The sequence below is a fragment of the Lactuca serriola genome, chromosome 4 (genome assembly GCF_051521515.1).
Source record: "Lactuca serriola cultivar US96UC23 chromosome 4, Lser_US96UC23_V15, whole genome shotgun sequence".
Taxonomy (NCBI): domain Eukaryota; kingdom Viridiplantae; phylum Streptophyta; class Magnoliopsida; order Asterales; family Asteraceae; genus Lactuca; species Lactuca serriola.
Window position 1 is genome coordinate 201,722,136 of NC_136411.1, and position 144,179 is coordinate 201,866,314.

The following is a 144,179-nucleotide window of genomic DNA, read 5'->3' on the forward strand; positions in this document are numbered from 1 at the left end:
ATCAGATTATTTGCGATTGATTTGTTCGTAACTAGAGCTTCAGATTTGGGATGGGTTCGTTAGTGACGTCGTGCCGATGGACTACCAACGATGTGGAGGCTAGTTGGATATGATTCTGATTGCTAACTTTGATATTGACAGTTCATTGTTAACTTGGGTTGCTTTTGGTCAAATTGCTAGTTCTAGAGTGTAGACTAAGTTGTGACCTTGTGTGATCCGATAGGTAGGTTATAGCACTGTTTCTTGACATTGAATTGTGGTTTGTATGATTTCATGAGAGTGGTGAGTCTTCTCACTATACTGTGTAGGATGCTAGTTGTAACGCCCGCAAATCCGGGCTAGTCAATTTAGCGGCAATAGGGGTCGAAAACGACTTTTCGACAAAAGATTATTTATAATAAATAATCTTAACCAAGTTGTAGTATATGTCACGAGGTTCCCGTACATATAAAGAACGCCGAAATCTGAGTTATAACGAAGAAGTTATGGCCCGTCGAAGTTTTACGGCAAAACCGACACGACACCGGGAAGCGTAAATAGTGAATTTACGATAGAGCGAGATTTAGCCTTAGCAATCTAAACAAAAGTTGTAGAATATGTTAAACTAAGAGCGTCGGTAAAAAGAACGCCCAAATCTGACTTCGTATGAAGAAGTTATGATTTTTCAAAGTTTCGGACTAGTAGTGTACAACCCTAAACTCGAATATTTGATCGAGCGGTTTTTAGCTGACACGACCTAAACGAGAATCGAAGATCTCGTTGAGAGTAGCGTAACGAGAAAAAGATGGGCGAAAACGGATGTCGGATGAAGAAGTTATGAGGATTTAACGGACCAAATCGTGTCCAGGCCCGTTAATAATATAAAATTTAAAATCGAGCCAAAATTAGCCGACGAAGTGTAAACGAAAGTTTTAGAGTACGTTCCCACCTTCGCGTGGATATAAAGAACGTCGAAAACGGAGCTCGTACACGAAAGTTAAGAATTTTTAAAGTTTATAATCGAATTTGCGAAGGCTGATGAGGATTGATGACGTGGCACGTTGTGGGCTGTCGGATGATGATTCAGATCTCGCTTCGTATCATGCCACGAAGCCTCGCCCTACGCCCCGCGTACGAGATCCGGAACGCCCCGCGTAACCTCGGTCTTATCCGATCTGAAGAGGCTAACAGCTGGAGTCGGTCTGGCATTCTTATCCGATGACTACGCCCCGCGTAGGTCCGAGGTACGCCCAGCGTACCGAGGCCTCGCAGGGCTATAAAAAGGGCCCGATTTTCCTTCATTTTTCACACCTTTCTTCACTCTCTCTCTAACTTCTTTCTCTCTCTAAGTGTTGTAAACATCCCCTAAGCCCTAGTTAAACCCTTAGCACCCTAGGGAAGCCCCGAGGCTCCCGGAGTCCCGAGAAAAAGGAGTTTTTCGGTTTCGAAACGCTGCTCCAATTAAGTTCCGGTTTTCGATAAAATTCGCTGTAAGTGTGCTACGCTTACGCAATTTTTAATATAGCTTTCATATAATTATAGGAATGTTATTAGGTCCTTAAAATAATTATTTGGGCTATTAAAATGAGTTATATCGAGTATTATTAACACTTAATAATACTTGGACTAATTAATTTGTCGCGGTTATCGTTAAACTAAACCCTAGTGGTATCGATACTAGGTTTTATCGAAGGAATATCGTTTTGAGAGTATCGAAGCGCTGTCCGAGTACTGAGTCACCACCTACTCAAGTGAGTGCATAGTCCCTTTCATCTTACACATAGATATGAAGTATTTTAATATAAATTACATGCTATGTGTGCATATTGTTTGAATACTTGTTGTCTATGCTGGATGAATGATTTATACATGTTTTAAATGATTTAAACTGTATATTTATTTTATATCTACAAATATGTTGGGATAAAACATGGGTAGATGAAATAGTTGGTGAGTGATGAAATAAAATAATGAGAGATAGGTGATGATAGGAAGATGATGATAATTAGGTGAGGATAGATAGGTGATTATGAATCGGTGATGTAGGATACTACAACCTTGTCCGACAATTTGGAGATGTAGTCATCTACTAGACTATAGATGGCGACCATGGACTATTATAGACAACCCCGTGGAAACACCAGCAGGCTAGTAACCTGTAGGTGATGAATTACGAGTTCAGGCGATGTTGCAACTACGTATTCATGCGATGATAGTCTAACCCTTATTATGATGTACGAGTCCAGGCGATGTTGCGGCTACGTATTCATGCGATGATAGACCAACCCTTATCATGATTTACAAGTCCAGGTGATGTTGTGACTACGTAATCATGCGATGATACCCTAACACTTGCTAGACACATATTGAGGGAGTAATCCCCGGATTAGTATTGTCTATGCAATGTAGGCGATGATCCTTAGATAAAGTTCGTAGGAACAATCATATAAGGAAATACGATGTAAGGAGATGAGAAGTAAATATGATATAGGAGATGACCCTTGAGATAATATCTTTAGGGAAGACTAAAAGAAGATAATGGGGATGGGTAATTGGGTTGATTGTTTGATTGTTTGAACATAATAATTATATTATTGTGGGTTGAAAACCCTATGTACTCACCAGGTTTCCCAACCTGACCCACTCAGTTTATGTAAATCACAGGTGACGAAGTGAAGTGACATTACACTGAGAGATTTAAAAGAGATGTAGATCACTAGTGTAAATCATTGTAAGTTCTGTTTATGCTTATGTTTCGGTATTAACGATGACATCCCAAACGTTTTAAAATGAAATAAATACGTTTCTTCGAAAATGTTTTAATAACGTATTTATCGTGTTTTTCTGGGAACAAATTCCGCAACATTTTTATAAAATGAAGTACTCTGATTTTTATAAAGCATAAACAAAATCGGTCTTTTCTGGCCGTGAAAATTGGGGATGTCACAGTTGGTATCAGAGCATTAGTTTAAGCGAACTAGGAATATGGATTTATTTCTAGACTTAAACTTAGAATGCTAAGCGATGATTGTGAGGTGTGAGCACTAGCTTATTTTAGGAATGATGCCTAAATTGCTTTTATGTGCTAAATGATTTGTTATGCTATTGTTTGATCGGATCTATGGTCTGTTGCCGACCGGATCTGGAAACCTTATGTGTTTAGGATTCTAAACGTACGACTACGATATTAGAACTAGCATGTAAACGTTTCGGAGTGATAAGGATGATTTAAATGTCAATCCTAAGTAAAGGTCTAGATTCACCTCATTAGGTGTATAGATCAAGATGGTAAGAACACGTAGCGGAAACGTGAATGCAAATGGGAACCGAGATCAGCCCCCAGTGATTGAGCAAATACCGGTGATGGAAGCCACTGCTGAGCTAGTCACAATGGCCGGAGTGCAAGCGATGATCCAAGCGATGTTGGATCGTCAAATGGAGGAAACCAGGCGTTTGCTCCAGCAAAATCGAGAGGAGGCGACCATTCAGATCGAACGGCCCGAGTTGAACGAGGGGCAGACTGAGGAGGGAAACTACAGTGGGACTGTTGGTCAAGCCAACCCACCGATAGTTAGGCAAAACCACCAGGATGGAGGAAATGATGGACGTGGATGCAAATACAAGGATTTCATGGCGTCCAAACCACCGAGTCTATCTGGAAGCCCGACGCCGGTGGAAGTCATAAACTGGATCTCCGAGATGGAGACGATGTTTGAGAGTTGTGAGTGTAGCAACAGGCAAAAGACCGCTCTCGCGGTTCCTCTGTTGAAATCTGGAGTACTAAGCTGGTGGAAGCTACTAGCTGATTCAATGCCCAAAGGAGAAGCGAACAAGATGTCATGGGAGGATTTTCTGGTGCAGCTAAAAATGCAGTACTGCTCTGAGCAGGATCTACTAGAGATCAACAACGAGTTTCAGAATCTAAAGAAGGGAAAGATGAGTGTCATCGAGTATGCTGCAAGTTTTACGGAGAAAATGAAGCTTGTTCCTTATCTAGTTCCAACTGAACTCTCCAAGGTCAATAAGTTTGCCCATGGATTACCAGCAGACTTTGGTCCAATGGTCAAACAAGCAACCACTTTGAAAGCCGCCATCTGGGCAGCCAAGAATGTTGAGACCCAAATAAGAGAAAAGGGTCTGGAGAAAGTTGAAGTTGGTGAGAAGAGGAAGTTGGAAGGATCCTCAAGACCTGATAATAAGGGAAGGTTCTTGAAGTCTAACCTGGACGACCGAAGGAATGAAGCCAAGTGGTGTGAGAAGTGCAAGAAGAAGCACTTCGGAAGATGCGATGGTGAAGTGACGTGCTATAAGTGTGGTAGGACCGGTCACTATTCCAGAGATTGTACATTCGAAAACAAGAAGTGCTACGAATGTGGAAATGATGGGCATATTTCAAAGAACTGTCCAAAGAAAAACGAAGCTGCAAGACCAAATGCACCGCCGAAACCAAGGGCATTTCACATGATCCTTGACGAAGCAGAGAACCATGCGAGGAATCAAGAATGAGGACTTCTTACCCGAAGATCAAATTATGCAGTAGCCATAATTTCGTATGATGTAGCCTATTAGAGGCATAGCCTAGGGTGAACTTGAACACCTATGTAATCGTTTCAAGAAATAATATAAAACCTTTGTTTTGTTATCTGATGAGTTAAGTTGTTGTGTGATTCGCTGCATGGTGACGAGTATGAGTAGGTGTGAATGGTAGTAGAGGCCTATGCTACCGGAAGCACAGGACTCACACTTGGATCAGGGAAAGTCACAAGGTTACCGAGAAGCTAGAAATTGATTTCGTTTTATTCAAGTATGCCGTTACCATCGTTTCGGTAATGACTAAGAAGATTGTTGATATTCCGACCCTTGTGGTCATATCGAATCGAGTCCGACTACGATGAGTATGTTGTGTGGTTCAGAGAAACAAGTTTGATGTAGCGTCCGACATTAAACCAAACGGTTGAAATCAGAACGATCAATAGAAGTATCGCACTCGTTGTTAAAGAAGTTGGTAGCTAGAAATGCCTAATGTTAAAGTGTGATTATATCACATTAGAACATGAAGGAAGGCATAGTCTGTTTTAAAATTTAACTCTAAGAGACCTAAGTCTAAGTGTTGCAACATACGATGATAGGTCATTAGAATATGACACATCGATCCATAGTAGTAATAAAAGAAGTCATCTCAAGTTCGTATCCAGTAAAGATCGAGATTGTGACTTGAAGGTCATAATTTGGAGTCTAACCTGAGGTAGAGAGCAGGTGCACGATCGAGTACTACATACAGTCAATAAGTCTGAGAGATAGACTTGAAGGAATGTAGAAGTTATAATTATTACCTAGGATGAAGAGATGACGTATGGAGTCATTATACGACCATGTTTCGTTGATGATTCCGGGACGTAATCATCCTAAGGGGGAGATAATTGTAACGCCCGCAAATCCGGGCTAGTCAATTTAGCGGCAATAGGGGTCGAAAACGACTTTTCGACAAAAGATTATTTATAATAAATAATCTTAACCAAGTTGTAGTATATGTCACGAGGTTCCCGTACATATAAAGAACGCCGAAATCTGAGTTATAACGAAGAAGTTATGGCCCGTCGAAGTTTTACGGCAAAACCGACACGACACCGGGAAGCGTAAATAGTGAATTTACGATAGAGCGAGATTTAGCCTTAGCAATCTAAACAAAAGTTGTAGAATATGTTAAACTAAGAGTGTCGGTAAAAAGAACGCCCAAATCTGACTTCGTATGAAGAAGTTATGATTTTTCAAAGTTTCGGACTAGCAGTGTACAGCCCTAAACTCGAATATTTGATCGAGCGGTTTTTAGCTGACACGACCTAAACGAGAATCGAAGATCTCGTTGAGAGTAGCGTAACGAGAAAAAGATGGGCGAAAACGGATGTCGGATGAAGAAGTTATGAGGATTTAACGGACCAAATCGTGTCCAGGCCCGTTAATAATATAAAATTTAAAATCGAGCCAAAATTAGCCGACGAAGTGTAAACGAAAGTTTTAGAGTACGTTCCCACCTTCGCGTGGATATAAAGAACGTCGAAAACGGAGCTCGTACACGAAAGTTAAGAATTTTTAAAGTTTATAATCGAATTTGCGAAGGCTGATGAGGATTGATGACGTGGCACGTTGTGGGCTGTCGGATGATGATTCAGATCTCGCTTCGGATCATGCCACGAAGCCTCGCCCTACGCCCCGCGTACGAGATCCGGAACGCCCCGCGTAACCTCGGTCTTATCCGATCCGAAGAGGCTAACAGCTGGAGTCGGTCTGGCATTCTTATCCGATGACTACGCCCCGCGTAGGTCCGAGGTACGCCCAGCGTACCGAGGCCTCGCAGGGCTATAAAAAGGGCCCGATTTTCCTTCATTTTTCACACCTTTCTTCACTCTCTCTCTAACTTCTTTCTCTCTCTAAGTGTTGTAAACATCCCCTAAGCCCTAGTTAAACCCTTAGCACCCTAGGGAAGCCCCGAGGCTCCCGGAGTCCCGAGAAAAAGGAGTTTTTCGGTTTCGAAACGCTGCTCCAATTAAGTTCCGGTTTTCGATAAAATTCGCTGTAAGTGTGCTACGCTTACGCAATTTTTAATATAGCTTTCATATAATTATAGGAATGTTATTAGGTCCTTAAAATAATTATTTGGGCTATTAAAATGAGTTATATCGAGTATTATTAACACTTAATAATACTCGGACTAATTAATTTGTCGCGGTTATCGTTAAACTAAACCCTAGTGGTATCGATACTAGGTTTTATCGAAGGAATATCGTTTTGAGAGTATCGAAGCGCTGTCCGAGTACTGAGTCACCACCTACTCAAGTGAGTGCATAGTCCCTTTCATCTTACACATAGATATGAAGTATTTTAATATAAATTACATGCTATGTGTGCATATTGTTTGAATACTTGTTGTCTATGCTGGATGAATGATTTATACATGTTTTAAATGATTTAAACTGTATATTTATTTTATATCTACAAATATGTTGGGATAAAACATGGGTAGATGAAATAGTTGGTGAGTGATGAAATAAAATAATGAGAGATAGGTGATGATAGGAAGATGATGATAATTAGGTGAGGATAGATAGGTGATTATGAATCGGTGATGTAGGATACTACAACCTTGTCCGACAATTTGGAGATGTAGTCATCTACTAGACTATAGATGGCGACCACGGACTATTATAGACAACCCCGTGGAAACACCAGCAGGCTAGTAACCTGTAGGTGATGAATTACGAGTTCAGGCGATGTTGCAACTACGTATTCATGCGATGATAGTCTAACCCTTATTATGATGTACGAGTCCAGGCGATGTTGCGGCTACGTATTCATGCGATGATAGACCAACCCTTATCATGATTTACAAGTCCAGGTGATGTTGTGACTACGTAATCATGCGATGATACCCTAACACTTGCTAGACACATATTGAGGGAGTAATCCCCGGATTAGTATTGTCTATGCAATGTAGGCGATGATCCTTAGATAAAGTTCGTAGGAACAATCATATAAGGAAATACGATGTAAGGAGATGAGAAGTAAATATGATATAGGAGATGACCCTTGAGATAATATCTTTAGGGAAGACTAAAAGAAGATAATGGGGATGGGTAATTGGGTTGATTGTTTGATTGTTTGAACATAATAATTATATTATTGTGGGTTGAAAACCCTATGTACTCACCAGGTTTCCCAACCTGACCCACTCAGTTTATGTAAATCACAGGTGACGAAGTGAAGTGACATTACACTGAGAGATTTAAAAGAGATGTAGATCACTAGTGTAAATCATTGTAAGTTCTGTTTATGCTTATGTTTCGGTATTAACGATGACATCCCAAACGTTTTAAAATGAAATAAATACGTTTCTTCGAAAATGTTTTAATAACGTATTTATCGTGTTTTTCTGGGAACAAATTCCGCAACATTTTTATAAAATGAAGTACTCTGATTTTTATAAAGCATAAACAAAATCGGTCTTTTCTGGCCGTGAAAATTGGGGATGTCACACTAGTTGTCTCTTTGACTCTTGCATGTATATTGGACGGAGCCCGTTTTTATGTTGGGCAGGGCCCATTATGTTGGGGGGGGGGGGTGGATATGTGGGTGGGCCCTGTTCTTATGAATGTTATGTGGTATTCTTGGGAACTTGCTAAGCTTTGTGCTTATGGTTTTGTGGTTTAAACATTTCAGGTGCTTGTGTTTCCAAAAGGAAGGATCCGATGTGATCTCACTGCAACCCCTAGAGTTTATTTATGCATTCTTTGTTGTGACTTACTATGATATTTGGAATAAAGTTAAACATTGGTTAGCTTTTGAATAAGTGTTGTATGGTTTTTGGTGGTTTTAAAATGAAAAGTTTTCATGTATATTTGGGATGTTACATGTAACATCCATTTACGGTTGCGTTTATGTAATACAAATGCATAACGTAATTGTAAATTTTAAGTTATGCATCTCTGCTTAAAGAATACAAGAAATTATTATCTTAGAATTACTCATTATTGAATCCTTGAAATAATCTTTAAGTGCAGGTTTTCCAATACTTAAAATCTCCATTTAAGTACTCATGAGTGTTGGTCGCAATCTCTATGCTATGTCTAATCACCATGGACAATCTACTAATACTCCATAACAGTCTTCACTCACTACTTACTCCCAAGAGTATGACCAACTATGGAGGTTTTGAGTAACTTAATACTCAGGAAGTAGATTCTAATCATGCAAAAAGAAACACAACAATAAATAATAAAAGATGGTTTTTCACTAACACATAAACAAATCTCTATTATTTAATCACCAAAATAAATTACAATTTATTGTTGTTACATTGTTTCAAAAATCAACTAAAAGTGCTTGATTTTACTCAATGCCTTTTTGAAAGGATCAACCAGATTATCCTCTGATAACTCCTTATTCACTACGATGTCTCTGTCTTCCACCTAATATCTGACGTACTGGTATTTCATAATTAATTAGACCTTCCATGATCCTTAGGTTCTTTAGTCAAGGCGACTGCACCTTCATTACCAAAAAAGATTTCCATAGGTTGTTTGATTGATGGTACAACTCCGAGATCACCAACGAAATTATTTAACAAATGAATATACACTTCTCAACATTGGTTTCAAGTTTATCTTAGGTATCGCACATAACGAGAACCTCACATCCATAGACCTTGATATGTGCAAGTGATGGACGTTTTCCACTCCATGTTTCATGAGGTGTCTTGGAAAAAATTCTAGGTTGGAACAAGTTTTAGGATATGGACGGTTGTGTCTAAGGCATACCCCCAGAAGGATTTTGGAGCAAAGTTTGACTAATCATTGAACAAACCATGTCTAGAAAGGTTTGACTTCTCCTCTCAACAACACCATTAAGTTGTGGTGTTATAGGAGGAGTCATTTGCAAACTATTCCACATTCCTTTAGATAGTGGTTGAACTTGATACTACGATATTCTCCTCCCTTATCAGATTGAAACATCTTTATCTTCTTGTCAAATTGATTCTCTACTTCGTGTTTAAACTCTATGAACTTTTAAAAAGTTTTTGACTTATGTTTAATCAAATAAAGATAATCATATCTACTAAAATCATCATTAAATGTCACCTAGTAGTGGTTAGCATCCATTATGGCGGACCTGAAGGGTCCAGACGTATAGATGTGGATTATAGCCAACAATCCTTCACCTCTTTGACATGTCCCTGTGACTAGTTCCTTTGTCATCTTGCTTAATAAAGAAGATTCACATTCATCATCTGAAATTGGGGGATGTGTTTCTTGTTTGGGTCCTTCTTGTTTATGTACCCAAGAAGATAGTTCCATAAGAACGCCTTGTCTAAAGTATTAGAAAATCAATGTTAAATACATTATTACTCATATTATTCACACATAACAGTTTCATACACACCATTACAAGGATATGCTTTTAACATAAAAGAACCATCTTTATAAACCAAAAAATCTCCATAATTATCATCAAATGGATAACGAAAACCTTTTCTAAAAAATGCGTTAAAAGAAATTAGGTTGCTTGTCATCTCAGACGAATAACAACACTTGATCAAATCTATCCTAACACCACTATCAAACAACAGCTCATAAATCCCAATCCTTGTGAGATGTGCAATGCGTCTATCCCCCATGATCATATTTAGCTCCACATGCTTAAGCTTCTCACATTCCTTTGGTCCTTGCCACTGTTGTAAAAATCCCGACTAGGTCTCGATTAATCTCCAATTAATCCCTTGGCACTACTCGACCAATTAGAGGGCGCCTATCCATTAATTCTTGCATGCATAATGAGTAAAACAGTATAAAATTATGAAATATTAACATTTTGAAGATTTTTTCTCTCAATGGAAACTATTTGAGGCATGATTAGTGTTGTATTAATCATATTAACCTATTTTGTTATCATATTAGCAGTACGTATGAACTTTGATATGATATTAGCCATATTTAATTTTTTAAAATTCAACAAATTAACAATTAATTGTCCCCGATTAATCTCCGCCTAGCCGATTAATCACTTAACCCCAGTCCACCGACTAACTAACGTTGAGCGTTTTTTACAACCTTGGTCCTTGCATATCAAAAAAAATGTAAAAACCACATCTTGTACCAAGGGCCATTGAATTTAAAGTTTTAGTGTTATAGAGTTCGATCATGTACAAATAAGATGAGGAACCAAACACCTTATATTTACCAACCTTTATCTCTAGTAGGTACTTTGGGAAACTTATCTTCCAATAGCCCTTTTGGTTACACTAAAAGCAAGTGGCCTCTTCCAAATCATTGACAGGTGGAATATCATATACTTGGCCTTTCCCTTTGACCCCTAACTAGACTCTTTAATAGGGGATTTCCTTTTCCACTTGATTTGGGAAGAATCCTTTCTTTTCTTTCCTTTACCTTGATGAATGACCAGGACAGGTTCGGTCGAAGTAGTTGAGCCAAGAGACTTTCTCATGCCCGCCTCGGCAGTTTGCAACAATTTGTGTAGTCGCATCAATGTAGTTTATGTGTTGTTCAAAGGAAAAGTCAAGATGAACTTATCATAACAACTAGGCAATGAGTTAAGGATCATATCAATATCCAAGTTCTTATAGAAGTTAACATTGATCTTTTAAAGTCTCTTAATGTGTCTCTGCATCTTCTACACATAAGCACACACATACTCTCCTTACATTAGCTTACCGTTATTAGGGATTTAACAACTTCAAAGTGTTCTTGCTTTGCTTTCTTATGTATCACTTCGGTAAGTTGTAATTTCATCTTAAATAGTCAATAGTGATCAAAGACTTTTGAAGTTACAAGGACATAGTTATGTAAGATACCTTTGTGGCATCATCAACATGTTTGTTGTTAGCAACAATTTCTTCATGGTTAACCATATCCATGTCATTCTCAAGAATTGGGTTATCGAGAACATACACTTTTTTTCTCATAAGGAAGTTGCATCTTAAGATTTTGAATCCAGTCCATGTAGTTAGGATCAGTCATCTTTTCCCTTGAACAAATAGGGAGAAGAATTGAATTTGAACTTTGAGTAGAAGGAGGTGGAGGAGGAGGATGATCACCATTTCCCGACATCTATTTATGAGGAAAACTAGTTTTATTTAGTTAGCTTCATTTCCTTAATATAATATAAGCGAATTTTATATTCAAGGATAGGATCCATATTTTAGACTCATTTTATGAAGAGGGGGCCGTAATCATATCATGATTTTATTTTAGGTGGGTACTACATTTTACAAATTTCAATCACTATGAAATTCATGGATCTTTTGAGATTCACTGATCTTCTCAATTGCTTGTTAATCGTGGATTATGCTTTTTCTTTTGTGACGGGTATACCACGGAACACAAACCAGAATGTGATAACCATGCAAACCCACATGCCACACTCTTTATCATTTGTGATCTCAAATTGATGTGTCGGTAAACCACAAACGCTCCATCAACAATTGCAAACTCAAGTTGTCTCATCATCTTCCCTCTTATGGTCTCAAATTAACATGTCGTTAAGCACACATGATCTACTAATAGACATAGAAAGAAAAAAAATAATGTTCTCATGGATTAGCATACAATTCACATTTTTTAAATAATATCTAGACATTATTTTTTTTGGGACACTTTTAATTTTAGATGTGTATTTTAATGCACTAGTTTTACAATTACAATTCCTATTCTATTGCATCTAAACCAACACCTTATAAACAGTAAACCTGATCAAGTATAGTATAGTTTGATAACAAGGATGTCGAACTCAAGGGGACAACCATGCAACCTCAGATTAAAATTCTGATAACCATGCAAACTCGCATGACACACTCATTATCATTTATGATCTCAAATTGATGTGCTGGTAAATAGCACACACTCCATCAACAAATATAAACTCAAGTTGTCTCATCATCTTCCTTCTTATAGTATCAAATTAACATGTTGTTAACCGTATATGCTCCATTAATAGACATATAAAGAAACAATGTGTGTTTTCATGGATTTACATACAATTCACATTTTCTAACTAATATCTAAACATTATTTTTATTGGGATACTTTTAAGTTATTATGTGTATTTTAATGCACTAGTTTTACATTTATAATTCCTAGTCTCCCGCATCTAAAGCAACACCTTCACAGGAAGGGGAGTAAAGTATAATTATATTAGAAGGGTCTCGAACTCAAGGGGAATGCTAGTGAATTATCTTTAGAACTTTTTATTATAGGTTATACAAATAAAAGAAAGCAGTAAAAGGGGATTTGATTACGAAATCTGAAGCAAATCATTACTAAAATAACTAAAAAAACTTATTGCAAACGAATCACTTCATCTATTTTGGTTTAGATTGGATTAACTACGAGTTGTATTATTGTAGAAATCATAGTAGGTTGTAAGATCTATCATTAGGGTTAACTTTCAGATCTATTTATAGTTTTTAGTGTCACCACGACGTGGTAATGTCTTTGCCACGACATGGTATCCAGATTCCATATTGCACATAAATTCATAAGCTTAAGTAACACGAAAAATGAGTAATCTCAGTTTTAAAGAGGGGTGTGGTGAGCCTTGTAAGGAGTACAACACACTTTTGGATGATGCTCCTGATTCTCGTTGTTTATCATTCGTTTCATCTCCGTTCTCTTCATTTTGCATCACAACTCCGAATTTAATTGCAATTAAACATTTTAAAGTCTATTAAGTATCAGATACCTTAAAATATTACTTTTTATTTAATTATATTAAGATAATGGAAAAAATATATAGTTAAATAAAGTTATATCAAGTTAATACTTTTAACTTGACATCAACCTATTGAACCCTTTCATCTATCTCTATTTGAACCCAAACCCAAAATAGTTGTGAGTGAAAAGGACATCCATTCAATAGTCATTTTATATGTTGTTTCTTTATACATTCTAAGAATGCTTAGAATGAATGATGCCTACTCTTGATTCAAATATTGATCTATTTAATAATGTGAGGACACATATAATTTAGCTTTACTATATATAAACTATTTTACTAAATAAGTAGTATTTAAACATTTTAAAATTTCATTTGTTTAGTCATATTAACTCTAATTAAACATTTGTATTCAAATGATAATATTAAATCACTATTTAAATTTGTAATCATGTGAGGACACATATTAATAATTAGTATTAAACATATATATATATATATATATATATATATATATATATATATATATATATATATATATATATATATATATATATATATATATATATATATATATTAAAACGAAATAACATGTTCGTCTTCCATCTAACAATATATTTTAAAACGAAATAATCTGTTCGTCGTCTTCCCTCTAATTGTATATAAAATGAAATAACATTTCAAATTAGATTAGGAATCGAGTTTCAACACAACAGGTTTTTCCTTCATTCAGGGCTCGAACCTAGTTCGATCGTTCCACTTGATATTGTCCCGGCTACACAGGTAAACAAAAATTGTTGTTTTTATCTTTATCCAAAAAAAAAACTAAACCCTTACGTTATTTTTATGTGTATTAAAACCATTATATTTTCTGATTTTGATTTAATTAATGATTCACTGCGAGATAATACAATAAAAGAGGTTGCATAAACTATGTGAAACTAACGGAAGTGCATGCAAACATTAATTTAGATTAGAAAGATTATGAGGAATAGTAATTATAGTTTCTAGAAATTAATTGTATCACAATTTCTTGCAGATTGGTAACATTTTTTTTTAAATGGCACAAACAGTGAATATGGTTGCACCTTGAGGTCGGCTGCAACCGATAGGGGAATTTTGGGATCCTTTTGATTTGCTATTTTGCTAACATGACACTAACACCAATTTATTTCTACATTGTGAAGAGTAATGATGATGATATAACAACAATTGTTTTACCAATAAGCTAAGGTATTTACGGTGAAGAAATCACAATGAGATCACTGGTATGTGCAATTACATATTTATCATTTTTGTAAGTAGATTATTATGGTAATAATATAGATTTTCTTTTCGTTAGTTATGTTTTGTTTAATAAAAATATTTGTTTTGTTTTATAATAAAAATCAGAGGTATCATTTAGTAGTGGAGGGGTTTGCAACGGGAGGAGCAATAACAATATCATTTGATGAGATTTTTTTGGTCAACTAAGACGGCGATCCATTATGGATCTGAAGTAGTTAATGACAAATAATCATAATGTTAATGGTCATAAGCCAAAGATTCAATAATATCATATTAGAGTTTGGCCAATCCAGCTGTATTTACTATGAAAAATAGAAACTATTGCATGATATAGTTTTAAAAATGTCCAAATTTATGTAATTATATTGTTTTAATAGTAGTAAGGAAAGTGGAATTAACGTGTGTCAAATTATGTGACCTTCACAATGTACAAAAGCTTTAAATAAAGAAAGAATTTCAAATAAAGTAATCAATAATATCCAACATAATCTTGGTGCCTTAAGGATTTTCGAAAATCCGTTATGGAATTTTGGAAAATCCAAGTCTTCATTCTTCTTGGATCTTTTTTATTTAATACTCTTAGGTTAAATCAAATCCTTTTTGGAGATAATTACCATTTTTTTAAAACAACACTAGTACAAAACTAGCTTTATGCGTCGGTTTTTGAAAACAGGTTGGTATCGGTTGTATATTTATCGGCGCCAAAGGTCATAAACTAATTTCCAAGATTGTTTCCATAACGATTTACACAAAACGAGTCATGATTTCAAATCACACTTCATACATTAACATCGGTTTTACATAAAAAAGTGACAAGTAGTGAGATGGTCAAAAACGGTTGCCAAATGTCATCTTTTATAACGGGTTTTGTTATTTCATATGTACTTTTACCTTGTGTTAGTAATTAAGTGAGACATAAGGTGTTGAAGTTTCATTTTAAGTGATTAAATGTTATATTGAAAATTGTAATCTTAAAAAACCCGTGACAAATTGTGTCACAGTCGAAAACAGTGTCCTAATGTCATCTTTTGTAATGGTTTATTTGTGTTATATGTATCTTTACCTTTTGTCGGGTATTCAGTAAGACATAAATACATAAGGTGACAAATACATATAAGGTGTTGAAGTTTCATTTTAAGTGATTATCTCTAGTTATTTAGTTTAGATGAATATAAATATTAAGTAGATGGGTAGTATGTGTTTTGGATTTAGTCATGAACCTTAAATTAAATGACTTTTAGGAAAAAAACTTATTGACTTATGGTGGTGAGAGAATGTGTTTTTTAAAAATTATTTGGATTAGCTTTTGTGGTGGGAAAGTCAATAATTTGTTTTTGAAAAAATGTTTGTCTTAGATTTATACATATTTTAAGGGGTGTTTGTGTTTTACAACCAAAATTTTTTTAAGGAGTTCTGAAAAGTTAGACATCATAACTTATTGAAATCTTATTTGTGAAGGGTTAATGAAATGTTATTTTAAAAGTCATTTTATATTGACGAACACTTTGTTTTTTCACTTATTGACTTTTAAAAAAAACCAGTAAGTCAATAAGTGGTTTTTAAATAAAATACGAAACACCCTTGCTTGAAATCAAATAATAAATTAACCATTACAATTGTGATATTCATTTCCCAATAGTTGTTCTAAGTGGTCACCCTTAACTTCTAATCACTTGTTAAATGTTAAATAAATATACCAAAGAAACTAATAGAAGACCACGTTTGTATCGTTCGTTTATCACAAGAAGAGATTGGCATAAATTCATTGAAATTGTACAATCACAATAATTCAAGGTTATGAAATTGGTCCAAATGTTAATTAATTATTTTTATGATAAACACTTTCATTATATTTTTAACTAATTATGAACTCATCTGATGACATCGTTTTATTTACTCTATGTTAAAGGTCAAGTCTAATAAGTGAAAAGCCACTCGAGCAAAGTCACATTACCCTACATAAAATGGGACGTGGGGGTATGCTAAATCACAAAAAAGTATTAGCAAGTCCATTGATTGATATTTCAATTGTTGAAAATATATTCATTAATGATCTGCTTAGTTAATATGGTATATATACTTGCAACTTGTTTGTTTTTTTCTTAATCGGTTGATCATTCTTTTAATAGGTGAAAGAAAAAGTAATTGAGGCAGATGAAATTCCCCCGTAGTCTTTAATGTGGAGGAAAGGACGAGAAACTAAAGAGAAAAAATATGATCGAGAAGAAGTGATGCTAGTTTCAGAAGATTTGGTATGTAGTGTCAAACTAACAGCTTCGAATGAGTTTTGGTGTTTGTAAATGCTAATTGATAAAGGACGCAACTAATACTATACATTTTTTCTAGATCAGTCATGAAATTGCAAATGAAGAAGGAAAAACCGTTCTTGAACCAGCCACATATTCCCTCTCAATAGTATTTGGCAAAGATCATGGTGGATTTGTAAGTAAGGTTGGCACGGGAGTTACTCCACCTAGATATTGGGATCTCCCTCGATCCTGATCCTCATCAAGTGAAACAATTGCATTCCTTCAACAAAGTCTAGAGGAACCAAAAAGAATAAATAAGGATTTGTGGTTGAAAGTTTAATATATGATGAGTAGGGTTCCTTCTATGGGCAATCATGCGGAGTTTCCGATAAGTATTACTCCAGATTCAAAAAAAAGCTCTTACAGAGAAAGTAAGTGGATTTTTTATGATTTTTATAACAATGGGTTGTTAATTAATGTTTTCATCGCATATTATCATCTTAGAAAAGGAAAAATAATTATATGGGTACATCAACATCTTATATAACCAACAATGAGGTCGAATACTATGTAAGTTAATAATATGTTTTGTACATTTCTTTTTCAACACTTTTAACTGTCTTTCGTAAACTAAACACAATACATTATTTTCAGGAAACTTTGAATGATAGTGATGAAAATGTTGGATCTATGTGCGAGGAGCCACAAGTTGGGAATTCAACTGAACCAAATATACCGCAACAATGAACAAAATATGTATATTCGACATGTTAGCATAGATCTACATGTCAGTTAAACTTTATACTTATAAATTTATTAATATGTGCATCTATATCTCTATAACAAATAAAATGTTCACGGTCAATGTGTGATCGTAGAAACGTCGGTGCGAATGGTATGTCATCTATTCTACGAATGAGAACCAAACAATACATGAAAAGCCACTGATGACTGATTACTATAGAGTTTCTGTAGATGAAGAAATAAAGCCATCCACCTGCGTACCAAACGGAGAAAACAATCTTTCGTTAATAGTTTTGGACGAGCTAGATTCTTTTGTGGCCCTGGAAAAAAAATCGTGTAACCATTGATCCTAAGGTAATTTAGTTGCATAAGTTATATTAATGTTTATATTCATTAATTAAAACATATAAATTCTTAAAACGATTCTATTAATTATTTACATTCATTAATTGTACATGTTTGCTTCAATGTATGTTTAACACTTATTTTAATTTATGTTGATGTCATAGGATCCGAATGTACATATAGTTGAAGGCTAATAAAAAAATACAAAAGCCGAAGAAAAGTCGGTCCAAGAAAAAACAACCCACAAGTTGTCGTCCAACAATTAGACTAAGGAGTGCAGCAACTAAACACAACAGTTCTTCTAATAAAAGAAATATAATTTATTATATATATATATATATATATATATATATATATATATATATATATATATATATATATATATATAAATAATGATTCTATAAATTATTTACATACATTAATTGTGCAGTTTCCTTCAATGTATGTTTAACACTTATTTTAATTTATGTTGTTGTCACATGATCCGAATCTATATATAGTAGAAGCTAATAAGAGAATACAAAAGCCCAAGAAAAAACAGCCCACGAGTTATCGTTCAACAACTGGACTAAGGAGTGCAACAACTAAACACAACAGTTCTTCTAATAAAAGAAGTGTAATTTAGTTTATTTGGGTTATATATATATATATATATATATATATATATATATATATATATATATATATATATTCTAGTAATTATTTACATACATTAGTTGTGCATGTTTGCTGCAATATATGTTTAACACATATTTTAATTTCTGTTGTTGTTACAGGATCCGAATGTATATATAGTTGAAGCTAATAAGGAACTACAAATGCCCAAGAAAAGTCAGCACAAGAAAAAACAACCCACGGGTTATCATCTAACAACTAGACTAAGGAGTGCAGCAATTAAACACAATAGTTCTTCTAATAAAAGAAGTATAATTTAGTGTATTTGGGTTATATATATATATATATATATATATATATATATATATATATATATATATATATATATATATATATATATATATATATATCAGTGTTGTAAAATTCTTGACTAGGGCCCGATTAATCTCAGATTAATCCCTAGGCGCTACTTGACCGATTAGAGGGTGCATAGTGATTAATCCGTATATACACAATGAGTGAAATAGTAGAATCTGATGAAAATTTTAAAACTTTGAAGAAATTATATATCTCAATAGAAACTACTTGAGTTATAGTTAGTGTTGTATTAATCAAATTAACCTATTTTGTTATGATATTAGTGGTATTTATGAACTTTTATATGATATTAGTCATATTTACTTTTTAAAAATTCAACAAACTAACAATTAATGGTCCCCGATTAATCTCCGCTTAGCCGATTAATCCCTTAACCCCAATCCACCGATTAGCTAACGCCAAACGATTTTTACAACCTTGATATATATATATATATATATATATATATATATATATATATATATATATATATATATATATATATATATATATATATATATTGTTTTTAGTGTAAAAACTTAATAATAATAATTATTAAAAATAGTTTTTAATTATATTATATTTGATTCTTCCATTTTGCAGCATCAAAGTAAACATAGTAAAACGTGTTAAACTTGTATTTGTCATTATATGTAAATAATAGTAATAATAAACCATTAAACGTGTTAGTAAAAATAATTTATGCTGACAACTTAATTATTCGACAATACAAGTAATAAAAAATGTATTAGTGTAAGTATAGATCATTTTTGGTGAATGCTACAAATTTTAGTTGTGGCTATATATAAACAATATTAATGCAAAACCATTAAATATATTAATAGAGATAACATATGTTGATAACTTAATTACGTTTATATCTCCTAAGCTCAACAATGACAACTATAATATTTATAAATGTTGGTTGTAAGTACATATTTATCATTCTATCAGGAAAAAAATACATCATTGTAATTATTTTTTGGTCACCATTTAATTGCTTGTGAGTGGGTAAATATACACAATATTCACAATATAATATTAAACATGTCAGTAAAAGTTATCATTAATCGTAATAAAAGAAATAACACATGAGTATAGATCGTTACTGGTAACGAGTAAAATTTTTATTCGTTGGTATATGTAAATAGCAGTAATGATAAATCACATGGGAGCGTTGAGTGGGGGCAAAGTGGGTAACCGAACATGACCCAATTTTTTATTATTATATGTTTTTATTTAAAAATAACAACTTATAATAACAAGAAGGGCCATTTTCTTCTTATTCGTTATGGGCCTTTGAAAATATTTAATTCCTCAGGACTGACCCTGATAAATCATTAAACATGTTAGTGAAGATAACTTATGTTAACAATATAATTACATTTTTGTCTTCAAAAGTCAACAATGGTCGCGATAATATTTATAAACGGTGACTATGCATAAACATTCATTAGTCTATATGAAAAAACACATCACTATAAGTGTATTATCAATGACGGTTATCAAAATAAGATAGATATATGTCCACAAACACCCTACAATATAATGACGGGTTTGACCTATAATAACGAATTTTCATGGGTTATATTACTCATCATAATAAATGACGACATAACTTGTCTTCAATAACGCGACCTTTCCTGACACATTAAATGAAAAAAATAACGTCATAAAATGTCTTCAATGATGGTTTTTTGCATGGATAAAGCTCAATTTTCTACTAGTGCAATTTTATTCGATAACACTCCAAATTTCAATTACAACCTAATTATAACCGTATTTTCGATTTTTCATAAGAACAACAAAAAAAAATATAGAAACAATCTTTGTGCGGTGCAAATATTATTTAAGCAAAGATCTGATACTATTGATAGGTTTTCTATATACTTCCTAGTTTAATTACATGGTAGGAGAAACAATTACATGGCAGTGAAAACCAATTACATGGTAGCGAAAACTTACAATGATCTTCAACCTAATTTATATTAACAACTATAAGAGGGATATAAATTAATAACCTTTAGAAAAACCTATTTGCTTGAAGAAATTTAATGTAGATTGAATTCCAATAAGTCAAGGAAGTGAGCAACCAAAGTAGATTGCCTTTAATGGTTTACATCCAATGATACCTAATTATTGAATGTAATAAATTAACCCTGAGAACAATAGAGATCGACTAAGGAGTTAATCAAGAGAGAAGGGAAACTCTAGAACAGTAGAGTAAGACGAAAATAATGAGTGCTTTGGAGGGGGTATTTATAGTTTCCGGTTGGTTGCAAAGCAAGCATATTTGAATAAATAATTAATCAAATTTAATATAAAAATCAAGTCCCCTTCCTTATCTAAGCCTTAGAAAAAATTTCAAGGCTTATCCCTTAGAAATTTCGTTTATCCTTCTAAGGATCCAGAATGTTCCAACTAATTCCAAACTAGTTTCTAATTAATTAATCATCACATGAATAATTAATAATCTCTCTCTCTCTCTCTCTCTCTCTCTCTCTCTCTCTCTCTCTCCCTCTCTCTCTTTTATAACATTCTAATACTATTTGGATCATTCAGGGCAATCCAAAAAAAACATTGTTATTAATTGACAGTTATACCAATTTAGTTATAAAATTGGACACCATTCCAATAAAAAAAATATTGATGAATTTGTGACGCTATTACTTCCATCCTAAAGGTGTTGTCAACAATCCGAAATCTGGCGAAACAAAGTCAAAAATGATTCATCGCTAATTCGTAGGTGATCTGTCAGTAAAGCGCGGTGCATTCGTAATCTGGAGATGACTTGGTCAAACAAGGTCAAACAACGATGCTACGGTATTCTGTTAGTAAATAAAGTTGTCAGTATTCTGTTGGTAAACAGGCGACGAATTTGGTCATAAGAATTCCGTCAGTAAAAAAGCCATCACCGGCAAAATCCCGACGGATTATGCCGTTGGAAATTGCCAGCTTTTCTAGCAGTGAAATACAAATGAGTTGGGGGTAAAATAGTATTGTAGGACAACTTTATAACTAACTCAACCAATAAGTAAAACCAAAATAAATGACATGTTTAAAAACCAAAATTGAAAGAAGAAAAAAAAAAAAGTTGGACTGGAAGTCCAACGTTTGGACAACCACACGATTATTTTTGTAATTTACTTTATTTTTAATTATATGATAAGGGTGTTTTTTTTTTTTTTTTTTTTTTTTTTTTTTTTTTTTTTTTTTGCATGAATAACACATACAAATAATTGAAATGATTGAAGTGAAAGTGGAATGCATCCGGAGAGTAGATGTTGCAGCATGACAACACAACAAACCACAATTGTACAAGATGTATCCAATCATTTCACATGAATCCAGCCTGTGTAATTTAATGCTGGGAACAAGCTCATAACTCCATGGAAAGTGAAACTTTCCCTCAATTATTATTCAACATACCAAATTTAGTTAAATTTGTTTAGATAGTTGGAGACTTTTTTAAGATTAGCCTAAATGTGCTACGTTTAACTGTTTAAATACCATGATAAGTATAGTCAAATAACTAAGAGACCTTTTTAAATAACATGTTATATATTGTCGGATAACCAAGGGAACGGTATCAAAGTATGTCGTCCTTTTAGGTTTAGGGTTTAAGTCATACTCCTCTTATTAGGTGAAGGTTCAACTCCTATTTGTGGAAGGTTTAAATCCTATTTGAGACATGATAGTATAATTTGAATAAAAATAAATTAGTTTTATCATTTAAAATATTGGCTAATTCCTCAATCAGGACAGGTGGATGTGTAATTTAATGCTTGGAACAAGCTCATAACTTCATGGAAAGAGAAAGTCTCCCCTATTCAAACATACCTCATATATGTAGCTAGATTTGTTTAAATAGTTGAGACTTTTCCCATTCAGATTAAATATAATAATAAATATTGTCATAATTACACCAATTGTGAACATACATCCCCTTACATCGCGGTTTCGTGGTTCTGTCTATTCTCATTATCCTATTAGGGTTCTCCATTATTAATTTCATTTCATTTCGAAGATCTTTCTAGAGGTGCTCCTGCTTCTGAAATCCAATATCAAATCTTTTGGGGATAATCCACTCATCCGTTCTTATGGGACCATGGAAGCCTGTGGCCTAAATTCACTTCAATCCATGGGATGACCCCACTTCTGGTCAAACTTAACTACTATTATATCTTTCGCCTGAATCTTGCTTGATAAGTAGATATCATGTAGCACAAGGCATAATTTACTCCTCAGTTAATTACTTTTGCATCTTGTCACCAATGTTTGTCAGCCTTTTTTGTGGGTTGTACTACGCGTACGAAAAGTCACACCTTTGCTTCACGACCAATCGTTTTGTACATATTTTTTGTTATTTTGTACTTAAATAATAAAATCATACGAAACCAAACTAACTTATACAGTTATACTAGGAATAAATACACCACAAAACGCTTACATGATCAACTCAGTAATATTGCATACTTAATTGAAAATATTATATTATAGATTCATTAATAACTAATAACTATCATCACTCGCCTAGGACTTGGTCTGACTGAGATGAGCTCGTCCCCATTGACTTTCCTATCTGTTGACGGTAGATCGCTGCCATGTTAGCATACATATCCATGTTCATATGCTGTACAAAGAAAATACGACTTTGTTAACTTCATATGAATTTAGAAGATGAAAATTAACTATATGATTAAAGACTAAAAATATTCAAGCTTTAACTAAACCCTTTTCCATTCTTGACATACTTGTGCTAGAAACGCGGTATGTGGATCATTGAATGGAACTGTTGTGTTGCTCGAAGGTCGGCTGTGGATTGGCTGTGACGTGGCGGGGTTCATCATGGTTTGTGGGACCATGAAAGGATGATGAGCTGGCGGAGGGATGACTCCAGGGATTCCCATCTGAAGGCCGAATCCCATTCCCATTCGAGCTAGCATTGACATCTGAAGCTGCTGCTGTTGTTGTTGTTGTTGTTGCTGTTGTAATTGTAGGTGGACTGGTATCGTCACTTGTGGATGTGGTATTGGCATGTTCTTCATAAACTGTACTTGTGCTTGTAGCTTCTTTAAGTAGTCAATCACTTCATCCAACATTGATGCTTTATCCGTCTATGTAAAAAATTTCCATATTTAGATACTTTCTAAGTGAAATCACTCGAAAGAGAGAGGTTTATGTTGACTTATGACGTCAAAATGACTCTTTTTAACTTCTACACTGACGAAAAGTGTTTTACCACTTTGAAAATGATAATTTTTTATTCGTATAAAGATCTTGGATATGATAGTTAATTTGTTTGACTTTAAAAGTCAAAAGGCTTAACTTAACCCACGACAAAAATTCTTACCTTATTAGCGTTAGGGACTAACTTCTGTAGGGCTTTCATCTTCTGATTGATTCTTTCTCTTCGTCGCTAAAATAAAGATATATAATATAGAAAATGGTATTTATAAGCATGGTTTTCTTTATAATTTCTTTATTTTCAGAATTATAAATTTGCTAAGAAAATTACCCGTTCAGACTGGTTATGAATAGCAGCAGCTCTGGTTCGCCGACTTGATTGAGAACGAATTGTTTCACCCTCAGTCCTGCATTCTTCTTCTTGATTTTCCTGTTCAAAATCAAGAAATGACAAATTCAAATAACATGACTTTTGTGTGCATAATTTTACTTTCTTAATGAATCCGAACAACTTAAAATCGATTTTTTTCAGAGACTTTTGTCAATTTATACCGATCCATATTGATATGCAGAATCATCATCCGTGTTTTTACTCTTCAAGCTTTGATTAGGCGAATCGGATGATGGCCATGTCATCATTGTAGTGTCATTATCTTTAGAATTGATTGTCCCACTGTTGCTAATATTATCTTCTTGCAAACTTGTAGCACCCAAATTTCTTACACCTTGATCATCGACCATCACAGATGATCTTGGCCGTTTCTTGAGGTAACTTGGGCCTGCGTTATCGCTCCATTTTCTACTTGAAGATGCAAGATTTGAGCTTATATTACGAGTTCCTGGCAGATTTTGACTTTGTTGTAGGTAAATTTCTTGAGTTTGAGTTTGATTGTAACATGTTGTGGCTTGATGGACAATGGATTCTAGTGTTTCACTGGCCCTTCCAAGCCCATGCATGGCTGGCTGACCATTTTCCCATGTTATTTCTGCAACTCCGTAGTCGCTAAGCCTGAAAGTTAAACATAAAGAGTGAGTAGATTATTCATATACCGATTGCTAAATACGTATCAAGAACATCTTTTCTTTGGTTTTTAATTAATATCAATCTTTTTATGCAATTGATATAACCTGGAAAATGCCATATATTTCTGTGCAAATGGAAGGGGAGAAGCAAGAAGGTTGTGTACACAAGTGTCACTTGCAAGAAATGTTGTTTATAGAATAGGATAAACAAAGGTCGGACCTTTTTCCAGAAGAGCAATGTATAACCTTCAATTCAGAAGGTACAAGTCACCAAAGCAACTCTGGAAAAAGGTTTTACCTATAAGAGAAAAATGATTGTGTAGTGGGCAATGAACATATACATGGGGACAAGAGTAGGGGTATGCTGCTGCTCCTGCTGCTGCCTGTGCATGTGGGAGGATCTTTATCTTTCTTCCTGTTCTTTGCTTTCTATTGGTGTTCTTAGATTCCAAATTTGGTATTCCCCACTTAATTTGGGGTCATATATAAATAATATTTCTACAGTGCAACACCCCCCTCCACCCCTCGCCCCAACCCACCCTCTATGATGTCTATGGCTGGGATTAAAGATGGATTGTTTGCTTTCAATATGGTGGGGTTTGTGGGTCCCATCAACGATTTCCAAAATTAGGGTTGTGATAGACTGAATTGTCATGTGGGGAGAAGTGGATATATGTATGTGCATTTTGCATCTTTTCTAGCTTCACAAATTGCTAAATTTAAGCTCATGATTTTAGGTGCATGCTTCTTGATTTGTCACTTTCTTTTTTGTCAAGTTCTTGTCTTTGTTCATGATAAATTTCAATCACCTATATACATCCTAATACGATGAAACTATGATGAAATATGATGTATCAATGTCAATATGATGAAATAAAATCCTATAAGGAATTTCATAGCCATAAGATCAAGGAGCCTACATGGAGGATCAATACCAGTCTTCTTATTAGAGATTTTATTTTATTAAAGGACACTCCAAAGTCAAAGCTTTTGGGATTTTAACAAGCGATCGTTCTATTTTAGAGTATTTAAATCTCAAGTGATTACCACTAGTCCACCTTAATGGTGGTTGAACCTGCGATTATATCTTAGGAACACATCCAATAAAAATGAAATGGGATATGTAGTTCACAGGGTTAGAGCACGTCCCACAAACCATGATGTCGGAGACTCATGACTCATCGTTCATGAATGTCGACCCTTTAACGAAAATGCAAGTAAATGACTGTAGAGATACAAATTTTCATGCTTTAAGTACATACATGTTGGTTATAAATTAGACTAGTTAGAAAGAAGGCTACTTGGGTTGATGGATACATCAAGTGATGGACCCATTCACATTGAGGCCGTAGCCCACATCTTTAAAGAACCCATCAAGGTGACCTTGTATCCAAGGCAAACTTGGTCACTTAGGTTCCTTAATTTCCTTATATCAACTGTATTTTCAATTTGTTGTTTAAGTTTCTAAAAAACAATATCATAATATATATATTTGATAAGAAGTTTCGCTTTCAATGATATTGTGTTTCTACTATGAAACCTGAACTATATATATGAAATAATGAAAGCTAAATTTGTTAAGTTAAAAATATTCCAAAGGTTATATTGTCATTGACTTTTCTAAGGATGGTCTAGAAAAGAGAGTTAGCCACTTAAGGTTATGTGACTGTATACATACTCAAAGGATCGGGTATGTAAAAATAGGTGTGGGGGAGGGGTAGGTTAGCTCTAACTAGTATAAATAGAGCCTAAGGATTAAGGATATGAAGGATCTAACTAGTACAAATAGAACATGATATAACTAATTGTGACTATATACATACTGAAAAAATTCTATAAGCCAAACCAGTTTTTGTTTCATTGAATTGAGGAAAGAATACAGCCGATCAATAAAAAGAAAACCTAGCTAGAAAAGAGGACTAAACTAGGATACTCAAACAAAGGAAAAAAACAGAAGATATGATAGAGATATGAAATAATATATCCTTTACTCCCCCTCAAGATGAGCATGGAGATTTTGAATGTTCATATCGACAAGAAGGGAGTGTAGCTTGTCTGAACCCAGTGGCTTGGTGAGAAGATCTGCGAGCTGATGATGAGTGTGGAGCCAATTTGGAGCTATCTCTTTCGACTTTACTCTTTCACGAACAAAGAAGCAATCCATCTCCACATGTTTACTTCTTTCGTGAAAGATAGGGTTGTGAGCAATGTGTTTGGCTGACTAATTGTCACAAAAGAGAGGAGTGGCTTCTCGAACGTTCACGCCAAGTTCCGACAATAACCAACGAACCCATAAAATTTCGCTCACAGTGGTGGCCATTGCCCGATATTCTGCCTCAGCCGAGGACCGGGACACAACTGACTGCTTCTTTGACCTCCATGAAATAGGTGCGCCACTCAAAGCAACAAATAACCCGTCCTAGAACATCGAGAGTAGGGGCAACCTAGCTAGTCGGAATCACTATAAGCCACCAAATCCAATGACCCTTCTTGGGGTAAAAGAATACCTTAACCCAAGCTTGTTTTGAGGTACCGCAAGACACGCATCGATGCATGCCAATGATTATTTCTGGGGTCTGAAACGAATTGGCTCAGAACATTTACTTAGTAAGTGATGTTTGGATATGTCGCTTGAAGGTAGAGTAAACGACCTACAAGACGATGATATATGTTAGGGTCAACATATTCTTCCTTATCTCCTTTATCAAGTTTAAGGTTCTGTTCCATAGGAAACTTGCAAGGTTTGCAGCCAAGCATGCCTGCATCTTCTAAAATATCCAAGGTGTACTTTCGTTGGCTCAAAACTAAACCTTCTTTGGTACGTGATACCTCGATGCCTAAGAAATACGTTAGGATACCAAGATCTTTGATGCTAAACCGAGCATCAAGGTCTGATTTGGTGCTCTCAATCTTTGTCGCGTCATTACCAACAATAATGACATCGTCGACATAGATGAGAGCCGCAACAAAGCTGGTCTCGGTTTTGTAAACAAATAAGGAGTGATTTGCATGCGATGGTTTGAAGTCCATGTCTCGTAAAGCGGCTGTGAATTTGTAATACATGTTTCGACTAGCTTGTTTCAAACCATACCGGAATTTTTTTAGCTTGCACACCCGATTGTCGCCTTCCTTACCGAACCCTTGGGGTAGTTTCATGTAAACATCTTCCTCGAGATCACCGTGCAAGAACACGTTATTCACATCAAATTGGTGAATGATCCAATTGTTTTTGATGGCTAAAGCTAAAAGAATCCTAACAGTGACCAATTTAGCCACAGGAGCGAAGGTATCAAGGAAGTCGACGCCCTTCATTTGTGTGTAGTCCTTTGCCACAAGGCGAGCCATGTGTCTTTCTATGGATCCTTCGGGTTTGAATTTTATTTTGTAGATCCACTTGGAGTCGATGGCATGCATTCCTTCCGGTAAGGTAACGAGTTCCCAAGCGATATTTGCTTCCAAGGCTTGAACTTCCTTTTCATTGCACAACGTCATTTCGGATTCTGGGCTGCTTGTTTAAAACTTCTAGGCACATTATAAGTAACAATAGCTGCTAGAAGAGCCTTGTGAGAATAGGAAAAATTATCATATGAGATGAAATTTGAAAGGGGATGTACATTAGAAGTAGCGTGACCGGCAGCGGGAAGCGCGTGATCGATTGATGGGGGCAAATAATTTTGTAGTCCTGATAGCGGATGGGCTGGACGCGCGTTTGAGTGGGCCGGACTACATCTGGAGGCTCAGAACGATTAAGGGGGCTGTTTGGGCTCGAGGTGTGCGCCTGATGCTCAGCGGAATGTGGGCTTGGCATGTGATCCTGATGCACATCAGAATATGGGCTCGGGACGTAAGCTATTTGGGTTTGACTAGGCGGTTCTGGCGAGGAGGCTTGGATCGCATTGTTGTCACTTATGGGTTCATCAGTATGAGGAGTAGGTTGCACCAAATCAGTATCCTTTTCTAGTTGGAATAAATCATCAAGTTCTGTGTAGCACCCGGTTCCTGGTACGTATTCCTTGTAATTAATGTTTCTTAGATAATGCATTTTGCCTTGGACTCGGCGAGTTGAAGGACCAACTCGTCGAGTAGAAGCGGGATGAGACGCGGGGTCTGAGCCTCGGAGTCGGCGAGTCGGTTGCCGGACTCGGCAAGTAGGCCCTGTTTGGGCAAAAACCCTAACCCGTGTGTTTGCACCCTATTTAAGCACTCTAACTCGGCCTCCATTGTCCGTAAAACTTCCAGAAGAGCTGTAGAGTGAAACCCTAGCCCCTCTTTGTCCTTGTGAGTGATTTTTGGCATTGTGAAGGAAGTCGGAAGCTTAAAAGAAAAAGAAGGAGGTGGAAGAGTGCAAGGAGGAGAAGTAGATCCGACATCTACCTTACAAGAGGCTTCCATTCAGGTAGAAAAGTCCCTACCTTGACCACTAGTTCATTAGATTCCCTTTTGTCCCTAATTGGTGGTTTTCAAGCCCTAAAACAACAAGCTCCATGTGTTTGTGCTTTATGATCCGAAAGGACTTCAGAACTAGACCTTATGCACGTATTAGAAGTATTCAGTGTCTATGATGGAAGTGATTGAGGTCCCCATTGAGTGTATGACCTCATAAAGAGCTTAGATTTGCCTTTTGGAGCTTGTAGGGCCATGCATGCACGTAAAGTTTGCAACTTTACATGATAAGCATGCACTAGGAACATAAATCTATGGTTTGGAAGCGTTGCATGTCTTAGATTTGGTCTATATTGGAAATGGGTCGAACGGACTCGGCGAGTCCCAAAGTGGAACTCGGTGAGTTCTATGAAGATGGCCTTAGACTCGGCGAGTTGGATGAACAACTCGGCGAGTCATATGGAGATTGCCTGGAACTCGACGAGTTGTTCTTCAAACTCAGCGAGTCATATGAACTGTTACTGAGTAAGAGGGGTTTAGGTGTTGACGGTCCAACCCTTCGTATCCGCACGCAGAATTAGCAATTTAACGTGTAGCAATAGTCCCAGAAACCCAATTCCTCATAAAGGATGCTCTGGTGAGGATTTGGAAGCGAGTAGGAGATCTGCTCGTATGGACTCGGCGAGTTGCTCTTGGACTCGGTGAGTCGGATCGCAAGCCGGTTCTATCGTCCCAAGTAGTGAGTTATGGGTGACTCAATGAGTGGGAAGAGGGACTTGTAGATTAGGACCGGATTAGTGGGAGAAGGACTCGGCGAGTCGGTGCCATGACTCGGCGAGTCCAATCAACTGGAAGTTGACTTTGACCAACGAGTTGACCTTGGACCAGGGGTGGGTCAGTCATCTGGCCTAAGGGTGTTTATGAGTGGCTAATATATGTTTATGATTTATAGACAGAGGATTACCGATTCAGCAGTCAGGCACTTAGCAAGCGGACTTTCAGCAGCTACTTTTCAAGGTGAGTTACCTTTTAGTAGCAGTGGGTCTAAGGCCATAATGTCGGCCCACTAGTAGGAGTTGTATGATTAGATGATTGTATCTATGATATTCATCTAGGGTTGCTACTACCTGTGTTATGTTTATGTGCTAATTTGATATGATGCTATGTGCTAGTGACAGTAGGGGAGATAGTCGATTACTGGTCGATAGGACCGAAGGGACAGTCATGCCAGCCATGCTAGATAGATTATGTGATACGTGATATGTAGTAGTGGTAGGGGTGAAATAGTCCCCAGTATCCGGTCGAAAGGACCGAAGGGGAGACCAGCACCCAGGTGTGCTAGTCAGCATCCGGTCGAGAGGACCGAAGGGGAGACCAACGCCCAGATATGCTAGTCAGTATCCAGTCGAGAGGACCGAAGGGGTAGGTTGGGCACCCAGATATGCCTCACAATATATGTGTGTTATGTGATGATTTGGTATGTGGTACGGTGGGGGAACTCACTAAGCTTCGTGCTTATGGTTTATAGTTTTGTTTTCAGGTACCACTTCAACGAAGGGAAAATAGCTGGCGCGGTAGAGGCACATCATACAACCACAATGTTTTCCGTAGCATGAGTTATTCTGGGATTTTGTACTCTGATATGTGATTATTTTCATATTTCAGTTTTCAGACACGATGTATGTTATGAAATGGTTTGATCAGACAATGTTTTATTTACAAATGTTTTCTAAAGTACTGATTTAAAAACAAAATTTTTGGACGTGAAATTTGGGTCGTTACAAGTTGGTATTAGAGCCCTGGTTTGAGGGATTCGGACACACTTTTGGGAGTGATTGAACTCAAACCAAGGGATTAAGGGATTTCAAAAAAAAAAAGAAAAAGTTTTCTAAAAGATTAAGTAAAGAGTTTTAAGAAAGAACGAAGTGTGTGATGTGCGCGACCGGCTGAGCTCAAGTAAGTATTCCCCAAAGTACCCATACAATGTTATGCTATGTTTATCAGTTTTAGTAGAACATCATGCTAGAATAGGACTAAGCATCTAGGATGATGCCTTATGTGTCTGCTTTATGTGTTCCAGCTTTATGAGAATTGCATGCTAGAAATTAAGTAGACAGCAGTAGAATAGTCTGTTTAGGTTATGCCTGATAGTATGAGTTCAACATTATAACCTAGTCTAGTTTCTCGTTATGAGAATAAATTTTCTTGAGTAGTTCCTGTATCCGAATGCTGCTTGCTTTGTGCATTGTGGGACTCCAAGTGATGGGAGTTAGCCATTAGGTGAATATGTCACATCACATGGGATCAGGGTTGGATAATCTCAGAGTGTTGGATTTGGACCGACTGCGCAGCTCTCGTTTGAGTCCAACCGTTGTAGGGACAAGTTTTTTACTCGAAGGATTATCCGAGCCTCGTCACATGTGATGGTATTCAGGTGATGGCTAATTGGCATTACAAGGAGGCCTTCGGCAGCTGAGGATTGGTTTAAAGTGGAGTCAGGGATCTTCCTAGGAAAGCCTAGGATAAAGATAGCAGTGATCAGCAGTGGTAAAAGGGATCTGGTGGAGTCAAGGCAGTCCTTGAAGAAGGTACGAATAGATGTGAAAGGTAGTATGTGTTGGATTAGTGTCTAAGTCCATAACTATTTTGGTATGTACTTGACCCGATGGTGCATGGTCCTTTTGGGTTGCCTTCACCAAAGCAACTTGATAGGATGAATTATGGAGAGAAAGGATTAAATATGATTTATTAATATATTATGGGAATAATATATTAAAGGAGAAATCATATTGTTTAATTAATATTAGTCAATAATTAATTGGTAATTAGTTTTGTGACTAAAAGAGATTAATTAAACTTAAGGGACTGGAATTGTAATTATAAGATAATTGCAATATGGGCCATGGATTGCCTTTTATTATAAGGTGGACGAATTCTATGGGGGAAGCCCATATGAAGTCGTCCAAGGCTTTAAGAAAAGGGCTCCATGGGTTGCTTAGGGCTTAAGCAACCAAATTAGGGTTTCCTTGTTAGATAACCCTAATAGCCTTACTATATAAAGACCCCTTATGCCTCAAAAACGTGGACAAGCAACCTTCTAGGGTTTTCACACGTTTTGGGCAGCCTCCATCCTCTCTCCTCTTCATCCTTTTGCTTATGGTGTTTGTGAACCATTAGAGGAGTGACACTTGTGACTCTAAGCCTTCCAAAGTCAATTCAAGGAGGAATTGGGATTGTTATTGCTACATAACAATCAAGGTAATATCTTAAACCTAATTATATGTTAATATTGATTTCCATATGCTAGAATTAGGGTTTATAGTCTTGGATTCAAAGCATGTACAATAGAGAAACCTAGATCCAAGCATTAGGGTTTGTATGAGCACATAGGATGTCTTATGACCAAAACCCATCAGTGGTATCAGAGCCTAGCTTGGTTTCAATTGTATTGATGCTTGATGTAACTAGAAAATTCATTTTTTTTGGATTCTGGAGGCTGGACTCGCCGAGTCCATGGCTGAACTCGCCGAGTCCATGCAGACTCGCCGAGTCCAAGCCTGACTCGCCGAGTCAGCTCGTCAGATGGAGGGTATTTCGCGATTTCTTGCTGTTTTTGCTTATGGATAGTTACCTTATCATGTTAGATCAATATTAATCCGATTATATGATATATTTTACTATATTTTTGATCTAATTGAAGATATTTATCAATTAATAAGATAATTGTTTCCTTATAAGATAATTGATTAATTATTTTGACTAAATTGATAAATTGTTTTGCAAGAAATCATTAAACAAATCAAATATGGATAATTATGTGATTAAATGTTAATTTAAATTATTTGTTATTTGATCCTTGTTTTTTTGAAAAGTTTCATATTTTGCCCTTTAGGTTTTATAGTTTAAATTTGAACCCAAAAGTTTTGTTGTTTTGAAATTTAAATAGTTAAAACCCTTATGTTTTGAAAAAGGTTTCAAAACTTGCCCTCAAGTTTTGGAATTTAAATTTTGATTAAAAAGTTTAATTTTGATGTATATTTAAATTCTAAACCCCAATGTTTTGAAATGTTTCAAAATTTGCCCTCAAGTTTTGGAATTTAAAAGTTAATTAAAAGTTAATTAGGAATGTTAAATTCTAAAACCCTAGTTTTGAAAAGTTCAAATACACCCTTATGGTTTTATTAATTAATTAAGGTGTATAATTAAAAGAGATTTAATAAATCCATAAAAGTTTAGGTTAACCATTTAATAGAATTAAAAGTGTAATTGTTAAAGTTAACCACCTAGTATTTTGAAAGTATAAAATACACCCTATACTATATATAACATTAAAAGTCTAACATTATATATATATATATATATATATATATATATATATATATATATATATATATATATATATATATATATATATATATATATATATGTATGAGTAAAAGTCAGTCTTACCGTTAGTAGGCCTCATTCACGAAGCTAGTCTATAAGGGGTGTTTAAGGAAATTGCCTATAAAATGGCGATTGAATGAGTATCCACTCTTACCCACCGCACTCTTGACTAGTGGAGGGTCGTTAGCCGAACGGGTAGGATAGGACGAAACCTTCTATTATAAGTATAATGAATTACTAAAGTAACTAAATGTTTTTCAAAATTCCCAATCTTAGTTACTTAGGCAAAAGTGAATTGATGCAATTCCATGAAATTACACTTTGTGCCCTTGCGAAGATGTTAGTGGAGCGTGTGTGGTTAACCGGCACACTAAATGGGTCTAAGCAAAGGTAGCAAAGGGTGACTCAATGTTTGTCATAGTTCGGTGGAGCGTGTGTGGTTTACCGACACATCGAATAGGTGACTGTAACATGTGAGGGCACCATGTAAGTTTGCATGGTTATTCACACCCGCTTTGTGATCCTCGGCATCCCAGTCACAAACAAGAGGGGCATATCGAGATTTAAACATGCCATTGAAAGTTCAATGAATCTCAAAGGATCTAGGAGTTTTCATAGATTTAAAACTTAAATTCCTTTTTCGTTTTTCATGGTGGAAATTAGTGAATCGTCATTCACTTACCTTCAAATATTCTGCAACTAGATTACGGCATCCCTTTTCTATGTTGTAGCGTATTGTGTTGGGTCCTAGCCTTGGAATTTCATTTGGGTGATCTACCAAGGACTCAATCTATCAACTAACTTGAATTCACTTTTCTCCCGTTTTGTAGATGTCAAAGTTTGACAACTATGGTCTTCTTAAATCCCGTGGAACAAGCATTCCACATCAAGATGATATTCCACGATTCGATCGAGGAACAAGAGATCATGCTTCACTTTCTCCTCCTCCTCCAATTATTCTCCCTAACCCACAAGTTCAAAGGCTTGAAAAGTTCAAGATCACTCAAGCCCTTTTGGCAAGTAAACATAAAGAAGGAAAGTCCGTGTATGCACACGTCCTAAAGATGAAGTCATACATTGATAGGTTAAGAATGTTGGGATCCGTTGTCTGTGAGGAAATGGTTGTTGATTGGGTTCTTCAGTCACTTCCCAACTCATATAGTGAGTTCGTAAGAGAGTACTATATGATGAACAACAACGTGGCCCTTATACATCTCACCTATATTCTTATTGCTGCTGAATCAGCAATGGTTTGGCGCAATAGAAAAGCAAAGTTGATTGGTGAATCTGCCTTCAAGACCTCTATGGATGTAGACAATGACAACAAAAGACATGCTATGATTGAAAAGTTTGATCATAATAGAAAGGCAATGTCTAAAGTAGTTCCATGTCATGCTCCAAAAGAGTCAATTTGCTTTTATTGCCAAGAGAAAGGGCATTGGAGACGAAGCAGCCCCATTTACCTAAGAGATCTAAGAGATGAGAGAGTCGAAACGTATGGCTCTAATATAGGTAAAATCCATTGACTAACTCTTTTAAGTTTCATTCTAGATTCTTAATACATAATGTAATAAGATTACAATTGATGTTGTAGGATCGAAGAAAAGAAAGGAAGCTTAAGGGAAGAAGTGAGCAAAATCTAATCGTAAAGGAATGGATTTCGATCGCATTTCTCGAAGATTAGATTCTTGAGCTACTACTTAGAGTTAGAATTAGATTGCTAAGAAAGATGTATTAGCATAAGTTTTCAAATGAGTTGCATTGTCAGGACAAATTTTTCCGCAATAAAATAAATTTTGATTTTAAATTTTATTTATTTATCCTTACAATGGCATGTCTGAAAAATTGATGTTAAAATGTTTCTATTATTAGCAAAATGGATTTGGTTCTTATTATGTTATTTATGGAAAGTCGAGAATTTACCAAATAGGGAGAGTTTCTCTTCGCCCAAGTTTCAATTGGACAGAAACTTGGAATCATGCAACTTGGTTGCACGATGAATGAGAAATTTTATATTTGGAAATTAGACTAATTCATTGACAAAGTGTCAAGTGAAGGACTAGGAGATCGAGTACACAAAGTTGTGTGTTGATCAAAGTCCACCATAAGAGTAACGAGATATTCGTCATGAGTTACTAAAGGTTTAGTAAATATAATTATACTTATAAGATTAAGTGTAATTCTGAATTGATTGAAAAAGTTTAAATCAATAGTAGAACGAATAACAAGAATCAAGTAGGCAGAGAGATAAAAGTTTCTCCATTCTAAGAAGAAGGGAGAGTACCTTTTATGCTTTATGATAGGTCTTAATGATTAAGAACCATATCTCAATTGATCCTCTAAGTGAGTCTTGGTACAATTGTATGTCCAAGAAGAGGAATCAAAGATTGAAGAAATGGTCAAATCAAGAAGTCAATCATACTTCATTCCAAAAACAAGTTTTAAAGTTAAGATTGTGACAATGAGTGAAAAGTATTAAGAAGGTTTAAAACATTCATTAAATGTGGTGAGTTGTGATGCCTTAGATAAGACAAAGACCAACTAGGACCAATTTATGAAGAGTTTTGATAAAAGCTACACTAACTCTTGAATATTTGTTTGTCAAGAAATGGTTATTGACAAAGAGAATCTTATATGTCAAGGAGTCAGAGGGAGCCTTAATGGTCTTGAAAGGTTTCAAGAACAAATCAAATAAACCTTATCGATCATCACTAGCACACGAGTTGAGGTTTACAACCTATCGTAATGACAATATGTTGATTCTGTGCTGTTCCAATTAAGTTAATTATGCATGTAAGTTCTATGAGTTCTCATTTTGAACGCATAAAAGGCAAAGCACCTTAATCAATGAAAGGTACATTGATAAGAAAAGGTGAGCTACTAAACTACTTGGAAGACATGGTGGGCAGCTGTGCTACCATAAGGCAAGAAATCAAGATTAAGAAAGTTCGGTCCATATGAGTTTGAATTTGTCGTAAACTTTAGTTTTAACAAATTCACATGGATAGGAACACATACACCGCTCAAATCTAAGTGTCATAAGATTTCCTCCTTCATGAAAATGATTGTGATGAAATGCTTTCACTAAGAGAGATTTTAAGAAGATAGTGATTGTAAAATTGCATTCTCAAATTCAATCATGGTTACGGCATCCCTTTCCATAATTTGAATTGTGAGGTTTGGCAATTAGTCCTAATTGTTTAGACACACATATGAACTATCAAAGGCAAAGGTGTATAAGTTCAAGAAGCATTGATAAAGGATTATCAAAGCACTAAGTATTAGAAACATGAACTTAAGAAATTCAATAAGTATTGTTTTTTGAAAGTTAAGATGTTTATGAATACATGTCGAAGCTAGTGGGAGCATAAGTGTTATGTTTTATAATAATCATCATCATAGTGGGAGCATAAAAGTTATGATTGTATGATTATTAAGAAAAGTATTGCAAGGTTAGCAATATTAATTATAGAAAACAAGAGTCATACTTTGCAAAGTTGTAAGAGTTGAAAGGTTGTTTTGCTATAATTAAGGGAGAGAATATTATGCTTCATTTCAAATCTAAAGGATTAGGTTGTGAAATGTTAATAAACTTAGTCAAGGGTACATAGTGTGTTCTTAAAATTTCGATTATGATTACGGCATCCCTCTTCATAATTCGAATTTTGAGAACATAGCAAATAAAACATTATGCGTCGTGTCCCATACTCTTCGGGTATAGGATCGATTGCAAATGCTTTAATGTTTGACCATTCTAAAATTTTCCAAATGTCGAGCACATTTAGAGGGAAAAGGGACTAGAATTGGTTTTGACTAAAACAATTAAACAACTATCAAAGGGCAACCCAAAGTTTGACGAGGATTGGTCACTTGTGAGTAGTTGGAAGTATAGTATTGGAAAATATGGAAATGTTTCCATATTGGATGGACCGCATCGACATCATTACGAATAGATAAGATTCTATTAAGAATGAGTTGTCATAAGGAACATATGGAAGTGTGTCCATATTGGGAATTGAATATTGAGAAATCTATGACTAGATTAGAAACTTCTATGCAAAAGGATGTTCAAAGAATGTACTTTGAGTGAGAGACATCACGTCTATGGAATTGTCTTGTAACAATCCCCGATAGAGGACTTTGTTGGCAATAGTCTTTGTGACTTTGGTGCAGTGACATTACGAAAGGATAAGTTGCATAGAATGTTAGAATCTAGCATATTCTATAAGTAGCAAGAATTTGATATTCTTTAACTTATGAAAAAAAAGGATTTGGAGTTGTGAAATGAGAAAGATTGGAAATGTGTTCAATTTGATCTATTTCATAAAGTAAGAACCATAAGTAAACATTGTGTGCATGCTAGGAGCATGGGACAAGTGTTGTAATTCAAGTAAGAAGTTGATTAACCGAAACAACAAATAATGAGTAATCAATATGGTGATAAATAAAAGGTGTTTTATTTATGCTCAAAGGGTTGAGGCCATATGGGATTAGTATTATTCTTGTGTTTCACTTTGCATGTTTTGACTTCCAGAATAATTGAGTTTATTAAGAATAATCGAATTATTCAAACGGGCCACAGTCGTTCATATGTTGGAAGTAGATATGAATGAAGACTGTCGTGAATTGGTGTGTGGATTGTCTAAAAGAGTATTAGACATAAGCAAATGTTTGCTGCAACGTTCATGAGTGCTTATGAATATGATTTGAGCATTGGATTAAACCCACGCTCACTTGGATCACTCCATGGATTGTATCACGAGTGATTGGTGAGATGATAACATCTTATATTCTTGAAACCGAGATGTGTGATTTGTATCTTGCAAATCGGTTGCACATTGATAATATGTAAACGCACTAGTAACTTGGTGTTATAAAACATATTGTTGTGTGTGATTCGGTGCGTGAGTGCAAGCAAGCATTGTATCAAAGTTTATCCGTTCCTTTTATCCAAAGTAGGATAAAAGCGATATCTTTTGGGCCCCTCGATGGTTTAGTGATGACAAATGTAAATGCTCGGCCGGGCTAGGGCTAATTTGATTTGTTCAATTAGTCTTTCGTCATAAATCAGAAATCGAGATATAGTACAAAGAGAATGATTTGAAAACATTTCTCATATGATATCTAGAATGGAAAAATATATGATCCCTTATCTAAGGACACGCATATTTGATATGATCAGAGTTGACAGCGGCTTTGGAAAGCTACGATTGCAGATCAGGATCCGAAGTCATACGCAGAATAGTTGTTAGACTTATCCAAGTGCGAGACTGTTGGATTAGTGTCTAAGTCCATAACTATTTTGGTATGTACTTGACCCGATAGTGCATGGTCCTTTTGGGTTGCCTTCACCAAAGCAACTTGATAGGATTAATTATGGAGAGAAAGGATTAAATATGATTTATTAATATATTATGGGAATAATATATTAAAGGAGAAATCATATTGTTTAATTAATATAGTCAATATGTAATTGGTAATTAGTTTTGTGACTAAAAGAGATTAATTAAACTTAAGGGACTGGAATTGTAATTATAAGATAATTGCAATTTGGGCCATGGATTGCCTTTTATTATAAGGTGGACGAATTCTATGGGGGAAGCCCATATGAAGTCGTCCAAGGCTTTAAGAAAAGGGCTCCATGGGTTGCTTAGGGTTTAAGCAACCAAATTAGGGTTTCCTTGTTAGATAACCCTAATAGCCTTACTATATAAAGACCCCTTATGCCTCAATAACGTGGACAAGCAACCTTCTAGGGTTTTCACACGTTTTGGGCAGCCTCCATCCTCTCTCCTCTTCATCCTCTTGCTTATGGTGTTTGTGAACCATTAGAGGAGTGACACTTGTGACTCTAAGCCTTCCAAAGTCAATTCAAGGAGGAATTGGGATTGTTATTGCTACATAACAATCAATGTAATATCTTAAACCTAATTATATGTTAATATTGATTTCCATATGCTAGAATTAGGGTTTATAGTCTTGGATTCAAAGCATGTACAATAGAGAAACCTAGATCCAAGCATTAGGGTTTGTATGAGCACATAGGATGTCTTATGACTAAAACCCATCAGTATGGGCCCGTACTACTGAAAGCAGAGGATCCGTACCCAAACCGATGAAGGCCGAGATAAGACCAAGGAGCCTGTAGTGGATGTGGTTCTTCGAGAGGTATCAGTATCGCTAACAGTTGTTTTTTATATATTACAGAATGGTTGTACTACGATCGAGGCCAGCAGTTGGCAGCTCAGGAGAGGGATCAGGTTCTGAGCTAGGGATGAGAGGCTATGCGAGTTCATCGTGTCAGAGATCACCAGGGGCATCCTTGAGTTGACTCCCATTATCTTCAGGTCGATCAAGGAAGGGATAGTTGAGTTGATGGAGGATCTCCTCAGGGCATTTAGGAGCGACATCGCATCTGGCCAGTCGGGATCGTGGACACTGTCCTTTAAGGACTTCAGGGGTAGTGGTGCGCCGGATTTTCACGGGGCGAAGGACACCATAGCTGCCAGACGGTGGATTGCAGACATCGAGTTTGCACAGTTGACTAGCTTTTGCCCCGAGGGGTCGAAGGTGAGGTTTGCAACAAGGTGTTTACGAGACCGAGCTAGAGATTGGTGGGAGTCTGTCGGTGACGCATTGGGAGCCTCGGCTATCGAGGCTATGACCTGGTCGGACTTTGTGACCAGATTCAGGGCAGAGTTTGCGTCGGCTGTCGAGCTTCAGCAGTGGCCAGAGAGTTTTTAGATATGAGGCAGACGACGGAGACTGTGGCGGATATCACCGCCAAGTTCCGGGAGAGGGCGTTGTTAGTGCCCCAGTATGCATGTGATGAGGATATGAGGCAGACCCGCTACCATGACATGCTACGAGCTGATATCCGGGAGCATGTTAGTTTTTCAGCTTGCCCTACCTTGGATTCCATGATTGCCAGGGATAGGGAAATGGAGATTGATATGGAGCATATCCGGAAGAGGAAGGCTGAGGAGGGACAGGTTACAGGGGCTTCGGGGAAGAAGCCCAAGGGATCATATGTTGGGCCAAAAGTCCAACAGGGGCGAGGCCGCTACAGAAAATGCGGGAAGACGCACGAGGGAGCGTGCAAGTTGGGATCGTCAGGCTACTATAAGTGCGGAAAGTTAGGGCATTTTAGCAGGGATTGTACCGCCCCTGCACCTATCTTCTCGACGTCTGAGTTGCTGTGCTTCCACTACAACCAGAGGGGCCACAAGAAGGCCAATTGCCCCCAGTTGACAGCATCATCAGCGCCAGTGAAGGCGCCAGCTCCAGCGGCCCTGCGGATCACAGATGGCCGGCAGGGCAAGTCGGAGGCTCCAGTGGTGAGGAGTCAGGCCTTTCAGCTGACTATAGAAGAGGCACACGCCACACCCGATGTGGTGACAGGTATGATTCTTTATTTATGCTTTTATGTTATGCTGCTGTAATTTTGATATGATATATGTATGTGCTCTACTTAGGATCATTCCATGTGAACTGTATCCCAGTTCAGGTGTTGTTCGATTCGAGGGCTACCCGATCTTTTGTTTCTCTTGCGCTTAGCAAGAAGTTTACTGAGTCTTCGGGCAAGTTGGATTGCCCTTTAGAGGTGGAGATTGCGGACGACCGGTCGGTTTGAGCATCAGAGGTTTTCCGAGATTGTGTATTGAGATTGTTTGAGGAGCGGTATCTGGTTGACCTGGTTCCTATTCCGTTGCAGGGAAACAAGGTCATTATTGGTATGGATTGGCTGAGCCCTAACGGAGCAGTGATAGACTGCGCACAACAGCTAGTGCGAGTCAGAGCCCCAAGTGGGGGAGAGTTGGTGATTCAGAGTGAGAGACCGCAGCAAGGACTAGCCTTATGCTCGGCGGCGAGGGCAACGCGTTACCTTCAGTAGGGTTGCGCATGATATGTCGCTTATGTAATAGACTCCTTGGAGGCGGGTAATGCGGTAGTGGGCGACGTGCCCGTGGTTCGAGAGTTTGCAGATGTATTCCCTGAGGAGTTGCCTGGGATACCTCCGGAGAGGCAGGTGGAGTTCAGGATCGACCTAGTCCTTGGTGCGGCTCCGATAGCCAAGGCACCATATCGGTTGGCTCCTCCTAAGATGCAGGAGTTGTCTGCACAGTTGCAGGAGATGTTAGACAAGGGATTCATTAGACCGAGCAGTTCACCCTGGGGAGCCCCGATTCTGTTTGTGAAGAAGAAGGACAGGTCGCATCGGATGTATATAGACTATCGGGAGCTGAACAAGGTAACAGTGAAGAACCGTTACCCATTCCCGAGGATTGATGATCTCTTTGATCAGTTGCAGGGAGCATCTTGGTTCTCCAAGATCGATTTGCGTTCAGGTTATCATTAAATGAGGGTCAGAGAGGAGGATGTGCATAAGACCGCGTTTTAGACGCGCTATGGCCATTATGAGTTCGTGGTGATGCCGTTTGGGCTCAACAATGCTCCTACCGCATTCATGGACCTCATGAACCACGTGTGCAGACCGATGCTGGATCGGTCTGTGATAGTTTTTATTGATGACATCTTGGTTTATTCCAAGACGCAGGAGGAGCACGAGGAGCATCTCCAAGAGGTGTTGGAGACCCTGAGGAGAGAGCTTATATGCTAAGTTCTTCAAGCGCGAGTTCTGGTTGCGCGAGGTGCAGTTTCTTGGGCACCTTGTGTGACAACTAGAAATTTCCTTTCGGTCAAACTCTAAAAGTCAACCACTTCGTATCATAAGTTAATGTAATTATTTCTTATTTTTAAGAAATATAAAGTTCGTTTGATTATTTTATTATTATTTTTAAACGAACGGGTGAAAGAAAGTGTCGTCTCGGGTTTCAAATTTTAATAACCGCAAACATTTCGCGTATTAGAAACACCGGACCAAACATTTATGTTTTGGGTTTGGAAATCACCCAAAGCTGTAAACTCATACCTATGTATGAGTTTACTCCCCATGAAGTAGGACATTTGTGTTTACTCCCTAAATATCACAAGAGTAAACTCCAAATATTCTCTCAAATACCATCCAAGATTTAATTCCAAATCTTCAATCTTGTAAGTGTTCTAACCTTTTTAAGTTAGTAAAACACTTAATCTAGTGTTTATACATCTAATCATCCAACCATATTTGTATTCTGACTAGATTTCCAAAACACCAAGAACACACACTAAGTGTTCTTGGCATTTTAGCTCAAATCAAGCCTTCTAATAGTAAGTGTTTTCACCCTTGAGTGATTTTAAGCTAGTATTACATTTAAATATCAAGGAAATTTGTCAAGAACACAAAGATATAGGTGTTCACGGTCCAAGGAGATGCTTGGACCGTAAACACCATAAAGTGCACCAAAGTGTGCCTAAGTCCTTATCTAAGCCCTAGTTTGATGTGTAAGCCTTCCATGAATTGATTAAACCTTCCTTTGATGTATCTAAGCCTTGAAAAACACCAAAATCCAACATTTATAGGTGTTTACGGTTTGGGGATCTCCCAAAACCGTAAACACCCTAAAGTATGTCTAAATGGGTTATTTTCCTTCCTTAGGCTTAGAATCTAGCACATACGCTTACCTAATGGTGTTAGGAACTTGAAAACATGGAAATACATTTCTCCATAAGGGTTTACAGTAGTAAACCCAAAGGAAAATGCCATAAGGCCGTAAACTCCTCAAAGGAGGTGTTTTGTTGCCTTAGTCCCTTCCAAAGGCCAAACCACGTAGTAGAGTTGCTTCAAAAGGCTTGCTAAACCACAAAACAACACCTAGTCATTAGGACTAGAGTTTATGGCCATAAACTCTAGAGTTTACTGCCGTAAACTCTTTGAGTCATGGCCACCAAAACCGTAAACTCCAAAGGAGTTTACCCTTGAACCCTAAACACCCTAGCTTTACCCTACTAACACTTGGATGCAATCCTTGTGATCTTTAACACTTGAAACAAAGTGTTTTCATGTTCTAGAGTGTCCCAACTTATTGTATTAGTTATAATTTGGCTAATTAGTTATATATATGTTCATTATATGATAACTAAGCTCGTGCATGTGTACAAGTCTTCATTTGTCACCTAGCACCATACCCGACACTTCAATCCAATCCACTCACCACAAGTGAGTTCATACCCCTTTAATTAACCTTTGAAATACTTTTAAATGCTTTAAATGCTTTTATGGGGGGGGGGGGGAATACAAGTTGAATATTTATAGTTATTACATCAATCACATGTGATTAATAACTACAAAACCAATGACTTTATTACTATTCAAACTGTTTATCAACTGTTTTACTTCAAACTGCTTTACAAACTCTTTTACTTATCAAATACTTTTACTTAAACTTGTTACACTTATTATAATTTGCATGCCCATATATGTATAGTTATATAAGCAATGTTTAAAAGGCTTAGGAAGGCCGTCTGCCCTGTTTCCTTTTCCTTGATTTGGATGTGGTCTGGTGGGATATCGGGTAGTCGTCCGAAGGTCGTTTCAATATTGATTATATATCATGTGTACATATATAGACATAAAAGTGCTTCCATATTCATGCGTACTAGTTACATCATTAGGAAGATACCATCGGGGTAGCATAGGATCATACTTATACTATTGCTAGGTCAATGAGTCAGTTCATTCATGAGTCAATACTTATTACTATGAGAACATATAAAACTATACTAGAAAGAGAAAATATTCAACTATACTAGAGGAAGAACATATACAACTATACTAGAAAGAGAACATATACAACTATACTAGAGGAAGAACATGTAAAACTATACTAGAAAGAGAACATACACAACTATACTAGAAAGAGAACATATACAACGATACTAGAATGAGTAACAATACATTACATATATACATATATACATTGACAGAATTGTGATCCAATGTATCGGAGCATGCCTTAAATGTCATGGCCCGAGTTGTAGCCAAAGGCTCTTGGAGGGAGAGCGTGAGTTTGCGTATAGATCTATACTGGATTGACTATCCTACACCTTGTTGCTAGCTACAGCCGGACCTGCAGGTCTGCGGGTGCCAAACGTCATTTCTTTTTACGACCTACATTTGTCGTTGTTTATCCAGTCGATAGTATGGTACAATTAATCACATGATACCTTAATATAAATCCGGTTTAAGGTAGTTAGTACAGCAATAGTTCCTATAATACAACACTACAGTACTACAGTAATTTACCCCTTTATATACATTTAGTGATCTTTTCACTTAAACATTTATGTACAAACTATATTTTGTTAATGATAGTTACACTTGGGAAATTACATACTTTTACAACAAACGAACATATAGAACAGTTAAGCCTTGGTATAAGGCTACTTTAATAGAAAATATAGGTTTTTCTAGGAGATTCAAACTTTTACAAACACTTACAAACATTTACATACCTTTTACAAACTCATACTTAAAACCATGTTCAAACGTTTTTGATAACAAACACCGACACTAAAATACTTATGAAATCACCAGCTTAATGCTGATAAACTCTTTCAAAATAACTTGTATTCTCAGGTCGACAGTAGACAGGTACCGAGGCCAGCTTTTGAGAAGATGGAGCGCATACAAGACTCATCTTATTATTTTGATTTACTTTTTGGTGTCTATAACTGTACTGAACACTTGTATTAAAATTATATATTTAATGCAATGGATGATGCTATTTGCTTATTACTGTTATGTTGTGTCGTGATACTTTACATGACGTCCTCCGCTCCAGAACGTTTCCGCCATTCTTAGTTTTGGGGTGTGACACCTTGTCAACCAGAACGGGATTTCAGTAGACCCGGGCAAGGTGGAGGCCGTGATGAGATGGGAGGTTCTGAAATCTCCATTTGAGATCCGGAGTTTCCTGGGTTTAACGGGCTATTATCGGAGATTCATACAGGATTTCTCCAAGATAGCCGTACCATTGACCAGGCTAACAAGGAAGGCCGTGGTCTTTGGTTAGGGGCCTGAGCAGCAGGCAGCGTTCGAGACACTGAGACAAAGATTGTGCGAGGCGCCAATCTTAACCCTGCCAGAGGACATAGAGGATTTTGTTATGTACTGCGATGCATCCATCTCAGGTTTGGGCGCGGTATTGATGCAGAGAGGGCATGTCATCGCCTACGCGTCGAGGTAGCTGAAGCCTCACAAGGCGAATTATCCGACGTATGACTTGGAGCTGGGGGCTATTGTGTTCGCCCTCAATATTTGGCGTCATTACCTCTATGGGGTTCGCTGTACCATTTACACGGACCATAAGAGTTTGAGGTACCTCATGGATCATCCGAATCTAAACATGAGGTAGCGTCGGTGGTTGGATGTGGTAAAGGATTACGATTGCGAGATCCTTTATCACCCAGGGAAGGCCAATGTGGTGGCCGATGCGCTTAGCCGTAAGGCGGCGCCAATCCGAGATATCTGCCTACGGATGACAGTAGTGACTCCGCTGTTGGAACGGATTCGGGAGGCTCAGCAGGAGGCTATGAAGGAGGAACATCGAAAGAGTGAGCGGATTGTGGGACAGGTTTCCTCCTTCGACTATGATAGCCGATGGTTAGTGACTCTTCACCGTAGGGTGTGGGTCCCTTATCATGGAGGCATACGTCAGGTTCTGATGGAGGAGGCGCACAAATCCCGGTTCTCTATTCATCCCGGGGCGATGAAGATGTATAGGGATCTTCGTCTAGACTATTGGTGGCCCTGCATGAAGCAGGATGTGGCTTGGTACGTTGAGCGGTGTTTGACCTACACGAAGGTCAAGGCCGAGCATCAGAGACCGCACAGCAAGATACAGCCGTTGGACATCCCGTTGTGGAAATGGGAAGATATTGCGATGGATTTTATTACGAAGCTTCCCAGGACCGCGCAAGGAGTGGATTCAATATGGGTCATCATGGATCGATTGACCAAGAGCGCCCATTTTATTCCAATTCAGGAGCGCATATCGACCGAAAATTTGGTCGACATCTATATCAGGGAGAGAGTGGCGCGGCACGGGGTGCCAGTATCCGTGATTTCAGATAGGGATATGCGTTTTACTTCCAGGTTTTGGAAGAAATTTCATGACGATTTGGGCACTCGTCTGCATTTTAGCAGCGCCTTTCACCCGCAGACGGATGGTCAGAGTAAGCGGACCATCCAGAATCTTGAGGATATGTTGCGGTCATTCGTGCTAGACTTTGGTGGTAGCTGGGATACCTATCTTCCTCTAGCTGAGTTCTCGTACAACAACAGCTACCACGCAAGTATGGATCGACCTCCCTTCGAAATGTTGTACGGAAGGAGGTGTCGGACCCCGATATGTTGGGTTGAGGTTGGCCAGAGGGTCATGGGGAGCACCGAAGTGGCGCTCAAGATATTGGAGAAGATTCATCAAGTTCGGAGCAGGCTTCAGATTGCACAGAGTCGACAAAAAAGTTATGCCGACAAGAGCCGTTCAGACTTGGAATTCCAAGTCAGGGATATAGTTCTTTTGAAGGTGTCGCCATGGAAAGGCGTCATCCGATTCAGAAAACGAGGCAAGTTGGCCCCAAGGTACATCGGGCCATTCAGGGTTGTAGCCCGGGTGGGCAAGGTGGCTTATAGGTTGGATCTGCCAGCCGAACTGTCACAACTAGAAATTTTTGTGCCTTGTAACTACAGCACTTAAGCCAAATTACGAATCAAAGATATAAGAGCATGTATGATGTATACTCTATGACAATAAAATTTCAAACAAACACCCCATGCAAGCATTTCAAGTAGTCAATAAGCAATTGGAAACCCTAAGAGTTCTTGTTTTAGTCCATTTTGGACTAGGAATTCCTTATTGGGCCCAATGGACCAATAAGCTTCCAATTTGACCATCTTGGGCTTAGAACTCTTAAATGGGCTCTAGTTGGACCCACTTCCGTTTATTTCAATATTTTGGGCCATATTAGGCCTAAAGTGAAATAAATTAATTATATGAACCATTTTGGGGCATAATTTACCTAATTTAGCCCTAATAGGTCATAAAAATTATACTTTGATTTATTTGATTCAAGCATCATCTAGCTTAACTATAATATGGGCTTAAGGGAAAAAAGCCCAAAAATCTCCTCTTTCCCTCTCCATTCTCGGCCCAAGCCCAAAGGAAGGAAGAGTTGACTTTGTGTGTGCCACCTCACAATTATTCAAGGGACTTCCATGCAAGAGGACTCATACTTCCATGCACCATCATTTCACACATCTCTCTTCTCTCCTTTCTTCTTCATTCTCGGCCGAACCCAAACACACACACAGACACTTCACTCAAACTCTCTCAAAAGAAACTCTCTCCACTCCTCTCCAAGTGTTCGAAAATTAGGAAGCTTTCAAGGAGGTTTTTCCCACAAACACATCATCTAAGGTAAGTTGATGTTAGATCCATAAGCTAGTTATTTCATTCCATTCAAGAATCATCTCTTAATCCATTCAAACTTATGATTTAGCACCTTAGAAGCATCCAAGTTCGAGATCTTCCAAGGAAGGTTGCTAGGGCCGAATTTTTCTCAGTTTTCCTTCCAAAACCGAAACCATACCCAAGGTGAGCTTCATAGCCCCTCTTTTTCGGTGTTTATGAGTTTTTGTGGGGGAGAATAAAATCAAATGTGTAGATCTATGAGTAAATGTATGCCTTGTGTGATTTTTATGCTTGTATGTATGATCTTATGTGTTTTGTGATGAATATGTTAGTCAAAAAGAACCTAAAAACCGAGATTTACAATATGAGGAATGAACTACACATAACTTATATCACTTTACACTAATCAAGTCCAGAAAAATAGTTTATTTGGTTAGAATGAACATTTTTGGACTTAAAACCCATTTTTGGGCTCAAATTGTCAAAACTACAAAACTAAGGGCCCAAAACGACAAATGATAATTTCTGGAGGTTGAAAAGAGTCCAAACTGTTTCTAATATAAATTTTTTGAATATCAACACTTTTGAGGGGCTTAAAATGTAAATTTTGAACATAATGGGCTAAATTGGGCTTTTCGGCCCAATAAGTCCCAAATTGCGAGATTTTTGAAATTGAGGGGCTGAAAATGCAAGTTTCTATAAAACAGGGGATTACAATTGTAATAAAATTATTTCAAGGGTCAAAAATGTTTTTCAAAGTCAAAAGGGATCAAAAATGCAAAAATTTTCCATTTTGGGCCAAAACTGTAAAGTTGCGAAAATGAGGGTTCCAACCGAGAAAATTTCATTTTTGAAGGACTTAAGCTGTTTATCAAGTAAATTTGGGTTGAAAATGTCTTTTCAATAAGTTTTGATACTAAAGTGTCAAGAAAAATGGTTTAAGGACTATAATGGAAATTCTTTTATATAAAGGGTTAAAAGTGTAAATTTTATCCAAGAAGGGTCATAAAAGGCAAACTCTTATTTTTAAACAATAAATCCCTTAAGATAAAATACGAGCACCACGGCTACCTGCGAAACGTAATAAAAAATTCACTTTCAACACCAATATCGTTACCAAACGAATTGATTCGGTCTCGAATCAATAACAAATCAAAAATCAATAAACAATAGTACTTCAATAAACACGCGAAATTTACGAGAAGTCAATATACAATCTTTGGGCTTGAAAGTTTCAAATCATGCTTGTTGGGCCTAGCTAGCCCAGTAACATGATCTTTAGGCCCGAAGGGAACACCTTGCATGTTATTGGGCCTTCTATGACCTAATTCCATGTAAAAGGACTTTCAATAGCTTTATTGTGCTGTTGGGCCCGAAGAGCCCATTGGTACTGCTAGCAAAGTCGAGATGTTAAACGCGAGTCGGGCCAAGTGCCTTTCGCATTCCCGATAGCCTTGAACTACTTATGGAAATAATGGGGGCTTCGTAGCTTCCTTTCTCCTCGGTTGTGGGGCTACGAGAAGTCAGGGTGGTTGGATTAAGTGAGTAGTACAAACGAAACCTAAGGGATCATTTGTATTTGGTAGTTATAAACTAGTCATCTTCATTAATGCGTGATTATAACGACTCACAACCAATAATTAATCCAATGTCACCTGGAATTATCGGAATCAATCGTCGTATCGATATAACTATAAACAAGACACGAAATTTTATGTATGAGGAAAACATCGGGTTTTCCCGGGAAGTTCAACACTTTTACCTAAGTGATGTATATAAGGTTTAACAATTATACACGTTTACAAAAATGGACAAGCATACGACGGATCTCCACACTTTTTCTTATATACAATATTCGTTTCAGAAAATATCGGATTTTCTGGGTTTTCAAACTACACAAAAATCACTATTTTTCAAACATGACTTATGAACTCACCAACATTTCATATGTTGACGTTTTTCCAAAATATTTGTATTCTTAGGTAACAGGTAAATTGAAGAATATGTATCCAGTGATGTCACGGTGTTTTGTTTAAATTAGTATCGAACAGTTTAAGTTATGGAAATGTAATGTTTAGAACAATGTACTGAATGTAAACAATATCAGTTGTAATATTACAATGCATGGTGATGAATGATGTTATCATTCATGTATAATCATTGTGATGGTATTCAATTGAGTCACAATAGCCCTCAGACGTTTCCGCCGTCTGGTTCGGGGGTGTGACTGGTTGGTATCAGAGCTCTGTTTATAGTGAACTAGAATATCTAACCACACATTGATATGCAACTATAAACCAAAAGAGGGACTAACACAACTCTGAAGAAACAAGTAAAACATAACAACAAAAACACCCTTGCTTGTATTAGGAAAAAGAACATAACACCGAACCAAACAAGATAATGCTAGTATCTCGGTTAATCCAGGACTGTTCTTAGTTGCATCAAGGAGCGGATATAGCTTGATCAACTACATTCCCTCCAAGGTATAACTATCACACGTCCTGAGGAGATCGTGATAGCTAGGGAACCTAAAAACATACCCCTTTATCACCAAAAAGAGAACATCTGTTTAGTCTGTACAATAGTTGTAGCATCCTAGGAATAATGTTAGCATATTTATACACTCTCGCAGACAGCATGGCTGGTTTCCATCACCCCGGAGATCCTTACTTTCCTAACCAGGGAAATAAAGGATGGTTAGACGAGGAGCCTGAGGAAGACCCCGAGTAGGAATCTGACGGGGAACCGGAGGCAGGAGTCGAGGGCGAACCTGCCGAACCAGAAGAAGAGCAGGAGGAGGAAGAAGATGAAGGAAGCTTTGAGGAGGAACCTGACGATGGCGAAGGGGGTGATTCGGATGCGGAGTCCGAAGTCATCGACCCCCTTACCCGATTAGGGTGCCCGCTTACAGGCTAGGCCCCACTGGTCCTACACCTCCCTGGGGTATTGGTCTTTGGAGATGGAGCAGACAGCAGGGACCGGCCGATCGAGCTCTTCCGGTCATGGTGAGACGGTTACGGAACACCGGCGACCTCGCTCAGAGCACCGCCGACCAGGTACGCCAGCTGTGGACTAGGGTCGAGCGTGTAGAGCAGGAGACATGTGACATTCTTCAAGAATTCCATATGAGGCAGGTGTTGGGGTGCAAAGTTATTCATGATTGACTTTGTAAATTTTTGACTTTTGTAAAACCCACTTGCATGTGGTGCTTTAGCCTTTAGACCCAGTTGTTAGTTAGAGTGAGAGAGAGACATGTAAACACCTCTATAAATAGTGGGTTCATACCACTTGTAGAGGTGTGTTTGAGAGATGTAAAAGTGAGTGTGTAAGTGTGTGTTATTTATGTAGTCTAGATCTAGATCCTTTTTGTGTAACACCATATACATTCAATATATCTTTTAAACACCCAAATCACCATGTTCAATTATGCAAGCTTTAATTCCGCATGTCAAATCATGTTCTTTGTCACTACAATTGGTATCAGAGCGGGTCTTCAAGATCAAGTTGATTTTTGAAGAACGATTCTCGGTTTGGCAATTTTTGTCGCAACTTGAACAATTTTTGTGAGTCTCTCTCTATGATCTCTCTTAATTTCATTGAAATCGTGCGTTACGTTTTTCATTTTTGATCGATTTGTCTCGTTGGATCTATTTCATTTCAACCCCATTGATTGATCCGATTATTTTTTGTTTAGATCAAATCATAAAAATCAAAATCAAATATTATTTTTCACTGTTCGTCAAAATTTGTTTTGGAAGCCTACGATAAATCAATTAACAATCCAACACATTGAGCCTAAACATTTTGATTACTATTCATATACTGAGTCCAATTCGTTTTCCAATTTTTTTTACTAAGCCCAATGTCTAAACAAATTAGTCCATTCGTTTTTTTTTAAATTCCAAATCGAAGAGTAGAAGTCAAAATTGATATTTCAACATACGATTCTTGATAAATTGAAATAACAAATTCCTTACTGGAAGTTGAATTCATCCTCAAATAATTGCTACCGCACTTTCGCATATGTGACTCATTTAAGGATCAAATGTTTTTGTCTTTGTTTCGTTCTTATCTGTTTTGTTAGTCTCATAGATCTGACATTGAGTTTGTGATTAATTGATTTTGAGTCAAAAGTTGTTGAAGTCAGAATCGATTTGATGTTTTGATTTGTGACTAGAGTCTTGAAATTGTGTGGATATCGTGAAATTTTCGATTGATAATTTTCTGTGAAGAGCACAATGATGAACACTCAAGAACGATTGAAGAATTCTATGAAGAAATTGAGATCGATTTTGATTGCTGTTGATTGATTTTGGAATTGGAACTGAGTCTAACAAACGCAGATGATCGTTCTTTGGATTTTGTGAAATGTTTGGAGTCGACTGGGTCAAGATCGATTGAACGAAGGTTTAGATTAGTTGTTGATTTTCAGTGGAAGATTTTAAATTCGAAGGGTTATAGATCGATTTCTTCGAAAATTTTGGGTTTGATGAACTGGAATAAGGAACGAGATGAAAATTGATTTAAATGTGCGAACTAGGAAATCAATGTTTGCAAAAGAACGAAAATTTGATTTTGGAAATTGAAGGAAGATGCGAATATGATTAATGGAGATATTCAGTTCGCATTTGTTGAGAAAATTTCGCATATAAGATTGTGAAATGGTTCGCATTTTGGAAGACAAACAGAAAGTTCGTTCAGTTCTGTTGAGTTCGCATTTGGATCACAATCAATTTCGCATATTTATTTAGTTGGTGATATTGGCTGAAAGATGCGAATGGTACGTCGATTAAAATGCAAAAGTGATTAATGCGAAGCTTGTTATATGAATTGAAAAAGAAGAAGTCGAATTTACGAAACTGGCCCTTAAAGTTTTGTTTGTTTGACAAATGATTTCGTACGAAAAACCTACTCTTCGCATGTTTGGAGAACAAAAGGGAAGAAGTTTCGAAAAAGGCCCCTGAACCTTTGAATATTTTACACTTCGCAAATTAACTCAAATTTCGCATGTTTGACACTTTTCACCCAAATTCGCAAAAGGACTGTTTTTGCTGAAAATTGAAGATTGTGCATTTCAGGCCCATGCAGTTTTTGCGAATTTACACATTTTACCCAGTTTCGCAAATGGGAGTGTGTTTCGCATATTTGGCTGTTTTTGGCGCAACGGGTCACTGCAGAATTTTGAAATTGACAATTTCTACCCATTTTTGAGAAATTATGTCAAAGGCGATCCGTGAACGATGATAAAAATTCATTATTTTTTGGATTTTCCGGATTGAAGCACAAAGTTTATGCCACATGTTAAGGGGGAGTTTTAACATGAAAAATTCTGAATAGAGCATGTTCTTTTTCCTTGGAGTTTTATAATCAAATTTCGATTATAAAAAGGGGGAGAAGTTTTATATGGAAATTCGAACTTGAATTTTTCATATTACGCAGATTTAAAGACCGAAGTGATCTTGAAGTTTTGAAGCCCACAAGATGATGCAATTGGAAGTTCGGAAGTGATGTATTCGAAATGGGTTTGGAATTATTGAAGATTTTTGGGGTGTGTTTTTATGCGCAACTTTAGGATGATTATTTGGAGTTTGGAATACTCTTGGTCATTCGTTGCTGCTCGGATTGTATGGTCTCACATCCTAGAGCCCAAATTGAAGAATCATGGAAGAATTGAAGATTGAAGTTCGTTTCGACATGTGTCACCTTTGAGGCTCGAACCGCGTAGTGCTTGATTTTGGAAGATTTGAAGTGGGTCATTCATTCCTAACTTTGAGGGGGAGAATGTTGGGGTGCAAAGTTATTCATGATTGACTTTGTAAATTTTTGACTTTTGTAAAACCCACTTGCATGTGGTGCTTTAGCCTTTAGACCCATTTGTTAGTTAGAGTGAGAGAGAGACATGTAAACACCTCTATAAATAGTGGGTTCATACCACTTGTAGAGGTGTGTTTGAGAGATGTAAAAGTGAGTGTGTAAGTGTGTGTTATTTATGTAGTCTAGATCTAGATCCTTTTTGTGTAACACCATATACATTCAATATATCTTTTAAACACCCAAATCACCATGTTCAGTTGTGCAAGCTTTAATTCCGCATGTCAAATCATGTTCTTTGTCACTACAACAGGTGAGGTGGGAGTCTCGACTCCAGGACGCAGAACGACTGGTGGCTCGCCTTCAGAGAGCATCCACTTCCTCAGCACCACCCCAGAGCACATCTCATTGCGATTAGGGATGGACTTATCTTACTAGGTCATTAGGATCTATGTTATGTACCCGAATCTATGTTTAAGTAACTACACTACTCATAGAGCCGTTATGCTGTCGAACTAATATCACTCATGTATGCTCTTACGAGCAAAATTTTCATGTATCAAATGCGGATAATATTAGTAAACTTTTATGTGTTTTATTATGACATTACAATCTGCTATGTGTTGCGAATCCATGATTGTATGCTAAAAGAAGTACTTAAGTTCGTACCATGCACCTAGTTGGTACGATCACAACCTCACAGAAACCACATAAACTCAACATCTTTTCGTTTCATGACAGAAAGATGCCTCAACGACCTACTCGCAGAAACCCTGGACCAACCCCACCCGAAGTTGACTCAACTGCATTCCAGGCAGCCGTATCTGCTGCTGTCACCGCAGCAATGGCACAAATTCACCAAGGGAACAACGGAGGAGTCAACGGACAAGGGGCCGGGAGTTCGAACAACGGAATGAATCAAGGACCCACAAAAACATGTACCTACAAAGACTTCACAAACGCCAAACCACGAACCTTTAACGACACTGGAGGAGTGATCACCCTGAAACGATCGATCGAAAAGGTGGAATCGGTGTTCGAGATATGCGATTGCCCCGAAGAGATGAAGGTGAAGTTTGCTGCATGCACTTTTGTTGACGAAGCGCTCACTTGGTGGAACAGACACGTGGAAGCCATGACACTCTCCATAGCCAATTCAATGCCATGGACAGAAATGAAAGAAATGTTGATGGCCGAATACTGCCCTTGCGGTGAAATTCAGAAAATGGCGCAAGAGCTGTGGAACCTCACTGTCCGGAATGTTGATATAGATGCCTACATATCAAGGTTTAGCGAACTATCTCTGTTGTGTCCTGGCATGATCACCTCGGAAGGAAAGAAGATCGAGCGATTCATCTGGGGACTAACCTCCTCGATCCAAGGAAACGTGATAGTTGCAAATCCTGAAACTTTCGACAGTGCTAAGAGATTGGCTAAGAAGCTTTATGACCACAACAAAAAGAAGGGTGAGAAGCTAGCGGAGACCGAGACCAAGAAGGAAAGTGATGGCAAGAAGTGGAAGAACAACAAGAGAAAGGGGCGTCAAGGCTCCGAGACTTCCAAGAAGCAGCAGACAGTGGCTGTTAATGCTGCCACCGCGCAAGTTCCGGCCACACCATATGCTCCAGCCTCAGCTGCTCCAAATGCTCCTAGACCTTATTCTGGTAGTCTTCCCAAGTGCAACAAGTGAAGCCTCCATCACAATGGAGAATGCAGGGAGATGCAGTGCACCAGTTGCAGTCGGAAAGGGCACACGACAAGGTACTGCAGGACTTACCCTCCTCAGAATCAACAACAGGGAAGCAACAACAACAACAACCGCAACAACAACAACACCAACACCGGCAGCGACAATGCCGAACCTAGCCACACCTGTTATGGGTATGGAAGGACTGGGCATTTCCGTCGATATTTCCCTAACTACAACAATCCCGGAAATGGAGGGACAAGAAGGGTGCTGGCCATGGGTCAGGGGGAGGCAATTCAGGATCCCGCTGTTGTTACCAGTACGTTTCCCCTAAACCACACTTATGCATGCATCCTATTTGACACCGGAGCAGAGCGAAGCTTTGTGAGCAATAAGTTTAAACATTATTTAAAACAACAACCCCAGAAGCTCAATGAAACCTTTACGGTGGAAATAGCCAATGGGAAAACCGAATCCACTTGGGAAATCTACATCGGATGTACCCTAACCCTGAACCAACACGTCTTTCGAATATACTTAATGCCTGTTTCCATTAGGAGTTTCAATGTGATTATTGGCATGGACTGGTTAAGCCCCTACCATGTTGAAATTATGTGTTACGAGAAGGTCGTTCGCCTTCGCTTTCCCAATCACGAAACCCTAGTTATTTACGGAGACAAACCCAGCACGAGCCTTCGCATCATCTCGTGCGTCCAGGCACAGAAGCATCTACGAAAGAAAGATTTGACGTTCTTGGCTCACATAGTGGATACAACCAAGGAAGAGGTTAACATTCAAGACATTCCAGTAGCATGTGAATTTCCAGACGTATTTCCTGAAGATCTTCCTAGAGTACCCCCAGAGAGACAAGTTGAGTTCCGAATTGACCTCGTTCCAGGAGCAACCCCTATCGCTAAATCACCTTACTGGCTAGCTCCTGCTGAAATGCAGGAATTGTCCAGCCAACTCAGTGAATTCATGGGCAAAGGATTCATCCGACCCAGCTACTCGCCATGGGGAGCTCCGGTCCTCTTTGTCAAAAAGAAGGACGGATCTTTTAGAATGTGCATCGATTACAGAGAGTTAAACAAACTCACCGTCAAAAATAGCTATCCACTCCCACGAATCGACGATCTATTTGACCAACTCCAAGGGGCTAGTTACTTTTCTAAGATAGATCTACGGTCTGGGTACCATCAGCTCAAGGTCCGGGAAGAGGATATTCCCAAAACCGCTTTCCGAACTCATTACGGACATTATGAATTTGTCGTAATGTCCTTCGGTCTAACAAATGCCCCTGCCGCATTTATGGGCCTGATGAACCGAATCTGTCGACCATTCCTCGACAACTTTGTCATCGTCTTTATTGACGACATTCTAGTCTATTCCCAAAGCGATGAAGAGCATGGCCAACATCTCCGACAAATCCTAGAAACCCTGCGAGCGGAAAAGCTATACGCAAAACTCTCTAAGGGTGAGTTCTGGCTTCGTAGCGTGAACTTCTTAGGTCATGTTGTTAGTCGGGAAGGAATTCATGTGGATCCTTCTAAGGTCAAAGCCGTCGAAGGATGGGCAGTCCCGATGACACCCACAGAAATCCGCCAATTCTTAGGCCTAGCAGGCTACTATAGGAGGTTCATTCAAAACTTCTCGAAAATCGCCAAGCCACTTACCTCGCTTACACAAAAGGGCGTACCATTCAAATGGACGGACAAACAAGAAGTTGCATTCCGAACCCTGAAGCAAGCCCTCTGCAGTGCCCCGGTACTATCTCTACCAGAGGGAACGGAAGATTTCGTGGTCTACTGCGACGCGTCGAATAAGGGTTTAGGTTGCGTTCTCATGCAGCGTGGAAGAGTGATAGCTTACGCATCCCGCCAATTAAAAGCACACGATGTAAATTATACAACCCATGATCTGGAATTGGGAGCAATGGTCTTTGCTCTGAAGATTTGGAGGCATTACCTTTATGGTACGAACTGCACCATCTTCACGGACCACAAAAGTCTCCAGCACATCTTGAATCAGAAATAGCTGAATATGAGGCAACGAAGATGGGTTGAACTATTAAACGATTACGAGCGTGAAATCAAGTACCACCCGGGCAAGGCCAACGTGGTAGCTGATGCCTTGAGCCAGAAGGAGTACTCTAATCGTCGTGCGAAAAATCTCTCAATAATCATCCAATCTCACCTAAACACTCAGATCAACGTAGCCCAGTCAGATGCCATGGAGACGGAAAACAGAGCAAGCGAAGCCTTACACGGGATGTAGAAGAATCTAGAGGTAAAGGAGAACGGAGTATACTATTTCATGAACCGTATTTGGGTCCCTAAACTCGGAGGATTTTGGGAGGTAGTCATGAATGAAGCTCACAAGACGCGATACTCCATCCATCCTGGTTCGGACAAGATGTACTTGGATATTAAACAACATTATTGGTGGCCTAACATGAAGGAAGAAATTGCCACCTATGTCAGCAAATGCCTTACTTGTGCCAAAGTAAAGGTGGAGTACCAGAAGCCCTCGGGGTTATTACAGTAACCGGTGATCCCCAAGTGGAAATGGGAAGGGATTTATATGGACTTTGTGACCAAGCTACCCAAGACGTCAGATGGATTAGACACCATATGGGTAATAGTTGACCGACTGACGAAATCCGCTCATTTCCTGCCAATAAAAGAATCCTACAAAATGGAGAGACTGACACGATTATACATTCGAGAAATCGTGAGACTTCACGGAGTACCAGTGTCTATTATCTCAGATAGAGACAGTAGATTCACTTCACTTTTTTGGAAATCACTTCAGAAAGCACTTGGAACCCATCTCGACATGAGCACCGCTTATCACCCACAAACGGACGGTCAAAGCGAAAGAAGCATCCAGACGCTCGAAGACATGCTTCGCGCATGTGTGATAGACTTTGGGAAGTCTTGGGATACCCACTTACCCTTAGTTGAATTCTCCTATAACAACAGTTATCATTCGAGCATCAAAGTCGCTCCTTTCGAAGCACTATATGGACGTAAGTGTAGATCACCGTTGTGTTGGGCTGAGGTGGGCGACACCCAACTAGCAAAGAAACTTGCATCGGTCGAGGCAATAATGGGACCGGAGATCATTCATGAAACTATGGAAAAGATAGTTCAAATCAGAGCTCAACTACAAGCATCGCACGACCGACAAAAGAGTTACGCTGATAAACGGCGAAAGCCCTTAGAGTTTCAGGTCGGGGATCGAGTTCTGTTAAAAGTTTCACCTTGGAAGGGGGTCATTTGTTTCGGAAAACGGGGAAAACTGAACCCACGATACATTGGACCTTTCGAGATCGTTGCCCGAATACGTCCAGTGGCGTACAAACTGCAGCTACCCGCTGAGCTAAGTAGTGTACACCCCGTGTTCCATGTTTCCAATCTAAAGAAGTGCCTAACAGATGAAACTCTCGTTATTCCCCTTGACGAGATTGAAATCAACGAGAATCTCATGTTCGTCGAAGAACCAGTCGAAATCATGGACAGGGAGGTGAAGCGTACTAAGCAAAGTCGCATCCCGATCGTGAAAGTATGGTGGAACGCGAAGCGTGGGCCAGAATTCACGTAGGAATGCAAAGACCAAATGAAGCAAAAGTACCCTCACCTATTCTAGCATTCTCAAATCCAACTTTCAAAACAATTTCAGGACAAAATTCCCTCTAACGGGGGGATAATGTCACAACTAGAAATTTTTGTGCCTTGTAACTACAACACTTAAGCCAAATTATGAATCAAAGACATAAGAGCATGTATGATGCATACTCTATGACAATAAAATTTCAAACAAACACCCCATGCAAGCATTTCAAGTAGTCAATAAGCAATTGGAAACCCTAGGAGTTCTTGTTTAAGTCCATTTTGGACTAGGAATTCCTTATTGGGCCCAATGGACCAATAAGCTTCCAATTTGACCATCTTGGGCTTAGAACTCTTAAATGGGCTCTAGTTGGACCCACTTCCGTGTATTTCAATATTTTGGGCCATATTGGGCCTAAAGTGAAATAAATTAATTACATGAACCATTTTGGGGCATAATTTACCTAATTTAGCCCTAATAGGCCATAAAAATTATACTTTGATTTATTTGATTCAAGCATCATCTAGCTTAACTATAATATGGGCTTAAGGGCAAAAAGCCCAAAAATCTCCTCTTTCCCTCTCCATTCTCGGCCCAAGCCCAAAGGAAGGAAGAGTTGACTTTGTGTGTGCCACCTCACAATTATTCAAGGGAATTCCATGAAAAAGGACTCATACTTCCATGCACCATCATTTCACACAGCTCTCTTCTCTCCTTTCTTCTTGATTCTCGGCCGAACCCAAACACACACACACACACTTCACTCAAACTCTCTCAAAAGAAACTCTCTCCACTCCTCTCCAAGTGTTCGAAAATTAGGAAGCTTTCAAGGAGGTTTTTCCCACAAACACATCATCTAAGGTAAGTTGATGTTAGATCCATAAGCTAGTTATTTCATTCCATTCAAGAATCATCTCTTAATCCATTCAAACTTATGATTTAGCACCTTAGAAGCATCCAAGTTCGAGATCTTCCAAGGAAGGTTGCTAGGGCCGAATTTTTCTCATTTTTCCTTCCAAAACCGAAACCATACCCAAGGTGAGCTTCATAGCCCCTCTTTTTCGGTGTTTATGAGTTTTTGTGGGGGAGAATAAAATCAAATGTGTAGATCTATGAGTAAATGTATGCCTTGTGTGATTTTTATGCTTGTATGTATGATCTTATGTGTTTTGTGATGAATATGTTAGTCAAAAAGAACCTAAAAACCGAGATTTACAATATGAGGAATGAACTACACATAACTTATATCACTTTACACTAATCAAGTCTAGAAAAATTGTTTATTTGGTTAGAATGAACATTTTTGGACTTAAAACCCATTTTTGGGCTCAAATTGTCAAAAATACAAAACTAAGGGCCCAAAACGACAAATGATAATTTCTGGAGGTTGAAAAGAGTCCAAACTATTTCTAATATACATTTTCTGAATATTAATACTTTTGAGGGGCTTAAAATGTAAATTTTGAACATAATGGGCTAAATTGGGCTTTTCGGCCCAATAAGCCCCAAATTGCGAGAGTTTTGAAATTGAGGGGCTGAAAATGCAAGTTTCTGTAAAACAGGGGATTACAAGTGTAATAAAACTATTTCAAGGGTCAAAAATGTTTTTCAAAGACAAAAGGGATCAAAAATGCAAAAATTTTCCATTTTGGGCCAAAACTGTAAAGTTGTGAAAATGAGGGTTCCAACCGAGAAAATTTCATTTTTGAAGGACTTAAGCTGTTTATCAAGTAAATATGGGTTGAAAAATGTCTTTTCAATAAGTTTTGATACTAAAGTGTCAAGAAAAATGGTTTAAGGACTAAAATGGAGATTCTTTTATATAAAGGGTTAAAAGTGTAAATTTTATCCAAGAAGGGTCATAAAAAGGTAAAATCTTATTTTTAAACAATAAATCCCTTAAGATAAAATACGAGAACCACGGCTACCTGCGAAACGTAATAACAAATTCACTTTCAACACCAATATCGTTACCAAACGAATTGATTCGGTCTCAAATGAATAACGAATCAAAAATCAATAAACAATAGAACTTCAATAAACACGCGAAATTTACGAGAAGTCAATATACAATCTTTGGGCTTGAAAGTTTCAAATCGTGCTTGTTAGGCCTAGCTAGCCCAATAACATGATCTTTAGGCCCAAAGGGAACGCGCTTACATGTTATTGGGCCTTCTATGACCTAATTCCATGTAAAAGGACTTTCAATAGCTTTATTGTGCTATTGGGCCCCAAGAGCCCATTGGTACTGCTAGCAAAGTCGAGAAGTCAAATGCGAATCGAGCCAAGTGCCTTTCGCATTCCCGATAGCCTTGAACGACTTATGGGAATAGAGGGGGCTTCATACCTTCCTTTCTCCTCAGTTGTGGGGCTACGAATGATGTTATGATTCATGTATAATCATTGTGATGGTATTCAATTGAGTCACAATAGTCCTCGGACGTTCCCGCCGTCTGGTTCGGGGGTGTGACACGAACTCAGCCAGATCCACAACACTTTCCACGTCTCTCAGTTGCAGAAGTGTTTGGTGGACGACTCGGCAGTGGTGCCTTTGGAGGATATTCAGGTCGATGACAACCTGAATTACAAGAAGCGGCCTGTAGCAATCCTCGACAGGAAGTCGAAGGATCTGAGGAACAAGAGGGTGTAACTCGTGAAGGTGCAATGGCAGCACTGGAAGGGATCGGAGTGGACTTGGGAGCCGGTGGAAGAGATGATGGAGCACTACCCCGATCTGTTTCAGGATCGAGCAACAGACTTCAAGGACGAAGTCTAAAATAAGTGGGGGAGATTTGTAGCACCTGGTTCCTGGTACATATTCCTTGTAATTAATGTTTCTTAGATAATGCATTTTTCCTTGGACTCGGCAAGTTGAAGGACCAACTCGCCGAGTAGAAGTGGGATGAGACGCGGGGTCTGAGCCTCAGACTCGACGAGTTGGTTCCCGGACTCGGTGAGTAGGCCATGTTTGGGCAAAAACCCTAACCCGGTTGTTTGCACCCTATTTAAGCACTCTAACTTGGCCTCCCTTGTCCCTAACACTTCCAGAAGAGTTGTAGAGCGAAACCCTAGCCCCTTATTGTCCTTGTGAGTGGTTTTTGGCATTATGAAGGAAGTTGGAAGGTTAAGAGAAGAAGAAGGAGGTGGAAGAGTGCAAGGAGGAGAAGTAGATCCGACATCTACCCTACAAGAGGCTTCCATTCAGGTAGAAAGGTCCCTACCTTGACCACTAGTTCATTAGATTCCCTTTTGTCCCTAATTGGTGGGTTTCAAGCCCTAAAACACCAAGCTCCATGTGTTTGTGCTTTATGATCCGAAAGGACTTCAGAGCTAGACCTTATGGGCGTATTAGAAGTATAAAGTTTATGTGGTAGAAGTGATTGAGGTCCCCATTGAGTGTATGACCTCATAAAGAGCTTGGATTTGCCTTTTGGAGCTTGTAGGGCCATCCATGCACGTAAAGTTTGCAACTTTACGTGATAAGCATGCCCTAGGAACATAAATCTATGGTTTGAAAGCGTTGCATGTCTCAGATTTGGTCTATATGGGAAATGGGTCGAAGGGACTCGGCGAGTCCCAAAGTGGAACTCGGCGAGTTCTATGAAGATGGCCTTAGACTCGGCGAGTTGGTTGAACAACTCGGCGAGTCCTATGGAGATTGCCTGGAACTCGACGAGTTGTTCTTGAAACTCGGCGAGTCATATGAACTGTTACTGAGTAAGAGAGGTTTAGGTGATGACGGTCCAAACCTTCGTATCTGAACGCAGAATTAGCAATTTAAAGTGTAGTAATAGTCCCAGAAACCCAAATCCTAATAAAGGATGCTCTGGTGAGGATTTGGAAGCTAGTAGGAGATCTGCTCGTATGGACTCGGCGAGTTGCTCTTGGACTCGGCTAGTCGGATCGCGAGTCGATTCTATTGTCCCAAGTAGTGAGTTATGGGTGACTCAGTGAGTGGGAAGAGGGACTTGTAGAGTAGGACCAGGTTAGTGGGAGAAGGACTCAGCGAGTCGGTGCCATGACTCAGTGAGTCCAACCAACTAGAAGTTCACTTTGGCCAAGGAGTTGACCTTGGACCAGGGTTGGGTCAGTTATCTGACCTAAGGGTGTTTATGAGTGGCTAATATATGTTTATGATTTATAGCCGAAGGATTACCGATTCAGCAGTCAGGCACTTAGCAAGCAGACTTTCAGCAGCTACTTTCTGAGGTGAGTTACCTTCCAGTAGCAGTGGGTCTAAGGCCACAATGCCGGGCCGCTAGTAGGAGTTGTATGATTAGATGATTGTCTCTGTGATATTCATCTAGGGTTGCTACTACTTGTGTTATGCTTATGTGCTAGTATGATATGATGCTATGTGCTAGTGACCATAGGGGAGATAGTCCCCAGATTACCGGTCGATAGGACCGAAGGGGCAGTCATGCCCAGCCATGCTAGATAGATTATGTGATACGTGATATGTAGTAATGGTAGGGGTGAAATAGTCCCCAGTATCCGGTCGAGAGGACCGAAGGGGAGACCAGCACCCAGGTATGCTAGTCAGCATCCGATCGAAAGGACCGAAGGGGAGACCAGCACCCATATATGCTAGTCAGTATCCGGTGGAGAGGACCGAAGGGGTAGGTCGGGCACCCAGATATGCTTGACAATATATGTATGTTATGTGATGATTTGGTATGTGGTACGGTGGGGGAACTCATTAAGCTTCGTGCTTACGATTTATAGTTTTGTTTTCAAGTACCACTTCAGCGAAGGGGAAAGAGCTAGCGTGGTAGCAGCACATCATACACGCATAATATTTTCTGCATCATGAGTTATTCTGGGATTTTGTACTTTGATATGTGGTTATTTTCATATTTTAGTTTTCAGACACGATGTATGTTATGAAATGGTTTGATCAGACAATGTTTTATTTACAAATGTTTTCTAAAGTATTGATTTAAAAACAAAATTTTTGCACATGAAATTTGGGTCGTTACATTCTGAGTTATTTTTTTTCATGGGAAATTGATCTTCAATAAATCAAACGTCTGTTGAAACAATGATCTTCTTATTATCTAGATCGAAGATTTTGTAACCCTTGGTACCTTGTGGATATCCAACAAATACCCCGGGTCTTCCACGTGGTTCGAATTTGTCACCCCCGTTTCGACGCTACGATGATATGTCAAACAGCCAAAAACCCTCATGTGTTAATAGGAAGGCTTTTCATTAAATAGAAGCTCATAAGGAGTGGCTCCATGTAAGACTTTTGAGGGCATTCGGTTTATCACGTACGTAGCGGTCAAAATGCACTCACCCCAAAAACTCTCAGGTAGGTTAGCGTGGAACCTTAAGACCCCCGCGATCTCAAGAAGGTCGCGCTGCTTGTTTTGTTGCCGAGTGTGGGGGCAAGAGGTTTCTAAAATGATACCTTCTTTGGTGTAAAAATCATGCATGACATTAGATACGAACTCACCACCATTGTCATATCTAACACGCTTGATTTGCTTTTCAAATTGAGTTTTGACCATCTTACAAAAATCCATGAGGCATGTGCTTGCCTCACTTTGATGTTTTAGTAAAAAGGTCCAAACCGCCCTACTGTAGTCTTCAACAATAGTTAAAAAATAAAATGCCTTGTTAGTTGAGGTAGTCCTATACCTCCCCCATATGTCGCAATGTATCATATCAAAACAAGAGATTGTTTTTTTTCACTAGTAAGAAAGGGTAGCCTAGTGTGTTTTGCCTTTAAACAAGCATCACAATTTAAAATGTTCTTATAGGAAGGAATAAAATCTAAACGAGAAACTTTCTTGGGTGAAGGATGTCCAAGTCTCTTGTGCCAAGTCACGAAGGTTGTCAAGAGAGCTTTATTCGTCTTCATTGCCCCCATGCGATACAATCCTTCAACGTGGCAAACTCTTGTGCCAAGTCTCTCTGACGTATAGGTCGGCTAACTTCTCTGCCGACGAACTCTCCTGTATGGCTACGAAATGGGCACTTTTGGTCAATCGATCCACGATGACCCATATAGCATCGAACCCCCTTTCCGTCTTCGGCAACTTCGTGATGAAATCCATTGCGATCCTTTCGCATTTCCATATGGGAATCTCCAGAGGCTGTAACTTACCATGCGGCCTCTGATGCTCGGCCTTGACCATCCTACAGGTCAAGCACCTCTCAACAAACAAATCGATATCTCGCTTCATACCAGGCCTCCAATAACTTGAAATCAAATCACGGTACATCTTGGTGGCTCCTGGGTGAATCCAAAAACAAGACTTATGAGCCTCCTCCACCACTGTCTGCCGGAACCCTCCGGACATCGGAACCCAAACCCGACCGTAACGGGTCAACAATCCACGACTATCCTGAACAAACCGGGCGCTTTCGCCCTTAATCCTCTCAAACTTCCAGTTCTCTGGCCTCATGCCCTCAATCTGAGCATCTCTGATCAAAACCACCAGTGGGGAATCCACTACCATCCTCATACACCTGGCTGGGGTCGAGGACCCATCTGACTTGAGGCTCAAAGCATCCGTAACCACATTCGTTTTAGCAGGATGGTAAAGGATCTTGCAATCATAGTCCTTGACCACATCCAGCCACCTGCGCTGCCTCATGTTCAGGTTCGACTGATCCATTATGTGTCTCAAACTCTTGTGATCCGTGTATATAGTACAACAGACCCCGTACAGATAGTGCCTCCAAATCTTGAGAACGAAAACCATCGCTCCTAACTCAAGATCGTGAGTAGGATATCTCGTCTCATGCGGCTTCAGCTGCCGCGACGCGTAGGCTACCACTCGTCCCCTCTGCATGAGGACTGCCCCAAGTCTATGATAGATGCATCACAAAATACCACAAAATCCTCCACTCCCTCGGGAGTGTCAACACCGGCGCCTCTTATAAACACTGCCGGAGGGTCTCAAATGCCCTCTACTGCTTAGGGCCCCACCTGAAATCCACCCCTTCCTCGTTAGACGAGTGAGGGGTACGATAATCTTGGAGAAATCACGAATGAATCTCCGATAATACCCTGCTAAACCCAAGAAACTCCTGATGTCTGAGGGAGATTTCAGAGTCTCCCACTGCATTACTGCATCCACCTTGGCCGGATTGGCCAAAATCCCCTCTTGGTTAATGAGATGTCCGAGGAACGAGACCTCTCGTAACCAAAACTCGAATTTTGAGAACTTGGCATACAGCCGTTCTCGCCTCATAACACCTAGCAGCTCCCTATGATGCTCCTCATGCTGCTCTCGAGTCTAGGAATACACCAAGATATCATCGATGAACACAATGACCGAGCGATCGAGCATCGGTCTGCACACTCGATTCATTAGATCTATGAACACCGCTGGCGCGTTGGTGATCCCAAACGACATCACCATGAACTCGTAATGACCATAACGAGTCCGAAACGCGGTCTTTTCCACATCCTCCTCCCTCACCCTAACCTGGTGATATCTGATCTCAAATCAATCTTGGAAAACCAAGACACACCCTGCAGCTGATCAGAAAGATCATCTATCCTCGGGAGTGGATAACAGTTCTTCACTGTGAACTTGTTCAGCTCCCTATAGTCAATGCACATCCTGTGCGAATCATCCTTCTTCCTGACGGAAAGGATCGATGCTCCCCAGGGTGAACTACTTGGACAAATAAACTGCTTACCCAACAGCTCCTGCAACTGAGATGATAGCTCTAACATTTCAGGTGGTGCCAGTGGGTACGGCACCTTAGCGATAGGGGCATCACCTAACACTAAGTCGATCCTGAACTACCTCTCCGGAGGCACTCCGGGTAACTCTACTGGAAACACATCAGCAAATTCCCTCACCACCATGACCTCAGAAACTGAGAGTTGCTCTCTAACCCGCGTACCTACCACATACACCAAATAACCGGCACACCCGTGCTGAATATACTGTCGAGACCTGGCTGGTGAACAAAACCCTGATCCCAACTTGGTTCCTTCACCATATACTACATGTTCTCCCCCACTCGGGGTTCGAACCACCACCTGCTGTCCCTCACAGTCGATCATGGCGCCAAAATGGCTAAGCCAATCCATCCCTACAATCAAGCATACACCCCCCATGGGTATAGGAATCAAATCTATCGGGAAGGACACCCTGCAAATCTCTAACTCGCATCCCCGGTAGACCGAAGAAGCAGAAAGCCCATGCTCGTTGGCGATCGAAACTCCCAACGGATACTCAAGATCATCTATCGGCACACTGAACCCTCTAGAGAAGGATTGAGATACAAACGACCGACTCGCCCCCAAGTCAAATAATACCAAAGCGGGAAAAGAATTTACTAAATACGTACCTAATCAAAGGTATAATCAATAAGCATAACACAAATACAATAAATGAGACAGAGAATAGAAACATACCAGCAACCACATCTGGTGCTGATTTGGCCTCCTCGGCCGTGAGCTGGAAGGCGCAACCCTGAGCCTTCGGAGGCTCCATCTTGACTGGCCTCCCATCTCCAATCCTCGCAGTAGCTGGCGCGGAACCCTGCGCCGGCTTGGCGGCGAGCTGCGGACAATTGGTCTTCACATGAACAACCTGATGACAAGGGTAACAAATCCTCATATCTGTGGGAGGGGCGGACTGACGACAGTCCCTAGCATAGTGCCCCTCCTTGCCACATTTGTGGCACCCACCTCCTGCTCTACAAACTCCCGAATGAACCTTGCCGCATTTTCCACAAGTGCGGCTCTACTAACCCCTAGACCGTGTATCAGCGGTCTTAGACCGCTTAGGCGCCGGCTGAGACTGTGTCAGTGCCTGACGCTGCTCCTTCAGCTGCAACTCTATCTCCAACTCATGCCGCCTCGCGACTTCCTGAAAGTCTTGGAGGTATCACATCGCTGTGTAGACACGAATTGTCGAATATCAGTCTTGAGCATACTCAGATAACGAGTCATCTGAAACTGATCTGAAGCGAACTGCGTTCAAAACATATCCCTCTCCATGAACATGCGGGTAATCTCCATCACAGACTCCCCATCCTGTCTCAAGGTCAGAAACTCCTGCGCAAGTCGCTCCCGCTCAACGCGTGGAATGTAGCGGGTGCTGAACATATCTCTGAACTGCTCCCAAGTAACAGCAGCCCGCTAATCATCAATATACGACCCAGTCGTCAGCCTCCACCAGTCCTTTGCCCCAAGCCTCAGCAGGTTTAGGGCACACTTGACCTTTTGGTCAGCAGGACATGAGCACGTGAAGAAACAGCCCTCCACATCAGATAACCACCTCATAGCCCTAATCGCATCCTGTGTACCATCAAACATCGGGGGCTTCGTATTATCGAAGTCCGGGTACTTGAAAGCCCTGCCGGATCCTCCTCCAACCCCTGCTGCAGTTACAGCCGAAGTGGCTGCAGCAGCAGCCGTCTCTGCTAGAGCTGCATATCGCTCATCAAAATACTCAACCATCACGGTCTTAATCGACCCAAACATCTCTAGAAGTTGCGCTTGGAACGCAACAACAATCTCGTCGTGCATGATCTCCCGGATCCTAGCATCCAACTCCTCTGTCCCTATCTGAACCACGGGCTCGGGTGCTACCGGCACCTTCAACCCTCTATCTCCCGACCCCGATCCTGATCCTGATTCGGATCCCAAAGCAACATGTCTCGTCACCACCATACTGAAATATTTACAAGTCATCAGATAAATAACATATTGTCGGGAGACCAAAACCCAAAATCCCTAGGGGTTGTGACTTCCTTGCTATGCGTATGGGTCCTGTGCTTTCAGTAGTATGGGCCCATACTACCTTCCACACTTACCCATATTTGTCTCAAGTATCACCACAACACCCTAACAATATCATCATCATAGGAAATGCGTTCAAACCTCATTCTAGGGGAATACCAAATACCTCGCATCTAGACTCACCACTTATCACGACTCTCACATCCATGAAACTTCCATCATCCCCTGCAGCGCTAATGCACGCTAGCTGCACATAACGCTGGACCCAATAGACTTTCGAGTATCCGATCCAACCCGAAGGCCGAATCAACATTCTCAAGCTATAAGGTCTTTATTATGCACAGCCATGATGCATATACTAAACATCTACAATTATGATGTCAATTCCACATACAAGAATGTGACAACCCGAAATTTATTCTGTCACGATATTCTATTTCATTTAGTAAAACCGTTCGTATTTCAATTTTTCCGTTAACTTCTGAGTTAAATAAATTTAATTGTGACTTTCATTCGGCTTCATAAGTGCCGGGATGCATTATAAACATTAAAATATTTTCCATATTCGTTTGGAAAATTTTTAGTTTCATCTAAGTCGTGATTACGGCAACTTAACCGGGTCCGGCCAAAAGCCTCGCCTAACATCAGTATCGGGTAGAATTCCACCAGGCCATAAACTCAACCCCTATATAAGGGATTGAGTAACATCATTTTGAAGCTTTTCCTCTCTCTTAAAACACTTTCTCTCGCTACTCTCTCTCTAGAACTCGAGTTTGATCCCAAAAATCCCCTTTCAAGCTTCAATTTGTTAAGCAATCTATCCTAGCTTGTTGTTTAACTTGATTTGTATGCAAATCCATGTTTGAATCACTCAAAACACCCATGAACAAGTGTTTACGGTTTGGGAACCCTCCCAAAACCGTGAACACCCCTAAAGAGGGTTTTAAAGCCCCAAAACCCTTCCAAACCACTTCTAGTGCTTAGTTATGACCTTTGGACTTGCAGGAATGGACTTAGAGCACCAAAATCTTACCATTTAGGGGGTAAACTTGAGTTTACGGTCCAAGAACATGCTTGGACTATAAACCCTCATTCATAGACCATAAACACCTTTTAAGGTGTTAAATTGCCCCTTAAACCCGTGCAAAACCTTCTACGAGCTTCCATAAGTGCATAAAACCTTATATTCCTTCATGAGATGCACCAAAACACACATAAATGATTCACACTTGAGTTTATAGCCCAAGAACATTCTTGGACCGTAAACACCCCTTCTTAGACCATAAACTCCTCCAAAGAGTGTTAAAGTGCCCTTAACACCTTGTATGGCATAGAATTGGGTCGAGATCTTAGCATGCTTAACCTACAACCACCAAAAAACATGATTCATGGACAAACATGAGTTTACGGCCGTAAACTCATGTGTTTAAGGTAGTAAACTCATCAAGAACATCTTCATAGATAGTAAACTCCTTTTCCAAGGTCAATTCAAGTCCCGATCACTTCTTAAGCCATGGAATCAACCCTAGAACCTTCCTTTGTGCATTGTAAGACCATTTAGCACCCAAGAACACACCACCCATGAGTTTACGGCCATAAACTCATGCGGATATGGTCATTGGACAGTAAACTCCCCAAGGAGTTTACTCTTGAAGAGTAAACTCAATACCTAGGCCATATACCTCCTTAATTGCCACCCGGGTCACTCCGAACACTTGAATTGAAGTGTTTTTCGCGTCTCGAAGTGTATATTCATATCTAATTAGTAGATCAAGGTCTAATTAGGTACAAATGTGTATCATTTTATATTACATAGGGACCTCGCATAATCTTAAGCCCCGAACCGACGTTTAGCATCCAATCCGACACATTTCTCGACCGGTGAGTTCATACCCCTACACCTTTTCTGTTTTTTTTTCAATGTTTTCAAGAGGGGGGGGGGGGAATACAAGCAAAAGTACAAGGATATCTTGTACTCAAACTTAATATTTCATTTGAAATGTTTTATATTCCACATGCTTTTAACAATCAAAACCGTATTAACCAACAGTTTGACTTGCAAAGTTAGTTTTCAAATCTTATTATTTATTGTTATAATATATGTAACTCACATGATTTTCCACTTTATTATTGTTAAAGGCATTAAATTAGTACTTTTGATTTGTCCTCTGTAACACTCCACAGAGATACGCGAGTGGAGGACCGCCCTTTCTAATTAGAATCTAAAACAAGATTTTCCGCATTATTACTTGTAAATTCGTTAATCTTAATAATTGGAGACACGTCCTCTGTAACACTCCACAAAGATACACGAGAGGAGGACCGTCCTCGTAACCAGAATATCCGGGAGGGAGAGCGTGACTTGAGTGTATAGATCTATACGGGGCTTACTACCCCGCACCTGGCTGCTAGCTGCAGCCAAACCGAAAGGTTGAAGGGTGACGAAAGTCATAAATGATTTGGACTTCTTATTGCCATATCTAGTCTACCGTATGGTTATGGAACTCGCAATGTAGATAATGGAGATTTACTTGTTGGTAATAATGAATTTAGTAAGCTAATAACCTTAAGAATTAGTTTACTTTCCACACAATAGTTTTATATACGTATTAAAACTAACATACATTTCAAGGATAATCGGCTTTCAGGAAACTTCACACAAACACTTTAACTATGGTAGATACTTGTACATTACATTCGAAACCAGTAACCAACCACAAACTTTTAAGGAAAATAAGGGTTTTTCCTGGGATAACAGAACTCGTTTTAAACTAGATCGTGTAGTAACCAGATAACAAACTGTTCTTAACTCGACGGTGTAACTAATGGATAACTAAACTTTACTTATAAGAAAATATGGGATTTTCTTGGATTCATAACTTTTTCAGAAAACCAAAGGAAACTTTTTCATTTTTCAGAAAAAGAAACCGCTTATGAACTCAGCAGCTTTATGTTAATTTTTAAACTGCTTGTATTCTCAGGTCCACATTAGACAGGTACCCCGCGATCTTTTGGAAGTCGGAGCGTATAGAAGACCCGTCTTAGATTTTGTTCATATGATACTTATATGTATAACACTTGTAACACTTTACTTTCAAACAAATGTAAATTTCCTATGTAATGTAATGTTTTGTGTTTACTATGCTTACTATGTACATTGGTTGCGATACTTCAGGACGTCCTCTGCCCTGGAACGTTTCCGCCTTACGTTTCGGGGTGTGACAGATTGGTATCAGAGCCCTTGTTTATAGTGAACTAGTATACCAAACCTTACATGGTATAAGACTATAAACACTAAGGGTCCTAAGTGCTCTAAAATAAAAGTATACTTTAAAATATAATTATTTTCAAAAAGTATACAAGTCTACCTAACCGCCGGATTCCATAATTATAAGTAGAACAAAACATAAGTAAATGGGTGTTGTACGCTGCGGTTGAACCTGGGCAGTTACGTAGTCGTGTCTAGGATCAATATAGCCTGATCAACTATATTCATTCGAGACACGGCCAACATGTGCTTGGGAGTGACTGTGGTATGCGGCATGCCTAAAACTTACCCAATACCCAAACAACGAGCCGTCTTCACAGCGAATCATGAAATACTATGGGAGTATTTCTTGAGTCAAATCCGTTATAGAAATCCTCATTCCAGCGTTGCTCCTCAATCATTCCTTTAGCGATAGTTTATCTGCTTTGATAACTTATTCCTACTTTATCGCTTAATAGAATTCTATATCTATATTAATGAGATATCCCCTATTCCATATCTCTTGATTCAATTCAGAGGACTTATGATCCTCTCTTTCCTGGCTATTTTAGATCAAGATGCCTCTGAGGAAAAGACCCAACTCAAAGAATAACAATCCTCCACCGCCACCACCTCCTCCTCAATTTGATCCCGTCATGTTTCAAGCAGATGTTAATGCTGTTGTGGCTGCTACCATATCACAAATGAACCTTAGTGGTTTAGGTGGGCAAGGAGGTGGTCCCCAGCCCCAAAACCAAGAAGGTAGCCAGGGACACCAGATGGAGTGTTCCTATAAGGACTTTATGAACGCGAAACCCACATATTTCAATGGCACTGGAGGTGTCATTGCCCTAACCCGATGGTTCGAGAAAATCGAATCTATTTTTGAAATCTGTGTCTGCTCTGAAGCTGATAAGGTGAATTTCGTCGCCTACACTTTCACCGATAAAGCCCTGACTTGGTGGAACGACCGAGTCAAATCCCTAACCCTACTTGTAGCCAATGCCATGGGTTGGGAAGCCATGAAGGAACTTCTGCTTATAGAATACTACCCTCGGGACGAAATGCAGAAGCTAGAGCATGAACTCTGGAACCTAAAGATGAAGGGTTCCGATATCGCCACTTACACTTCAAGATTTGATGACTTGGCACTACTTTATCCGGGAATGGTTACCCCGGAGAGTAAAAAGATTGAGAGATTCATCTGTGGGCTGACCCAGCCCACCAAGGGAAATGTCTTAGCTGCGAAGCCAGATACATACGACAACGCCAAAAGCCTAGCCCAAACTCTGATTGACCACATCAATGACCATGAGGAAGTAACCACCACTCCTGAACCGACCAAGAGTTGTGGTGAGAAAAGAATGTTTTGGAAGAAGAAGAAGAGTCAGCCATCTCTGGAGTCCTCGAAGAAGCAGCAAACTGTAGCAGTCCATGCTGCTATTATCCCTGCTGCTGCTGCTGCTTCTGCAGTGGGACTCACAGCTCAAACACCTACTAGTAGGTATGCTGGTAACCTTCCCCTATGCGAAAAGTGTAAATACCACCATAACCCCGGCCCCTGCCATGAACTGTCATGCTCCAACTGTGGTAAAAAGGGGCATACGATTCGATTCTGTAAGGCGCCAGCCCAATCAACCAATCAAGCTTCTGAAGCAGGTGTCAGTCAGACCTGTTATGGTTGCGGTGAAGTTGGTCATTACAATAGAAATTGCCAGAAAACAGCAACAACTGGCAACACTGGAGGAGTCCTAGCTATGGGAAAAATTGAGGCAGCCGCCGATCCCACCGTTGCCACATGAATATTTCTCCTTGACAACCCTTATACTTGCAAACCTTTTCGATTATAGTGGTGAAAGAAAATCTGTTATCTATTCATTCAAACGTCATCTTAATCTTAGTCCCCATTAACAACCGAAATGTGTACCGTCGAAATGGCTATCAGTGAGAAAGAGAACGCTAGTGATATATTCATAGGTTGTACCCTTACCCTCGATGATCATTCTTTTCCCATCACTCTTATGCCGGTTTTTCAATAAAGAGCTTTGATGTTATCATTGGCATGGATTGATTGAGTCTCAATCGTGCTAATATCCTTTGTTCCGAAAAATCTGTCCATCTCAACCATCCCCCTGGTCAAACTCTTACAATGTACGGCGGTAAACTTAGTTTCAGCCTTTGCATCATTTCATACATCAAATCTCAAAAGGCTTCCCCGAAGGGAGTGTCAAAAATTCCTAGCCTATGTGACCATCGAGAAAAAGGAAGTCGCATCCTCGAAGTCTACAATTCTCCTGATGTCTTTTCCGAAGAGCTCCCGGAAATTCCTCCCGAAAGCCAAGTAGAGTTTCACATCGAGCTAATTCCTGGAGCAAGCCCTGTAGCCAATCTCCGTATCGATAGGCTCCAACAGAAATGCAGGAGTTACCCAGTCAACTTCGAGTTCACGAGAATGATGTTTCCAAGACAGCATTCAGGACTCGATATGGTCACTACGAGTTCGTAGTGATGCCCTTCGGTCTAACTGTTGGGTTTTGAGCATTCTAACACTCCTATGGTGTACATGCAACCCTATAAACCTTGGATCTATGTTTTCTCTATTATACATGCAAATAAGAACTTTCCAAGGCTTTAATCCTAACTAGCATATTATGATGTTCTTAATCTACAAAGTACTAGTTAGAAGACATACCTTTTGATGTAGCTTGATGTCTTCAAGCTTTAAGAGCTTAGCCCCAATAGTGTGGAAGCCTCAAGTGGAATCACAAATCACCAAGACACCTTGGAAGACTTTAGAGAATATGAATACTTGGTTCTCTCTTAGTGAAATCGGCTAGCCCTCTTAGTGTATCACACTAGTGCCAATTTCACCAACCAAAGACATCTTTATATAGTATGGAGGATTAAGGTTAAACCCTAATACCCATGACCTTTCATTTCCTAGGATCCATGGGTTAAACACTCCATGGACTATCCATGAAAGCTTAGCCCAAGCTAAATGAACTTGGCCCATTCCATATATATAAGAGTCCATATTTAATTAGTTCCTTTTGATCACTTAATTAATTATAAATTAATTCTTGATCAATACTAATTAAATAATATGATTCCATATTAATATATTAGAACTTATAATATATTAATATTAATCATAAACATACTATTCTCAAAAGATTATCCATATAAATTGTGTCGGTGAAGTGCAAGCCAAATGGACCATGCCGGGTCGGGTCAAGTACATACCAAATATAGTTATGGACTTAGACATTAATCCAACAGTCTCCCACTTGGATAAGTCTAAAACTATTATTGCGTATGACTTCAAACTTAACTGGCAATCGTAGCTCTTAAAGATGCTGTCGAACTCTGATCTTGTCAACGAACTTGTCCATTAGATAAGGGATCATATATTCCTCCATTCTAGATATCATATGGACTGAGACATGGATTATAATCATTCTCTCTGTCCATTTGTTGTTTCCCGATTTCCGATTTATGATGACTGACTAATTGAACAAATCAAATCAGTCCTGGCCCGGCCGAGCACTTCCATTTGTCATCATCAAATCATCGAGGGGCCCACAGATATCGCTTTTATCCCGAAGGTAAAAGGAATGGATAAACTTCGACTCATATGGCTTGTTCTACTACTTGTTGAATCATACACAAAGGCACGTTTTATAGCACCGAGTTACCAAATGTGTTTTCGTGCAATAAATGTACAACCAACTCATAGTAACAACTCATATCTCTAGGTTTGAAGAATATAAGATATTATCGTCTCATGATCACTCGTGATAAAATCCATGAATTGATTCCAATGAGTGCGGGTTGAATCCAATACTCAGAACTTATGAGCACTCATGAGTGTTATAGCCCTTTGTCCAACACCTTAGACCTCTACAAGCCAACCCATGACAGTCTTAATTCATATCTACTTCCAACATATGACCGACTGTGGATGGTTTGAATAACTTAGTCATTCCGGAAGAAGAACCTAGTTTATTCTGGAAGTCAAAACATGCAAAATGAAACACAAGAATAATTGAATCCAATATGGTATCAAAACCTATGAACATAAATAAAACACCTTTTATTTATCACCATATGATTACACATTATTCATTGTATACTGTTTCAGCTATCAACTTTATTCTTGAATTTAAAACAATAGTTGTCCCATGCTCCAAGCATGTACACTATGTTTTCTAAACACTAGTCATGCCACACACCAAGTATGTATACTATGTTTTCTATGATCTTTACTTTGTGAAATAGATCAATTGAACATAACTCCAATGATCCTCTTTCACAATCCCAAATCCTTACTGCAAATGCAGGAATTCCAAATTCATGCCATTTACTAAAATCTGTTAGATTCTAAACTTATATTCATTGATCTTCTTGTAATAATTATGCACAAAGTCAGAAAGACTTGACAACAACCATTACAGAGCATTCCAAAGGAGATAAGCTCCTTGGAAACATCCTTCTTGCATTAAGTTTCCTAATCTTACACAGATTGAATAATTTCTAACTTTGAAACATTTCCAGATTCCATTTTGACTATCACTTCTGAACAAGAGTTGCCTCCTTACTGATTATGTCAATATGGTCCTTCCAGAATTATCACTATACTTCCAACTGTCCTTGAGCAACCAATATTTGGTAAACCTTAGATTGTCCTCGACAATTGTTTAATCCTTTTAGTCATATCCAATTCTAGACCTTTTCTCTTCTTAATGCCCCAGGCATTTGGAAAATTTTAGAAAGGATGAATATAGCACATGTAATTGATCCTATATCCGAAGTATATGGGAATCGATTCATGATGTCTCACATAAAGACTAAACCAGTCTTTTGCTATAACATTTCCATTTCAATTTGCCAAGTTCTCATAATTCAGATTATGAAAAGGGATGCCGTAATCATAATCGAATTTTAGAACGCAAATAATGGACTCATATACAAAATTTCCTTATGTTGAGCCATTCCAACATGAAATTCATATATATCCTTGACTAAATGATTAAAACCTCACGATCTAAGCTTATAGATTTGAGATGAAGTATAATTTTCTCTCCCTTAATTATAGCAAAACAACTTTTTCCCAATTGAAACTTTTGTTTTCTATAATTAACATTGCTAACTTGCAATACTTATCATAATTATCATGCTCCCACTAACATGATGATTATTAGCATAACACTTATGCTCCCACTAGCTTTGACATGTACTCAGAAATCAGCTGACTTTCTTACCAAAGTTCATATTTCTGATACTAGATTGTTTTGATAAAACTTAATCAAAAGCATACACCTTCCCTTAGATATCACACTTGTGTGTCTAAACAATTATGAAGAGGGATGCCGTAATCATAATGGTTAGACCTTTTTGCTACTTCTCACAAGTCCAGGTTAGTGTGCCGGTAAACCACACACGCTCCACTAACGACTTTGAGAATGCAAATATCACAATTGCTATCTAGCTAAAATCTACTTAGTGAAAGTGTTTCCTCACCATCATTTTCATGAATCGGAGAGAAACCTTATCACACTTAGATTTAATGGTGTATGTGTTCTTATCCATGTGAATTGTCAAAACCATAGACACAAGACAAGGATAATGACAAATACAAACTCATATGGACTGAACTCAATCTTAATTTCTTCCCACCTGGCAGCTCAAGGGCCTGCCATTGCTTCCAAGAAGTTGTGCAACAAATTGAGAACTCTAAGAACTCATATGCAAAGCCAACTTTAACTGGAATGGGCACAGAATATGTCAACACGATAGGTTATAAACCTCAAGTCGTGTGCTAGTGAAGAACTTCAGGTTTATTCTTGATTAGTTCTTGAGACTTTCAAGACCTTTAAGACTACCACTATCCTCTTGATATATAAGAGATAGTGCGGATTCTAATCAAGACAAACACTTCACACAATTGGCCTTAGTTGGTCTTTGTTTTATCCAAAACATCACAACTTACCAATTTCAAATGTACAAGAGTTTTAAACCTTCTTTAAGACATGTCACTCAAGTTACAATCTTAGAGTAGAACTCTAAGAATTGTTTTTGGAACGAAGTATGAATCATCTTCTTGATTTAACCACTTCAACAATTCAAGTTCCTCTTCTTAGCTATAAGAAGGCTCTTAGAGCATGAATTGTGATAAGGTCTCTAAATCATTAAGATGATCACAAAACTGATACGAAAGTACTCTCCCATCTTTTCAGATTTGAGAAATTTTTATCCTTCTGCCTAATTTGATTCTTCTTATTCGCTCTGTCATACATTGGAACCTTTTTCCAATGTCTCAAAGTTACACTTAAGCTTGTAAGTATAATCATATTTACTGAGCTTTTGTAAATTATGACGAATAATCTTATCGATCTTTTGTGGTGGACTTGACCAGTGCACAAGACTATGTACTCGATCCCTTAGTCCATTACTTGACTCACACATCCATGTGAATAAGTAATTAGTCTTAATTTTCCAATACTTGAAAGTTCTCAATCATCATGCTATACAACTTCCATGATTCCATGTTCCGGTCCACTTGAAACTTGGGTGATGAGAATCTTTCCTTATTTGGTAAATTTAGACATTACCACAAATGAAAGAATCAATTTCATATCTCCACTCTTGCTATTAATGGAATCATATAAGCAACAATTTTTCCTCAAATGGCATTGTAAGGATATTTTAAAATAAATAAAATCAAAAATTTTTCTTTTATTTTAAAACTTTGTGGAAAAACTTATCCTTACAATCCATATGAAAACTTGTTGTTATCTATTCCTAAGCAATATCTCATAACTCCTAAGAAGTAGCTCAAGAATCCGATCTTCAAACTATGCAATAGAAATCCATCTACGCGATCAGATTCATCATATTCTTTCTTTAAATTCCTTTACTTTTCTTTGATTCTTAAAACATCACCATGTGACCTAGTCACATCATGTATCAAGAATCTCAGAATAGAAACTTAACAGAGTTAGATAGTGGACTTTACCTGAAGTAGAGTCAAACTTATTGACTTTAACAACCTAAGGTAAATTTGGCAGCTTCGCAACCAATGCCCCTTCCTTTGGCAATATAAACATATGGACCCTTTGATAATGGTACAAGGGACTATCACAGACTTAGCTTTTCTCTTTACCATTTGGTCAGCCGAGTTGACTATGGCCGATCCCTTTACCATTGGGAAGAGAATGCTTTTCTGGATTTCCTTTGTCACTATTGTCAATGTCCATCAAGTTTTTAGGAAGTTGATCTTAACAAATAGATAAGATCATTAAGGGTCTTGTCATAGTCTGTTTCATAGGTGTCCCAAAGGAACTCACTATGTGACTTAGAAAGTGATTGAACCACCAACTTTCTCAAGACTTTGACACCCAACTCTCCCGGCTTGTCAATATGTGACTACATCTCCAAGATGTGATCACACCTAGACCTTGCCTTGCCAATAGGGCTTGAGTGACCTTGAACTTGTGGGTTAGGGAGAATAATTGGAGGAGGTGAAAGAAGTATGATTTCCATGGGACATCATCTTCATTTAGGAAAGCTTGTTTCAAGAGATTTAGGAAGATCATAAATGTCTAAACCAGACATCTTTTGGGAGATATTCAAGATAGTTGATCTTAAGTCCTTAATATAACACCCAATATGAAATATTAAGGCTAGGACCCAACAAACTATTTTATAACTTAGAAGAGGGATGCCGTAATCCAAGCTATAAAATATATGAAGGTAGGTGAATGACGATTCACCAATTTCCACGAAGATAAACGAAATATATTATTAGGTTTTAATTGGTTTTGAAACTCCTAGATCTATTGAGATTCATTGAACTGTTCAATGGCATGTTTCAATCTCGAGTGTGCCCTTCAGGTTTTGTGACTAGGATGCCGAGGATCACAAAACAAGGTGTGAAGTAACCATGCAAATTACTTGGTACCCTTAGGTGTTTATCCCTCAATCGATGTGCCGGTTAACCACACACGCTCCACCGATACTATGATAAACATTAAGTTACCCTTTGCCTACCTTGTTAAATACGAGTTAGTGTGCCGGTTAAACACACATGCTCCACTAACCGACTTAAACAAAGTGAAAAGTGTAATTTCATGGATTAGCACCTTATTCACATTTTCCTAAGTAACTAAGATTGGGTATTTATAAGTGTTTAGTTACTTAGTATTTATCATTAATACTTTTAATGAAGGGAGAATTATAGTCCTGTCAAACCCGTTCGGCTAACGACCCTCCACCAGTCAAGCAAGCGATGGGTGAGAGTGGACACCCATTAAGTTGCCATTTTATAGGCAACAACCTTATACCCACCTTATAGACCGGCTTCGTGAATGAGGCGTACTAGCGGTAAGACTGACTTTACTCTTATATATATATATATATATATATATATATATATATATATATATATTATTAACTTATAATATTATAAAGTATAAGGGTTGAATTTTAACTTTTAAAATTCTAAGGGCTAACTTGGAATTAAAGTATTCATAAGAGAAAACTTTAAAAATTCCAAAACTTGAGGGCAAGTTTTGAAACTATTCAAAACTAATTAATTCCATAAAAACTTTGAATCAATTTTTTTTAAAACCTTTTCATATCCATAACTTATGGAGGTTTCAAAAAATAAAACTCTTTAGATCAAACTTTTAAAACTAATAAAATAATCATATTGTTTTATCTTTTATTAAATTTGACCTAATTCAACTCATAAAGCAAATTATTCAAATTTTACAAATAATTAGTTTTTCACAAGAACAAGTAATTATCTTAAAATTTGACAAACTTCATTTTTTTTTCAACTTTCAAACTAAAATATTTGCATCAATATAACAGAAAACAACCCGTGGCTCTGATACCACTGTTGGGTTTTGAGCATTCTAACACTCCTATGGTGTACATGCAACCCTATAAACCTTGGATCTATGTTTTCTCTATTATACATGCAAATAAGAACTTTCCAAGGCTTTAATCCTAACTAGCATATTATGATGTTCTTAATCTACAAAGTACTAGTTAGAAGACATACCTTTTGATGTAGCTTGATGTCTTCAAGATTTAAGAGCTTAGCCCCAATAGTGTGAAAGCCTCAAGTGGAATCACAAATCACCAAGACACCTTGGAAGACTTTAGAGAATATGTATACTTGGTTCTCTCTTAGTGAAATCGGCTAGCCCTGTTAGTGTATCACACTAGTGCCAATTTCACCAACCAAAGACATCTTTATATAGTATGGAGGATTAGGGTTAAACCCTAATACCCATGACCTTTCATTTCCTAGGATCCATGGGTTAAACACTCCATGGACTATCCATGAAAGCTTAGCCCAAGCTAAATGAACTTGGCCCATTCAATATATATAAGAGTCCATATTTAATTAGTTCCTTTTGATCACTTAATTAATTATAAATTAATTCTTGATCAATACTAATTAAATAATATGATTCCATATTAATATATTAGAACTTATAATATATTAATATTAATCATAAACATACTATTCTCAAAAGATTATCCATATAAATTGTGTCGGTGAAGTGCAACCCAAATGGACCATGCCGGGTCGGGTCAAGTACATAACAAATATAGTTATGGACTTAGACATTAATCCAACACTAACCACTTTCCCTGGTCACGTGGTAAGCTAGGAAGGCATACACGTGGACCCGTCCAAGACCCAGGCGATAGAGAATTAGTCGGCACCGAAGACACTCATAGAATTCTGTAAATTCTTGGGTCTCTTCAACTATTATCGTATATTCACTCAAAATGTTTCTAAGATTGCCAAACCCCTAACCACTCCGACACAGAAAGGAGTACTCTTCTGTTGGAGACCGTGTCCTGTTAAAGGTGTCGCCCTAGAAGAGCATGATACGCTTTGGAAGACGCAGAAAAACTTAACCCGAGGTACATAGGACTTTTTGAAATCCTCGTTAGGATCCATCCCATAGCCTACAAACTCCGACTACCCTCAGAACTTAGCAGCATCCATCCGGTATTCCACGTCTCTATTCTTAAGTAATGCTTATCCGATGAAACCCTAGTAATCCCTTTGATGAGACTGGGATCAATGAAAGTCTGAACCTCATGGAAGAACCAATCGAAATCATAGATCGAGAGATTTAAACATACGAAACAAAGCTGTGTCCCTATAAGTGAAGGTTCGCTAGAATGCCATGTGAGGACCCGAGTTCACTTGGGAGCGCGAAGATCAGATGAAACAGAAGTATCCATATCTCTTTCCAAATCCATGATTTGTATCTAAAATTTGAATTTTGGGATGAAATTCCCTCTAACGGGGGATAATGTGACAACCTGAAATTTATTCTGTCACGATATTCTATTTCCGTTAGTAAAACCGTTCGTATTTCAAATTTTCCTTTAACTCCAAGTTAAATTAATTTAATTGCGACTTTCATTCGGTTTCATAAGTGTCGGGATGCATTATAAACATTAAAATATTTTCCATATTCATTTGGAAAATTTTTAGTTTCATCTAAGTCGTGATAACGACAACTTAACCGGGTCCGACCAAAAGCCTCGCCTAACATTAGTATCGGGTATAATTCCACCAGGCCATAAACTGAACCCCTATATAAGGGATTGAGTGACATCATTTTGAAGCTTTTCCTCTCTCTTAAAACACTTTCTCTCGCTACTCTCTCTCTAGAACTCGAGTTTGATCCCAAAAATCCCCTTTCAAGCTTCAATTTGTTAAGCAATCTATCCTAGCTTGTTGTTTAACTTGATTTGTATGCAAATCCATGTTTGAATCACTCAAAACACCCATGAACAAGTGTTTACGGTTTGGGAACCCTCCCAAAACCGTGAACACCCCTAAAGAGGGTTTTAAAGCCCCAAAACCCTTCCACACCACTTCTAGTGCTTAGTTATGACCTTTGGACTTGCAGGAATGGACTTAGAGCACCAAAATCTTACCATTTAGGGGGTAAACTTGAGTTTACGGTCCAAGAACATGCTTGGACTATAAACCCTCATTCATAGACCATAAACACCTTTTAAGGTGTTAAATTGCCCCTTAAACCCGTCCAAAACCTTCTACGAGCTTCCATAAGTGCATAAAACCTTATATTCCTTCATGAGATGCACAAAAACACACATAAATGATTCACACTTGAGTTTATAGCCCAAGAACATTCTTGGACCGTAAACACCCCTTCTTAGACCATAAACTCCTCCAAAGAGTGTTAAAGTGCCCTTAACACCTTGTATGGCTTAGAATTGGGTCGAGATCTTAGCATGCTTAACCTACAACCACCAAAACACATGATTCATGGACAAACATGAGTTTACGGCCGTAAACTCATGTGTTTAAGGTAGTAAACTCATCAAGAACATCTTCATAGATAGTAAACTCCTTTTCCAAGGTCAATTCATGTCCCAATCACTTCCTAAGCCATGGAATCAACCCTAAAACCGTCCTTTGTGCATTATAAGACCATTTAGCACCCAAGAACACACCAACCATGAGTTTACGGCCGTAAAATCATGGGGATATGGTCATTGGACCGTAAACTAATCAAGGATACACCTCCTTAATTGCCACCCAGGTCACTCCGATCACTTGAATTGAAGTGTTTTTCGCGTCTCGAAGTGTATATTCATATCTAATTAGTAGATCAAGGTCTAATTAGATACAAATATGTATCATTTTATATTACATAGGAACCTCGCACATTCTTAAGCCCCGAACCGACGTTTAGCATCCAATCCGACACATTTCTCGACTGGTGAGTTCATACCCTTACACCTTTTCCGTGTTTTTCAATGTTTTCAGGGGGAATACAAGCAAAAGTATAGGGATATCTTGTACTCAAACTTATTATTTCATTTGAAATGTTTCATATTCCACATGCTTTTAACAATCAAAATCGTATTAACCAACAGTTTGACTTGCAGAGTTAGTTTTCAAATCTTATTTTATATTGTTATAATATATGTTTCTCACATGATTTCCCACTTTATTATTGTTAAAGGAATTAGTTTAGTACTTTTGATTTGTCCTCTGTAACACTCCACAAAGATACGCGACTGGAGGACCGCCCTTTGTAATTAGAATCTAAAACAGGATTTTCCGCATTATTACTTGTAAATTCATTAATCTTAATAATTGGAGACACGTCCTCTGTAACACTCCACAGAGATACGCGAGTGGAGGACCGCCCCCGTAACTAGAATCTCCGGGAGGGAGAGCTTGAATTGAGTGTATAGATCTATACGGGGTTGACTACCCCGCACCTGGTTGCTACCTACAGCCAAACCGAAAGGTTCAAGGGTGACGAAAGTCATAAAATGATTTGGACTTCTTATTGCTATATCTAGTCTATCGTATGGTTATGGAACTCGCAATTTAGATAACGGAGATTTACTTGTTGGTAATAATGAATTTAGTAAGCTAATAACCTTAAGAATTAGTTTACTTTCCACACAATAGTTTTATATATGTGTTAAAAGTAACATACATTTCAAGGATAACCGGATTTCAGGAAACTTCACACAAATACTTTAAGTATGGTAGATACTTGTACATCACATTTAGAACCAGTAACCAACCACAAACTTTTAAGGAAAATATGGGTTTTTCCTGGGATAACAGAACTCGTTTTAAACTAGATCATGTAGTAACCAGATAACAAACTGTTCTTAACTAGACCGTGTAACTAATGGATAACTAAACTTTACTTATAAGAAAATATGGGATTCTCTTGGATTCATAACTTTTTCAGAAAACCAAAGGAAACTTGTTCATTTTTTAGAAAAACAAACCGCTTATGAACTCACCAGCTTTATGTTGATTTTTAAACTGCTTGTATTCTCAGGTCCACATTAGACAGGTACCCCGCGATATTTTCGAAGTCAGAGCGTATAGAAGACCCGTCTTAGCTTTCGTTCATATGATACTTATATGTATAACACTTGAAACACTTTACTTTCAAACAAATGTAAATTTCCTATGTAATGTAATGTTTTGTGTTTACTATGCTTACTATGTACATTGGTTGTGATACTTCATGACGTCCTCTGCCCCTGAACGTTTTCGCCTTTGGTTTCGGGGTGTGACAAAGAAACCCTAGGCTAATAGGCATCATGCAATTAGGTAAATATATCATGTGATTCCTGAAGATCCCTAGCCTAGCACTAGCATGTTGTTCAAACATATCATAATATCAAATAACTCCATGGTATTTTGGGGTTTACTTACAGGCTCCGGCTGATTGTACCTATGCATCCTCCATCCTTTATTTTGAAAACCATTTTAAAACATATTTCCAAAAATCTCCTTGATTTGAGACTGGATTCACACGGCTGTTCCTCCAATTCACTCAAACTAAGGCTCTGATACCAACTTGTAACATCCATAAAATTCACACCAAATTTTAACTTTTTAAATCATAAATAAAAAAACCACATAGCATTGTTTACAAAATGTTTTCAAATCATTTTCCATCAGAGTGTCCCAAAAATTACAACATAAGGATGAGGAGCGATACGGTCACGCCTTCACCTTTCCACGATCTCCTGAAGTACCTAAAATAGTAAACTGAAAACTGTAAGCCCGAGGGCTTAGTGAGCTACCCCCAAAATACCAACACCACACTGACAATACCATAACAGTAATAATCAATCAATCAACATGCATACTGGGCCATCGGCCTGACTGGACCGCCCTACCGGGCCTACAGTCTGTCTGGATCTATCCCGAGCCTTCGACACGACTAGTCTGCCACGTGGGCCTATAGTCTCCCCGGACTGCTCATAGGGTATGTTAGCCTTCAGCACAAAGCAGGACCGCCTCAACCCAACTAACAAGCAAATAACCATGTGCGCATAGATATCTGATGGGTTTTAGCCATATGAACATTCCTATGTTCACATGCAACCCTAATGCTTGGATCTAGGTTTCTCTAATTGAACATACATTGAATTCAAGACTTCTAATGGCTAATATACAATAATAACAATATGAAATCAAAGATTAGAAGCTTACCTTGAATCACTTGCTTGATCTTCTTGTCCTTGAGGCTTTAGAGTCACAATTGTCACTCCTCTAATGGCTTACAAACATCAACTAGCAAGGAGGATGATTTGAGAGAGAGGAGGGAAGAGAAATTCGGCCAGGGTTTCTTCTCTAAGCATAAGTGCCGATTTCTCTTGACCCTAAGGGTCTATTTATACTTGCAAGGCTCCTAGGGTTTCACCTTTAACCCTAATTGGATAACTTAGGCCCTAGGCAATCCAAATCCCTTTCATGATAAGCCTTGGACGATTTTATGGCAATCCTTAGCCCTAGAAATCGTCCACCCTTATCCATAAAGGATATATAGCCCAAAGTGCAACTATCAAACAGTTGACAGTTTATACCCCTTTATTTAATTAATCTCTTTAAGTCACCAAATTAATTCCTAATTAATTTATGACTTATGTTAATAAAATAATAATATTATCATACTTTATATTATTCTCATAATATATTAATAATATTTATTCTCTCATAATAAATCATCCTGTCAAGTTGCTATAGTGAAGGCAACCCAAAAGGACCATGCACGACCGGGTCAAATACATGCCTAATATAGTTGCAGCCTTAGACACTATTCCAATAGTCTCCCACTTGGATAAGTCTAGTAACTATATGCACAAGTATAATCCGGTTTGCAATCATAGCTCTCAAAGACGCTGTCAAACTCTGATCTAATCAATCTTGTTCTTTAGATAAGGGATCGTACAGTCCTCTGTTTAGATATCATGCTGACATTTATACGGAACTAATTTGCCTAGCATTTGGTTTCTCGATCTCCGATTTATTTGACATAGAACTTAATCGAATACATCAATTCAGTTCTGACCGGGCCCGACACATAAGTCAAATCAAATCATCGAGCGTCCGAGATATCGCTTTTGCCCTCTTGAGATAAAAGTAATAGATAAACTTCGACTTATATGCATTCACTTATTCATTAATCAATAATACACAACAATGCGTTTTATAACATCAAGTTACTGATGCGGTTTCACATTATCAATGTACAACCAATTAACAAATAACAAACCATATATATTGGTTTTAAGACCATATGATATTATCGTCTTGCGATCACCCTTTCTATCACATTCCATAAGGTGATTCCAGCAAGCGCGGGTTTGTTCTAATGCTCAAAACTAGTTCATAAGCACTCATGAACGTTGCACCAACCTTTTGCTATGTCTAATACCATTTAGATAATCTACACACCAGTTCATGACAATCTTCATTCATACCTACTTCCAACATATGAACGATTGTGGATAACTTGAATAATTCGATTATTCTTAATAAACTCAATTATTCTGGAAGTCAAAACATGCAAAAATAAAACAATAGTTAAACACTTAACATAAGACAGTAACATTACTCATAATTAAGACTCTTTTTATTTAATCATCAAATGTTAATTACATTTATCTATTACACGTTTCTACTACTATCTAAAATATACTAATATCATCCTTCAGCCCAATACTCCTAGCATGCTGCACGTGCTTAACCCTATTCAGTCCCTTCGTAAGCGGATCTGCTGGGTTATCTTCTGATGATATCCTCTTCACTACGAGTTGTCCTTCTTCTACACGATGTCTAATAAAGTGACATTTTCTGTCGATATGTCTAGATCTACCATGATCCCTCGGTTCCTTGGTCAAGGCAACCGCTCCTTCATTATCACAGAAAATCTCCATGGGCTCCTTTATGGCGGGTACAACTCCAAGATCACCGATGAAGTTCTTTAACCATATTGCCTCCTTCGACGCTTCTCTCACTGCAATGTACTCTGATTCGCACGTTGAATCATATACTGTTTCCTGCTTGGAACTTTTCCAAGTTACTGCTCCTCCATTCAGGGTAAAGACCCAGCCCGACTGCGAACGGTAGTTGTCCCTGTCGGTTTGAAAGATGACTTCACTATACCCTCGCACCTTCAAGTCATCACTCCCTCCGAGGACTAAGAACCATTCCTTCGTCCTCCGAAGGTACTTAAGGATATTCTTGACCGCAATCCAATGGGCTCTGCCAGGGTTCCCTTGATATCTGCTAACCATGCTCAAAGCAAAGGCTACATCAGGGCGAGTACAAGTCATAGCATACATGATTGAGCCAACTGCGGAAGCGTATGGTACTCGGCTCATTTCTACTGTTTCAGCTTCGGTACTCGGACTTTGAGTCTTACTCAACTTGGCATTACTTTGTATCGGTAATTCTCCCTTCTTTGAGTTTTCCATACTAAAACATTTCAGTACTTTATCCAAGTAAGTGTTCTGACTAAGTCCTATTAGTCTCTTACTTCTTTCTCTCACTATCCTTATTCCCAAAATATAGGGAGCCTCTCCGAGGTCCTTCATAGCGAAGCACTTCCCGAGCCAGGACTTAACTTCCTGCAGAGTCGGGACGTCGTTTCCTATGAGTAGTATGTCATCGACATACAGAACGAGGAAGCTTACTGTACTCCCACTGGCTTTGACATATACACATGATTCATCTTTGCTTCGTACAAATCCAAACTCTTTGACTTTCTCATCGAAAAAAAGATTCCATCTGCGAGACGCTTGCTTAAGTCCGTAAATGGACTTCTCAAGCTTACACACTCTATTCGGATGCTTCGGGTCGACAAAACCCTCTGGCTGAGCCATGTAAACATCCTCAGCCAACTTCCCGTTAAGGAAAGCGGTTTTGACATCCATTTCCCAAATCTCACAATCATGAAATGCAGCAATAGCTAGCATCACTCTAATAAACTTAATCTTCGCAACTGGTGAGAAGGTCTCATCATAGTCAACTCCGGGAGGTTGAGTAAAGCCCATCGCAACCAATCGTGCCTTATATGTGTGTACGTTTCCATCCATGTCGGTCTTCTTCTTGAAGATCCATTTGCACCCGACGATTTTACGTCTCGGCACATTATCAACCAAATTCCAAACTTGGTTGTCATACATGGACTGGATCTTGCTGTCCATCGCCTCTTTCCATTTTATAGACTCCGGGCATACCATGGCTTCCTTATAGCTATTAGGTTCATCTAGATTTATTAGTGTACCATCACTAATATATGTTTCCCCTTCGGTAGTAATATGAAAACCATAAAACTGGGGTTGAACTCTAACTCTTTCGGAATGTCTAAGAGGTAAGGACTCGTCAATCGGTTCAACCGGAGTTTCCTCCTCAGGTTGAACGCCAGCGGTAGAGGTTCCTTCATCTATCGACTCTTGAATCTCTTCAAGTTCGATTTGCCTCCCACTGTCTCCTTGGCTTATGAGTTCTCGCTCTCGGAAAACTCCTCTCCTCGCAACGAAGACAACATTGTCCTTCGGTCTATAGAATAGATATCCAAAGGATTTCTGTGGGTAGCCGATGAAAATACATCGCTTACTACGAGGTTCAAGCTTGTCGTGAGTATCTCGTCTTACGAAAGCCTCGCAACCCCAAACCTTGATATGTGCCAACGAGGGAGCTTTCCCTGTCCACATCTCGTGAGGTGTTTTGGCAACCTTCTTAGTAGGGAATCGGTTAAGGATATGGGCGGCAGTCTCTAAGGCATACCCCCAAAAAGAGATAGGTAGTGAAACACGACTCATCATAGAGCGAACCATGTCTAACAAGGTTCGATTACGCCTTTCTGCCACACCATTCAACTGCGGTGTCCTAGGTGGCGTCAATTGTGAAACTATTCCACACTCCTTGAGATAGTCGTGGAATTCAAGACTTAGGTACTCTCCTGCACGATCGGATCGAAGCATCTTGACTCTCCTGCCCAATTGATTCTCCACTTCATTCTTGAACTCTTTGAACTTTTCAAATGTTTCTGACTTTTGTTTGATTAAATAGATATACCAATATCTACTATAGTCATCGGTAAAAGTCACATAGAAGCGGTTCCCATCCTTCGTGGTTGATCTAAACGGTGCACATACATCGGTATGTATGAGGTCCAATAGACCCTCACCCCTTTCACATGTACTTGTGAAGGGTGACTTAGTCATTTTTCCAAGTAAACAAGACTCGCATGTGTCATCTTCCCTAAGGTCGAATGACTCCAACACTCCATCCTTTTGGAGTTGGGCTATGCGCTTCTTGTTGACATGTCCAAGACAACAATGTCACAAGGATGCTCTATCCATACCATTGGAAGAATCCATGCATAAAACATCATTTCTTATGTTATCTACAATCATAACAGTTTCATAAATTCCATTACATGGTATAGCTTCAAAATATAAGACACCATTTAGATAAGCAAGAATAGAACCATTCTCATTATTAAAAGAAAATCTAAAACCTTGTCTAAACAAACCATGAAATGAAATGATGTTTCTAGCCATTTCTGGTGAATAGCAACAATTGTTCAAATCTAAAGATAAACTATTCCTAAGCACTAAAGAATACACTCCAATCTTGGTCACAGGCGACGATCTTCTGTTCCCCATGATTAGATTTATTCTTCCATGCTCCACATCCCTATTTCTTTTTAGTCCTTGCAATTCAGAACAAATATGGTAACCACAACCGGTATCAAGGACCCAAGAAATAGCATGAATGAATCGTTAGATTTAATTGTATAAATACCTGCGAAAGATGGCTTGATCTTTCCTTCCCTTATGGCTTGCAGGTAGTCTAGGCAGCTTCTCTTCCAATGCCCTATTTTATGGCAATGATGGCACTCTACCTCCTTAGGGTTAGGACAGGGTTTAGCAGGATCAAATTTGGTCCCACTAGAAGAGGATCCATCTCGGGACTTTCCCTTGCGGTGGCTCTTAGACGGAGCCTTCCTCTTCTTGCCTCTTCCTTGCCCAATGGTCAAAACAGGAGCAGCGGGTGGATTGGGAGTGGGTGCAACAGACTTGTCCTTTAGGTTGCTTTCAGCAACCCTAAGGAGACCTTGGAGCTTGCTTAGGGTGACCTCTTCCTTGTTCATGTGATAGGTCATCCTAAATTGATTGTAACAGGAAGCAAAGAGTGAAACACCATGTCGATCGCCAAGTCTTCCCTAAAGTCAACATTCAACTTGCAAAGACGATCGACATACCTTTGCATCTTTTGCAGGTGCAAGGTAAGAGATTCTCCATGACCCATTTTAGCGGAAATCATGTTAGTGAAAATCTCGTAACACTCTTGCCTCGCATTCTGGTGGTACCTCTCCAACAAGTCTTGGTGCATTTCGTACGAATACATGTCCTCATAGGACCTTTGGAATTCGGCATTCATGGTGGCTATCATGATGCAATGTACTTTCGTTGCATCACGCTCGTGAGTTTCAAAAGCGGTCATTTCAGCCGGAGTAGCGATTTCTGGGTTGATTTTCTCGAGCTTTTCATCTAGGACATACTCCTTGTCCTCATAGCGAGCAATTGTGCGAATATATCTTATCTATTCGCTAAAGTCCGTCCAATCGAAAGTCACCTTTTGACAAAGGCTCATCAATGTGAATGAATTATCAGCAACGTTGTTTGCGTTCGACATCTACAAATAGAAAGGACAAAGATAGATTAGAATATGAATCCCTAATTATCACCCAATAAGAAAAATTAGGGCTAGGAACCAACAACAATAATTACATATTAGAAAATGGATGTCGTAATCCAACATGCAAATAATATGAAGGTAAGTGAATGACGATTCACTAATTGTCCACCACAAAAACATAACTTTAGGTTCTAAATGTATTGAGAATTCCTAGGTTTGGATGACATTCATTGAAAATTTTCAATGGCATGTTTAAATCTCGATATGCCCTTCTCGTTTGTGACTGGGATACCGAGGATCACAAAGTGGGTGTGAATTACCATGCAAATTCACATGGTGCCTTCATTGTAAGGATCACCTATTCGATGTGCCGGTAAACCACACACGCTCCATCGAACTATGATAAACAATGAATCACCCTTTACCACCTTTCCTTAGAACCAATTAGTGTGTCGGTAAACCACACACGCTCCACTAACTTCTTAGCAAGGGTGCAAAAGTGTAATTTCATGGGATTGCATCAATTCACTTTTCATAAAGTAACTAAGATTAGGAAATTTTGAAAAACATGTAGTTACTTTGTATGTCATATTATACTTTTAATGAAGAGATGAGATTACCCTATCCTACCCGTTCGGCTAACGAACCTCCACCGATCAAGCAAGCGGTGGGTGGGAGTGTACACCCATTAAGCGCCATTTTATAAGTAGCAACCTTATACCCACCTTATAGACCGACTTCGTGAATGAGGCTTACTAACGGTAAGACTAGCATTTTAATTATACATATATATATATATATATATATATATATATATATATATATATATATATTAATCTTGTAATATTATATTAGTATAGGGTTGGATTTTAAACTTGTAAAATTCTAGGGTTTGAAATTTAAATTGTCTAAATTAAACTTTTAAACATAAATTTCAAAACTTGAGGGCAAGTTTTAAACTTTTAAAAACATAGAGGATCAAATAACAAATAATCTCAATTAACAATTAATTTCATAATTATCCATATTTGATTTATTAAATAATTTCTTGCAAAACAATTTACCAATTTAATAAAATAATTAATCAATTATCACATAAGGAAACAAATATTTTATTAATTGATAAATATCTTCAATTAGGTCAAGAATATACTCATATATATCATAATATCGGATTTATATTGATCTAATATGATTAAGGCAAGTATCTCAAAGATAAACAACAAGAAATCCCGAATATTGCTCTTTCTGATGCTCGAACTCGCCGAGTACCCAGATGGACTCGCCGAGTTGAGCCTACTCGCCGAGTACCACCATGGGACTCGCCGAGTTCATCAGGCAAAGGACAAAAAAACGATTTTTTCAGCAACAAACAAGAAATCAAAGTATCAATTCAATAGAAACCAATCTAGGCTCTGATACCACTGATGGGTTTTATCCATATGAACATTTCTATGTGCACATGAACCCCTAATGCTTGGATCTAGGTTTCTCTAATTGAACATACATTGAATCCAAGACTTCTAATGGATAATATGCAATAATAACAATATGAAATCAAAGATTAGAAGTTTACCTTGAATCACTTGCTTGATCTTCTTGTCCTTGAGGCTTTAGAGTCACAATTGTCACTCCTCTAATGGCTTACAAACACCAACTAGCAAGGAGGATGATTTGAGAGAGAGGAGGGAAGAAAAATTCGGCCAGGGTTTCTTCTCTAAGCACAAGTGCCGATTTCTCTTGACCCTAAGGGTCTATTTATACTTGCAAGGCTCCTAGGGTTTCACCCTTAATCCCTAATTGGATAACTTAGGCCCTAAGCAATCCAAATCCCTTTCATGACAAGCCTTGGACGATTTTATGGCTATCCTTAGCCCTAGAAATCGTCCACCCCTTATCCATAAAGGATATATAGCCCAAAGTGCAACTATCAAACAATTGACAGTTTATACCCCTTTATTTAATTAATCTCTTTAAGTCACCAAATTAATTCCTAATTAATTTATGGCTTATGTTAATCAAATAATAATATTATTATACTTTATATTATTCTCATAATATATTAATAATATTTATTCTCTCATAATAAATCATCCTGTCAAGTTGCTATAGTGAAGGCAACCCAAAAGGACCATGCACAACCGGGTCAAATACTTGCCTAATATAGTTGCAGCCTTAGACACTATTCCAACAATATCATATACTGGCATATACAAACATCAAAAATATCTATCTCACTGATCACAATCGTAGAATTCTCCTGTGACTAGTGTACCGACCTCGCAAGTCACTAACACACCAATCCCTACGGATCATAAAAGCATAACATACTGTCTACCTCGATTCCGAACTAACAAATCATAACCAGATGCAACATACCATATCAATAAAAACTTAAGGGCCGACCTTAGTTCCATGGACCCTATCGATATAGTGAGGATAACTCACCTCGCAGATGTCGACTCGAAAGGTAAACTCCAACTCTCGGATCACTCGACACAGGCCCTACCACCTATAACCATAGTTTAATATACGCATAAGTCTTTAACCTTATAAGGTACTCCATAACCCAATAGACAACCCCTGATCAAGGTCAAAGTCCTCAGTCAAGGTCAAAAGTCCATGTTGAACTCAACTCGCCAAGTACACCCAGCTACTCGCCGAGTCCCTTGAAACACATTCCAACTCGTCGAGTCATCTAGGTCACTCGTCGAGTTCCTTCGAATCCCGATCAGACCTTAAGGCCACCCATCGAGTTTCCTCCCTATGAATCGACGGATATACTCGTGAACACATTCTTGGTTAAAACTCATCCCACTCGCCGAGTTGTTCTTCAACTGGTCGAGTCTCATGACAATCTTCATTGGACTCGCCGAGTTGTTCAACCACCTCATCGAGTTCAATGGCCATCTTCATGCGACTCGCCGAGTCGACCCTACGACTCGCTGAGTCAATTCTGTCCTCTTTCCATACAAATCCATTATGAGCCATGCAGCAGTTCCAAATCACAGATCCAAGATTCTAGGGCATGCTTATCACGTAAAGTTGCAAACTTTACATGCATGCATGGCTTCAAAGGCTCAAAATCACAAATCTAAGCTATTGATGGGTCTTTATGCACAAAGAGGACCTCAATCACGACTAAAGCTGCAACTTTATGCTTCTAGAATCCAAAGAGAGTCCAGATCCGAAGTTACAACTTCAGATCTAGCCCATAGCTCATCATACCAACTTGATATTCCTTGAAAACCCTAAAACTCGCCCAATAAAGGAGATCTATAAGGAGAATGACGGTTTGGGTACCTTTTGAAGTTGATATTTGAGATGAGTGTTGATTCCCACACTCCAATTGCTTCAATCTCCTTCTCCTCCAAGTCTTCTCCCTCCAAGGACTCTCTTTCAAGCTTCAAACACACACACAAGGCACACACACATGAGTAACGCTCTCAAAGGTTCTTTGGAACTGTAAGGATGTCCAAGGGAGGCTAAGGTCCCTTTAAATAGGGGTGCAAACCCCGGGAATTAGGGTTTCACTTGCCAGCTCCTACTCGCCGAGTCCCAATATGGACTCGTCGAGTAAGTCACTTAACCCGCGATCCTTCTTGCTGCTACTACGAGTAGGTAAACCAACTCGTCGAGTAGGGCCTAATCCAAAAACTCATATTAACAATACCTGAGAATCAGGGCGTTACAGTATCACCCTCACCAGCCTTCAGTCTATCTGGCCCACTCTTAGAACCTTTAGCATGTCTGGTCCCCCCTACCAAGCACCATTCTCCGGGCCTTCGGCTTTACTGGTACGCCCCATTGAGCCTTCAGTCTATCTGGGCCACCCTAGGTATGTTGGCCTACAGTACAAAGCAGGACCGCCTCAACCCACCCGAAGCATACAATTAACACATAGATAACAAATGCTAGCATATACAAACAGTCATACCGATCTAACAAATCACTAATCATATCATCATCCTATATACCAGGATATTGACCTAATAGGTCACTTAACATAGCTTCATCCTGTATACCAGTATACAGATCTAACAGATCACCAAGCATATCATCATGAGATAACCAGTATATCAATCCACAAGGGTCCACATTAGTGCCTTCGACCCTGTTAGTATAGTGAGGAAAACTCACCTCACAAGTAGTGTTGAACCGATAAATCGAATTCCAACTCATGGCTCCAAACTCAACTTCCTGTAACCAACATATGACTGATTCCATTTGAATCCCAAATTACCAAAATACCCTCAGAAGTGAAACTTGGTCAACCATGTCCAAAGTCAAAGTCAACGATCAAGGTCAACAGTCCATGTTGAATCAACTCGTCGAGTTCATCTATTGACTCGTCGAGTTCCTTCATATCTCAAAAGGTCGTGAAAACTCGAGACAATTCTCCTAATTACCTGAGTGACTTATCAAGTTCTTCAGTGTTTAGAAGACCAGGAAAACCCTAGTCAACTCGCCAAGTTATCTCATCTACTCGCCGAGTTCACTCAGTATCCAGAAGGCGGGTAAATCCTATCCAACTCATAGAGTTTTACTGTCTTAACGTGTTTAACCCTTTCCAGTCGACTACAAGGCCCCAAACTATAGATCTAGCCTCTAATGACTAAGATACCATGTAAAGTTGCTAACTTTACGTGCATGCAAGGCCTCAAAGGGATTAAACACTAGAACTAAGCTTAATAAGAGGTTTAGGGCATGGAGGAGGGCCAAAAATAGATAAAGTAGACAAATTTATGTCCATGGGGGGCTAAAGGATTCCAGATCCGAGACCATGTCCTTATGACAAGCTCAAACCTGAAAGTGACTCCATTTTGCACTAGAAATGACCATATTCTTTCATAAAGGAAGATCTAAGTAATAAAAGGTCAAGGTAAAGACTTTTTGCCTCCAAATGGATGCCAAAACCAAGTAGATGTCAAATCTATGGCTTCTCCCTTTACTCCAACCTCTTCAAACTTCAAAACCCTTCCAAAAGTGCAAAAAAATGACCTTCTAACCTCATACACACAAGGAAGTAGTAAAGCACGGATAGGGTTTTCTTCTCTAGGCAATGAGGTGATAAGGGAGGCCAAAGAATGCGGGTTAAGTCCTTTAAATAGGGTGCAAACCCTAAAAATTAGGGTTTTCCCATTCAGCTCCAACTGGTCACGTTGGGGTCATCCAAGTCGTCGAGTAGGTTCCAAAATCCATGCGGCTTTATTAGTTTCTACACAACGAGTTGGGGCCTCCAACTCGTCGAGTTGGTCATATTCAATAAGCAAAAATCCAAAAAATATCATACACGGGAGTCGGGATGTTACAATTCTCCCCCACTTGACCTATACTTCGACCTCGAAGCCTGCTGCGGTGAATAACTCAGGATAATGCTCCCGCATCTCTGCCTCCGACTCCCAAGTCCACTCAGATCCCCTCCGATGCCGCCACTGTACCTTTACCAAAGGTATCTTCTTCTTACAAAGAATCTTCACCTTCCAATCCCAAATGTCACACCCCAAAACCAAGAACGGCGGAAAGGTTCTGGGGCGGAGGACGTCATGTATAGTATCACAACACAGTAAATGTAAATAAGCAAACAACATCATGCATTGCATTAAATATATAGTTTTAATACAAGTGTGTTCTGTACAGTTATAGACATCAAAATATAGTGTAACGCAAAATAATATGAGATGAGTCTTGAATGCATTCCATCTTCTCAAAAGCTAGCCTCGGTACCTGTCTACTGATGACCTGAGAATACAAGTTATTTTGAAAGAGTTTATTAGCATTAAGCTGGTGAGTTCATAAGTATTTTAGTGTCAATGTTTGTTGTCAAAACGTTTGAACCTGTCTCAATGTATAAGTTTGTAAAAATGTAAGTAAATGTTTGAAAGTGTTTGTAAAAGTTTGAATCTCTCAGAAAATCCTATATTTTCTATTAAAGTAACCTTCTACCAAGGCTTAACTGTTTTGTAAACTCGTCTGATGTAAAAGTGTGTAATTACCCAAGTATAACTATCATTTGATAAAATATAGTTTGTACATTAATGCTTAAGTGAGATTATCACCAAAATATGTAATGGGTAAATCATTGTAGTACTGTAGCTTTGTATAATAAGAACTACTCTTGTACTAATTACTACTACCTTAAAACGGATTTATATTAAGGTATATTGTGATAAATTGCACCATGCTATCGACTGGTAACAACGACATAATGAATGGTCGTAATAAAAAGGAATGACGTTTGGCACCCGCAGACCTGCAGGTCCGGCTGTAGCTAGCAGCAAGGTGTAGGATAGTCAATCCAGTATAGATCTATACGCAAACTCACGCTCTCCCTCCAAGAGAATTCTGGCTACAACTCGGGCCATGACATTTAAGGCATGCTCCGACACAGTGGATCACAATTGTTAACGTATTCATGTATATGTAATGTTTCTCGTTCTAGTATAGTGGTATAAGTACTTGTTTCTAGTATAACTGTATATGTACATGTTTCTAGTATAGCTGTATAAGTACTTGTTTCTAGTATAACTGTATATGTACATGTTTCTAGTATAGCTGTATAAGTACTTGTTTCTAGTATAGCTGTATATGTACTTGTTTCTAGTATAACTGTATATGTACTTGTTTCTAGTATAGTTGTATATGTACTTGTGTTACCCCGATGGTAACTAACTATTGATGTACTGATAAGTATGAATATGGAAGTACTTTTATGTCTAAACATGTATATATGATATATAAGTAATATGGAAATGACCTTCGGATGGTCACCCGAAATCCTACCAGACCACATCCAAATCGAGGAAAAGGAAATAGGGCGGATGGCCTTCCTAAGCCCTTTAAACATTATTTATATATCTATACATATATGGGCATGCAATTGAATATGTAAAAGCATAAATAAGTTTTCATAAGACATTTGAAGCATAAATATAATTTCAAGAGGAGATCGACTTGATGTCGATCTATAAAACAATTTGAAAGCATAAGTTGATAAAACAGTTTAAGTATAAGAAACATTTGTTTGAATCACAGTTTGTAAATAAGGTCGGATAGTAAAAGAGTTTGTAAAACATTTCAAAGTAAAGCAGTTTGATAAACAGTTTGAACAGTGGTAAAAATCGTTGTTTTCCTACTTATTAATCACATGTGATTAATTGCAATCACATGTTACTGAAGCAATAACTATAAGTATTTGACTTGTATTCCCCCCCCCCCCCCCCATAAAGTATTTAACACATTTAAAATCATTTCAAAGGTTGATTCAAGGGGTATGAACTCGCTTGTGGTGAGTCGTTTGAATTGCAGTGTCGGATACCGTGCTAGGTGGCAAACGGAGACTTGTTTACACGCACGAGCCTAGTTATCATATAATAAGCATATATATAACTAATTAGACAAATAATAACTTAATAAATAAGTTAAGACACTTAGGAACATGTAAAAACTTTTTATAAGTGTTTAAGGTCCAAATGGTTGCATCTAAGTTGCTACGGGACAAGGCAAAAGGGTTTGAAACATCAAATGGCTTTGCATAAGAGTTCACCACCCAACAAACCCCACCCTTTGGAGTTTACGGCCGTAAACTCATGGGTTTATGTCCGTGAACTCCTCACATGGTGGTTTTGGGTGTTTTAAAGTGTTATCTTGATCCTAGAAAACTCCTAGCCTTGTTGGAGTAACACATGAAGTAGTTTAAGGCCCTAGAATGCTCCATAGGGGAGTTTACGGCCAAAGGACCTTATCCCCTAGAGTTTACGGCCGTAAACTCCTATGGGGTGTTGGCTTTTAATTGTTTTGAGGCCCTTGCATGTGTAGGATAGCTTCTATACTTTTATCTTAGGCTAATGGGGACAAGAGGCACACATTTGTGCCTTCACTTGGAGTTTACGGCCCAAGATATGTTCCTTGGCCGTAAACTCCTTTTAAGGAGTGATTAAGATGCCTTTTGTTCTCCATTGAAGTCCCATGTGTTCAAGGTAAATTGTCTTAAGGCCTAAGGTGTGTTTGTGGTGCATTTAGCCCTTGGAAAACGGGTTTACGGCCCAAGAGAGGTTCTTGGCCGTAAACTCCTACAAACTTATGATTTTGAAGTGTTTTGATGTCCAAAATAGGCACAAGCATTTTAGGGTTAAAGTCCTTAAGCATTAGGGGAAGTTTTAGGGCACTAGATGCCCTTGAAAAGGGGTTTACGGCCCAAGAGAAGTTCTTGGCCGTAAACTCCTATTACTTGGGTTTCTTGGATGATTTCTAGCCTATAAAGATCTTACACAAGGTCCTTAATAAGATGCCTAACATGGGAATGGGTCTAGGAAGCATTAAGGCTCCATTTTGGAGTTTACTCCCCAAGAACGTTCTTGGGCGGTAAACTCCCGGATCTTGTAATCTAAACATGTAATTGATGTTAATAAGCATCTAACAAGTATTGTAACACATTTGGTAAAGTAGACTCACAATCTGGGATGAAAACCCGAAGATCCGTGAGAGAGAATATGGCTTTTCTCTATTTGGAATTGTGAATAAAGAATTAATTAAATTCAGAAAACTATTTATAGTCCTGGAATATTTTGACAGAAAATATTTTTATTCCCGATATAGGACTGTAACATTATGAAACTTGAAATGCTCAAATTTCACAAAACCAGGAGCATCCACTCTCCTGATATCTCCTTAAACATAAACCCTAATGTACACAAACTTGTTCGGAAAAGTGTGAAAATCACAAAAATTGGACTAGCTTCTATTGGATAGATAATGTTCGTACAATGGAAATTTCGGGTTGTCACATCATCCCCCTGTTAGAGGGAATTTCGTCCCGAAATTAGAATTTAAGCAAATATAAAGTTACAACAATTAAGCGAAAAGATGAGGGTATTTCAACTTCATCTGATCCTCGCGTTCCCAAGTGAATTCCAGTCCTCGCTTGGCGTTCCATTGAACCTTCACGATAGGGATACGGCTTTGTTTCGTCTGCTTGACCTCACGGTCCATCATTTCTACAGGTTCTTCCACGAAGTTGAGGCTCTCGTTGATCTTGATCTCGTCGAGTGGGATTACGAGAGTCTCATCGGACATACACTTTTTCAAGTTAGATACGTGGAATGTAGAAAGTACGTCACGTAGTGTGTCGGGTAGGTCGAGTTTGTAAGCTACGGGACCGACTCTGGCAAGAATCTCGAAAGGCCCTATGTACCTCGGATTAAGCTTCCCACGCTTGCCGAAGCGTATCAAGCCTTTCCAGGGTGAGACTTTGAGTAGGACTCGGTCTCCCACCTGAAATTCCAAAGGTTTTCTTCGTTTATCGGCGTAGCTCTTCTGTCGGTCTCTAGAGGCTTTCAATCATTCACGGATCTGAACGATTTTCTCTGTCGTTTCCCGAATGATTTCCGGACTGGTGAGAGTACTGTCGGAAGCTTGCCCTCTTTCTAATTGGGTATCACCCACCTCAGCCCAGCACAGAGGGGATCTGCACTTGCGGCCGTAGAGAGCTTCGAATGGAGCAGCCTTGATGCTCGTGTGATAACTGTTATTATAGGAAAATTCGACAAGGGGTAAATGAGTATCCCATGCCTTCCTAAAATCAATCACACAGGCTCGCAACATATCTTCCAGTGTTTGGATGGTCCTCTCACTCTGTCCATCGGTTTGTGGATGGTAGGCTGTGCTCATGTCCAGCCTTGTTCCTAGGGAATGTTGTAGTGATTGCGAAAATCTTGAGGTGAACCTACTATCTCTATCGGAGATAATGGAAATAGGTACACCATGTAGCCGTACGATTTCCCTAATGTATGTTCTCGTAAGTTTCTCCATCTTGTCGGTTTCTTCGATAGGCAGGAAGTGTGCAGACTTGGTCAATCTATCAACGATGACCCATATGGTGTCAAGTCCACCCGTTGTCTTGGGTAACTTGGTTATGAAATCCATAGTGATCCGCTCCCACTTCCACTCTGGAATCTCTGGTTGTTGCAGTAAACCAAAGGGCTTCTGGTACTCGACCTTAACCTTTGCGCAAGTAAGGCATTTACTTATGAAGGTAGCAATCTCTGCTTCATATTAGGCCACCAGTATAGCTTTTTAAGATCCAGATACATCTTATCTGAACCTGGGTGGACGGAATACCGAGTGTTGTGCGCCTCGGTCATGACCAAGTCTCGGAAACCACCGTGTTTCGGTGTCCAGATCCGGTTCATGAAATATAAAGCTCCGTCACCCTTGGCTTCGAAGTTCTTGTCCATTCCCCTAAGGGATTCACTCGACACCTTTTCAGGTTTCATGGCCTCAAGTTGAGCCGCCTGAATTTGCTTAGTCAGGTGTGAATGGATGGTTATTGATAATGACTTGACTTTGCGACTAGAATATTCCTTCCGACTTAGGGCGTCTGCTACTACGTTGGCTTTACCCGGATGATAACGAATATCGCATTCGTAGTCACTGAGTAGCTCGACCCACCGTCGTTGTCTCATGTTGAGCTCCTTCTGATCGAAAATATGTTGTAAACTCTTGTGGTCGGTAAAGATAGTGCTCTTCCTTCCATACAAGTAATGTCTCCAGATGTTCAGAGCAAACACTACTGCTCCTAGTTCAAGATCGTGGGTCGTGTAGTTAACCTCGTGTGTCTTCAACTGTCTCGAGGCGTAGGCGATGACCTTACCTCGCTACATCAGAACACATCCGAGTCCTTGATTTGATGCATCGCAATAGACTACGAAGTCTTCTATTCCTTCTGGAAGGGATAGTATTGGTGCGGTGCACAAGGCTCGTTTGAGCGTTTGGAACGCTCTTTCTTGCTTCTCTTCCCAGTCAAAGGCCACGCCTTTCTGGGTCAGGGTCGTAAGAGGTTTCGCTATTCGGGAGAAGTTCTGAATGAACCTGCGGTAGTAGCCAGCGAGACCTAGAAATTGACGAATTTCTGTAGGCGTCTTTGGTGCTGACCAGTTCTTAATGGCTTTTATTTTGGATGGGTCCACATGGATTCCTTCTTCGCTTACCTCGTGTCCTAAGAATTCGACTCTTCGGATCCAAAATTCACATTTCGAGAACTTTGCATAAAGTTTCTCTTTTCGTAGTGTCTCTAGAACTTGTCGTAGGTGATCGCCATGCTCTTTCCTACTTCGGGAGTAGATAAGGATGTCGTCAATGAAAACGATGACGAACTGATCCAAGTAAGGTCGGCATACTCTATTCATCAGATCCATGAAGACTGCGGGTGCATTGGTCAATCTGAATGGCATCACCACGAACTCGTAGTGTCCGTAATGAGTTCGGAAGGCTGTCTTCGGCACATCCTCCTCGAGCACTCGTAACTGGTGATATCCGGATCTCAGATCAATCTTAGAAAAATAGTTTGCCCCTTGCAGTTGGTCGAATAGATCATCTATGCGCGGCAAAGGGTAGCGATATTCTTGATCGTCAATTTGTTGAGTTCTCTGTAGTCAATACACATACGGAATGATCCGTCTTTCTTCTTAACGAACAAGACCGGTGCTCCCCAAGGCGAGAAACTTGGTCTTATAAAGCCCTTGCTCAGCAGTTCGTTAAGTTGACCAGAGAGTTCTTGCATCTCGGCTGGTGCTAAACGGTAGGGAGACTTGGCTACTGGGGTAGCTCCTGGGACTAAGTCGATTCTGAACTCGACTTGTCGTTGCGGAAGTAATCCAGGTAGCTCTTCTGGGAAAATATCGGGGAAGTCGCTCACTACTGGGAGGTTCTTTAGTTCTTTCGGTTCTAGGTTCGTGTCGACGACGTGAGCAAGGAATGCGTGGTATTCTTTGCGCAGATATTTCTGTGCTTGAATACTAGATATTATGCGAAGACTCGCACCAGGTTTGTCGCTGTAGACTATAAGAGTTTCGTTAGACGGGAGGTTTAGTCGGACTGCTTTCTCATAGCACATGATGTCGGCGCGATTTAGACTTAGCCAATCCATGCCGATAATAACGTCGAAACTTTTTATTGAGGCCGGCATAAGGTCGATTGGGAATGAATGGTTATCTAAGGTTAGAAGACAACCTAAATATATGCTATCAGTACTTTCAGTTTTCCCATTGGCCATTTCTACTGTGAATTGTTCATTAAGTGTGTGTGGTTGTTGCTTAAGCATGCGAGCAAATTTGTGGTTTACGAAGCTTCGCTCCGCTCCACTATCGAACAGAATGCATGCATAGGAGTTATCAAGGAGGAACGTACCAGTTACCACTGTCGGGTCAGCAACTGCTTCCCCGTGGCCTATAGCTAGTACCCTCCCTGCTCCTCCAATATTCCTCGCCTTGGGGCAGTCCCTTTTAAAGTGACCTGTTTCGCCACATCCATAGCAAGTTGGGCTTGCGCCTGAGCCAGGAACTTGGGAGATCGGTTGTGCCAGGAATTTACGGAATCGGACGGTGTGTCCTTTTCTGCTGCAGTTAGAACACTGCATTTCACGGCAGGCGCCGTTGTGGTGGAAGTTGCATTTGTTGCACTTCGGCAAACTTCCAGCATACTGCTTCCCCGGAGCAGTAACAACAGTAGGGGTTACCGCAGCATGTACTGCCATGATTTGCTGTTTCTTTGAAGCTTGCTGCTTCTTCTTCTCATCCCAGAACTTCCGCTTGGTGCAACCGGTTTTAGAGGGTTCTGGGATGGTTAGGGTGGTTGTGGTTGCAGGGGTCTTGACTCCATGGTCAATGAGTCTTTGTGCCAATCGCTTGGCACTGTCGAAGGTAGCGGGGTTGGATGCTTACACATTCCCCTGGTACGGAGGCACTAGCCCCCATACATACCGTTCGATCTTTTTCCCTTCAGTGGGAACCATACTGGGGCATAGGGCCACCAGTTCGCTAAATCGGGCAGTGTAAGCGATCACATCGGTGCCCTTCATGGTCAGGTTCCAGAGTTCATGTTCTAACTTCTGGACATCGCCCCTCGGGCAGTATTCCTCAGTCATGAGGTCCTTCATCATTTCCCAGCCCATGTCGTTAGCCACGACGAGAGTTAGGGCTTTGACGTGGCCGTTCCACCACGTTAGGGCTTTACCCTCAAAGGTGCATGCGGCATATTTCACTTTGCACGCAGCAGGGCATGAACAGATTTTGAAGACTGATTCAGTCTTCTCGAACCATTGCGAGAGGGAAATGACTCCGCCGGTGCCATAGAAAGGCTTCGGCTTGCAGTTTGTGAAATCCTTGTAAGAGCACTCCCTTGAGCGCACAGGGATTTCGATCGGAATAGATTCCACAGGGGTTCCACCTCTGCTGGCATCTGATGAGTGATACTGAGCCATGGCAGTTGCCACTGCTGTAGCGACGACAACATTCAGGGCTGCAGTATCGATGACCGGAGGTGGTGGAGGCGGTGGAGGTGCAGGATTATTCCTATTCCTGGGAGATTTTCGAGGAGGCATCTTTCAGCTATAAGTTTATAAAGATAAGAAAGATGGTAAGAATCAATTTGCAAGTAACATGAGAGTGACACATGGACTAACTAACCATAGCCCAACAGTTGAATGAGTGTTTGAAATCACAATAAGAAATATTAGTAGGAATACACAAGTGTACAAATTTTTCCCACAGATTAGATAGATTTCAATGGTACGGGTATTACTGATGTAATAAGTTCAAGGAAAATCGACCTAACAGTAGGTCTTACATCATACCAAAAGGACAAGACTGACAGTCCTAGATTCCTAATTAGAGTATCGAAAGTTAGGAATATTTTACAGATAAGTGCTACTTAGAGCACATAAGTTCAAGGCTATCCCTAAATCAAAAGACAGAGATGTACTAGACATCATCTAATGGCGATGGGAGTTCCTCGGGCGAGCCCTGAGGTCGGACACTTGGCGAAACACCTCTTGAAGGTGTCGATCCTGAGTTCTCTGACGAGCTCGAAGTTCTAAGACTTCAGCACGGGATGCAGCCAGCTGTTGCTGCAAAGTTTCGTTGGTTCTCCGGGTCCGTTCCATGTCTTCTTCAAGACGGCGGATGCGGACTGTATTGACGCCTGAATTGGCATCAATCTCCATGACCCGGTCGATGGCTGCTCGACCTTGCTCGACATTACGAGCTATTCTGCGGATGATTACCAGCAGAGCTCTGTCAGCAGAGCCACCATCGCTGATGTTGTAAAAGGTTCGGTCCCTAAAGTATGGTAAGGGTTGACCCTGTTCATCACTCCAGCGGTTCAGGTTGTTTGCCCACATGTGAGTAGGACCTGGAAACACTGGTCGAGGGTTGTTGTTCGGGGCTTGACCTACAAGCGGTAGGTTGTTGACTTCAGGCTCGGAGTCAGATCCATCAAAAAAGCCTTCTGCGAGGTGATCATCCAAAGGGATTGGATGCTCATCTTCAGGCTCTTCATCGATCCACCCGACATTGCCTTCATTGGGAAAGTACGGGTCGCCATGATGGAATCCATCCATTTAGATCTACGCGAGAAGAGAGGTATAAGAATGTAGTATACGTGTAACTAGTAGCACAAAATACACCTATTGTATTTTAAGTTTTAAGTTCTACTGATCTTCTTGTGGTAGTGTTGGTAAGTTTTTAGACTTGTTAACATATCACAACCATTCTAGGGCATATCCTAATCACTCCTAGGACCAGCATAGTTGATCAGACTATGCCATTCCCAGGACTGACCATACATCCCCGAGCTCACTTGTGATAGTTAACAATCATACTTTTGTTCTTGTCATTGTGACACTGATTTTAGTATGAATGTAGACTAGTATACTTAATTGAATATTGTATTATTTAAAGTATAGAATCTTGGTCAGAGTGTTTTAATCCCATTTGGGTTTATAGATTAGTATATCTTTTATGGGTTGATATACTTGATTCACTATAAACAATGCTCTGATACCAATCTGTCACACCCCAAAACCAAGAATGGCGGAAACGTTCTGGGGCGGAGGACTTCATGTATAGTATCACAACACAGTAAATGTAAATAAGCAAACAACATCATCCATTGCATTAAATATATAGTTTTAATACAAGTGTGTTCTGTACAGTTATAGACATCAAAAAATAATGTAACGCAAAATAATATGAGATGAGTCTTGAATGCACTCCATCTTCTCAAAAGCTGGCCTCGGTACCTGTCTACTGATGACCTGAGAATACAAGTTATTTTGAAAGAGTTTATCAGCATTAAGCTGGTGAGTTCATAAGTATTTTAGTGTCAATGTTTGTTGTCAAAACGTTTGAACCTGTCTCAATGTATAAGTTTGTAAAAATGTAAGTAAATGTTTGAAAGTGTTTGTAAAAGTTTGAATCTCTCAGAAAACCCTATATTTTCTATTAAAGTAACCTTCTACCAAGGCTTAACTGTTTTGTAAACTCGTCTGATGTAAAAGTGTGTAATTACCCAAGTATAACTATCATTTGATAAAATATAGTTTGTACATTAATGATTAAGTGAGATTATCACCAAAATATGTAATGGGTAAATCATTGTAGTACCGTAGCTTTGTATAATAAGAACTACTCTTGTACTAATTACTACTACCTTAAACCGGATTTATATTAAGGTATATTGTGATAAATTGCACCATGCTATCGACTGGTAACAACGACATAATGAATGGTCGTAATAAAAAGGAATGACGTTTGGCACCCGCAGACCTGCAGGTCCGGCTGTAGCTAGCAGCAAGGTGTAGGATAGTCAATCCAGTATAGATCTATACGCAAACTCACGCTCTCCCTCCAAGAGAATTCTGGCTACAACTCGGGCCATGACATTTAAGGCATGCTCCGACACAGTGGATCACAATTGTTAACGTATTCATGTATATGTAATGTTTCTCGTTCTAGTATAGTGGTATAAGTACTTGTTTCTAGTATAACTGTATATGTACATGTTTCCAGTATAGCTGTATAAGTACTTGTTTCTAGTATAACTGTATATGTACATGTTTCTAGTATAGCTGTATAAGTACTTGTTTCTAGTATAGCTGTATATGTACTTGTTTCTAGTATAACTGTATATGTACTTGTTTCTAGTATAGTTGTATATGTACTTGTGTTACCCCGATGGTAACTAACTATTGATGTCCTGATAAGTATGAATATGGAAGTACTTTTATGTCTAAACATGTATATATGATATATAAGTAATATGGAAACGACCTTCGGATGGTCACCCGAAATCCTACCAGACCACATCCAAATCGAGGAAAAGGAAATAGGGCGGATGGCCTTCCTAAGCCCTTTAAACATTATTTATATATCTATACATATATGGGCATGCAATTGAATATGTAAAAGCATAAATAAGTTTTCATAAGACATTTGAAGCATAAATATAATTTCAAGAGGAGATCGACTTGATGTCGATCTATAAAACAATTTGAAAGCATAAGTTGATAAAACAGTTTAAGTATAAGAAACATTTGTTTGAATCACAGTTTGTAAATAAGGTCGGATAGTAAAAGAGTTTGTAAAACATTTCAAAGTAAAGCAGTTTGATAAACAGTTTGAACAGTGGTAAAAATCGTTGTTTTCCTACTTATTAATCACATGTGATTAATTGCAATCACATGTTACTGAAGCAATAACTATAAGTATTTGACTTGTATTCCCCCCCCCCATAAAGTATTTAACACATTTAAAATCATTTCAAAGGTTGATTCAAGGGGTATGAACTCGCTTGTGGTGAGTCGTTTGAATTGCAGTGTCGGATACCGTGCTAGGTGGCAAACGGAGACTTGTTTACACGCACGAGCCTAGTTATCATATAATAAGCATATATATAACTAATTAGACAAATAATAACTTAATAAATAAGTTAAGACACTTAGGAACATGTAAAAACTTTTTATAAGTGTTTAAGGTCCAAATGGTTGCATCTAAGTTGCTACGGGACAAGGCAAAAGGGTTTGAAACATCAAATGGCTTTGCATAAGAGTTCACCACCCAACAAACCCCACCCTTTGGAGTTTACGGCCGTAAACTCATGGGTTTATGGCCGTGAACCCCTTACATGGTGGTTTTGGGTGTTTTAAAGTGTTATCTTGATCCTAGAACACTCCAAGCCTTGTTGGAAGAACACATGAAGTAGTTTAAGGCCCTAGAATGCTCCATAGGGGAGTTTACGGCCAAAGGACCTTATCCCCTAGAGTTTACGGCCGTAAACTCCTATGGGGTGTTGGCTTTTAATTGTTTTGAGGCCCTTGCATTTGTAGGATAGCTTCTATACTTTTATCTAAGGCTAATGGGGACAAGAGGCACACATTTGTGCCTTCACTTGGAGTTTACGGCCCAAGATATGTTTTGTGCTCTAAAAGGCCTCTCTATGCTTCTCAACTTTACCGATCTTTCTGACATTCCATATAAGGACCTTAATGTGGAACTCTTGTTGTTTTTACATTCCCTTCGCACCTTAGCGCTGCCTCTGCCGTAAACTCCTTTTAAGGAGTGATTAAGATGCCTTTTGTTCTCCATTCAAGTCCCATGTGTTCAAGGTAAATTGTCTTAAGGCCTAAGGTGTGTTTGTGGTGCATTTAGCCCTTGGAAAAGGGGTTTACGGCCCAAGAGAGGTTCTTGGCCGTAAACTCCTACAAACTTATGATTTTGAAGTGTTTTGATGTCCAAAATAGGCACAAGCATTTTAGGGTTAAAGTCCTTAAGCATTAGGGGAAGTTTTAGGGCACTAAATGCCCTTGAAAAGGGGTTTACGGCCCAAGAGAAGTTCTTGGCCGTAAACTCCTATTACTTGGGTTTCTTGGATGATTTCTAGCCTATAAAGATCTTACACAAGGTCCTTAATAAGATGCCTAACATGGGAATGGGTCTAGGAAGCATTAAGGCTCCATTTTGGAGTTTACTCGCCAAGAACATTCTTGGGCGGTAAACTCCCGGATCTTGTAATCTAAACATGTAATTGATGTTAATAAGCATCTAACAAGTATTGAAACACATTTAGTAAAGTAGACTCACAATCTGGGATGAAAACTCGAAGATCCGTCAGAGAGAATATGGTTTTTCTCTATTTGGAATTGTGAATAATGAATTAATTTAATTCAGAAAACTATTTATAGTCCTAGAATATTTTGATAGAAAATATTTTTATTCCCGATATAGGACTATAACATTATGAAACTTGAAATGCTCAAATTTCACAAAACCAGGAGCATCCACTCTCCTGATATCTCCTTAAACATAAACCCTAATGTACACAAACTTGTTCGGAAAAGTGTGAAAATCACAAAAACTGGACTAGAGTCTATTGGATAGATAATGTTCGTACAATGGAAATTTCGGGTTGTCACATCATCCCCCTGTTAGAGGGAATTTCGTCCCGAAATTAGAATTTAAGCAAATATAAAGTTACAACAATTAAGCGAAAAGATGAGGGTATTTTAACTTCATCTGATCCTCGCGTTCCCAAGTGAATTCCGGTCCTCGCTTGGCGTTCCAGCGAACCTTCACGATAGGGATACGGCTTTGTTTCGTCTACTTGACCTCACGGTCCATGATTTCTACAGGTTCTTCCACAAAGTTGAGGCTCTCGTTGATCTCGATCTCGTCGAGTGGGATTACGAGAGTCTCATCGGACATACACTTTTTCAAGTTAGATACGTGGAATGTAGAATGTACGTTACGCAGTGTGTCTCGAAAGGCCCAAGAACGTTCTTGGGGAGTGAACTCCAAAATGGAGCCTTAATGCTTCCTAGACCCATTCCCATGTTAGGCATCTTATTAAGGACCTTGTGTAAGATCTTTATAGGCTAGAAATCATCCAAGAAACCCAAGTAATAGGAGTTTATGGCCAAGAACTTCTCTTGGGCCGTAAACCCCTTTTCAAGGGCATTTAGTGCCCTAAAACCTCCCCTAATGCTTAAGGACTTTAACCCTAAAATGCTTGTGCCTATTTTGGACATCAAAACACTTCAAAATCATAAGTTTGTAGGAGTTTACGGCCAAGAACCTCTCTTGGGCCGTAAACGCCTTTTCCAAGGGCTAAATGCACCACAAACACACCTTAGGCCTTAAGACAATTTACCTTGAACACATGGGACTTGAATGGAGAACAAAAGGCATCTTAATCACTCCGTAAAAGAAGTTTACGGCCAAGGAACATATCTTGGGCCATAAACTCCAAGTGAAGGCACAAATGTGTGCCTCTTGTCCCCATTAGCCTTAGATAAAAGTATAGAAGCTATCCTACACATGCAAGGGCCTCAAAACAATTAAAAGCCAACACCCCATAGGAGTTTACGGCCGTAAACTCTAGGGGATAAGGTCCTTTGGCCGTAAACTCCCCTATGGAGCATTCTAGGGCCTTAAACTACTTCATGTGTTATTCCAACAAGGCTAGGAGTGTTCTAGGATCAAGATAACACTTTAAAACACCCAAAACCACCATGTAAGGAGTTCACAGCCATAAACCCATGAGTTTACGGCCGTAAACTCCAAAGGGTGGGGTTTGTTGGGTGGTGAACTCTTATGCAAAGCCATTTGATGTTTCAAACCCTTTTGCCTTGTCCCGTAGCAACTTAGATGCAACCATTTGGACCTTAAACACTTATAAAAAGTGTTTACATGTTCCTAAGTGTCTTAACTTATTTATTAAGTTATTATTTGTCTAATTAGTTATATATATGCTTATTATATGATAACTAGGCTCGTGCGTGTAAACAAGTCTCCGTTTGCCACCTAGCACGGTATCCGACACTGCAATTCAAACGACTCACCACAAGCGAGTTCATACCCCTTGAATCAACCTTTGAAATGATTTTAAATGTGTTAAATACTTTATGGGGGGGAATACAAGTCAGATACTTATAGTTATTGCTTCAATAACATGTGATTGCAATTAATCACATGTGATTAATAACTAGGAAAACAATGATTTTTACCACTGTTCAAACTGTTTATCAAACTGCTTTACTTTGAAATGTTTTACAAACTCTTTTACTATCCGACCTTATTTACAAACTGTGATTCAAAAAAATGTTTCTTATACTTAAACTGTTTTATCAACTTATGCTTTCAAATTGTTTTATAGATCGACATCAAGTCGATCTCCTCTTGAAATTATATTTATGCTTCAAATGTCTTATGAAAACTTATTTATGCTTCTACATATTCAATTGCATGCCCATATATGTATAGATATATAAATAATGTTTAAAGGGCTTAGGAAGGCCATCCGCCCTATTTCCTTTTCCTCGATTTGGATGTGGTCTGGTAGGATTTCGGGTGACCATCCGAAGGTTGTTTCCATATTACTTATATATCATATATACATGTTTAGACATAAAAGTACTTCCATATTCATACTTATCAGTACATCAATAGTTAGTTACCATCGGGGTAACACAAGTACATATACAGCTATACTAGAAACATGTACATATACAGTTATACTAGAAACAAGTACATATACAACTATACTAGAAACAAGTACTTATACAACTATACTAGAAACATGTACATATACAGTTATACTAGAAACAAGTACTTATACAGCTATACTGGAAACATGTACATATACAGTTATACTAGAAACAAGTACTTATACCACTATACTAGAACGAGAAACATTACATATACATGAATACGTTAACAATTGTGATCCACTGTGTCGGAGCATGCCTTAAATGTCATGGCCCGAGTTGTAGCCAGAATTCTCTTGGAGGGAGAGCATGAGTTTGCGTATAGATCTATACTGGATTGACTATCCTACACCTTGCTGCTAGCTACAGCCGGACCTGCAGGTCTGCGGGTGCCAAACGTCATTCCTTTTTATTACGACCATTCATTATGTCGTTGTTACCAGTCGATAGCATGGTGCAATTTATCACAATATACCTTAATATAAATCCGGTTTAAGGTAGTAGTAATTAGTACAAGAGTAGTTCTTATTATACAAAGCTACAGTACTACAATGATTTACCCATTACATATTTTGGTGATAATCTCACTTAAGCATTAATGTACAAACTATATTTTATCAAATGATAGTTATACTTGGGTAATTACACACTTTTACATCAGACGAGTTTACAAAACAGTTAAGCCTTGGTAGAAGGTTACTTTAATAGAAAATATAGGATTTTCTGAGAGATTCAAACTTTTACAAACACTTTCAAACATTTACTTACATTTTTACAAACTTATACATTGAGACAGGTTCAAACGTTTTGACAACAAACATTGACACTAAAATACTTATGAACTCACCAGCTTAATGCTGATAAACTCTTTCAAAATAACTTGTATTCTCAAGTCATCAGTAGACATGTACCGAGGCCAGCTTTTGAGAAGATGGAGTGCATTCAAGACTCATCTCATATTATTTTGCGTTACATTATGTTTTGATGTCTATAACTGTACAGAACACACTTGTATTAAAACTATATATTTAATGCAATGGATGATGTTGTTTGCTTATTTACATTTACTGTGTTGTGATACTATACATGACGTCCTCCGCCCCAGAACGTTTCCGCCGTTCTTGGTTTTGGGGTGTGACAGTCGTGTTCAGGCCATCTTAGGTCATCAAGCATTGTTATGATAACTCACAATTTGGTATTGAATAATATGATTAGAGTATGAATAGGTAAACAACTTCACATAGTTTTTATTAAATAATAAAACTATAATACAATATTTTATAGTACATATGGTAAATCCAGGCACTTACAGTTACACAGTTTTTATACAAGTACAAATACATAATACTATTCCAGTACAGAGAAAACATACTTTTCATGGTTTTATGTGAATTAAAACTAGATTATACTCTCTCAAAGTACACTAACATTTACACATTTTGGGTCTTAGGGTATTAAGACTACAATACATTACAACATAAAATATAGGATTTTATGGGAAAACATATTTACAATATCAAGGAACAAATAACAAATTTCAGTTACAAACATACTTATGAACTCACCAACTTAATTGTTGATACTTTTTTCAAAACGACTTGTATTCTCAGGAAATCAGTAAACAGGTATCCACATGTTTTGAGAAGACGGAGCTTCATAGACTCACGTCTTTTATCTTTTGCTATAGTTTTCATGTTAAAAAAGCAATGTTTTGAAAACGATTGTGAAACTATACTTTATCAATGTGAATGGTCGTTGTACTTTGATTACTATTTTGTAATTGTTGTGATACTGTACATGATGTCATCCGCCCCCCAAACGTTTTCGTCGTTCCGGTTTAAGGGTGTGACAGATTGGTATCATAGCATTGTTTATAGTGAACTAAGTTTATAAAACCATAAAAGATATATAACTATAAATACAATGAGGCTAAAGCACTCTGACCAAGAGATATACTTTTAAAATATAATAATATTTTTATAAAAGTATACATACATGCTCACATACTAGGACAAGTATTACAAGAAGGAGAAAACATAAGTATTTAGATGTTGGACATTACAATCAAACCTAGACAGTTATGTAATCATATCTGGGATAAATATAGCATGATCAACTATATTTATTTGAGATATGACCAACATGTGTTTAGGAGTGATCGTAATGTTGCCACAAGTATCAAATTTACTAACAAAACATATAAAGAACCTTTATCATATAAATTTAAAATACTATAGGAGTATTTTGTAACACTATAAAACAACATGAGTATCACCCACATAGAGACCCCTACTTCCCAAATCAAGGGAATGGTGGTTGGATTGCAGAGGATCCCGAAGAGGATCCTGAGGAAATAACAACAGAGAACCCCAAAGATAGTTCAGAGGAGGATCCAGAAGAAGAAGAATCCGAAGAGGAGGGAGAAGAAAGCTCGGGAACGAAACCGGACGTTATTAATCCACCATACGTAGCACGTGTTCCAGTGCATCGTTAGGGCTATAATGGACCCATGCCTCGTTGGGCGGAAAACCTAGAGCAGTAAAGTAGACAGCAAGGCCAGCAACCCACATACAACATGGAACGGGGTTTTTATAATCCTAGTCATGGAGGAACTAAAGATAGAGCCCTCTCGGTCATGGTAAAATGAATCACCTGAATTGGAGAATAGACGAGGGCATCCGTCAACCAGATCATGGAGGTTGGCGCCACCACTGAAGTCACAGTTGTTCGTCATTGCCGTCTGGATGAGGACCATGATCGAACCCGAGATCACACCGAAGCCCTTTAGGTATAGATGACTGCAACATGAGCCGAGGTTAGGGAACTTCGGGAACATTGAGCTGTATTAGAGGGATCAGTGATCAAGGCAGAACGACAATTAATAGAACTCGGAACTGATACAAGGGGGATGTAAAATTTCATGGCCTCGTTTCATGTTTCACAAAGCAGCACCTATCGCGAGTAGTGCATACACTACTCACACTATATTATAGAATATATTTCCGAGTGTGCGTTAGCGCCAATCTTTTCAATATGTACGTTTAATCCTACGATTAAGTGAATACACTATTTGTGTGTAACAACCCGAAATTTCATGTCACTTCTTGTATCACAACTTGTAATCCGATCCGATCAACCAAACGTTATTTTCAATTTCGTTTCCAATTTCACCATTTTATTAAGTCATTAGTTTATATTGACCTAAAATGACTTAATGGGTGTCTTAATACATTAGAAATCATTTTAAACACCCAACTTTAGTGATCAGAATATTTCTAGAAATTACTGTATCGGGTTACGGTAACTCAATTGGGTACGTCCAAAAACCCCACTTAACGTAGGTATCGGGTAGAATTCTATCGTGTCCAATTCCCGAACACTATATAAACATGTTTAAGACTCCATTTGAAGCCTTTGGCCAATTTCTCACTAAACTCTTACAACCTCTCTCCTCAAGCTAGAATTAAGGTCCAAATCTCAAGTTTAAGGCTTCAAATCTCTAAGGTAACCTCCCTAGCATGTTAACCAACACCTTTAGCCTTCAAATTGATGAACTAATTGAGTTTTAGGACCAAGAACATGAGTTTACGGCCAAGGAGCAAGCTTGGGCCGTAAACTCCATTAAATGGGGTTTTAAGCCCTTAAACTCCTTCCTAAACTCAATTGGACTTTAGATATGGCTATGGGACTTCAAGATATGGACTTAGAACATTTGAAACTTTGATTTTGAGCCATTTGAAGGAGTTTATGGCCAAGGCATAAGCTTGGGCCGTAAACTCATGTTAAAGGGGTTTTTCATGCCCTTAAACCCTTCCAAATCATTTCTATGGCTTAGATTTGAATTATAGGACCTTGGCTTTAGCATTTGGACACTTGAAACATAACTTTTGAGGGACTTATGTGAGTTTACGGCCAAGGTGAGTGCTTGGGCCGTAAACTCCCCAAAACAAGGCATAATTTCATTTCTAAGGTGTTAGAAAGCCATCCAACACCACCAAAAGCCTTGGAATAAATCAAAGGACCAACCAAAAATAGTTTAAGGGACTTAATCGCATCATTTGAGGGATTTCTAAGAGTTTACGGCCAAGGCTTGTTCTTGGGCCGTAAACTCCAAAAATTTTGGTGTTAAAATGCAAACTAAACACCCCTAAAGCCTTTAGATGAATTTTAGAAGCCCTTCTATGCAAGTTTTAGACCTTGAATCACTTTGTATCAACCTATATAAGAGTTTACGGCCATGAGGAGGGTCTCATGGGCCGTAAACTCCATAACACCCCTCATATGTCCCATAAAACTCATACTAGGTCTTGGAATAATCCTATTAATCACATGTGATTTGTTTTAACAACATTTAGCACCATTTTCATGAAGATTAAGGAGTTTACGGCCAGGAGCCCATAAAATAATCATTTTGATGATTTAAATTCATTCCAAGTGTTCCAATGCATTTTAGAAAATCCATTCTAGCAATCCCCTTGTCCATTTAATCCATTAGATCATCAAAACCACACCAACATGAGTTTACGGCCGTAAACTCATGTGTGGGTGTGTTTTATGGTTGTAAACTCATTTAAATGTTTGCTTATGGAGAGTAAACTCAAGTCCCAAGTCCCTAGTGCCATTACAAGTCCGAAGATGTCACCCGGGTCACTCCAAACGCTCGTTTTGAGGTGTTTAACCTCATTAGAGTGTAATGTTCCATATGATTAGTGAATGTATCTCTAAATGTATATATATGTACATTATTTCATTTTACATAGGGACATCGCGAGTAATCAAACCCCAAACCAACGTCTAGAATCCAAAACCAACACGTTTCCGAGTCCGGTGAGTTCATACCCCTACCTTTTTCACTGTTTTTCACTGTTTTCAGGGGGAACACAAGCAAAGTACAAGGGTTTTCTTGTACTCAAAACTTATTTTGCGTGTATGTGTTTCACATTTCTTATGCTTTTAATACTGATATACGTAACTGATAACCAGTAGATCATACAATTCACTTAAACATTTATTTGTGAAATGGATTTTATAAACGGTTATGTTTTATATATTTCACAAATGGTTTCCATATTTTATCAGTTAAAAGCATGACATTATAACTCATAAATAATATAATTCGTACACTGTCTTGTCCTCAGTAACATTCCACAGAGATACGCGAATGGAGGATTATACTATTATTACTAGTAAATTTGTTATTCCGTATGATTGGAGACACGTCCTCGGCGAACACTCCACAGAGATACGCGAGTGGAGGACTACACCCGTAACCAGAATCTTTGGGATTTAGAGAGCGTGACTTGAGTGTATAGATCTATACGGGGCTGACTACCCCACACCTGGCTGCTAGCTACAGCCGAACCAAAATGGTTCAAGGGTGACGAAAGTCAAAAGGATTGTGGACTACTTATTGCCACAAGGTTGTGGACTACTTATTGCCACAGGTTCAGTCTTTAGTATGGTTATGGAACTCGCAACTAGGATAACAGAGATTTACTAATAGTAATAATGAATCACATACTACATTTTACAGATAACCAGGATTCAGTTTACATCTTTTACATCTTTTACACCTTTTACATCTTTTACATATGATAACCAACCTTCAGGAAGGTATGGGACCTTCCTGGGAAATCTTGTACACAACCAGGTCTAACAGAATACATCTTTTACATTGAAAACAAACATACAGGAAAGCATGGGGCATTCCTGGGTAACCTACACATAATCAGACAAGAGTAACCAACTGAATAACATTACATCTTTTACAATAACTACACTTCAGGAAAGTATGGGACTTTCCTGGGAATACACTGATACATTAAAGACATAAAACAATGTACCGGATAAGTAAACCATACATTACTCTTATGAAACAGTAACCAACTTATAAGAAAATATGGGATTTTCTTGGTGTGTGTTACATTATAAGAAACAGAAAGGAAACATAAACATTTTCACAAAACAAAACTGCTTATGAACTCACCAGTGTTATGCTGATTTTCAAATTGCTTGTGTTCTCAGGTCAACGATAGTACAGGTACTCGAAGACTTACTTGGTTAAGGATCGTGTGCGTGCAAGGCTCGTTCATTTTGTTTATATCTATATTATGTATCACAACTATATAAACTGTGTCTTTTGAAACAAATTGTAAAACTTTTATTATGTAATGTAATGTTTGTTTCACTTTACTTACTATGTACATTGGATTTGATACTCAACGTGGAGTCAACCCCGGAAATGTTTCCGCCTTCGGTTTTCGGGGTGTGACAGATTGGTATCAGAGCCCTTGTTTATAGTGAATAAAGTATACCAAACCTTACATGGTATAAAACTATAAACACTAAAAGGGCCTAAGTGCTCTGAAATAAAAGTATCTTCAGACTACAAGTATTTTCAAAAATATACAAGTATACCGAACCGTCGAGATTCGTATCTATAAGTAGAACAAAACATAAGTAAACGGGTGTTGTGTATTGCAGTTAAACCTGGGCGGTTATGTAGTCGTGTCTAGGGTCAATATAGCCTAGCCAACTATATTCATTCGAGACACGGCCAACATGTGCCTGGGAGTGTTGTGATATGCGGCATGCCTAAAACTTACCCTAATACCACAAACATCGAGCTAGTATCGTAGCAAACCATGAAATACTATGGGAGTATTTCTCAAATCATCGTTCATGTTTAGACCCCTGAACATTCCATTATCGATAGTTTACTTGCTTCAATAACTCTTTCCTGCTTTACCACTTAATTGGAGTTAATACCTGTCATATCTCTCGATTCAGAGGACTTATCATCCTCTCTCTTTATTGATCTTATTAGATCAAGATGCCTCCCGGAAGAAGATCCAACTCCAACAACCCTCCACCACCTCCTCCTGAAATCGATCCCGTGTTATTTCAAACAGCTGTTACCGCCGCGGTGGCTGTAACAACTCAAATTTTTCAAACAAATTTTTCAATTTAAAAACATAATTGTTTCCATTAAAAACAAGGCATAAATAGTTAATTATTCAGTCAATACAATTATTCAAAATCCCAAGATCATAAAAACCATCTTCAGTGTGTATCGATCATGCCGGCGCCTTCCCACGGTCCTCGCTAGTACCTGAAATACATGCACAACAACTGTAAGCATAAATGCTTAGTGAGTTCCCCAATATACACTTACGCACATACGCCTTTCCAGGCCCTGACCTTCCGGTCCTCATTACAACGCCTTCCGGCCCATAACATAATCGCCTTCCGGCCCACATCTCATACATAGCATACATAACAATTAACTTACCACATATATCATACATATCACATAACATATTCGACCTTCCGGTCACACAGTCAAACCCTTCCGGGTACAGTATAGTGAGAAGACTCACCTCGTAAATGCTGAAAACTAGCAACTCCTGAAATCACTCGTGCACAAACCAACGAGCTACAACCCTCCTATAACATTACATAACTCATTAGCACTCATATCATCTAAGTGTGACTATCCCTAAGAAGTCAGACTTAGGTCAACTCTGGTCAACGGTCAACGGTCAACTCGACTGGACTCGGCGAGTACCATGGCGACTCGGCGAGTCTAGTCGTCCTCACAAATTCCTGAATATTCCCTTTCTACTCGTCGAGTATCCCTCTTGACTCGACGAGGTCCTCGTGGAAGAATCGCGGGGCCACCCCGACTCCACTCGCCGAGTCTGATGAACAACTCGGCGAGTCCCAGTAAATCTTCAAGCTACTCGCCGAGTCTGAAGAACAACTCGGCGAGTCCATGCCATGCAGACGAGTAACTGCTTCCTGAGATAAGTCTCGTCCCGAAGTACACATGCATGGGACCTTCTGGACCTCTAAAGGTCCTAATACAAGATTATAGTCGTGGGGTAACAAGGCATTACTTCATCAATTCACTAAATGGGTTCTATAAACCCTAATTTCATAAATACATCAATATAGCAGAGCATACACGAATTCTTACCTGGATGATGTATTCTCTGTATTCCCAATCCTCAGAATGTGACCCCTTGCTGCTCTCTTAGCCAATCCTTCCTCTTCCTTGCACACCCACTCTTCTATAACCAACAATGGCCTAAGATCCTTGCTCCTGCTGCACTAATCGATTTAGGGTTCTTCTCAGAAGGCTAAAACGAACAATGACGGCCAATGGACCCCTTTTATACGTCCCAAACCTGAACGGTTAGGGTTTTCGCTAAACAGCGTCGACTCGCCGAGTCCATATCTGGACTCGTCGAGTCCAGTCGCGGACCCGCGACCAAGTCTGCGATCCTACTCGGCGAGTCTAGGCTCCAACTCGCCGAGTCCCCTCTTAAATCACCCCAAAAACATAATTTTTAATAATACCTGAGATTCCGGGCTGTTACAACTCTCCCCCACTTGGATTAGACTTCGCCCTCGAAGTCTCACTCTGCAAATAGTTCCGGATGCTGCTCCCGCATTTCGCGCTCCGGTTCCCAAGTCATTTCTGATCCCTTACGGTGTTGCCATTGAACCAACACCAGAGGTACCTCCTTGTTCCTCAGAACCTTGATCTTCCGATCCCTGATAGCCACTGGTCTCTCCGCGTAATTCAGACTCGCATCCACCTGAATATCCTCCAATGGAACCACTGCCGACTCATCGGCTATGCACTTCCTCAACTGCGACACATGAAAAGTGTCATGGATCTGACCCAACTCCGCTGGCAACTCCAACCGGTAGGCCACCCGACCTATCCTTGCAATCACACAAAATGGCCCAATATACCGGGGCCCCAACTTGCCTCTCTTCCTGAACCGAATCACTCCTTTCCAAGGAGAGACCTTCAGGAGAACGAAGTCGCCGACTTGAAATTCAAGCTCGGATCGGCGCCTGTCTGCATAACTCTTCTGTCGGCTCTGGGCAGTCAATAATCTTTGTCTCACTTGTTGAATCTGCTCTGTCGTCTGGAGTATGATCTCCGTGCTGCCCATCACTCTCTGTCCCACCTCTCCCCAGCAAATGGGAGTCCGACACCTCCTACCATACAACAGCTCGAAAGGCGGCATACCAATGCTCGAATGATGGCTGTTGTTGTAGGAAAACTCTGCCAATGGTAAGTACGCATCCCAACCACCCCCGAAGTCTAACACACACGCTCGGAGCATGTCCTCCAGTGTCTGAATTGTCCGCTCGCTCTGACCGTCTGTCTGGGGATGGTATGCGGTACTAAAATGCAATTTAGTACCCAGCTCCTCATGGAATTTCTTCCAGAATCTGGAAGTAAAGCGCACATCACGGTCTGACACAATCGAGATCGGCACCCCGTGCCGAGATACCACCTCTCTCACGTATATCTCCGCCAATTTCTCCGCCGAAGAACTCTCACTGATGGCAAGGAAGTGTGCACTCTTTGTCAACCTATCCACGATCACCCAAATTGCGTCAACTCCCCTAGCAGTCCTCGGCAATTTGGTGATAAAATCCATAGTAATCTGTTCCCACTTCCACTCGGGGATCTCCAATGGCTGTAACTTGCCATGCGGTCTCTGATGCTCAGCCTTAACCTTACGGCAGGTCAAGCACCTCTCAACGAACCATGCCACGTCCCTCTTCGTACAGGGCCACCAATATTCCTTCTTTAAATCCAAATACATCTTTGTAGCACCAGGATGGATCGAGAATTTCGATCTATGAGCCTCTTCCATCAAAGTAGTACGCGTACCGCCCACGAACGGTACCCAAATCCGACCCTGAAACGTCATAAGGCCTCGACTATCCTTGACAAACTCTGAGATTAACCCCACAACCCGCTCTTTCTTCTGCATTTCTGGTCGCACAGCCTCTGCCTGGGCCCCACGAATAGCGTCCAATACTGGAGTCATCACAGTCAGTCTCAAGCATACGTCTCGCAATGGAGTGCTCTCCGCCCTGCGACTCAATGCATCGGCTACCACATTAGCCTTGCCTGGGTGGTACAGGATCTCACAATCATAATCCTTGACCACATCCAACCACCTCCTCTGACGCATATTTAGGTTGGGTTGATCCATCAATTACTTCAAGCTCTTATGGTCCGTGTATATCGTACATCGAACCCCATACAAGTAGTGACGCCAAATCTTGAGAGCGAACACTACTGCCCCCAACTCTAAATCATGCGTGGGATATCTCGCCTCATGAGGCTTCAGCTGCCTCGACGCATAAGCTATCACATGACCCCTCTGCATTAACACTGCGCCCAATCCCGAAATCGATGCGTCGCAATATACCACGAAATCTTCCATCCCTTCTGGAAGAGCTAATACCGGGGCTTCGCACAATCTTTGGCGAAGTGTCTCAAAGGAGGTCTGCTGTTCGGGCCCCCATGAGAACGTAACACCCTTCCGGGTCAATCTGGTGAGTGGCACTGCGATCTTGGAGAAATCCTTGATAAATCTCCGATAATACCCTGCCAACCCAAGGAAACTTCTGATCTCAGAGGGTGACTTCGGCACCTCCCAACTCATCACCGCCTCAACCTTGGCCGGATCGACCAATATCCCTTTCTGATTAACCACATGTCCTAGAAACTGGACTTCCCGCAACCAGAAGTCACATTTGGAGAACTTTGCATAAAGTTTCTCCGACCTCAATACCTCAAGGACCTCCCTCAAATGCTCCTCATGCTGCTCTCTCGATCTCGAATACACCAGAATGTCGTCAATAAATACGATCACCGACCGATCCAACATCGGCCTGCATACCCTGTTCATGAGATCCATGAACACCGCCGGGGCATTGGTGAGTCCAAAAGGCATCACCACAAACTCATAATGTCCATATCGCGTCCTAAACGCTGTCTTCTGGACGTCTTCATCCCGTACTCTCACCTGATGGTATCCTGACCTCAGATCGATCTTGGAAAACCAAGATGCTCCCTGCAACTGATCGAATAAATCATCGATCCTCGGCAACGGGTAACGGTTCTTGACCGTTAGCTTGTTCAACTCCCGGTAATCAATGCACATCCGGTGTGAACCATCCTTCTTCTTGACGAACAGAATAGGTGCTCCCCATGGCGAGCTGCTCGGCCGAATAAATCCCTTCCCCAGCAACTCCTGGAGTTGCGAGGACAACTCTTGCATCTCTGGAGGTGCAAGACGATAGGGCACTTTAGCAATAGGTGCTGCCCCCGGAACCAGATCGATATTAAACTCTACTTGCCTCACAGGCGGTACTCCCGGCAACTCCTCAGGAAAGACATCTGAAAACTCACGTACCACAGGGACCTCCTTAACTGACTTCGGTTTCTCGGAAACCTCCCGCGTATCCATCACATACGCCACAAAACCCTTACAGCCCTGCTGTAGACACTGCCTCGCTCTAGCGGCCGAACAAAAAGCTGATCCTGAACGGGTACCCTCACCGTACACCGAAAGAACTCCCCCACTATGGTCTCGTATGGTCACCAACTGGCGCTCACAGTCGATGACAGCGCCGAATCGGCTCAACCAGTCCATGCCCACGATGACACAGACATCCCCCATCGCAATAGGAATCAGATCAATCGGGAATTCAACCCCGAAGATCTCTAGTACACATCCCCGAAGAACCTCCGTAGCACGAATCACTTTCTCGTCAGCTATAGAAACTCGCAAAGGTCGTTTCAACGACTCACGACTAACGCCGATCTGCTGACTAAGGCTAAGGACACAAAGGACCTACTCGCACCCGAGTCAAATAACACTAAAGCAGGCACAGAGTTCACAAGGAAAGTACCTACGCGCATAATAACATAAGCATAACATATCGACATTAAAATAATTACATGAATTACAACATACCTGCCACAACATCGGGCGCAGCGCGGACCTCCTCCGCAGTCAGCTGAAAGGCTCTCCCACGAGCCCTCGGGGCCTCGACCTTCACCGGTCGAGTCTCAGTAGTCCTGGCAATAGGTGCAGATCCCTGACGAAGCTGCGGACACTCGGCCTTTCGATGGCCGGTCTGGTTGCAATGGAAGCAAACCATAAACCCCTTGGGGCACTCCCTAGCAATGTGCCCCTCCTTGCCGCACTTGTAGCAGGCACCGGCTCGACACGCCCCATCGTGACCCTTGCCGCACTTTACGCAAGTGCGGTTCTTCGAACCTCTCGTCCTCGAATCGGCGGACTTGATCCGCTTGGCTGCCGGCTGAGACTGAGCCGGCCGCCGGTCTGCCTGCTGAGACTCGGCCTCTTCCCTGGCCTGAGTCTCTAACTCGATCTCACGCTTCCTGGCATTCGCCTGAAGCTCAGTAAAAGTATGATAAGTGGAGTTTGACACAAACTCACGGATCTCCCTCCTCAGAACACCCAAGTACCGGCTCATCCGAGCCTGCTCTGTGGCCACCAGCTCGGGGCAAAACATCGCCCTCTCATGGAACTTCCGCGTGATCGCCGCCACCGAGTCAGTACCCTGCTTGAGGGTTAAGAACTCCTGAACCAATCGTTCCCGCTCCACCGGGGGAATGTACTCCTCCCTGAACATGGTAGTGAACCCCTCCCATGTCACTGCTGCAGTCTCTGCCAAAGTGAAGTTCGCCGTCACGAACTTCCACCAGTCCTTTGCCCCCAGACGGAGCTGGTTCAAAGCGAACCGTACCCTCAGGTGCTCCGGGCATGAACAAGTATAGAAGCACCCCTCTATATCTGCGATCCACCTCATCGCAGCAATCGGATCCTGCGTCCCATCGAACTCTGGTGGCTTCGTGTTGCTGAACTCTCGGAACAGCAATGAATCACCCCCCTGTGGCCTAGCAGCGGCCACAGCTGCGGTAGCTGCAGCGGTTGCAGCCTCAGTCAATGCGGCGTACCGCTTGTCGAACGTCTCCATCAGGGTGGTCTTGATAGACCCAAACATCTCCGGGATCTCAGCCCGGATCGCCGCCGCCACCTCCTCGTGGATCATCTGACGAATATCCTCGTCACTCACACCGCTCGTACTTGCCCCGTGCCGCGGTCTAACCATGATATCTCTGAAATACAACATAAAACCATCAGAGATTCTATCAAGTGTAATTGCACTTGATAACGCGACCCTACCCCGTCCCCGATATCCAGGGATTCTTACTTGGGTCTCCCACTGACCCGGTGTCCTCGGTAGTACGGGCCCAATACTACCGACCACACCGCATCAGTGTTCACCCCAAGTCCTCCTCCCCAAACTTCGGATAGTGAGTACTCTACTTCTGATATGCACTATCTACCCGCATACTAGCAAAGCATCTCATATAAGCAACTTCCCTAGACTAAGGCATCACAAATATGGCCACTCTAGTCCTATCATGAATACCTAGTCTTCTAGCATGCATAACAATTCATATCATATAATATTGTAAGGTATTTTGGGGATCTTTACCGTTCGGGCGCTGACTGATCGTACACACTGCTTCTTCCTTGCTTACCACAAAACCATTTACAAAAGTTTATGCCTTTATTTGAAAAGTTTCCTCAAATCCTCGGTTTGAGTTCAGTTACCCCCGAAGGTGCACCCGAATCCCTCAAACCAAGGCTCTGATACCAATTGTAACAACTCAAATTTTTCAAACAAATTTTTCAATTTAAAAACATAATTGTTTCCATTAAAAACAAGGCATAAATAGTTAATTATTCAGTCAATACAATTATTCAAAATCCCAAGATCATAAAAACCATCTTCAGTGTGTATCGATCATGCCGGCGCCTTCCCACGGTCCTCGCTAGTACCTGAAATACATGCACAACAACTGTAAGCATAAATGCTTAGTGAGTTCCCCAATATACACTTACGCACATACGCCTTTCCAGGCCCTGACCTTCCGGTCCTCATTACAACGCCTTCCGGCCCATAACATAATCGCCTTCCGGCCCACATCTCATACATAGCATACATAACAATTAACTTACCACATATAGCATACATATCACATAACATATTCGACCTTCCGGTCACACAGTCAAACCCTTCCGGGTACAGTATAGTGAGAAGACTCACCTCGTAAATGCTGAAAACTAGCAACTCCTGAAATCACTCGTGCACAAACCAACGAGCTACAACCCTCCTATAACATTACATAACTCATTAGCACTCATATCATCTAAGTGTGACTATCCCTAAGAAGTCAGACTTAGGTCAACTCTGGTCAACGGTCAACGGTCAACTCGACTGGACTCGGCGAGTACCATGGCGACTCGGCGAGTCTAGTCGTCCTCACAAATTCCTGAATATTCCCTTTCTACTCGTCGAGTATCCCTCTTGACTCGACGAGGTCCTCGTGGAAGAATCGCGGGGCCACCCCGACTCCACTCGCCGAGTCTGATGAACAACTCGGCGAGTCCCAGTAAATCTTCAAGCTACTCGCCGAGTCTGAAGAACAACTCGGCGAGTCCATGCCATGCAGACGAGTAACTGCTTCCTGAGATAAGTCTCGTCCCGAAGTACACATGCATGGGACCTTCTGGACCTCTAAAGGTCCTAATACAAGATTATAGTCGTGGGGTAACAAGGCATTACTTCATCAATTCACTAAATGGGTTCTATAAACCCTAATTTCATAAATACATCAATATAGCAGAGCATACACGAATTCTTACCTGGATGATGTATTCTCTGTATTCCCAATCCTCAGAATGTGACCCCTTGCTGCTCTCTTAGCCAATCCTTCCTCTTCCTTGCACACCCACTCTTCTATAACCAACAATGGCCTAAGATCCTTGCTCCTGCTGCACTAATCGATTTAGGGTTCTTCTCAGAAGGCTAAAACGAACAATGACGGCCAATGGACCCCTTTTATACGTCCCAAACCTGAACGGTTAGGGTTTTCGCTAAACAGCGTCGACTCGCCGAGTCCATATCTGGACTCGTCGAGTCCAGTCGCGGACCCGCGACCAAGTCTGCGATCCTACTCGGCGAGTCTAGGCTCCAACTCGCCGAGTCCCCTCTTAAATCACCCCAAAAACATAATTTTTAATAATACCTGAGATTCCGGGCTGTTACAGTGGCAGCTGCCATGTCCCAGCTAAATACCGGTGGTTCAGGAGGTAGTAATCAAAATCAAGATGGTAATCAGGAACGCCGTAAGGAGGGTTCCTATAAGGATTTCATGAATGCGAAGCCTTCTTTCTTCAATGGCACTGGTGGTGTCATTTCCTTATCCCGATGGTTCGAGAGAATCGAATCCATCTTCGAAATTTGTGCCTGTGATGAGTCCGATAAGGTCAAGTTCGCAGCTTGTACCTTCCTTGATAAAGCATTGACTTGGTGGAATGGCCGAGTCAAATCCTTAACTCTCCCCGTAGCCAATGCCATGGGCTGGGAGACTATGAAAGAACTCATCCTTGCCGAATATTGTCCCAGAGGCGAGATGCAGAAGCTAGAGCACGAGCTCTGGAACCTAAAGATGAAAGGTTCCGACATTACTGCCTACACTTTCCGATTTGATGATCTTGCCCTTCTCTGCCCTGGACTAGTCACTCCTGAAAGCAAAAAGATCGAGAGGTTTATTTGGGGGTTAACCAATCCGACCAAAGGTCATGTTTTAGCTGCTCGCCCAGATACTTATGACAGTGCTAAAACTCTAGCCCAAGCTATAATTCACCACTGCTACCCCTGAGTCGACCAAAAGCAGTGGCGAGAAAAGAAAATTCTGGAAGAAAAAGAAGGGTCAATCTTCCCAAGGCTCCTCCAAAAGAAAACAAACAGTAGCAGTTCATGCTGTCACTACCCCCGTAGCTGCTGCTTCTGTTGTGGGATCCACAACACCAACTCCTACCAACCGATATGTTGGTAACCTCCCTCTTTGTGAAAAATGCAAGTATCACCACAACCCGGGTCCCTGTCGAGAACTATCCTGTACCAATTGTGGTAAGAAGGGTCACACTGTTCGATACTGCAAAGCTCCGACTCAGTCAGCAAATCAATCTTCTGGAATAGGCGTTGGTCAAGCCTGTTATAACTGTGGTGAAGCCAGGCACTTTAAAAGGAATTGCCCAAAGAAGACTGTTGCTGGCAACACAGGAAGGGTCCTTGCTATGGGACGAGAAGAAGCAGTTGCCGATCCCAATGTTGTCTCGGGTACGTTTCTTCACGACAACTCGTATGCTAATATTCTTTTTGATTCGGGCGCTGAAAGAAGTTTTATTAGCCATGCATTCAAACATAACCTAAAACATGATTCCCAACCTCTAACTGAAATGTTTACCGTCGAAATGGCAAACAGAGAGAAAGAGAGTGCGAGTGAGGTATTCGTAAATTGCATTCTCACCTTAAACGACCATTCATTTCCTATCGATCTTATGCCTGTATCCATAAAGAGCTTTGATGTTATTATTGGCATGGATTGGTTGAGTCCCAATAATGCATATATCCTTTGCTTCGAAAAAGCCAATCGTCTTAATCTTCCTTCGGGTCAAACTCTAGTAATCTATGGCGATAAACTCGGTTCCAGCCTTCATATCATTTCCTGCATCAAAGCTCAGAAACTCCTGCGAAAGGAGTGTATTGCATTCTTAGCCCATGTAATCAATGAAAAACAAGAAGTTAAAGACCTCGCGAGCATCCCCGAGGTCTGTAATTTTCCTGATGTGTTTCCCGAAGAGCTTCCAGGAATTCCTCCCGAACGTCAGGTCGAGTTCCGTATTGACCTAATTCCTGGGGCTACTCCTGTAGCGAAATCTCCGTATCGCTTAGCTCCAGCAGAGATGCAGGAGTTATCCAGTCAACTTAACGAGTTGCTTAACAAAGGATTCATTTGACCGAGTTCCTCACCCTGGGGAGCTCCGGTTTTGTTTGTCAAGAAGAAGGATGGATCCTTTCGTATGTGTATTGATTATCGTGAGCTAAACAAGTTGACTGTCAAAAACCGATATCCTCTTCCTCGAATAGATGACCTTTTCGATCAACTCCAGGGAGCCAATTACTTCTCTAAGATAGACCTTCGGTCAGGGTACCATCAGTTGCGAGTTCATGAAAGTGATGTGCCCAAAACAGCTTTTAGGACTCGATATGGACACTACGAGTTCGTAGTGATGCCCTTCAGTTTAACCAACGCACCGGCAGTGTTTATGGATCTGATGAACCGGGTGTGTCGTCCTTATTTGGATAAATTTTTCATAGTATTCATCGATGACATACTCGTCTATTCCCGAAGTGAAGAAGACCACAAACAACACTTGAGATTAGTGTTGGAGACCCTACAATCTGAGAAGTTATACGCGAAGTTTTCAAAATGTGAGTTTTGGATACGGAAGGTAACTTTCCTTGGTCATGTGATAAGTGAGGAGGGTATTCATGTTGATCCTTCCAAGATTAAGGCAATAGAGAATTGGTCAGCACCGAAGACACCCACAGAAATCCGACAATTCTTGGGTCTCGCTGGCTATTATCGAAGGTTCATCCAAAACTTTTCCCGAATCGCCAAACCTCTAACCACTCTAACACAGAAAGGTGTACCCTTTTGTTGGGGTGATAAGCAAGAGACCGCATTTCAGACATTGAAGAAAGCTCTGTGCAGCGCGCCTGTCCTATCCCTACCCGAAGGGACAGAGGACTTCGTTGTCTACTGCGACGCGTCTACTCATGGTTTAGGCTGTGTGCTTATGCAGAGAGGAAAAGTGATTGCTTATGCCTCTAGACAGTTGAAAACACACAAGGTCAACTATACCACACACGACTTGGAGCTAGGAGCCGTAGTTTTTGCATTGAAGATTTGGAGGCATTACCTTTACGGAACCAAGTGCACGATCTTTACTGATCATAAGAGCCTACAACATATCTTCGACCAAAAAGACCTGAACATGAGACAAAGGCGATGGGTAGAACTACTCAGTGATTATGAGTGTGAAATCCGCTACCATCCCGGCAAGGCCAATGTGGTAGCAGATGCCCTTAGCCGAAAGGAGAATACCAGCAACAAAGTTAAGAGTCAGTCAATAACCATCCATTCCAACCTACCCGTGCAAATCCGAGAAGCTCAGTTAGAAGCCCTGAAACCTGAGAACATGACAACTGAAGCCTTGAGAGGGATGGAAAAGAAACTTGAGATTAGAAGTGACGGAGTCCATTGTTTTATGGATCGAATCTAGATTCCCAAGTCTAGAAGATTTAGAGAGTTAGTCATGGAGGAAGCACATAGAACCAGATACTCTATTCACTCGGGCTCTGACAAGATGTACTTAGATCTCAAGAAGCAATATTGGTGGCCAAATATGAAGGCTGAGATAGCTTCATATGTGGGCAAGTGTTTGACTTGCGCCAAGGTAAAAGTTGAACATCAGAAACCCTCGGGTCTGCTCCAGCAACCTGAGATACCTGAATGGAAATGGGAGATGATCACCATGGATTTCATCACCAAACTACCCAAGTGTTTGAATGGGTATGATACCATTTGGGTGATTGTCGATCGTTTGACAAAATCAGCCCACTTCGTTCCAATTAAAGAATCATACAAGATGGAAAGACTCGCTCGAATATATATTCAAGAGGTAGTCCGACTGCACGGCGTACCTACATCCATTATCTCTGATCGAGATAGCAGGTTTACTTCCCATTTTTGCCAGTCTCTTCAGAAAGCCCTTGGAACCCAACTAGACATGAGCACGGCATACCATCCTCAGACTGACGGTCAAAGCGATAGAACAATCCAAACTCTGGAGGACATGCTTAGGGCATGTGTCATTGACTTTGGAAAGTCGTGGGACGCACATCTACCATTGATCGAATTCTCATACAACAACAGTTACCACACCAGCATTAGGGTTGCCCCGTTCGAAGCCCTATACGGTCGCAAGTGCAGATCCCCTCTATGCTGGGCCGAGGTAGGAGATACATAGTTAGCCAAGAGTCGAGTCCCCGACAGTGCACTTACCGGTCCTGAAATCATCCGTGAAACCACTGAGAAAATTATCCAAATCCGTGAATGACTAAAGTTCTCACGTGATCGTCAGAAGAGTTACGCTGATAATCGTCGGAAACCACTAGAATTCCAGGTTGGGGACCGTGTTCTGTTGAAGGTCTCGCCCTGGAAAGGCACTGTACGCTTTGGTAAACGTGGAAAACTTAATCCGAGATACATTGGACCATTTGAAATCATCGCCAGAGTTGGTCCGGTAGCCTATAAACTTCATTTACCTCACGAACTTAGTAACATCCACCCCGTCTTTCATGTTTCAAACCTCAAGAAGTGCCTATCCGATGAAACCCTAGTGATTCCGTTAGACGAGATTGAGGTCGATGAAAACCTCAACTTTGTGGAGGAACCAATCGAAATCATGGATCGAGAAGTCAAACGTACAAAACAGAGTCGCATCCCGTTGGTGAAGGTTCGCTGGAATGCCAAGCGGGGACCAGAGTTCACTTGGGAGCGAGAAGACTCGATTAAACAAAAATATCCACAACTCTTTCTAGGTCAATGAATTGTATGTTATCTTATTTCTCGTCTTGAATTTCGGGACGAAATTCCCTCTAACAGGGGGATAATGTAACAACCCGAAATTTCATGTCACTTCTTGTATCACAACATGTAATCCGATCCGATCAACCAAACGTTATTTTCAATTTCGTTTCCAATTTCACCATTTTATTAAGTCATTAGTTTATATTGACCTAAAATGACTTAATGGGTGTCTTAATACATTAGAAATCATTTTAAACACCCAACTTTAGTGATCGGAATATTTCTAGAAATTACCGTATCGGGTTACGGTAACTCAATCGGGAATGTCCAAAAACCCCACTTAACGTCGGTATCGGGTAGAATTCTATCGTGTCCAATTCCCGAACACTATATAAACATGTTTAAGACTCCATTTGAAGCCTTTGGCCAATTTCTCACTAAACTCTTACAACCTCTCTCCTCAAGCTAGAATTAAGGTCCAAATCTCAAGTTTAAGGCTTCAAATCTCTAAGGTAACCTCCCTAGCATGTTAATCAACACCTTTAGCCTTCAAATTGATGAACTAATTGAGTTTTAGGACGAAGAACATGAGTTTACAGCCAAGGAGCAAGCTTGGGCCGTAAACTCCATTAAATGGGGTTTTAAGCCCTTAAACTCCTTCCTAAACTCAATTGGACTTTAGATATGGCTATGGGACTTCAAGATATGGACTTGGAACATTTGAAACTTTGATTTTGAGCCATTTGAAGGAGTTTACGGCCAAGGCATAAGCTTGGGCCGTAAACTCATGTTAAAGGGGTTTTTCATGCCCTTAAACCCTTCCAAATCATTTCTATGGCTTAGATTTGAATTATAGGACCTTGGCTTTAGCATTTGGACACTTGAAACATAACTTTTGAGGGACTTATGTGAGTTTACGGCCAAGGTGAGTGCTTGGGCCGTAAACTCCCCAAAACAAGGCATAATTTCATTTCTAAGGTGTTAGAAAGCCATCCAACACCACCAAAAGCCTTGGAATAAATCAAAGGACCAACCAAAAATAGTTTAAGTGAATTAATCGCATCATTTGAGGGATTTCTAAGAGTTTACGGCCAAGGCTTGTTATTGGGCCGTAAACTCCAAAAATTTTGGTGTTAGAATGCAAACTAAACACCCTTAAAGCCTTTAGATGAATTTTAGAAGCCCTTCTATGCAAGTTTTAGACCTTGAATCACTTTGTATCAACCTATATAAGAGTTTACGGCCATGAGGAGGGTCTCATGGGCCGTAAACTCCATAACACCCCTCATATGTCCCATAAAACTCATACTAGGTCTTGGAATAATCCTATTAATCACATGTGATTTGTTTTAACAACATTTAGCACCATTTTCATGAAGATTAAGGAGTTTACGGCCAGGAGCCCATAAAATAATCATTTTGATGATTTAAATTCATTCCAAGTGTTCCAATGCATTTTAGAAAATCCATTCTAGCAATCCCCTTGTCCATTTAAGCCCTTAGATCATCAAAACCACACCAACATGAGTTTACGGCCGTAAACTCATGTGTGGGTGTGTTTTATGGTTGTAAACTCATTTAAAAGTTTGCTTATGGAGAGTAAACTCAAGTCCCAAGTCCCTAGTGCCATTACAAGTCCGAAGATGTCACCCGGGTCACTCCAAACGCTCGTTTTGAGGTGTTTAACCTCATTAGAGTGTAATGTTCCATATGATTAGTGAATGTATCTATAAATGTATATATATGTACATTATTTCATTTTACATAGGGACATCGCGAGTAATCAAACCCCAAAGCAACGTCTAGAATCCGAAACCGACACGTTTCCGAGTCCGATGAGTTCATACCCCTACCTTTTTCACTGTTTTTCACTGTTTTCAGGGGGGAACACAAGTAAAGTACAAGGGTTTTCTTGTACTCAAAACTTATTTTGCGTGTATGTGTTTCACATTTCTTATGCTTTTAATACTGATATACGTAACTGATAACCAGTAGATCATACAATTCACTTAAACATTTATTTGTGAAATGGATTTTATAAACGGTTATGTTTTATATATTTCACAAATGGTTTCCACATTTTATCAGTTAAAAGCATGAAATTATAACTCATAAATAATATAATTCGTACACTGTCTTGTCCTCAGTAACATTCCACAGAGATACGCGAATGGAGGATTATACTATTATTACTAGTAAATTTGTTATTCCGTATGATTGGAGACACGTCCTCGGCGAACACTCCACAGAGATACGCGAGTGGAGGACTACACCTGTAACCAGAATCTTTGGGATTTAGAGAGCGTGACTTGAGTGTATAGATCTATACGGGGCTGACTACCCCACACCTGGCTGCTAGCTACAGCCGAACCAAAATGGTTCAAGGGTGACGAAAGCCAAAAGGATTGTGGACTACTTATTGCCACAAGGCTGTGGACTACTTATTGCCACAGGTTCAGTCTTTAGTATGGTTATGGAACTCGCAACTAGGATAACAGAGATTTACTAATAGTAATAATGAATCACATACTACATTTTACAGATAACCAGGATTCAGTTTACATCTTTTACATCTTTTACACCTTTTACATCTTTTACATATGATAACCAACCTTCAGGAAGGTATGGGACCTTCCTGGGAAATCTTGTACACAACCAGGTCTAACAGAATACATCTTTTACATTGAAAACAAACATACAGGAAAGCATGGGGCATTCCTGGGTAACCTACACATAATCAGACAAGAGTAACCAACTGAATAACATTACATCTTTTACAATAACTACACTTTAGGAAAGTATGGGACTTTCCTGGGAATACACTGATACATTAAAGACATAAAAAAATGTACCGGATAACTAAACCATACATTACTCTTATGAAACAATAACCAACTTATAAGAAAATATGGGATTTTCTTGGTGTGTGTTACATTATCAGAAACAAAAAGGAAACATAAACATTTTCACAAAACAAAACTACTTATGAACTCACCAGTGTTATGCTGATTTTCAAGTTGCTTGTGTTCTCAGGTCAACGATAGTACAGGTACCCGAAGACTTACTTGGTTAAGGATCGTGTGCGTGTAAGGCTCGTTCATTTTGTTTATATCTATATTATGTATCACAACTGTATAAACTGTGTCTTTTGAAACAAATTGTAAAACTTTTATTACGTAATGTAATGTTTGTTTCACTTTACGTACTATGTACGTTGGATTTGATACTCAACGTGGAGTCAAACCCGGAAATGTTTCCACCTTCGGTTTTCGGGGTGTGACATTGTGGGTGGTAATGCAGTTAAAATTTTTCTTATGTTGATATAATGTAGTCCTATATCAAGGTCAACTTTTCCTAAATACTATGTACATATATATATATATATATATATATATATATATATATATGTATGTATATATATATATATATATATATATATATATATATATATATATATCAACGAAATTAACATGCATTCTATAATTATTTAGTGTATATGTTAAAGTATTATGTAATTAAGATTCTATTGACATAGAAATGGTAGGCCCGCTTTAGGCCCTATTCCTTGTTTGGTTGTGCACATAAGGCAGACCTATTATGTTCGACAGTCTATTCAATCTTAATTACATAAAACTTGTATACACCAAGTGAATTTAGAAGGACCTGGTATGAAATACACTATACAAATTCGTTAAAAGTGTTGCTATAAAAGAAATTGGCGATTGTTTACTTATATTAGTAGACTTCTATTGTAAATCGCTTAATAGAACACCATAGCAGTCAGGGTATGATGCGTTTAAAACTAAGATATATCTTGTTCAATATCACCTGACTCATAACTACCATAATGGACTTATCATCATTTTCTCTTTAAATCTTTTAGACAAAGATGTTGCCACGTAAATCCAATAGGCGTTTCAACAACAATCCACTAATTCCACCACCACCACCTCCATAATATGATCATGCTGTCTTCCAAGCAGCAGTAACAGCCATCATGGCTGCTGCCATGACGCAAATTAACGCCAGTGGTGCTAGAGGGCCGACAGTGGTGCCCATAACTCTAATCATGGGGAAAGTCTTGGACACCTAAGGGAGTGTTCTTATAAAGACTTCACGAATGCCAAACCTAAATCCTTTGATGACGTTGGAGGTGTCATTTCTTTAACATGCTGGTTCGAGAAAACCGAATCGGTGTTTGAAATCTATGTGCCTTGAAGCTAGCAATGTAAAATTTGCAGCATGCACTTTCTTGGACAGAGCCTTATCCTGGTGGACCGACTATGTCATGTCGTTATCTCTTCTAGTAGCCAATGCCATGATTTGGGAAGACTTAAAACTTCTGATGCTAGCTGAATATTATCCAAGAGGCGAGATATAGAAACTAGAGTAGGAGCTCTAGAGTCTGAAGATGAAGGACACCGATTTTGCTGCTTATACTACTAGATTTAGTGACCTGGCTCTTCTATGTCCTTGGATGGTCACCCCAGATTGTAAAAAGGTGGAAAGGTACATATGGGGGTTAACTCCCCCGACTCAAGGAAACATTTTAGCGGCCAATCCACTTATTTTCGATAGTGCCAAACATCTGGCATAAACACTCGTAGATCATGGAGTTCATCAAGTGTCCATGCTAGTTGATTCTAAAAAACCCAAAGAATGAGGCAGCAAAAAGAAGTTCTGGAACAAACGAAAGGGGCAATGATCGCAAGAGCCTTCAAAGAAGAAATAAACTGTAGAATTACACGCTGCTACTGTTCCCGTTGTTATTCATGCTTCTGTCCCTACCACTGTTTCTGCTACTCTAGCACCCCCGAGTCGATATGCTGGTACTTTTCCAAAGTGTAATAAGTGCAACTTCCATTAGACGGGAGTTTGTACGAAAATGCACCGCAGAATGTGCAACAATAAGGGGCATACCACCCGTTTCTGTAAAGTGACATCACAATCCATCTCCCAAGTCCCCGTCGTGGGATTAAGTCAAGCTTGTTATGAGTGTGGTGAAACCGGTAACTTCAAGAGAGACTGCCCAAAGACAATGAATGCTGGCGGTGTAGGATGAATTTTGGAAATTGGCCACGATGAAGCGATGACATATCCTACCGTAGTTACCGGTACGTTTCTTCTCAATAATTCTTACGCACGCATTCTTTTTGATAGTGGTGTGGAGAAACGCTTCGTGAGCCATACATTCAAACATCTACTAAAACAAAATCCCCAAACACTAAAAGACACAATTACCATAGCGATGGCAAATGGAATGACTGAAAGCATAAATGACATATACATAGGATGTACCGTCACTCTAAACAACTATTCTTCCCAAATTAACCTTATGCCAATATCAATAAAAAGCTTTGACATTATCATTGACATGGATTGGTTAACTATTCACCGTGCTGATATCCTATGTTATGAAAAAGCTATTCGTCTTAATCTGCCAAGTAGCAAATCCCTCGTTATCCATGGCAACAAAACCAGTATGAACCTTCAGATCATTTCTTGTTTCAAGGCCTAGAAGTATCTTCGCAAAGATTACTATACCTTCTTAGATCATGTGGTTGATAAGACATAAGAAGTGAAAAACATCAAGGATATCCCCAAAGTTTGTGATTTATCTGATGTATTACCTGAAGATCTCCTAGGAGTTCTTCCTGAATGCCAAGTCAAATTTCAAATCAACATAATTCCTAGAGCTACCCCCGTAGTAAATCTCCATACCGTTTAGCACTGTCAGAGATGCAAGAACTATCCAGCCAATTGAACGAACTTCTAAGAAAAGGATTCATAAGACAAAGCTTCTCACCCTGGGGAGCACCGGTCCTGTTAATGAAAATGAAGTATGGATCCTTTCGCATGTGCATAAACTATCAGGAATTAAATAAACTCAGTATCAAAAACCGATACCCTCTGCAACGAATAGACGACCTCTTCGACCAACTTCAAGGAGCAATTTTCTTCTCCAAGATTGACCTGAGACCAGGATACCATCAGCTATGAGTCCAGGAGGATGGTATTCCAAAGACCGCTTTTAGAACCCGCTATGGTCACTATGAATTTGTAGTGATGCCCTGCGGTCTAACGAATGCGTATGCAGTGTTCATGGACCTGATGAACCATGTGTGTCGACCTTACTTATACAATTTTGTTATAGTTTTCATTGATGATATACTAGTATATTCCCGAAGTAACGAAGAACACGACCAACACTTACGACAAGTCTTGGAAACCTTTAGGGCAGAGAAATTGTATGCGAAGTTCTCGAAGTGCGAATTTTGGATTCGAAGGTTGGACTTCCTAGGTCATGTAGTCAGCAAGGAAGGGATACATGTCAATCCCTCAAAGATCAAAGCTATTGAAACTGGGTGACCCTACGTACCCCAACATAAATTCATCAATTTCTAAGTATCGCTGGATATTACAAAAGGTTCATCCAAAACTTCTCTAAAATCGCAAAACCCATCACCACTCTGTCTCAGAAGGGTGTAACCTTTATCTAGGAGGAGAAACAAGAAACTGGTTTCTAGACACTAAAGCGATCCCTATGCAATGCATCGATCTTGTCCCTCCCAGAAGGGACGGAAGATTTTGTAGTTTACTCCGATGCGTCCAAGCAAGGGCTAGGCTACTTTCTTATGCAGCGAGGAAAGATCATATCCTACACCACAAGACAGCTTAAGAACCATGAGGTCAACTATACTACACACGACCTTGAACTAGGAGCAGTGATTTTTTTTCTCTAAAGATCTGGAGGCATTACTTTTATGGTGCGAAATGCATAGTCTTTACAGACCACAAAAGCCTCCAACACATATTTGATCAGAAGGAACATAACATGGGACAGTGATGATGGGTGAAACTACTCAATGATTATGAATGGGAGATTCTCTATCATCTCGACAAAGCAATTGTAGTAGAAGATGCCCTTAGTCAAAAAGAATACTCGGGCCATCGAGTTAAGTCTCTAACTATGAAAATCCATTCATACCTGTCTGCTCAGATAAAATAAGCTCATCTGGAAGCCTTGAAACCCGAGAACGTGACAGGTGAAGCCTTAAGACGAATGGAAAAGAATTTAGAAATCAAGGGTTATAGATTTTGTTATCTCATGAATCGGATCTGGACACAGAAGTTTGGTGGTTACAGAGATGTTGTCAGGAATGAAGCCCACAAAACTCGGTACTCAGTTCATCCAGGTTCAGAAAATATATATCTAGACCTCAAAAAACTTTATTGGTGACCGAACATGAAAGCTGAAATTGCTACCTATATGGCCAAGTGCCTAACTTGCGCCAAAATCAAGGTAGGATATCAGAAGCCTTTTGTTTTACTGCAACAACCAGAAATACCCGAATTTAAGAGGGAGAAAATAACTATATATTTCATAACCAAGTTACCCAGGACAACGAGTGGTCATGACACCATTTGGGTGATTTTCGACAGATTAACCAAATCTGCACACTTCCTGCCAATAAAAGAAACTGACAAAATGCAGAAGTTAACAAGGACATACATTAAAAAGATATTACGATTGCATGGTGTGCCAATATCCATTATTTCTGACTGAGATAGTTGATTTACCTCGCGGTTTTGGCAATCATTGCAAAAGTCCTTAGGAACCGAACTTGACATGAATACAACATACCATCCTTAGAGATGGGCAAAGTGAGAGAGCCATACAAACGCTGGAAGACATGTTGAGGGCTTGTGTGATAGATTTTTGTAAAACTCGGGATATCCATTTACTACTCGTTGAATTCTCGTACAATAACAACTATCACACCAACATCAAAGTTGCTCCCTTTGAATCAATCTTTGGTCGAAGTGCAGATCTCCTATATGCTGGGCTGAAGTGGGTGATACGTAACTAGCTAAGAATCAAGTAGCTGACAGTACTTTAACCAGTCCCGAGATAATTCTAGAAACAATAGAGAAAATCTTCCAAATACGAGAACGTCTGAAAGCCTCTAGAGACAGACAAAAGAGTTATGCGGACAAAAAACGAAAACCTTTTGATTTGAGGTTGCTGACCGCGTCCTGTTAAAGGTCTCACATGGAAAGGAATAATATGTTTCGGAAAACGCGAAAACTAAATCCAATGTACATCAGACCATTCGCGATTCTTGCTAGAATCGGTCCGGTTACTTATAAACTCAATCTATCACATGAACTCAGTAACATACATCCCACTTTTCAAGTATCTAATAATAAGAAAACTCTGTCTGATGAGACTCTTGTAATCCCACTCGAAGAAATCGAGTTAAATGATAGTCTAAACTTTGTAGAAGAATCGATGGAAATCATGGATAGGGACATAAAAAGAACAAAACAAAGATGTATACCAATATTAAAGGTTCACTCGAATGCCAAACGGGGACCTGAATTCACTTGGGAACGGGAAGATCGGATGAAACAAAAGTACCCACATCTTTTCCCTAGTCCATGATTACCACTTTAGAATCAATTTCGGGACGAAATTCCCTCTAACGTGGGGATAATGTAACAACCCGATATTTCAAGTCAATGTAACAGTCTAGGTCAACCATTGTAACTAGTTTTAAAAGAATAAAGTGAAATTATTTGAATATTATGTGCATTATATTTATTTATAAATTAAGATGAAAATAAGCATCAAAAATAAAATTTTAGATCAACCCGATATATATGAAAAGCGTTGTAGTGGCCATGAAGTGGATTCTAGAGATATAAAGTACGCCGAAATCTGAGTTATAACGAAGAAGTTATGACCCATCAAAGTTTCGCGACGGAACCCACACGACGCCGTGTGATGTAAAAACTTAATTTACAATAAAATTCTTTCTATCCTTAACAATTAAAATAAAAGTCGTAGTATACGTCAAACCGAGAGCATGCATCAAAAGAACGTCCAAATCTGACTTCGTATCAGGAAGTGATGAATTTTCTAAGACTTGGCATAATAGTGTACAACTCAGAATTCGAATTATAGATCGAACAATTTTTAACCGATACAATCAAAATGAGAATCAAAGATCTCGTAAATATTAGTTCAACGGTAAAAAGACAAGCAAAAACGGACATCGGATGAAGAAGTTATGAATTTTTAACGGAGTCTACATGAAAGATGTATAGTACGGTCTCACCTACGCGTGGATATAAAGAAAGTAAAAAATGGATTACATATGCAAAAGTTATGAATTTTTAAATTTCAAGACCCAAATTCCGAGGTGTATCCAAAGGAGTATGCCTTGTGTACGCGATTACGCCCCACGTACTCAGAAACTTGGTCCGGATTCGGCCACGTCGCTCCTCCTTCGCATAAGCAGACACGTCTGAATTCCAGAAACCGAACAAACGCCATGTTCCTCTGAACGCCCTGCGTAGCCAGCAGCCTCTTGGACTATAAATACCATGCGAGACCTCCGATTTAGTTTGCAAAATTTCTAATTGTTTCACACTTTATACCCTCTCAAACCACTCTAACCCCCCTCCCCCAGAAGCTTAGGGAACATCCGTAACATTTAAAGAAAGCTTCAGAACACCCGAAACCCCCAAGAAAAGAATATTTTCGGTTTGAAACTCTGCACGCACAAAACCTGGGTTTCAGCAGAAACTCGTGATTTCAAGTAGCAATGTGCAATCCGAATCACCACTTTATCAAGTGAGTTCATACCCCTACTTTTTCACTATTTTCCATATTTTAAGGGTGAAAATACAAGTAAAACATAAGGAAATTTCGTGTTAATATCAAAACTATTCTAATAATTTTCAATTGACGTTTTTACTAAAATAAACATATTACTTTACTAGTTTGAAATTTCATACAAAAACGAATATATAAACTATAATAGGTATAGTTTATGAGTCATACATACGATTTTATAAATAAAAAGTAACTTTCCATTATTCTACATGTAACCGTCGATATAGCTTTGTGAGACATACTTCAAGTACTTATCTGAAGTATCAACCAAGCCATGAAATTATAACCTGAGTCTCTTGGAGGGAGAGCGTAACACTTGTGTATAGATCTATATGGGACTGACAATACCGCACCTTAACTGTTACCTACAGTTAGACCGACAGGCCTAGGGTGACAAATGACGTACCAATTATGACGCTTGAAGAACATCATGTTCAGGCCATCTTATATCATCATACATGCCGATGAGACAGTAGATCCAGCCAACTTGCGGCTCAGGGTGTCTGCAACCACATTCGCTTTACCTGGATGGTAAAGGATCTCACCGTCATAATACTTGACTATGTCCAGCCTCATGTTCACGTTAGGCTGTTCAATGATGTGTCTCAAACTCTTGTGGTCCATATATATGGTACATCGGTCCCCATAGAGATAATGTCTCCAAATCTTGAGAGAGAATACCACCGCTCCCAACTCCAGATCGTGTATAGGATATCTCGTCTCATGCGGCTTCAGCTGTCATGAAGTGTAGGCTATCACCCATCCTCTCTGCATAAGGACTACTCCCAATCCGGTGATGGATGCATCATAGAACACCATGAAATCCTCAAATCCCTCAGGGAGTGTCAAAACTGGCACCTCACATAGTCGTTGTCGCAGAGTCTCAATTCCAGTCTGCTGCTCAAGGCCCTACTGGAAATCCACCCCTTGCTCGTTAGACGAGTGAGGGGTACCGCAATCTCGGATAAATCTTGTATAAATATCAGGTAGTACCCTACCAATCCCAAGAAGCTCCTGATATCCAAGGGAGATTTCGGAACCTCCCACTGCATAACCGCCTTGATCTTGTCCAGATCAACCAAAAAATCCCCTCCTGGTTAACGAGATGTCCAAGGAACTGAACCTCTCACAACCAAACCTCGCATTTCGAGAACTTGGCATAAAGCCACTCTCGCTTAAAAACTCCTAGGAGCTCACGGAGATACTCCTCATGCTGCTCTGCGGTCTTGGATTATACCAAGATGTCATCTATAAAAACAATGACTGAGTGATGGAGCATCGGTCTACATAACCAATTCGTCAAGTCCATAAATACTTTTGGCGCATTGATGATCCCAAACGGCATCACCACGAACTCGTAATGTCCGTAACGAGTACGAATTGCGGTCTTCTCCATGTCCTCCTCCCTAACCCTGACCTGATGATATTCAGAACTTAGTTTTATCTTGGAGAACCAAGATGCTCCCTACAACTGATCGAAAAGATCATCTATCCTCAAGAGTGGATAACAGTTCTTCACCGTTAACTTGTTCAACTCCCGGTAATCAATGCACATGCGGTGTGAAATGTCCTTATTCTTGACAAATAGAATCGGCGCTAGCCATGGAGAACTGCTTTCCTAGCAGTTCCTGCAGCTGAGATGACAACTCCTACATCTCGGGTGGTGCCACTCGATACGACACCTTGGCGATAGCGGACGCACCTAACACTAGGTCAATCCTGAACTAGATCCAAAACTCATTTAGCATTTTGAAAACCATTTGAAAATCACTTTGAAAATCTTTTCCTTAGTTTGAGACCGGATTCATACGAGTGTTCCTCCAATCCACTCAAACCAAGGCTCTGATACCAACTTGTAACATCCATACAATTCATAAAAATTTAAACTTTTTCAAGCATCCAAAAACCATTACTTATTAAAAAATATTTTCCAAAATAGTTTCATATCAGAGTATCCCAAAAATGAAAATCATAAAACATGAGGAGGTGCACGATGAAGCATTCGCCTTCCCACGATCATCTGATGTACCTGAAACAAAATCCAAAACTATAAGCCCGAAGTTTAGTGAGTTCCCCAAAATACCAACACCATACAAACCATAACAATATCATAACCAACAGAATGCATATAGAGTCTACAGTATGACTGGACCGCACTCACCAGGACTCCAGTGTATGTGGCCTACTCTCAGAACCTACAGCATGTCTGTTCCGCCCTACCAGGCCTTCAGCCTGTTTGGATAGTTCTCCAGGCCTTCGGCCTGACTGGTATGCCCCATTGCGCCTTCAGTCTATCCGGGCCACCTCGTTATGTTGGCCTACACCACAAAGCAGGACGGTTTCAACCAACCCCAAAACATACAATCAACACATAGATAACATATGCTAGCATGTATACTAGGACACAAATCTAACAAATCACAAATCATATCATCATGCGATAACCAAGATAACAATCCAAAAGGGCCGACAATGGTGCCTTCGACCCTATTAGTATAGTGACGTAAAATCTCCTCAAAAGTAGTGCTAAAACAATAAATCGAATGCTAACTCACTGCTCCTCAACTGCCTGTAACCACCACATGACTGATTCCATTAGAATTCCAAATTACCAAAATACCCTCAAAAGTCAAATTTGGTCAATCGTGGACAAAGTGAAAATCAATGGTCAAGGTCAACATTCCATGTTGAACCAACTCGTCGAGTTCATCTAATGAATCATTGAGTTTCTTCATATCTCAGAAGTTCATGAAAACTCGAGAGAACTCGCCGAGTTACCTGAGTGACGCATCGAGTTCTTTAGTGTTTAGAAGACCGGGAAAACCCTAATCAACTCGCTGAGTCATCTCCCTGCTTGCCGAGTTCACTCAGTACTTAGAAGGTGGGTAAACCCTATCCAACTCATCAAGTTTTCCTGTCTTAACATGTTCAACCCTTTCTAGTTGACTCCAAGGCCCCAAACTACAAATATATAGCCTCTTAGGACTAAGATACCATGTAAAGTTGCTAACTTTATGTGCATGCAAGGCCTCAAAGGGATTAAGACACTAAAAC

The 144,179-nt window shown here is 39.6% G+C and overlaps 1 protein-coding gene across 3 annotated transcripts; it reads right to left on the reverse strand.

Annotated features, from left to right (window-relative positions):
- Positions 1–23,187: 23,187 nt before the first annotated feature.
- Positions 23,188–25,500, reverse strand: LOC145103167 (transcription factor PIF7-like). Of its 3 annotated transcripts, none has more exons than XM_079040718.1 (6): positions 25,349–25,500; positions 24,537–24,993; positions 24,316–24,414; positions 24,151–24,216; positions 23,552–23,914; positions 23,188–23,430 (listed from the first exon to the last, which is right to left on the reverse strand). In XM_079040718.1, the coding sequence occupies exons 1-6, from the start codon at positions 25,396–25,398 to the stop codon at positions 23,323–23,325; spliced, it is 1,143 nt and encodes a 380-aa protein (XP_078896844.1). In that variant the 5' UTR covers positions 25,399–25,500; the 3' UTR covers positions 23,188–23,322. The 3 variants fall into 3 exon arrangements, with proteins under 3 accessions (XP_078896844.1, XP_078896845.1, XP_078896846.1); XM_079040719.1 differs by lacking the exon at positions 25,349–25,500 and adding an exon at positions 25,113–25,308; XM_079040720.1 differs by lacking the exon at positions 25,349–25,500 and adding an exon at positions 25,228–25,247.
- Positions 25,501–144,179: the final 118,679 nt, after the last annotated feature.

Excerpts from the sequence above, each read along its gene's own strand:
- LOC145103167 (XM_079040718.1), bottom strand. The coding sequence starts at position 25,398 with ATGCACAGGCAGCAGCAGGAGCAGCAGCATACCCCTACTCTTGTCCCC. Across the intron at positions 24,217-24,315 it reads TTCATAACCAGTCTGAACGG|CGACGAAGAGAAAGAATCAA; the intron begins GTAATTTTCTTA and ends TCTTTATTTTAG. Across the intron at positions 23,915-24,150 it reads TAGTCCCTAACGCTAATAAG|ACGGATAAAGCATCAATGTT; the intron begins GTAAGAATTTTT and ends TTTTTTACATAG.